Here is a 121,896-nt window from a genome sequence, read left to right on the forward strand (position 1 = left end):
GTAATTAAGATGAATGTCAGGGGGGGGGGGGGCACAGAGCAGGGAGTGCAGTGAGATAATACAATGTATAAGATAACGTGTGGTGAGGGGCAGGGAGAACACAGAGCAGGGGGGAGGTGACTGGCTGTTATATGAGAGGCATGTGTAGGCCTGTAGCTCATAGGCTGGGAGCGAGTCCTGAGCTGAGAATACTGAACTTTCGGTGGAAGGACCAGAGCCCTTCAGCATTAGTCCTAAAAGCTGTATACTTACTATGAAAAGCATAGGATGCTGCTTGCAGACCAGGCATAGAAGAGTGACCCCTAGTGGCCAAAAGTATAAAATGAAAAAACTGGTATACATATTAATTTTTTTTAATGAAGATATATTACAATATCTCTTCATTAATGATTATGAACAACATATTAAAAGTTTTTGTTGATGACAGGTGCTCTTTAAGGACCAGAGCATTTTTTTGCAAATCTGACCGCTGTCACTTTATGTAAGTCTGGGATGCTTTTACTTCCAAATTTTATTCTGAGATAATTTTTTCGTGACATATTCTACATATGTTATTGGTAATTTTTTGCGATACTTGCATCATTTCTTGTAGAAAGATGCAAAAATGTTATTAAAAAATTGGAAATATTGCATTTTTCTATGAAGCTCTCTGCTTGTAAGGAAAATGGAGATGTCATATAAATTATATATTGATTCACATATACAATATGTCTACTCTATGTTGGCATCATAAAGTTGACATGTTTTTACTTTTTGAAGACATTAGAGGGCTTCAAAGTAGTGTTGAGCGGCATAGGCCATATTCGAATTCGCGATATTTTGCGAATATATGGACGAATATTCACCATATATTCGCTAAATTCGCATATTCGTAATATTCGCGTTTTACTTTCGCATATGCGCAAATTAGCATATAAAAAATTTACATATACGAAAATTCGCATATGTGAAAATTAGCATATGCAAATTTCCGCCTATGCGAAAATGCGCACGCCAGTCTCACACAGTAGTATTAGAGCCTTCTTTACACCACACAAGCTGGAAGCAGAGATGGATGATCACTCTGATGTGTACTGTAAAAAAAATAAAAAAATAAAACTTTACAAAAATTCCATTTGGACGATTCGCCGAATATTCCGAAAAAAATTGGTTCGGCCCTAATTTATTTGCAGTAAATTTCTATTAAAAATGGTTATTTCTGGACTACAGAGAGCCTCAATAGGGGAGTAGAACACTTTGCCTTGCCGTAACACGCATAGGGAGTGTGCTGTTTTAGTGAAATAATACTGTTATTCAGTATGACATTCAGATTAGAGGCAACACTGTTAGAATCACTGCCGCAGAGTGGAACAATGATTAGACACACGTGTATAGGGCATATATCCAGCTGACACGCCGGCAACAAAGACTTAGGTGAGTATACACATGAATGTTGTGACTTACTGTTTAGTAGAAAGTTTCTTTCAGGTTTATTCAAGTATATTCAGGTAATTCGTTGTCTCGCAGGACATCAGGTTAGCAGCAATGTATGCAAGCAGCAAAGGTGGATACAAGCTCCGTGCTCCCTTCAGTCATGGCCCAATGTTTCAGGGGCAAGCCCCCTTAGTCATGCGCAGTGACTGACCAGAACATGAATGTATAAGTAGTAGTCTAACAGTTGGGAATATTAACCCTTTCAGGAATTCGATATTATGCGCATAAATATTTATAACTAGGGTACAGCTATAAAAATACTATAGAAATACATTCAAATTGCAACATTCATTCATACCTCTCGGTGTAAGTGCGTCAAGTTCTGTTATCCAGAACGTCTCTCGCTGTTTGCGGTTTAAGTCTTCATTGGTCTGAATAGGGACCTGCTCTAACACTTGCCATCTAAGCTCAGAAATTTGGTGTTCTGCCTCTTTAAAATGCCGGGCTACGGTGGTTTCTCCATACTTAGTGGAAACGCTATCTGCTAGGTCCTGAACGTTTTTTTGTAACATTTTTCTAATGGCTGAGTTATGTTCAGTAATTCTAGTTTTTATATTTTGAGAAGTTTGACCAACATACCCTTTGCCACACGGGCACTTTAGCAGATAAACAACATTTTCAGAATTACAAGTATAAAAGCCTTTGCTTTCAATTTTATTGCCTTTACTTGGATGGCTGACATTGTCACCTTTGATGATATTATTACAATTAGAGCACGAAAGGCAAGAGTATGTGCCATGCTTCTTGGCAGCCAAAAAAGTCTGTCTATCCTTTTTCTTTTTGACGATGTCACTCTTAATTAGTTGGTCTCCAATAGATCTACCTTTTTTTATGTACATACATAAGTACTGTACTAAACAGATGTCCGTATTTTTCATCATTTTTCAGTAATCCCCAATATTTTTTATTGTATTTTTCACCTTCCTACTCCTTTTATCATATGTGCCTACATATAAAATCTGTTTCTTATCCTTCTCTTTTTTGATCAATCTAGTCCTAAGTTGTTCCCTTGTTAGTTTCCTTACTTTTTCTTTCTCGTTTTGGATTTTATATTTATTGTATCCTTTCACAATAAATTTACTTGCAATTTGCTCGCTAGTTTTTTCATATTCTATATCTGTACTTGTTATATGGCGAGCTCTTATGAACTGACTCCGGGGTAAACTGTTGAAGATGTTGGGTGCATGATAACTATTCTTATGTAACGTGTTATTCCGATCGGTCGGTTTTGTATATAATGTGGTAGAACAGTTTGTCCCTATTTTTGTCACCTCTACATCTAAAAAATGCATCCTAGACTTATCATTAGTAAGTGTAAATTTTATACTCTCATGTGCATGATTTAATTGACTAACAAAATTTTGCAATGATTCTTCTGTATCATGCCATCACATGAACACGACGTCGACGTAGCGAACCCACGCCGACGACGTGTCCAATAATCCTGTGGAACAACATATTGGTCTTCAAACTTGGACATGAATAAATTGTCTAGAGATGGGGCCACTAAGGACCCTATTGAAACTCCATGTTTCTGAAGATAAAACTCCGTATCAAATCTGATACGTCGTCTCTCCTATATCTGTGGATGTTGGATCTTTCTTCTCTGCAGTCTTTCCACGACCTAAAAAACGGGATGGTTCTTTTCCTGAGCGGGTATTCATACGTTGCGGTTTCTTATTGTCCATATCTGAATTCTCCGTAGAAGAGGCATTGCTGTAATAGTTTTTTTGTTGTCTTATAGTCTGCTGTTGCCGGCGTTCTTCGGCCCATGTATATACGTGATTGTGCAAATAATCCCGCATATCACGTTCAAACTTTTGCAATTTACTTTGCAAGGTGGTAGTTTTCAATTTTTCCATTTCAAAGTTTAATTCACTTTTAATCTGTTCAAGAAAAAGGATAGACAGACTTTTTTTGGCTGCCAAGAAGCATGGCACATACTCTTGCCTTTCGTGCTCTAATTGTAATAATATCATCAAAGGTGATAATGTCACCCATCCAAGTAATACAATTAAAAGCAAAGGCTTTTATACTTGTAATTTTGACAATGTTGTTTATCTGCTAAAGTGCCCGTGTGGCAAAGGGTATGTTGGTCAAACTTCTCAAAATATAAAAACTAGAATTACTGAACACAAGTCAGAAAAATGTTACAAAAAAACGTTCAGGACCTAGCAGATAGCGTTTCCACTAAATATGGAGAAACCACCGTAGCCCGGCATTTTAAAGAGGCAGAACACCAAATTTCTGAGCTTAGATGGCAAGTGTTAGAGCAGGTCCCTATTCAGACCAATGAAGACTTAAACCGCAAACGGCTGCTACAGCGAGAGACGTTCTGGATAACAGAACTTGACGCACTTATACCGAGAGGTATGAATGAATGTTGCAATTTTAATGTATTTCTATAGTGTTTTTCTAGCTGTACCCTAGTTATAAATATTTATGCGCATAATATTGAATTCCTGAAAGGGTTAATATTCACAGCTGTAAGACTACTACTTATACATTCATGTTCCGGTCAGTCACTGCGCATGACTAAGGGGGCTTGCCCCTGAAACATTGGGCCATGACTGAAGGGAGCACGGAGCTTGTTTCCACCTTTGCTGCTTGCATACATTGCTGCTAACCTGATGTCCTGTGAGACAACGAATTACCTGAATACACTTGAATAAACCTGAAAGAAACTTTCTACTAAACAGTGAGTCACAACATTCATGTGTACACTCACCTAAGTTTTTGTTGCCGGCGTGTCAGCTGGAATTTTGCCCTATACACGTGTGTCTAATCATGAACTGTTAAACAGAGAGGCTGGAGCTCTGTCGTATGGGCGTTGTGCATACATTTAATATGCTGACATAACTCGGTTATTATCGTATATATTGGATTTGCAGATTGGAACAATGACACAGCCTGGAGGTGGCATCAGTATGAGGAGACCATATAGTGGCTAAATGACACAGCCTGTAGGTGGTGGAAGCAAGAGGAGACCATAATCTGGCAGAATGACACAGCTTGGAGGTGGTGGCTGTAAGAGGAGACCATATAGTGACGGAATGACAGAGCCTGGAGTTGGCATCAGCAAGAGGAGACCATATAGTGGCTGAATGACACAGCGTGGAGGAGGCGGCAGCATGACGAGACCATATAGTGTCTGAATGACACAGCGTGGAGGGGGCGGCAGCATGAGGAGACCATACAGTGGCTGGATGTGACCCAGCCTGGAAGTGGCAATAGCCTGACGAAACCATAGGGCCTCACAATTGAAAATATTTTTTTTTAACATTTAAATTGAAGATTTCAAATAGATGAACCTAAAAAGTTTTATTGAATGGGCCAGCAGCATGAGGAGACCACATGGTGGCACATTGACACAGCCTGGAGGTGTCTTTTGGAGAGTGAATTTTGCTGAAATGGTTTTTGGGGGGCTTGTCCCATTTAGGAAGTCCACATGGGGCCAGAACAGCAAAAAAATAAAACCACATGGCACACTATTTGGGAAAGAACACCCCACAGGTGTTGGAAAATGTTTCTCTAAAGTTGGACATGGAAATGAAAAATTTGATTTTTTTCAATAAAATGCTGGTGTTACCCCAAATTTTTCATTTTCACAAGGGGTAATAAGAGAAAAAGCCTCCTTCCTCTGAGTGTGAAAATACCCCATATGTGGATGTAAAGTGTTCTGCAGGCGCACTATAGGGCTCAGCAGAGAAGGAGCGATATTGGGCAACAACTTCCAGCATGCACAGCCAAAGGGCATGCTGGTAGTTGTAGTTATGCAAAAGCTGGAGGCACCCTACGACAACTCCCAGCATGCCCTTTGGCTGTCCGTACATGGTGGGAGTTGTAGTTATGCAACAGCTGGAGGCACACTTTTTCATAGAAAAAAAATGTGCCTCCAGCTGTTGCATAACTAAAACTCCCAGCATGCACAGACAGCCAAAGGGCATGCTGGGATTTGTAGTTGTGCCTCCAGCTGTTGCATAACTACAACTTCCAGCATGCCCTTTGGCTGTGCATGCTGGAAGTTGTTGCTAACCAACAGCAGGAGGTGAACAGGCCTCACCTCCTGCTGTATCCTGTCGCCTCAGCCGCCGTTGCTGCCTCTGATGCTCTTGCCGTCTTCGCTGCCACCTGAAGGGACAGCCGCCAAGCTCTGGACCGGTAAGGCCCCGACTGCCTCCCTGATCCCCGCCCAGCAGGATAGTGATTGGTTGGATTTCCCAACTGACCGGTCACGTGATCTTGAGGTGGCCGACATTGGGGGGGTCTCAGGGGTTTGCATGGGATGCCTGCTGAATGATTTCCTTAAGTCTCAGGACGCCAGACTAACCAGCTAGTTCTAACAGTGGCTTATATCCCAGCAAAGAAAAGGGCCAGGCATGTTGAAATCCTACATGCCTGATCCTTGTACTATTTGTTCCAAGTGGCCTGTAAAGATGTTACACCAGTGGTCTCCAAACTGTGGACCTCCAGATGTTGCAAAACTACAATCCCCAGCATGCTGCATCTGGAGGGCCGCAGTTTGGAGACCACTGTGTTAGACTGTACATGTAAGCTGAAAACTGGTGGAATCCACTGAGGTTAAGTTTGCACTTGGTTTTTTTCTGGCGGTTTTTGGAAAACTGCCACTGCAGTTTTTGAGCCAAAGTCAGAAGTGGATCCATAAGGGAGGAGAAGTATAAGTCCTTCCTTTATATTTACTATTCCTTTTGAATATACTTCTGGTCTGCAGTGGCAGATATCCAAAAGCTGCCAGAAAAAAAACCAAGTGGAAACTTAGCTTAAGGCTGCGTTCACATCTTGCTTTTGCAATACGGTTTTATGTAAAAAAATGTATGTCTCAAAACCGGACCGAACTGTATACAACCCTGTAAAATTGTATATACCTCTGTACGGTTTTAAACTGTATATGGTTTGAAAACGGATGTCTGGTTACAGCGGGTACAGTTTTATGTTTGTCCTTAATTAAATAAAGTTCTTCTTGTTCAATTTGTGGGAAGAACTTTCGGCGTGCACTGCGCATGTGCAAACTGCAAAACCGCATGGTGCAAATCAGATGAAACCGTACGCACATATAGTTCTGTACGGTTCCCATTCAGCACCATTTAAAAAAAAACATATACGGGTTGTATCCGTTTTTTCACCCGGACATAAAACCGTAGTAGACTACGGATTGGGTACGAGAAAAAAAAAACTGATAAAACTGTAAATGATGCAAAACTTACACAACCGGATGCTACGTTTGGTATACGGTTTTCAATGACATGTCTATACATACGGTTTGCAATACAGTTCCATAAGGTTTTTACACTGAAACCGGATTTGGGAAACGTATTGCAAAAACGAGATGTGAATGCAGCCTAACACTGATTTAATGTATAGGGGAAGAGTAAATGTTCAGATATTGATAACGGGTGGATCACTCTGAAATCTATAATCCTTTAAGGATCATGGACGTACCTGTACGTCTAAGCTCCCTGGTAGTTAAGGACCAAGGACGTACGCGTCCGTCCGTGGGAATTTCGGTCCCTGCCGCGCGCCGGGCGGGGACCGGACTGGGGTGACTGCTGATATCGATCAGCAGTCACCCCGCACAAATGCCCAGAGGGGTCATCAGACCCCCCATGTCGAAAATCGAAAGTGAATTCACACAGGTGATTCGCGCGATTCCAGCGACCCGGTGATCCGGAAAATAAGGGGGATCGGGGTTGTCCAAGACACCCACGATCCCCCTGAAGGGATAGGAGTGAGGTGGCGATGACCAATAGCAGATCGGGGTGGGGGGGGGGGTCAACTTTTGGTTTTCACCGTTCTGCCCACCCACAATAGGCGGGGCAGAATGAAGAAACCGAAGGGGACCGGCTCTGAAGTCCACTTACCGCGGCCGAGGCGACAATCAGCGACGGGGGTCGTGGCAGCAGAGGACGGCGATGCGGCTCCCTGGATCCTATGGAAGCCGATGAGTTTCCTAGCAACATCTGGAGGGCTACAGTTTAAGACCACTATACAGTGGTCTCTAAACTGTAGCCCTCCAAAAGTTGCAAAACGACAACTCCCAGCATGCCGAGACAGCTGTTTGCTGTTTGGGCATGCTGCTATTTGCGGTTTTGCAACAGCTGAAGGGCTACAGTTTGGAGATCACTGTGCAGTGATCTCTAAACTGTGGCCCTCTAGATCTTGCAAAACTGCAAATCCCACCATGCCCAAACAGCAAACAGCTGTCTCGGCATGCTGAGAGTTGTAGTTGCGTACCTCTAGCTGTTGCATAACTACATCTCCCAGCATACCCTTCGGCGATCAGTACATGCTGGGAGTTGCAGTTTTGCAACAGCTGGAGGCACACTGGTTGGAAAATACTAGGAAACAGAACCTAACTGAAGGTTTTCCAACCAATGTGCCTCCAGCTGTTGCAAAAGTACAACTCCCAGCATGCACAGTCTGTCAGCACATGCTGGGAGTTGTGGTTTTGAAACAGATGGAGGTTTGCCCCCCCCCCTCCCATGTGAATGCACAGGGAACATTCACACGGGCGAGTTTACAGTGAGTTTTCTGCTTCAAGTTTGAGCTGCGGCAAATTTTTCACCGTAAACACCCGCCAGTGCAAATGTACCCTAAAAACACTACACTAACACATAATAAAGGGTAAAACACTACATATACACCCCCTTACACTGTCCCCCCCAATAAAAATTTAAAACGTATTGTATGGAAGTGTTTCCAAAACGGAGCCTCCAGCTGTTGCAAAACAACAACTCCCAGCATTTCCGGACAGCCACTGACTGTCCAGGCATGCTGGGAGTTTAGAAACAGCTGGAGGTACCCTGTTTGGGAATCACTGGCGTAGAATATCCCTATGTCCACCCCTATGCAATCCCTAATTTAGTCCTCAAATGCGCATGGCGCTCTCTCAATTCGGAGCCCTGTCGTATTTCAAGGAAACAGTTTAGGGCCACATATGGGGTATTTCCATATTCGGGAGAAATTGCACTACAAATTTTGGGGGGCTTTTTCTCCTTTTACTCCTTATGAAAAACGACAACTCCCAGCATGCCGAGACAGCTGTTGGCTGTTTGGGCATGCTGGGATTTGCAGTTTTGCAACAGCTGAAGGGCTACAGTTTGGAGATCACAGTGCATTAATCTCTAAACTGTGGTCCTCTAGATCTTGCAAAACTGCAAATACCAGCATGCCCAAACAGCAAACAGCTGTCTCGGCATGCTGAGAGTTGTAGTTGCGTACCTCTAGCTGTTGCATAACTACATCTCCCAGCATACCCTTCGGCGATCAGTACATGCTGGGAGTTGCAGTTTTGCAACAGCTGGAGTCACACTGGTTGGAAAATACTAGGTAAAAGAACCTAACTGAAGGTTTTCCAACCAATGTGCCTCCAGCTGTTGCAAAAGTACAACTCCCAGCATGCACGGTCTGTCAGTACATGCTGGGAGTTGTAGTTTTGAAACAGATGGAGGCTTTCCCCCCTCCCCCCCACCTCCCATGTGAATGTACAGGGAACATTCACACGGGCGAGTTTACAGTGAGTTTTCTGCTTCAAGTTTGAGCTGCGGCAAATTTTTCACCGTAAACACCTGCCAGTGCAAATTTTCCCTAAAAACACTACACTACACTACACTAACACATAATAAAGGGTAAAACACTACATATACACCCCCTTACTAGTGTTGCTCACGAATATTCGTTTTTTTTGTTGTTTTTTTTGTTGTTTATTTATTTAATTTTTTTTCACAGTACACATAACAGTGATCACACCTCTCTGCTTCCAGCCTGTGTGGTGTAAAGAAGGCTCTAATACTGTGTGAGACTGGCGCGCGAATTTTCGCATATACGAAAATTTGCATACGCTAATGTTCGCATATGCGAATTTTCGTTTGGTGTTAATTTTGAATATGTTAATTTTCGCATATGGTAATTTTCGCATACGCGAATATGCGCATATTCGAAAACAAAACGAGAATATTACGACTATGCGAATATTCGCGAACATATGACGAATATTCGTCCATATTTTCGCGAATATTCGCGAATTCGAATATGGCCTATGCCGCTCAACACTACCCCTTACACTGTCCCCCCCAATAAAAATGTAAAATGTATTGTATGGAAGTGTTTCCAAAACGGAGCCTCCAGCTGTTGCAAAACAACAACTCCCAGCATTTCCGGACAGCCACTGACTGTCCAGGCATGCTGGGAGTTTAGAAACAGCTGGAGGTACCCTGTTTGGGAATCACTGGCGTAGAATACCCCTATGTCCACCCCTATGCAATCCCTAATTTAGGCCTCAAATGCGCATGGCACTCTCTCAATTCGGAGCCCTGTGTATTTCAAGGAAACAGTTTAGGGCCACGTATGGGGTGTTTCCATATTCGGGAGAAATTGCACTACAAATTTTGGGGGGCTTTTTCTCCTTTTACCCCTTATGAAAAACGACAACTCCCAGCATGCCGAGACAGCTGTTTGCTGTTTGGGCATGCTGGGATTTGCAGTTTTGCAACAGCTGAAGGGCTACAGTTTGGAGATCACTGTGCATTGATCTCTAAACTGTGGTCCTCTAGATCTTGCAAAACTGCAAATACCAGCATGCCCAAACAGCAAACAGCTGTCTCGGCATGCTGGGAGTTGTAGTTGCGTACCTCCAGCTGTTGCATAACTACATCTCCCAGCATACCCTTCGGCGATCAGTACATGCTGGGAGTTGCAGTTTTGCAACAGCTGGAGGCACACTGGTTGGAAAATACTAGGTAAAAGAACCTAACTGAAGGTTTTCCAACCAATGTGCCTCCAGCTGTTGCAAAAGTACAACTCCCAGCATGCACGGTCTGTCCAGGCATGCTAGGAGTTTAGAAACAGGTACCCTGTTTGTTAATCACTGGCGTAGAATACCCCTATGTCCACCCCTATGCAATCCCTAATTTGGTCGTCAAATGCGCATGGCGCTCTCTCACTTCGGAGCCCTGTCGTATTTCAAGGAAACAGTTTAGGGCCACTTATGGGGTATTTCCATATTCGGGAGAAATTGCACTACAATTTTTGGGGGGCTTTTTCTCCTTTTACCCCTTATGAAAAGGAAAAGTTGGGGGCTACACCAGCCTGTTAGTGTGAAAAAATAAAAAAATTTACACTAACATGCAGGTGTTGCCCCATACTTTTTATTTTCACAAGTGGTAAAAGGAAAAAAAGACCCCAAAAATTTGTAACGCAATTTCTCCTGAGTACGGAAATACCCCATATGTGGGCGTAAAATACTCTGCGGGCGCACAACAAGCCTCAGGAGTGAGAGTGCACTATGTACATTTGAGGCCTAAATTGGTGATTTGCACAGGGGTGGCTGATTTTACAGTGGTTCTGACATAAATGCAAAAAAATAAATACCCACATGTGACCCCATTTTGGAAACTACACCCCTCATGTAACGTTACAAGGGGTATAGTGCGCCTTAACACCCCACAGGTGTTTGACGAATTTTTGTTAAAGTTGGATGGGAAAATGAAAAAAAAAAAAGTTGCACTAAAATGCTGGTGTTACCCTAAATTTTTCATTTTCACAAGGGAAAATAGGATAACCCCCCCCCCCAAATTTGTAACCCCATTTCTTCTGAGTAAGAACATGCCCCATATGTGGATGTAAAGTGCTCTGCGGGTGCACTACAATGCTCAGAAGAGAAGGAGCGCCATTGGGCTTTTGAAGAGAAAATTTGTCCGGAATTGAAGGCCACGTGTGTTTACAAAGCCCCCATAGTGCCAGAACAATGGACCCCACCCACATGTGACACCATTTTGGAAACTACACCCTTCACGGAATGTAATAAGGGGTACAGTGAGCATTTAAACCCCACAGGTGTCTGACAGATTTTTGGAACAGTGGTCTGTGAAAATGAAAAATTACATTTTTCATTTGCACAGCCCACTGTTCCAAAGATCTGTCAAACGCCAGTGGGATGTAAATGCTCACTGCACCCCTTATTACATTCCGTGAGGAGTGGTAGTTTCCAAAATGGGGTCACATGTGGGGGGGGGGGGCGGGGTCCACTGTGCTGGCACCACGGGGGGCTTTGTAAAAATTCTCTTTCCAAAAGCACAATGGCGCTCCTCCTCTTCTGAGCATTGTAGTTCGCCAGCAGAGCACTTGACGTCCACACATGGGGTATTTCCATACTCAGAAGAAATGGGGTTACAAATTTTGGAGGTAATTTTTTCCTATTACCCCTTGTAAAATTTACACATCCAACTTTAACAAAAAGCCGTCAAACACCTCCTTGAGGGGTGTAGTTTCCAAAATAGTATGTCATGTGTTTTTGTTGTTGTTGCCCTTCTGGCACCATAGGAGCGTCCTAAATGCAACATGCCCCCCAAAAACCATTTCAGCAAAATTTGCTTTCCAAAAGCCAAATGTGACTCCTTCTCTTCTGAACATTGTAGTTCGCCCGCAGAGCATTTTACGTCCTAACATGGGGTGTTTCCATACTCAGAAGAGATGGGGTTACAAATTTTTGGGGGCATTTTCTCCCATTACCCTTTGTAAAATTGGTAAATTTGGGGAAAAACCTGCACTTTAGTGAAATTTTTTTTTTTCATTTACACATCCGACTAACGAAAAGTCGTCAAACACCTGTGGGGTGTTAAGGCTCACTGGACTCCATGTTACGTGCCTTGAAGGGTTTAGTTTCCAAAATGGTATGCCATGTGGGGGTTTTCTGCTGTTCTGGCACCATAGGGGCTTCCTAAATGTGGCATGCCCCCCCAAAACCACTTCAGAAAAACACACTCCCAAAAATTCCATTGTCGCTTTTTCCCTTCTGAGCCCTCTACTGCGCCTGCCGAACACTTGACATACACATATGAGGTATTTCCTTACTCGAGAGAAATTGGGTTACAAATTTTGAGAGGCTTTTTCTCCTTTTACCCCTTGTAAAAATTCAAAAACTGGGTCTACAAGAACATACGAGTGTAAAAAATGAAGATTTTGAATTTTCTTCTTCAATTTGCTGCTATTCCTGTGAATACACTTCCTGTTAACACACTTACTGAATGTCATTTTGAATACTTTGAGGGGTGCAGTTTTTATAATGGGGTCTTTTGTGGGGTATTTCTAATATGAAGGCCCTTGAAATCCACTTCAAAACGGAACTGGTCCATGAAAAATTTCCGATTTAGAATTTTTTTTGAAAAATTGGAAAATTTCTGCTGAACTTTGAAGCCCTCTGATGCCTTCCAAAAGTAAAAACATGGCAACTTTATGATGAAAATATAAAGTAGACATATTGTATATGTGAATCAATATATAACTTATTTGGAATGTCTATTTTCCTTATAAGCAGAGAGCTTCAAAGTTAGAAAAATGCAAAATTTTTAATTTTTTCATAAAATTTGGGAATTTTTCACCAAGAAATGATGCATGTATCGACAAAATTTTACCACTAACATAAAGTAAAATATGTCACGAAAAACACAGTCTCGGAATCAGAATGAAACGTAAAAGCCTCCCAGAGTTATTAATGATTAAAGTGACAGTGATCAGATGTGCAAAAAACGCTCTGGTCCTCCAGTGAAAATTGGCCTGGTCCTTAAGGGGTTAAAAGCCTTCTGAAAACTTGTGATAATTGTCTATTTAGGGAGTGTACCTGAACAGATAAACAGTGATATCTTTTAATGGTAACTTTTGGGACTACCTAGGTGTTTACATCAGGCTTTCATTTACTTATTGACCCTTTAAGGACACAGCCCATTTTGACCTTAAAGGGGTTCTCCGGTGCTTACACATCTTATTCCCTATCCAAAGGATAGGGGATAAGATGCCTGATCGCGGGAGTCTCGCAGTTGGGGACGCCTGTGATCATGCACGCGGCACCCCGTTTGTAATCAGTCCCGGAGCGTGTTCGCTCCGGATCTGATTACGGGCGACTACAGCTGAAATTTTGGATTTTTTTTTTTTACATTTACGCCGTTCGCCTTAAGGGACCATTAACATTATATTTTTATAGATTGGACATTTACACATGCGACGATCCCAAATATGTTTATTATTTATTGTTTTTGATGCTTTTTTCTATGATTTAAAACATTATTGGGGAGGGGCTTTTTCACAATTTTTAAAACTTTTTTTTACAGCCGTCACACCCCCTCCCATAGACTTGCATTGAGGGGGTGGGGCGTAACGGCACATGGGGGCGGAGTCATGACGTCACGATCTTCCGTCCCCGTGGTCGGGAGTCAGACCCTCCAGCGCTTCCGGAGCAGTAACAGGTGGGTGCTGCATGCTATATTGCGGGGGTCCCCAGCAGCAGGACCCTCGCGATCTGACATCTTATCCCCTATCCTTTGGATAGGGGATAAAATATCTAAGGGTGGAGTACCCCTTTAAGTGATTATAATGAAAAGTAGGCAGTTCAGAATACAACTGTCCCAAAATAGTGAAGATGAATTAGCTTTTTTGTATAAAATAAAAAAAAGCTATGCAGCCCTCCTTGATTTTTGCAGACTTTGTCACACTAACAAAGTCTGCAAAATTCCAGGAGGGCTGCATAGCTTTATTTTTATTTTTTTTAATACAAAAGCAAATTCATCCTCACTATTTTGGGACACCAATCGTGTTTTCACTACCAAAAAGGGATAATATTCGGAAGGCTTATAAAAATTCATGCCGTCTTCTGCACTTGCCAGACTCGAAACCTTTTGCTACTCCCAAAAAAGGGATAATTTTTTCAGTTTTTCTTATTTAAGATTTTTTATTGTTTTTAAAAGAACGCAGGGGTAACTCAGGGGCAACAAAAATGAAGTAAGACAAGCCAAAACATTAAGGGGGAGATTTATCAAAACCTGTCCTGAGGAAAAGTTGCTGAGTGGCCCATAGCAACCAATCAGATCGCTTCTTTCATTTTTGAAAGGCCCTTTTAAAAATGAAAAAAGAGATCTGATTGTTTTGACAAATCTCCCCCTAAGTGAATACAATCAAAAGTAGGCAGTTCAGGATACAACGAGAGTGCGTCAAAGTCTGCAAAAATCTAAGAGGGATGGATAGTTTTTATTTTTTTTTTAACAAAAGCTAATCCTGCTTCACTATTTTGGGACACTAATCCTGTTTTATCTCCCAAAAAGGGATAATATTTGGAACGCTTGGAAAAATTCATGCCGTTTTCTGCACTTGCCAGACTCCAAACATGTTGCTACTCCCAAAAAGGGATCTTTTTTTAGAATGCCGGTTTGCGACAAACTAGTTCAACAAGAACCGAACATTTCGGGAAAGTTTGGTGAGCCCGGCGAGTTTAACTTTTCAAAAGTTCACCCATCTCTACGTCTTTCCAGACTTTCCAATTTTTGGAATATAGACTTTATGGTAACATTCAGCTATGTTTTTCTTTTTATTAGCTCTTCATGCTGTAAAAATGGCAATGAAAACACCATGAAAAATGCAGGAAAGCATCGTGTCATTATTGTCTTGGAGCAGGGACTGCAGCAGTAACATCAGCATCCTGGGCCAGCGGTCAACAATTTCAGTTGTACAGTGATCCCTCAACTTACAATGGCCTCAACATACAATAGTTTCAACAAGGCCCGTCGCTAAAGGACAGGCAAACCAAGAAACTGCTTGGGGCCCCAAGCTCTCCCCGGGCCCCAAGCAGAGCTGGTGCTTGTTGGGCTTCCTATAAGGCTGCAGCCGCCTGAGCACTCTATAGAGAGCCTCAGGCAGCTGCATCACTCCTGGTCACCTCCCGAGTTCCTCCGCTTCCCTGTAGCATGGCCGAGCTCCTCTTCCTCCTGGCTTTCAGTCCGGTACAGGAACAGGAGATTCAGTTTCCTGTTCCCGGCAGGACTGACAGGAAGTGTACACTCAGTGTCGGGAACAGGAAACTGAATCTCCTGTACCACGCGGTACCCGGCAGGACTGAGTGACAGCCAGGATGTAGAGGAGCTCGGCCACGCTACAGGGTCCAGGGAAGGAGCCGGAGGAGGTAACTGAGAACATAAGTAGGGTAGGGAGGGGAAAAAACATGGAGGGGGGAGTAAAAAAAAAACATAGGGAGGGGGAGGGAGAGGGGGAGTAAGAAGGACAAAGGGAGGGGGGAGTAAGATGGAGGGGGGCCTCCATGTCTATTTTGCTTGGGGCCCCCAAATTCCTTCAAACGGCCCAGGTTTCAACATACAATGTTCTTTTCTGGACCATTGTAACTTGAAACCAGACTCAACATACAATGCTATAAAATCTGCGATACGTGTCAATGGCTGGAAGAACCGACCAATCAGAATGGATATTTCACTGGTAAAACCCATGTATTCCTAAAGTGCATGCACTGACTGGTGTCTGGTAGCGCCCCCTACAGTACAGGGAGGTATTACATGTTCTGTACTCTTTACCTGTGCCAGGGTTACCTGCTCCTTTGGGCATCAGGTGAGTGCGGCTCCATTTTCCTTTTTTTTTTTTTTAGGACATTGCGTGTTCTTTACAGGACCCTGAAGAAGCTTCTGTCCTCTACATAGATCAGTGTTTCCCAAAGAGGTTGCGTCCAGCTGTTGCAAAACTACAACTCCCAGCACGCCCGGACAGCCTGGGAGTTGTAGTTTTGCAACAGCTGGAGGCACCCTGGTTGGGAAACACTGAAATAGATTTGCTTTATCTGAATTAGTTATATACTTATTTTTCTTTAATTCTCACTTTTTCCTATTTTTGGATGACATTTTGGTGGCTTCAGAACCAATTACCAGGTTTCCGTAGAGTTATGGTCTCAACATACAATGGTTTCAAAATACAATGGACGTCCTGGAACCAATTAATATTGTAACTCGAGGGACCACTGTATCTACATCAAGGGTAAGACAATAGGAAGCCAATATATATATTTATTAATTTTTTTTTTTTGGGGGGGGGGTGCACAATTAAAGGCTTGTCTTTTTTTTTTTTTTTTTTAAAGCAAAGTTCTGTCTTTAAATTTCACTGACTGTATAAATAAAACCACTAGGGGGCAGCAGAGGACAATTTACAATATTTCTGTCAACTATCATGTGTGTGTGTGGGGGGGGGGGATGTTTTCTAAAACCATTATTTGTTAGCACTGTGACATAGTTTGTGACAATGATCCTATCCATATCTTTTATCTTCTCTCTGTCTGGTTGTGGACAGGGCGTACCTTGTGAAGCATGTCAGTCAGCCAAGTCAGTGACAGCCAAGCATCCAGAACTGAGAAACTTTTTTTTAATTTTACTGTTCCAGTCTTCTTGATCAATGTACAGGCAAAAATTAAATGTATGTAAGAAGTCTCAGGCCATACATGTGCCCCTAATAAACACTAAACCTCTCGGCAATAGATAATAGGAAAAGACTAATGTCCAATCTTGGACAGAGGTGCCTTGTTAAAACATAACTTTTACTAGAAATGATTAAAATAGATGAAAGACAACAAATAATAGTGCACAAAAGTGGTATAGCATAAAGCTTTATGCTATATATGGCAATGACGAGATAAGCATATAGTGAATTTGCTGACAATGTATTATGTTTTGAATGTCCCTATGTTTAGCCTAAGTCAGGAGTCTATTGGTTTAACATTATGCTTACTAGTAACCGGTATCGCATCCACCGTCTTACCTATCATGGGCCGGACCAATGTCAGTTCTCTATCCGGCTCCGTGTGGAGGCCGCGCCCCCAGCCACGGCGCCATGGGGACGGGCCTCCGATGACGTAAATAGGATGCGCGTCGGTGTTAGTGAGACGCCGGCGTGTTCACCAAACACGCTCACAACCTGGACACCGTTCCGGGACCCCCTGCCACTGCAGGGACAGCTTATTGCTTTGTTCGCCGACACGGTATGTACGCCTTCTAGGATTACCTTATTAAGTGCTTACTATTTAGGTAATACCTTGCGGCTTGTTTGTACAAATAAATTAAGCACGGGTATATTGTTATTTCAGTATTCGGTTCCCCTGGGTCTCTCCTACCTATCCAGCAGTCCGTGAGTAAATATTTCTAATTTCCCTGAGGGGCAACATAGGGGGTAAGTGAACCCAGTGTTGCTAAGGGAAATTTTTGTCTGTTTTTTGTCTCCACAGGTCTGTTTTACCCAGAAGCATGGGGTTACTATATCAGATGGCTGGATAGATAAGTTTTACTTAGGGATCAGTTTCTTTGAGGGTGATTTCATCTGCCCATTGATGTATCCATATGCGACTGTATACCCTGTTGATATGATGATGGGCCCCTCCCTCCAATTTTATCATTTCTTGGTTATTGCTCCAATATCTTTATGCTAGATTCTATATACCCTGATGAAGTGCGGGGAATAGCAACTTACATCGATTGCCCGCATGGAAACGCGTTGGGAATAGGGACTTAGTAGAGTGTGTTTGTGACTAGTGAGCACTGTCTTTAAATAGTCAGTGGTGTATGGTGTACTCTATAAAATCAATACTCCACTGTGATGACAAGTAGGAGCATATTTATTTATCATATACCATCTGTGTGAACACACGGCTATATTAACTGCTACATAACAGATAGTAATTTTTCGTTTTCTACCACTTTTGTGCACTATTATTTGTTGTTTTTCATCTATTTTAATCATTTCTAGTAAAAGCTATGTTTTAACAAGGCACCTCTGTCCAAGATTGGACATTAGTCTTTTCCCCTTAATGTACAGGCAGTGTTCAACGAATACTATCAAGGTAACAGCAGTGCCCCTGCCCCTATCTGTCCTGGCGATCGTGTGATAGATGGGCCAGTTGGCATTTTACACTGCTGCTGGGTCTAATTCAAAATGTGTTTGAATTAGAAAATTTGTAAATACATATTTAAAGCCAAATAATTCTAAACAAACAAACCTAATACTATCAGTGCAATTCACGAAAACTATCTAACAGAAAAAAAATAATATTTCATTCTTTATAGTGTCTGTGAAAAACGATGGCTCCCATTTTTGCAGGTTGTGCTTGAAATCACTGTAAAAATGATGTTCACACACAGGACAACCGGCCATATCTGTTCGTCATAAAACAAAGTTTATGAGGTTAAAAAAAATCAGTCATAAATTAGCAAATTTTCTTCATGTTTTCTTAATAATTTCTTAATAATGTGTTTGATGTCAATGTAAAATCAATGTTAGTGCACCCATATGGAAATAATGTGCCTGTTTTTTCAATGGCTATTAAATGAATCTTGCCTGTTGTATATTGTCAGCCAATGCTTGGAAAAAGTAACAAAATGGACGTAAAAAAACCAATATGGAAGATTTATCAGAACTTGTGCAGAGTAAAAGGTGACCAGTTGCCGATAGCAACCAATCACATCGCTTCTTTCATTTTTAAAAAGACTTTTTTGATTGTTACAGTATTGAGTAATGGGTTCTGTATGGACCCCTGCTAAGCAGTCGAAATCACCCAGCATTAAGATATCAATTTATGAGACAACTTAAATAATATTGTGCTCAAGGTGTGCTAAAATATAACCTTTAATGATCATTATCATAAAAATCACCAAAATTGTAATGTGTCTGTGCACCCCAAAAACAAACAAAGATCAAACTAATGATACAATTTGCGGCATAAATGCTAGTCCATTAGACAGTCGGGTAATGTAATACCCCTATCGTCACAGGTACTAGTCTTATCAATCAGCAACACCGGTCCATTGTCCCAGCAGGGACAGATTATGGGTCCGTATGCTCAGGATTTAACCACCAACGCGTTTCTGCCTCACTGTATATCCAGGCGTCATCAGGGGGGTTATTCACGTTATTCACGAATAACCCCCCTGATGACGCCTGGCTATGCAGTGAGGCAGAAACGCGTTGGTGGTTAAATCCTGAGCATACGGACCCATAATCTGTCCCTGCTGGGACAATGGACCGGTGTTGCTGATTGATAAGACTAGTACCTGTGACGATAGGGGTATTACATTACCCGACTGTCTAATGGACTAGCATTTATGCCGCAAATTGTATCATTAGTTTGATCTTTGTTTGTTTTTGGGGTGCACAGGCACATTACAATTTTGGTGATTTTTATGATAATGATCATTAAAGGTTATATTTTAGCACACCTTGAGCACAATATTATTTAAGTTGTCTCATAAATTGAAATTTTTAAAAAGACCTCAGAAAAATAAAAGAATAAGCAACTGCACCACTTTTTCTCTACGCAAGTTTTGATGAATCTCCTCCATCGTCCATGAAAACATCATCTCTTAAAAACCGACAAATATATATATATATATATATATATACAACCAAAGGAAAAAAGTACAAAAGAAAAATTGTGAAAAAAATTGGCACTGGAGAATGAATAACACACATGAATGTCCAGGTGGATGGAGAGGAGGTGTTAATTCTCCGACGTGGATCAATAGTGGTGCATCACGTCTCAAGAAACAAATAGGCATGAGAAGACAAGGAATCAAGATGCAACAACAGAGGTCCCGATTTCGGTGACTTCTGCAGGGAGGCGAAGGTGGAATAGGGGGGAGCTCAGACGGCGGTCCCGGCCATATGGCGTCAATGGGAGTTTCGTTAGGCCGTACCTTACGGCCTGACGAAATGCCCATTGGCACGATATGGACTGTGGCCGCCGTCTGAGCTCCCCCCAATTCCACCTTCGCCTCCCTGCAGAAGTCACCGAAATCGGGACCTCCGTTGTTGCAGCTTGAATTGAGGACCTGTGATCGTGGGAGTGCTCCGCTTCCTTTTCTTCTCTATGTTACACACACATATATATATATATATATATGTCACGATCACACCCTATCGGTGCAGCTAGGACGCTAGAGAGAGTGTGATGGTGCAAGGGTTAAAGCCGCCAGACCTCTGGGTATCCACTACTAGTCCCAGCAAGTCACCAAATTAACCCTTTGATAAATGTGTTTCCACCCGAGCTGCCTTCAGAAAGGTGAGCTCATATATTTAGAGATCAAAGACCAGAGCTGATTAATTAAACATTTAATCTGATAAAAGGTATCACAGTGCTAAATATATAAAAATACAGGAACAAATGATATACAGGTATAAAAATATATAAAAGAGTTTAGCAAGGCAAGTTCAGAAAACAAAAGATGAAGTTCTTACAGCATGATGATATAGCAGTCCATGAGTGAGTGAGAGTCCAGCTGTTCTTAGAATGGTCTTGTCAGCTTGTTGCACAGCATTGAACACCATTTAACAGCATTGTTATATATTATATATCTGCCTTTTTGGAAGGGAGACTCCATTCCCCCCTCCCCTCTGATCCCACAAGAGGATCTTCTCTCTTCCTGGCCCCTTATCTGTTTGACTATATGATGGGACCAGAGTGCATGACTTCAAAAAAGCCTTTGACTCCAAAGGAGATGTAAACAAACAGCCAACCCCCCCCCCCAATAAAATGCAATACACAAAAACACAGTCTGAATGACCTCTCACCCATGGCTTGGATAATACATCACACAGTTATAATTATAATACACATATAGGATTTTAATAATCAGGCCTCGGGCCTGACACCTCCCCCTTAAGAAGGGAACAGAGAGATCTTGCCCTCCAGGCTGATAGATCTGTCTCCCTTAACCATCTATTTATTTTCTTGACACCACAGGCCCTGCATTCCCAGGCAAAGATGGCACTGAAGGGGCCTAGTACCTGATTAAGCTGCCTCCTCCTTTCATCTGAGAGCTGTGGATTGATCTCCACATCCTGAAGGGATCCCTGGCTCTTAGCTTCCTCCACTAGGTCTAGTAGGGGATCACTACCCAGATTCACCGGAAAAACACTAAAATATAACTTTTAATACATAGTTCGCTTAAAAAGGATCCCATTGTGATCCACTGACCAAACTCAAAAAGAAAAAAATATATATATATTGTAGTTGTTGCAAAACAACCCTAATAAATGGTCTCAATGCAGTCTTACAGATGATATATGTAAAGGCACAGGGTGTGTACCAGTCGGAGATAAGTATATGTTTCCTACCTAAAGGTGGGGTAAAGGGTAGGGGAAGAGGAGGGTAGGGACCTACAGGATACATATATAAGGCCAATTGGTGCGTGTGGCCACTACCTGCGGCTCGCCCTATAATAGCCCTAGACTACTCCTGCCGCTAGGCGGAGTTGACGCCCTTATAAGGGCGGCCCCGCTCTGGAACCTAGGCCTAAGCTGTCCTTAGTAAATACTGGCCTAGGACAAGTTAGGGAAGGGGCTCTCTGTCTCACTGGGGAACCCTAACTAGCTATAGGATAGGGATTGACAGCCTAAAATAGTATCACAGTGAGAAACACCTAGACAATGGACCATGGATATAAGGTCACTTATCTAGCTAGGTTATTGTGGCCAAAGTTATTCCAGTGACCGGTAGCCCAGATGGTAGTGGTATGGGCTATCCAACATGTGTTTTCAAACAGAGAACATAGATGGCATATAACTGCAAATAGACATGTATATGTCCTACACAAGAGATGTTATTTCAGATACACCAAGGTAGTGATACTAGATCAAAATATGTTCAGTTGATTTATAGAAAAAAATCACTATTAGATATTCACACGTAATAGATACTCTGTATGGGTCAACTGGCACACAATCACCTTGCAGTGTTATAAATCTGTCATGTGTTAAAGAGAAAAAAAGGGGGTATTGAACCCATATACTTATCAAATTCAGACTGGCAAATCACTCAGGTGCATAGTCCCAACGCGTTTCACGCCCCCCCCCCCGCTCATCAAGGGACAGTTTGGGGACAGTCAGGTGGGAGACAATCTTGGATGGACGATGAGGAGCAGGATATATGAGTAATGCTGATGGCCCAGCCCAGCACTACCCAGCCCTTCCTTTGGTGCACGACATACACTGAGTACCCCCTTCTCAGGGTCATAGTATGCCATATTAATGTGGTACTGTCTCTGCCTCTGACCTTTCTCATCAAGGGCAACTACATATGTGGTGGGTTCTAGGCGCTGCAGAATGGGGAAGGGACCCTCCCAGGCAGCCTGCAACATATTCTGCCTGATGGGGTTCAGAACCATTACCTTCTGTCCCACTTCATAGACCCGGTCCCTTGCATTGTGATCATACCAATACTTCTGCCTGGACTGTGCTGCTGTGAGGTTGTCATGTGCCAGCTCAGTCAGTGCCTGCATCCTGTCCCTGAATCTCAGAGCATACTCCACCACAGAAGTCTCAGGGGCAGGTAGCCCCCCTTCCCATTCTTCCCTAACTAAATCTCGGGGGCCCCCGCACTTTGTGACCATATAATAACTCAAAGGGCGAGAAACCTGTAGGCTCTTGGGTTACCTCCCGGTAAGCAAATAACAGATGGGGTAAATACTTATCCCAGTCTCTGCCCTCCGATTCTACAAATGTTTTTAGCATTTGTCTCAAGGTGCCATTGTTACCGGACACTCTGTCCAACCAATGTAGACCGTTGTGATCAGTTATGACAGTAAAATCCCTGCCATACAGGTATGGCTGTAATTTTTGCAAAGCCCAGACCACAGCTAGACATTCCTTCTCTATGACCGCATAGGCCACTCCCAAATGTCCTGCCAGGGGGGTCTCATGGGCCAACCTCACCAGCTCTTTCCTGTACTGCCTAGGAACCACTAACTGCCTATCTCTCTCCTGGGCCCCTAGCATGCTTTTGGAAAGGGACTCCCAGTACAATATATAATTTTCCGAATATACCCGATGCCCATCTGTGTCAACACCAGTATGTTCAGCACGTTGTCTCAGCCCTTCAAGGGAAGGGTCACTGCGCAGAGCTTCCCGGAAATGCTCATTTCCCTCCCCCATCTCGTGGTATCAGGGAGCACATTTCCCCCAGGTGAACTAGCATCTCCACCTTCCTCTGCTGGGGCTTGCAAGTCACACAGCTTGCCCCTTGCATCACCATCCTCCCTTCCTTCTAAAGCTGCAGCCCTGGCATGCTGCTGACACGTTACCACTGCCACCATTGGTATGCCTCCCTGGGGTTTACCTTCCTCCCCCTCAGTTCCAGACATAACAATGCAAGCATCATATACTGGGCTATCACTCCTTCCCCCCTCCTCCTTAGGCTCACAGGATTGGGACATATCACTCACTGGTGGTCCCTCATCCTTACATGTCACCAGGGGCACACCAACCCCTCCCCCTAGCCCATCTCCACTAGGTTTTGGCATTGGCAATGCATTGTCACCACATTTTACAATACACCCCATTTCACTTTTGGAAAACATTACTGGTCCAGTCACAGGTAAACAATTATCAATCCCCTGCACTCCCTCCCAGGTACCATGTTTCACAATACACCCCATTCCACTTTTGGAAAACATTACTGGTTCAGTCACAGGTAAACAAATATCAATCCCATGCGCTCCCTCCCAGTTTCCACATTTCGCAGTGTCTCCCAAAGTCTCGCACAGTACCTTAGAATGAACAGGGCTCTCTCCTAGCCCATCCGGTGTGCAGGTAGTGTCCTCTGGAGCCTAATGACAGAGCATCTGACCCAAATCATTCCCTAGCAGAACATTAACAGGGATGTCCTCAGAGACCCCCACTTCCTGCAAACCTTTGCCTGTACCCCAATCCAGGTACACACGGGCCATGGGCACAGCAGGCCGCACATCTCCAATTCCTTATAAAGCCATGGTTCTTCCAGGGATGATGTCCTCTGTATCAACCACTTCAGGCCGCACCAAGGTAAATGAGGCTCCAGAATCTCGCAAACCCACTGTAACCCGGTCACCCACAGTTACACTCTGCAGGTTATCCGCTCTTTTCTCCACCGCTCCGGACACCAGAAGAACGGCTGTGTGTCCTCCAGCTACTGGTGGAGAATTTATTTTGTTGGGGCAAGTGGCACTCAGGTGCCCAATACTGTGGCATCTGTAACATCGGCGGGTGTCCCCCTGACCCAATGTGGCTCCTGTTGCTTTTGGTAATGATGGCAAGAATTTCCCGGCTGACCTGGTGGTGCTTTGTGGTTTTGTGGCTCCCCTCCAGGTACTTGCTCCAGCTTGTGCAGATCCACGCTTTGCTGCTGGCGACCAGTTATTCGGCTGCTTCCATTGCTGTCTTGGGCTTGCGGTCCAAAATCCACTCTCTGGCTTCAAAGCTCCGTGTTTGGAGAAACTGATCCAGGACCATCAAGTCCTCCAGGGTCTCATAGGTAGTGATTTGTAGGCCCCCAGTCCATAGCCTGAATGCAGTCCTTAGCTGACCTGCATGTTGAGTGCAGCTTTCTGTGGCACTTTGTTGCAAAGTCCGAAACTTTTTCCGATAAGTCTCTGGAGTCAGATTAAAACTTTTGAGCAGGGCAGATTTTATTGCCTCATAGTCCTGGTCACTCTCAGAGGAAAGAGAAGCAAACACATCCAGAGCTTTCCATCGCAGCCGTGGGGTTAGATATGGTCCCAACTGTTCCTTAGGTAGATGGAACTGCCGGCAAACCTTTTCAAATCCCCTCAGGAACACACCCAGATCACCATCTTTCTCCAACATGGGGAAATGTTCCAGGGAGGGTTTGTGGTCTCCTTGATCCTGCACATCACTCCGTGCGGATGAAGCATCCCCTGTCAGCCTCAGAACCTCCAGTTCATGCCTTCGCTGGGCCTCTCTTTCTGCGGCTTGTGTCTGGGCCTCTCTTTCTGCGGCTCGTGCCTGTGCCTCTCTTTCTGCAGCTCGTGCCTGAGCCTCTCTCTCTGAAGTTTGGTACTGGAGAAGCAGTTGGAGTTTCATATTGGCATCCACATTCCCAAGGTGTTGTAAGGCAGCCCGCATATAAGAGTCCAAGGCCTGATGTGGAGTACTGTCCTGATGGGGAGTAATGTTATATTCCCCAGGAGATATCAGTCCTTGGATGGCAGTTCCAGCTGCAGGACTTTGCCTCATGTCACTCAGCTCTTCTGCACGGGCATCATACTCCACAAGATCAGCAATAAGTTGTTCCTTGTTCTTTCCTGCAGTAGGGATGTCCTTTTCTTGGCACATTAGCTCCAGTGCAGGCTTAGACTGCTTTCGATATGCCTCCATATTTCCGAGGTGAGATAGAGGAGGTAAAACAGGAGATGGGGAGGACAGAACCGTCTTGCACTCTTTTTGTATGTCTTTTAAACCAGCACTGAGCTCTGTCTTTGGAATTTACACACAAGAAGACGCATGCAATTTCTTTTTTAGTGCTAGGATTTCCTTACAGGTAAAATCCAGCAAGCACTAAAAATCTCTAAATATATCCCGACGCTGCCACCAGTTGTCACCATCACACCCTATCGGTCCAGCCAAGACGCTAGAGAGAGTGTGATGGTGCAAGGGTTAAAGCCGCCAGACCTCTGGGTATCCACTACTAGTCCCAGCAAGTCACCAAATTAACCCTTAGATAAACGTATTTTACCAGAGCTGCCTTGAGAAAGGTGAGCTCATATATTTAGAGATCAAAGACCAGAGCTGATTAATTAAACATTTAATCTGATAAAAGGTATCACAGTGCTAAATATATAAAAATACAGGAACAAATGACATACAGGTATAAAAATATCTAAAAGAGTTTAGCAAAGCAAGTTCAGAAAACAAAAGATGAAGTTCTTACAGCATGATGATATAGCAGTCCATGAGTGAGTGAGAGTCCAGCTGTTCTTAGGATGGTCTTGTCAGCTTGTTGCACAGCATTGAACACCTGAGTCTAGCATTGTTAAATATTATATATCTGCCTTTTTGGAAGGGAGACTCCATTCCCCCCTTCTCTCTTCCTGGCCCCTTATTTGTTTGATTATATGATGGGACCAGAGTGCATGACTTCAAAAAAGCCTTTGACTTCAAAGGAGATGTAAACAAACAGCCAGAACCCCAATAAAATGCAATACACAAAAACACAGTCTGAATGACCTCTCACCCATGGCTTGGATAATACATCACACAGTTATAATTATAATACACATATAGAATTTTAATAATCAGGGCTTAGGCCTGACAATATATATAAATATATTTTTTGTTTTTGTTTTACAAAAACTGATTATTTTCTTAACAGCTACAAAAAAGACATTCAAAAGAACAGTGTGTAAACATGGGCGAAAAACTTACACTTTTTTAGATGTTTTGCATCATTGCTGTAAAATAGCACCATTGTTTTTACACAATTTGGGAAAAAACCCGGCAAAAACACATAAACACAGCCTAAAGCTTTTATGGGCAACATAAATTATTCATGAATCCCACTTGCTTTGTTTTGATTCATTATTTCTTTTGTAGAACATATATATATATGTATATATATATATATATATATATATATATATATATGTGTGTGTGTGTGTGTGTGTGTGTGTGTGTGTGTGTTAAAATGTACATTGTAAAATGTGTAAAAATGGTGAAAAAAACTAGGCACAATGATGATGTACTATCATGTATGTATTATTATTATTACTATCATTTATGTGCTATCAACTAGCTCTACCGTAGACATTCTTTGATAAATCTGGGCCCATGTTTCATAAACAATGATGAAAAACTCCCTTTAATAACATAGGGTTAAAAAGGATTTAATCAGCAAAAGCACAAATGGCTATGAAGTGCCTGGTCATTAAGTAGAAGCATGTGTTCTGCATGAAGGGGTTACATTTCCTGTTCTGTAGTAGTTGTGTCATCTAGCCACTAGATGGTAGTATAAACAAACCAATCATAAACTCGTTCTTTTATCTGGACGGATTATGGTTTGCTATTTTATATTGTCACAATGTAAACAGTGAACTAGGTTATACTAGGGAACTAGAATACTAGGTTATGTTCATACAGTATCTGCTTCATGGATTTTGTTCATAACTTTTTGACCACAAAAGAACACATTGTTTTTTTTGCTGTCAAATAATATCACTCAACCGTCAGAGAAGCCTCAAGCACCAATGTGAACACAGTCTTACTTAACCTTACGTTCTTATGCTTATATACACACATCCCAGATAGGATTACAATGAATAGTAAAGTAACACCTACATATAGATAGCATAAGTTTTACCATTTACCATTGATAATAAATGAATATTTAGCCACTTTAGGTAGATATTTTGGGGGAGATTTATCATTGCTTTTAGAGCATTTTTTTGTCTATGTTTTGGCGCAGTTCAGGCGCAAGAAGCATATTTAGCGACTTTTATGCGCCTTTTGATATAGACAGTTTTACTCTTTTTGTATACCCGTAGAACTTTTTCTTTTTGACCATGCATTGGTCACGTATTTATCATTTGCGACTTTTGTCAAAAGTCGATATTTTGTGTGCGCACTTTTTTAGGGGCAAAACTACACCACCTACCAGTAGGCGTGAGAATCACTTCTACCTTCCACAATTCAACCTTAAACCTCTTGAGGACGACAGCGTCCCACTCCCTTTCTATGACACGCGCTCAGGAGCCGAGCGCAGGTCATAGCTGGGTGGTCCTCGGGGCTATCTGCCACCAGGACCCCTCTCTAATGCCAGACATCACCGATCACGGTGATGCCCGGCTTTAACCCCTTAGATACCGCAATCAAATTTGATTGTAGCATCTAAAATGCAAGTAAAAATGTCCCGACAGCTCTGTGAAAGTAAGTAAAGACACCTAACCTGCCAAATTCAGGACCCGGGAAAGTGTCTACTTCCCTCCCTCACAAGCGTCTAGAAAAAGTGTATGTGGTAGAGCTTTTCCCACCACAGCAGAGCTGTGCAAAATTCATCATCCTGCTGCACCTTTTTGATAAATAAGATGCACGCTAGTCAAACCCACCACCCAAATAAACATAGGAAAATAGCTCTACAGTAGACATTCTTTCATAAATTTGGGCCTTTGAGTGAAAAGTCTTAGTGTGCTTTTGCACCTGTAAGTGAAGTTACTAGCTGAATGCAGTTGCTGATAGGATATAGTCCAATTACCTTATACTCTGTGATACCTACATAGGTTGGCTTGCTGTGGTGCAATACTGTGTGAAATGATTATGTAGAATGTACAAAGGAAACATCTGTGAAAAGTTCAGCCAAACAACACTAATTCTTACCATAGGTCACTGAAGACATTAGTGTATGCCGAGGGGCCCTTGTTTAGTGATATTCTACTCTGGTTACAATAATACTCCTTCCTAGCAGAAGCATAGATAAAAGATAAAAGCCAAAACTACACTGGTTTGGGTCCCCCTCTCCATGGAAAATGAAGTTGGACCAGAGACTCTCCCTACAGCCTTCTAGAAGTTTCTGTGTAGAAACAGGCTGGTAAGCATCATGTGACTAAGGCATCACTCATCTAATACAAGGAATATGTAAATCTGTAACCCTTGCTCTCTTGTTATTCCACAGTAAATGCTATAAATGCAATGTGATGTATAAAACAGTTTTATAAGTTAACTTACAGTATCCTCACATACAGACTGCCAATATGATACTCTTTTAGAGGCTTCCTATACCCCAGGTGCATTATTTAACATTTGGAAACATTAAACTGCAGTTTGTATTGTTTTGACCACTTATCTAGTAACGTTACATCATATTACAGACATCTCTCAATCCTTTTTCAAGGGGTATTTCAGGATTTCTTTTACTATGCTACAGAGGCTGTAAAGTTAGTGTAATTCATAATATAGTGTCTGTACCTCAGTTTGATGGCTGGTCATACAATTTTTATTTGATCTTTGCCCCAATGTTCATTTTAGCAGCATACAAAATGTGTGTTGTTTCAGGTTTTCCCAGTTTGCAGTTTGGCCTAAATATCACTAGTCAGGTGTTGAAATGGAGCCTGTCTGTGCTTCAATGGGTTGAACGACCGCTCGGTACGAAGGAGATTCTGCTCCACAGGGCTGCAGGGAATTGTAGTTTCATGTACAGCATGCATAGCTCAGCTGTGCTGCAATGGGCGAGATGGTTGATGTGTGGTGGGAAAAAAGTGATCTCACAATTACAAACAAGGGACACTGGGACTTGTAGTTGGAGGGAGGGAACTCCAACAGGAAATAGCTATTTCAGAAAAAGAAGGTGGCATCATTATGGTGGGCTCACAAGATAACCATTTAGCCTCAAGACAAGCATGGATCTTTCTTATGCATGTCCATTACTGTCTGGTAGGTAAGTACTAAAGTCACCTTATGGTGAATAACCCCTTTAACACTTTTGTGCAACTGGCAAACCTTACCTACCATACCTTCTCCAATGGCATTTAAAACAATTGGGAATATTAAAAAGAATAGGATTTTTTTTTTGCCAAAGCTTGGGAACATATTAGTCAAACCTTGATACATCCTGTTTTACCAATTTGAATCCACTTGATGGTACAATTCCTTTAAGGTAAGGTCACACATGCCGTATTTTGCTGCGTATTTGCTGCTGTATATTTTCCTACCCATTGAAGTCAGTGGGTAGCAAAATCAGCTGCAGAAAATATGCAGCAAAATGCGGTAGGTGCGACCCTACCTTTAATGGAATTTCACTGTATGTGTGTGTGTGTAAAAACCATAGACATCCAGTACTTTCTTGTAGTTCTTTATTAGTCATTAGTCAGATTTGTCTCTATCGCACATATTAAGCTACATATAAAAGCAACCCTATAACATTACAATTTCAAATATTGAATGAATTTACAGAAAAACTCCCCCTGTGCAGTACACAATAACAACATTCCACTGTCTGCTTTACACAACATGTTATATACCATTTTTAAATGATATTATTATTTATTTTTTCCCATTAGGCTAACCTAAAAAAAAAAAATAAGAAAAAAAAAATACTGCTAAATTTTTGTTAAAGAAAAAGAGTAGTGCATTGTGGGAGCACTTGCACAGTTTAAAGGGGTAATCGCATGTCAAACATATCCACAGCATATGCCATACAGTAAATGTCAAGGGCCTGCACTTATCTCTAGAACAGTGGTCTCAAAACTGTGGCCCTCTAGATGTTGCAAAACTACAACTCCTAGCATGCCCGGACAGCCGCTGGCTGTCCGGGCATGCTAGGAGTTGTAGTTTTGCAACTTTTGGAGGGCCACAGTTTGGAGACCATTGTTCTAGAACAAGGACCCTCTTTGTTTGCATAACTCCCATAGACGTTAATAGGAATGATATAAACAGCATAGCCCTGAGAGCAATGACGTCTCCACCCTTATAGTATATTCTATGGATATGTCATAAATATTTCAGATGAGGATACCCCTTTAATGCTTACATGTCAAGTGACATGAATGTCAGTAGAAAACAGATAACCACAATGAAATTTCAAAAAGGGAACCAACAAAGTTTGAGTTTCATTTTGGATGTAAAATGCAAAGAGTGGGACATAGTGTACAACAATTATATTTACAACATCAGAACGATCTATATAGATGTTAAAGAGGACCAGTGACCAAACCCCCAAAAATAAGATTACATTATCATGAAATAGCTTTGGGCACCCTGATCACACACCATCTTACAGTTTCTTGATACACCATCCCGTCCCCAAGATATGAGGGTTTATAATTTGTCTGACAATTCAGGAAATCAGTCAGATGGGTGGGACTTAATTTTAATAATGAAAGTAAATATCAAGTGATGGGTGGGATTACACAGTTGTTGTATACGACAAAGGGGGTGTGAGTGTAGAACAATCACACCCCTTGACTGTATATCCCCACCCATCACGTGATATTCACTTTCATTATTAAAATTAAGTTCCGCCCATCTGACTGATCCCCTGAATTGGCAGAAAAACTAAACACCCTCATATCTCGGGAACAGAAGGGCATATCAAGAAACTGTCAAAAGGTGTGTGATCATGGCACTCCAATCAATTTAATGACAGTAAAAGTATCACTTTATTTAGGTTGGCCACAGGTCCTATTTAGCATAGGGCACCCTGATCACACACCTTTCTTTAACAATTTCTTGATACACCCTTCTATTCCTGACTTACCGTATTTTTCGCCTTATAGGACGCTCCGGCATATAAGACGCACCCAATTTTACATGAGGAAAATCTAGAATACAATGTAAAGTATAGGTCACAGTGATCTTCAACCAGCGGACCTCCAGATGCTGCAAAACTACAACTCCCAGCATGCCCGGACAGCCATTTTCTGTCCGGGCATGCCAGGAGTTGTAGTTTTGCAACATCTGGAGGTACGCAGGTTGAAGACCACTGTTATAGGAGGTAATACTTACGTGTCCCCGCCACTCCGGACCCGTCACCGCTTCCCTGGATGTCGCCCTCCATCGCTGCCGCCACGTCCCTGGGGTGTCCCCGTCACTCCGGAACGTCTCTGCTGCCCGGTATCCTCGCTCTCTGTCGCCGCCATGACGTCGCTACGCACACCGCTACGCATGCCTCTCCTATTGGATGATGGGACGGCGTGCGCGACGACGAAGGAGAGCGCCGGCCATGCAGGGGATCCCGGCATGGAGCAGACACCGAGGAGGCAGGTAAGGTCCCTCCCCCGATGCAGTCGGGTTAGTGTCACTTTTGCTTCAGACACGGTGGTCAGCTTTGATCGCCACGTCTGAAGGGTTAATACAGGGCATCACCGCGATCGGTGATGTCCTGTATTAGCCGCGGGTCCCGGCCGTTGATGGCTACAGGGACCGCCGTGATAGGTGTGTATTTGCCGTATAAGACGCACCAACTTTTCCCCCCCAGTTTTGGGGAAGAAAAAATGCGTCTTATACGGCGAAAAATACGGTATGTGGTTTATAATTTGCCAGAGACTAGTCCTATGGGAATGAAGTTAATTTTAATACTTGGAGTAAATATTAGGTGATGGGCAGGATTATACAATCAGGACTGTTTATTCTTTTACACTGAAGGGAGTGTCTGCCTAAAAGCCCCCCCCCCCCCCCCTCTGACTGTATAATCCTGCCCATCACCTGATCCGTCACTCCTATTATTAAAATTAAAGTGTACCTGTCATTATAAAAAACTTCTTATATAATGTAGATAATAACATTATAAGCATATTTGTAACAATAACAACAGGTACACTTTTTGTTAACGACCATCTGTCAAGTAGCTGAATTAAGAAACTGTAAAACGATGTGTGATCAGGGCAACCTAAGCTTTTTAATGATAATGAAGCCTGACTACATACTGTATATATGTATGCAGTAAGCTCCCTGTGGAGGCAGACAGAATTTCATCACTTATTTTTCTTTGTCTATGCATGAAGCTCTTTAACAAAAAGTGTTTTAAAATCTGACTAGTGGTTGATCCCCATTATCCTCCCAAAAATTGCACAATTTCGCTTCTGATCTGATCTTTCCTAGAGAAAGATGTTAAGCCAATACGGAATGGTTTCCTCAAACTTTCCCTATTTTTTTTTATAGCGCTTAACCCTCAATGTAACAGGAACATGATCAAATATGGATTTAGTCTCATATTTTCTACTAACGGAAGAAAACTGTCATACCCTATTATAAGGTTGATATGGGAGGTGGTTTTATAGGTTGCTCTGTAACAGGAGAAGACAACCTTCTCTAGATACAGTACTTTTTAAATATCGTTCATACCTATTTCTATTAGAAATGTAGTCAGTTTACTTTGACAAAACAATCAACCCCTATATAGTGGGGCAAAAGTATTTAGTAATCCACCAATTGTCCAAGTTCTCTCACTTAAAAAGATGAGAGAGGCCTGCAATTGTGTAGACCTCACCTATGAGAGATATAATGAGAAAATAAAATCCATAAAATCACATTGTCTGATTTTTAAATAATTTATTTGCAAATTATGGTGAAAAATAAATATTTGGTCACCTACAAACAAGCAAGATTTCTGTCTCTCACAGACCTGTAACTTCTTTAAGAGTCTCCTCTGTCCTTCACTCATTACCTGTATTAATGGCACCTGTTTGAACTGTTTGACACCTGTCTACAACCTCAAACAGTCACACTCCAAACTCGACTATGGCCAAGACTAAAGAGCTGTCGAAGGACACCAGAAACAAAATTGTAGACTTGTACCAGGCTGGGAAGACTGAATCTGCAATAGGCAAGCAGCTTGGTGTGAAGAAATCAACTGTGGGAGCAATTATTAGAAAATCGAAGACATACAAAACCACTGATAATCTCCCTTGTTCTGGGGCTCCATGCAAGATCTCACCCCGTGGTGTCAAAATTATCACAATAACGGTGAGAAAAAATCCCAGAACCATGCGGGGGGACCTAGTGAAGGACCTGGAGAGAACTGGGACCAAAGTAACAAAGGCTACCATCAGTAACAGACTACGCCAATAGGGACTCAAATCATGCAGTGCCAGACGTGTCCCGCTGCTTAAGCCAGTACATGTCTGGGCCTGTCTGAAGTTTGCTAGAGAGCATTTGGATGATCCAGAAGAGTGTTGGGAGAATGTCATATGGTCAGATGAAACCAAAGTAGAACTTTGTGCTAGAAACTCAACTCATCAAACTGAAAGCATGGGGGGTGGAAACATCATGCTTTTGGGCTGTTTTTCTGCTAAGGGACTAGGAGGACTGATTCGTGTAAAGTAAAGAATGAATGGGGCCATGTATCATGTGATTTTGAGTGAAAACCTCCTTCCATCAGCAAGGGCATTGAAGATGAAACGTGGCTGGGTCTTTCAGCATGACAATGATCCCAAACACACCGCCCGGGCAATGAAGGAGTGGCTTTGTAAGAAGCATTTCAAGGTCCTGGAGTGGCCTAGCCAGTCTCCAGATCTCAACCCCATAGAAAACCTTTGGAGGGAGTTGAAAGTCTGTGTTTTCCAGCGACAGCCCCAAAACATCACTGCCTAGAGGAGATCTGCATGGAGGAATGGGCCAAAATACCAGCAGCAGTGTGTGAAAACCTTGTGAAGACTTACAGAAAATGTTTGACCTCTGTCATTGCCAACAATGACTGTAACAAAGTATTGAGATGAACTTTTGTTATTGACCAAATACTTATTTTCCACCATCATTTGCAAACAAATGTGATTTTATGGATTATTTTCTTATTATGTCTCTCATAATTGAGGTATACCTATGATGAAAATTACAGGCCTCTCATCTTTTTAAGTGGGAGATCTTGCACAATTGGTGGCTGACAAAATACTTTTTTGCCCCTCTGTATATCTTTAAGCTAATCCAAAACACAATTAAAATCTTCACTCAAGATTAAAGAAAAAGATCTTTATTTCTCTAAAATAATATGGAGGGGTTGTGTGGGTGGTAAAGAGAATATTCATGTGTGTGTGTATATATATTTATGTATATACTTGTATGTAAAAAAGATTTTTTGTAACATGAAAAAAGTAATATATATATATATATATATATATATATATATATATATATATAGATAATCAATGAAGTAATCTTAATAAAATTTAGTATTAAAAGAGACATTTACTTTAAGTGCCACTAAACATTAAGTCATCTTATACAGCAATATTGTTTCTACTGATCAAAAAAAGCTGCAAGTCATTTTAGTGCAATAATAATTATTGTTTGCATAACGTTATATGATCTATCTAAATATCTATCATCTTTCTATATATTGTTCTTCCTCCCTCCTTTCTAAATTATTTTAAGACAGTAGTGTATTGAAGCACCATAGTTAGAGATATTTCTTCTTACATAAAGTATTTATAAGGCAGATAGGTGGTTTGCCTTATTTATCACTCATTCAGCTTTATAACCTCACTTTATAGATCATTCCCATCAAATAGAGGTGTCACAGTGAATCTCAGTTGGGTTACTACTCTCTTATAGAATTCTTAAACCCAAACTGTTGTCTGTAAGACTCAAGAATTTGTCTCCTTTATACTGATGTTTGCTCCTTTTTACACAACAGTATTTAGCCGAAGCCTTCGATTCCCGACTAGAGTTGAGTTTCCACAGCAGGGTAGCATGCGGCTGATTTTCTATCCGGACTTTGCCATCCAGTAATTTCCTGTTAAGTTATAGTCTGTGCATTGACCAGTTCATAATACTCTTCTCGTTTTGACAGAAGCTGTTGGTGAGTTCCCATTTCTATGACCTTCCCATTCTTCATAACAACAATGAGATCTGCATTCTGGACTGTGGACAGTCTATGAGCGATCATGATACAAGTCCTTCCTTTCCGTGCTTCATCTAGCGCTTGTTGTACAATCTGACCATGAAAGAAAAACATAAGGTTGAAGTTTGATCAGAAGTTTGATCAGTAGACAAACAATGATAACTTCCTGTTCTCTCTCACCTAGTCCCATGCCTGCTAATGTTTGGTAGAAATAATAATAAATAATTATGTTTCATCCTCACCTTTTCACTTTCATTGTCCAGCGCTGAGGTGGCTTCATCTAGTAGAAGAACTTTTGGAGAACGGATCAGGGCTCGGGCAATAGCAATTCTCTGCTTCTGACCCCCAGACAGCTGAGTGCCTTTACCTCCAACTCGAGTGTTATATTTCTGAAGGATGAATTGTACAGATAAGACAGAGCACAACAAGGCTTCATGCACATGACTTTATTGTATTTCTGTGTTATACCGATCTTCAGTGTAACACCCATAGATATGTATGGAGCCATGCATCTTGAAAGCATGAAATGGCAACATAAAGATCTCCGTCTGGTCTGTGTTGCAGGTAGCTGTCTGCCTTCCTTCAGGTTCAGTGTCTTAATGTGTCTAAGAAACCTAAAGGTGCCCGTACACTTTAGACTAATGTCCTCCCAAGTCTCATTATAGGAAGGATCACCCAGTTGCATTACAACACGCCCAATCCTTGTGCTTTCATTGGACATGAGCCACCACAAAAGAAGCCTAGCAGTGGCTTACACCCTTCTTCTAGTTGTACACATATGCACACGCTTAGTTGAACCAAACACGTATGGGAAAACTCGAAAGAGATAGGTGTTAGCCAAACAAGCCTAAGTATATGTCACGATGCCGGCTGGCAGGAGGTGGATCCTCTGTGCCAGAGAGGGATAGCGAGGACCGTGCTAGTGGACCGGTTCTAAGACACTACAGGTTTTCACCAGAGCCCGCCGCAAAGCGGGATGGTCTTGCTGCGGCGGTAGTGACCAGGTCGTATCCACTAGCAACGGCTCACCTCTCTGGCTGCTGAAGATAGGCGAGGTACAAGGGAGTAGGCAGAAGCAAAGTCGGACGTAGCAGAAGGTCGGGGGCAGGCGGCAAGGTTCGTAGTCAGGGGAGATAGCAAGTTCTGGTACACAGGGTATAAACACACAAAAACGCTTTCACTAGGCTCTAGGGCAACAAGATCCGGCAAGGAAGTGCAAGGGAGGAGACTAGATATAGCCAGGAAACAGATGGGAACCAATTAAGCTAATTGGGCCAGGCACCAATCATTGGTGCACTGGCCCTTTAAGTCTCAGGGAGCTGGCGCGCGCGCGCCCTAGAGAGCGGAGCCGCGCGCGCCAGCACATGACCGCAGGAGACGGGAACGGGTAAGTGACCTGGGATGCGATTCGCGAGCGGGCGCGTCCCGCTGTGCGAATCGCATCCCCAACGGCCATGACAGGGCAGCGCTCCCGGTCAGCGCTGACCGGGGAGCTGCAGGGAGAAAGGCGCCGTGAGCGCTCCGGGGAGGAGCGGGGACCCGGAGCGCTAGGCGTAACAGTACCCCCCCCCTTAGGTCTCCCCTTCTCTTTATCGGGTAACTGCCTCCCCTGGGATGAGGACACCGGGAAAGGAAGGAGGGATTCCTCAACGGCAGGCAGAACCGCAGGAGTAGGAATGGGGAGAGAGGGCAGAGGGCGAGACCTGGCACGGGGCAGTGTGACACCAGGACGGGGGCCATGGGGTGGCACAGAGGCTTGCCTGACGGGACTGGGAGGGGGGGAGGGGCATTTCCTGTGGCAGGCAGAGTCCTTAATGACCTTAGGGGGACCGGAAACAGGAGGAACCACAGGGTCACGGCAGGGAGTACTGGGAACCGGTTTTAGACAGTTCTTGGAACAAGAGGACCCCCAACTCCTGATCTCCCCAGTGGACCAATCCAGGGTAGGGGAATGAAGTTGAAGCCAGGGAAGTCCAAGGAGAATTTCCGAGGTGCAATTGGGGAGGACCAAAAGTTCAATCCTCTCATGATGAGATCCGATGCTCATAAGAAGGGGCTCCGTGCGGAAACGTATGGTGCAATCCAACTTGGCTCCGTTGACCGCGGAAACGTGGAGTGGCTTGACAAGACGGGTCACCGGAATGCGAAATTTATTCACTAGGGACTCTCGAATAAAATTTCCAGAAGCTCCAGAGTCCAGGCAGGCCACGGCTGAGAGAGAAGAGCTGGCTGAAGCAGAAATCCGCACGGGTACCGTGAGACGTGGAGGAGCAGACTTGGAACCAAGAGACGCCACACCCACGTGAGCTGGGTGCGTGCGTGCGTTTCCCAGGCGTGGAGGACGGATAGGGCAATCCAACAAGAAATGCTCGGTACTGGCACAGTAAAGACAGAGATTTTCTTCCCTGCGGCGATTCCTCTCTTCCTGGGTCAGGCGAGACTTATCCACTTGCATGGCCTCCTCGGCGGGAGGCCCAGGCGTAGATTGCAACGGATACTGTGGGAGAGGTGCCCAGAGATCTAAGTCTTTTTCCTGGCGGAGCTCTTGGTGTCGCTCAGAAAAACGCATGTCAATGCGGGTAGCTAGATGGATGAGTTCTTGCAGATTGGCAGGAATCTCTCGTGCGGCCAGCACATCCTTGATGCGACTGGATAGGCCTTTTTTGAAGGTCGCGCAGAGTGCCTCATTATTCCAGGATAATTCTGAAGCAAGGGTACGGAACTGTACGGCATACTCGCCAACGGAAGAATTACCCTGGACCAGGTTCAACAGGGCAGTCTCAGCAGAAGAGGCTCGGGCAGGTTCCTCAAAGACACTTCGGATTTCCGAGAAGAAGGAGTGTACGGAGGCAGTGACGGGGTCATTGCGGTCCCAGAGCGGTGTGGCCCAAGACAGAGCTTTTCCAGACAGAAGGCTGACTACGAAAGCCACCTTAGACCTTTCAGTGGGAAACAGGTCCGACATCATCTCCAGGTGCAATGAACATTGCGAAAGAAAGCCACGGCAAAACTTAGAGTCCCCATTAAATTTGTCCGGCAAGGACAGGTGGAGGCTAGGAGTGGCCACTCGCAGCGGAGGAGGTGCAGGAGCTGGCGAAGGAGATGATTGCTGAAGAAGTTGCGAATGTTGGCGCACAATGGTGGACACTTCCGACAGCTGGTGGGTTAGATGGGCGATCTGTCGGGCGATATCAGAGACAACTGGCAGGGGAACCTCAGCGGGATCCATGGCCGGATCTACTGTCACGATGCCGGCTGGCAGGAGGTGGATCCTCTGTGCCAGAGAGGGATAGCGAGGACCGTGCTAGTGGACCGGTTCTAAGACACTACAGGTTTTCACCAGAGCCCGCCGCAAAGCGGGATGGTCTTGCTGCGGCGGTAGTGACCAGGTCGTATCCACTAGCAACGGCTCACCTCTCTGGCTGCTGAAGATAGGCGAGGTACAAGGGAGTAGGCAGAAGCAAAGTCGGACGTAGCAGAAGGTCGGGGGCAGGCGGCAAGGTTCGTAGTCAGGGGAGATAGCAAGTTCTGGTACACAGGGTATAAACACACAAAAACGCTTTCACTAGGCTCTAGGGCAACAAGATCCGGCAAGGAAGTGCAAGGGAGGAGACTAGATATAGCCAGGAAACAGATGGGAACCAATTAAGCTAATTGGGCCAGGCACCAATCATTGGTGCACTGGCCCTTTAAGTCTCAGGGAGCTGGCGCGCGCGCGCCCTAGAGAGCGGAGCCGCGCGCGCCAGCACATGACCGCAGGAGACGGGAACGGGTAAGTGACCTGGGATGCGATTCGCGAGCGGGCGCGTCCCGCTGTGCGAATCGCATCCCCAACGGCCATGACAGGGCAGCGCTCCCGGTCAGCGCTGACCGGGGAGCTGCAGGGAGAAAGGCGCCGTGAGCGCTCCGGGGAGGAGCGGGGACCCGGAGCGCTAGGCGTAACAGTATATGGCTAGATGAGGACAGAAAATATCTGCTGGAAAACTCAAAGATCAGTCCAACCACTTACTATAATCTTTCTTTTTCCAATATTGAAAAAATGCGGGAATGCATATAACTAGGACCATGTTTCTACACACCTCTGGGTGACACACTGTTTACAAAGCCGGTAGCAGTAAAGGGAGAATTAAGTGTCGAAAGAGAGCTTGTTCATGGCCAAGAAGTTTGTTTTCTCCCTTTTTCCACTTTGATCAAGGACTATTTTTTTAAAAATGTGTGTGTCTGCATGTATGTAGTGAGTGTGTATGTGTATTTTCATATATGTAGTGAATGTGCACATGTCCATTCACTGTCCCTATCACTTGTAACATGTCATAGGGCTAAGTCAAAAGTTGTGATTGATTAGGGTCTTAGTGCTAAGACATCCAATGATCAGGAGAACGAGCGAGGATAAGTGAGTTCTAGCACGCTTTACTTCCCTGCTCTCAGAGATCTTTATCGTGCTGCTCTATTATAAGTCTATGGACAAGAGAAGATTGCTGAGAGTTAGGGATTAAAGAATGATGCCGCTTGTCCTCCTGAATGATGCGGGTCTCAGCACGCCAACTGATTAAAACTTTTGACATGTCCCTACAACATGTCAAAAGTTTTTTCAAGTGACAGTGCCCATTTAAAAAGTACCTGTCACCAAATAAAACTTTTAATATAGTGTTCCTTGTGTAATTAGCAGACACTGCAAAGAGCTGCAAAGAGCCTCATTGAAACATACATAGAATCTCACTGAAAGCTGCACAGACTGAAAGCTGCACAGAGCCTGAGGTCTTCTATTCATCACAGCACTGCAACCATGTGAGGGCGGAAGTGGTCCCCCAGCATGGTTCCGTTATGTCATGCCTGCTGGGGAATGCCCACTTTCTCCTGCTGGGAGATTGCACTATGTGAGCAAGAAGAACAGTAAGATAGAGAGCTCTGATTTTTTTTTTAAGGGTGGGAGGGGTGTTAGGAGTAGTTAGGGAACATAGCCTGAGTTAGTTTAGAAAAGTTTATTTGGTGACAGGTACTCTTTAAGTGTGTGTGCAGGTAAAGGTCATACGAGTGTTTTTGGAAGTGTATGCTTGCATAGATTGTATGGTACTACTATAGTAACCATTTTATGGTTTTATTTGTATACTATATAATATTTTGAAAACTAGCATATTGAAGTAAAGGTGTACTCTGGCCCTAAGACATCTTATCCCCTATCCAAAGGATAAGGGATAAGATTCCTGATCGCGGGGGTCCCCAGCTGGTGGTCCTGCTGCTGGGGACCCCCGCAATCTTTCATGCAGCACCCCACTATCATCAGCCTCCGGAGCAAACATCACTCCAGGTCTGATGAATCACGATCACTGGGCCGGAGTATCGTGATGTCACGGCTCCACCCCCTCAATGCAAGCATGTGGGAGGGGGCGTGGTGGCTGTGCTGCATGAAAGATTGCAGGGATCCCCAGCAGCAGGACCCCCACGATCAGGCATATTATCCCCTTATCCCCTATCTTAGGGCCAGAGTACCCCTTTAACCTCTTAAGGACCCAGGACGTATGAGTATCATATCACGGCGGGCCCGGCGTCATAGTGAAGCCGGGACCCACCTCTAATAGCGCGCGGCACTGATCGCGGTGCCGTGCGCTATTAACCCTTTAGCCGCGCGCTCAAAGCTGAACCACGCGGCTAAAAGTGAAAGTAAAAAGTGCCGGTTAGCTCAGGGAGCTGTTCGGGATCGCCGCGGTATAATCGCGGCATCCCGAACAGCTGTAGCACAGGAGGAGGTCTTCTTACCTTCTCCTGTGCTGTCCGATCGCCGAATGAATGCTTCAAGCCTGAGATCCAGGCTTGAGCATTCAATCGCCGAAAACACTGATTGATCCATTCCTATGGAGATGAATCAATCAGTGTTAAAGATCAGTTAATGCAATGTTATAGCCCCTTATGGGAGCTATAATATTGCATTAAAAAAGTGTAAAAAAATCATTAACCCTTTCAATTATGCCTTCCCTTAATAAAAGTTTGAATCACCCGGCATTTCCAAGAATAAAAAAAACACAGTGTACATAAAAATAAACATATGTGGCATCGCCGTGTGCGGAAATGTCCGAATTATAAAAATATACCGCTTTTTAAACCGCACGTTCAATGGCGTACGCGCAAAAAAATTCCAAAGTCCAAAATAGTGCATTTTTGATCACTTTTTATACCACAAAAAAGTGAATAAAAAGTGATCAAAAAATCTGACCAGAACAAAAATGGTACCGCTAAAAACTTCAGATCACGGCGCAAAAAATGAGCCCTCATAGCCCCCTGAACACAGAAAAATAAAAAAGTTATAGGGGTCAGAAGATGACCATTTTAAACGTATACATTTTCCTGCATGTATTCATGATCTTTTTCTGAAGTGATACAAAATCAAACCTATACAAGTAGGGTATCATTTTAACCGTATGGACCTACAGAATAAAGATATGGTATCATTTTTGCCGAAAAATTTACTGCGTAAAAACGGAAGCCCCCCAAATCTTACAAAATAGTGTTTTTTCATCAATTTTGTCGCACATTGATTTTTTTTCCCGTTTCACTGTAGATTTTTGGGTAAGATGACTAATGTCATTACAAAGTAGAATTAGTGACGCAAAAAATAAGCCCTCATATAAAATTTTAGGTGAAAATTTTAAAGAGTTATGATTTTTTTAAGTTAAGGAGGAAAAATTGAAAATGAAAAAATGGAAAAAGCCCGGGTCCTTAAGGGGTTAAAGTGACCTTCCACTTGCTCTGTGTAAAATAAAATGTACCTCCCGGACACTATAGGAAGTAATCTTTACCTCTGGCAGCCCTTCTATGAAGGAGTGAATGTTTGCAGCTTTTGCAGCCTGTTGTATTTCCTCCATAGGCACTTCACGAGAGTTGTCCCCATACGCAATGTTTTCAGCAATACTGCGGTCAAATAGCACTGGCTCCTGGGATACGATTCCTATGTGATTTCTTAGCCATTGTACATTCATGTCTTTTGCTACTTGTTTGTCGAATAGCTGAAAACAAAAGACAATTTTTCAATATTTTATAGTATAAGTTATGACTAATATATGGCCATACCCTTATGTAAAGAAAATTTAGTAATTAAATACTGTTTAACACAGTCATTATACGAAAGTTGTGCATTGTTCTAATATACTTGTTCTGATTTCTCACCATGCTCTAGATATACTGTCAGTAAATCCTGAAAATCCATGCAGTCCAAATATCCTCAATACCTGGGGTTTTCTATTATGATGTACGGAATACAGCAACATAAACTCTGCTACTGATGGAACCAGTTGATACAATCATATGTGAGTTTGAAATGGCTGTCTCACATGTATCATGTTTTACCTGTCCATAGGATATAATGTATTATCACTGATGGTCCCACCTTTTGAACTCCCCAAAGAATGGTGGTCCCCAAGTGCCCCTAGTGAATGTAGCAGTAGTGCGCCTACGTGACTGCTGTTCTATTTCAATGATGGAGTTGAGAACTTGCCATTGCTGTCAGTGTCAAACACCGGGGACCATCAATATGTCCCTGATACTTTCACTACTATCTAGTCACCCTATGGTAAAATTATTTTGGTCCAATAGTGAGCTTCTGAAATTTCACAGAAATATGACAGACAGCCTGCAGAATATATGCTCTTGAGGTGCCACCAAATTCCAGACTATAGTGCAACAAAACCATCCAGGACAGCCCATGACTGTGAAACAACATGGACATTTAAATCCCTGGAGTTTTACTTAGAATGCTAATGATTTATACTTTGAATTACTGATGAATGTATTAAAGTGTAAATGTCACCAACAAAAATGTTTGATATAATGTAGATAATACCATTATATGTATATTTGTAATATACATTGATTAAAAAAATTGCATATTTTTTGGGTGAAAAAATGCTGTCCCTGCAGCTATTGCCTGTGTGTCTATGAGGAGTCCAAATGCAGGAAGTGAGGGGCAGGAGAAGCAGGGCTCTGTGCAGGCTCCTGGCTTGTCAATCATCCTGCAGGAGCCAGGGGCGTGTCATAGAGCCTCAGTGTACAGAACCCTGCTTGGCTTCAGTGTACAGAGCCCTGCTTGTCCTCAGTGTACAGAGCCCTGCTTGTCCTCAGTGTACAGAGCCCTGCTTGTCCTCAGTGTACAGAGCCCTGCTTGTCCTCAGTGTACAGAGCCCTGCTTGCCCTCAGTGCACAGAGCCCTGCTTGCCCTCAGTGTACAGAGCCATGCTTGTCCTCAGTGCACAGAGCCCTGCTTGTCCTCAGTGTACAGAGCCCTGCTTGTCCTCAGTGTACAGAGCCTTGCTTGTCCTCAGTGTACAGAACCCTGCTTGTCCTCAGTGTACAGAGCCCTGCTTGTCCTCAGTATAAAGAGCCCTGCTTGTCCTCAGTGTACGGAGCCCTGCTTGTCAACCCTCACTTCCTGTATTTGGACTCCTCATAGAGACACACAAACAATAGCTGTAGGGACAAAAATAAACACATTTTTTAACTAATGTATATTACAAATATACATCTAATAGTATTATCAACATTATATAAAAAGCTTTGTTGACGACAGGTACACTTTAACCCCTTAAGGACATAGGGCGTATCCATACGCCCCCGTTTCCAAGTCCTTAAGGACCGAGGGCGTATGGATACGCCCTGAGCATTTCCGGCCCCCACCGCTAGCCGGAGGGGAGCCAGAGCCGGATGCCTGCTGAAATCGTTCAGCAGGCATCCCGGCATATCGCCCAGGGGGGTCATTTTGACAATTCAGTCCAGCGATCTGCGGCGGATTCCGGGTCAATCGGGTCTCCAGTGACCCGATGACCCGGAATTACTGGCTGATCGGGGCCGTCAGATACGGCCCCGAACAGCCAGAGCCTGCAGGAGTGAGGTGGCACTGGTGCCACCTCACGATCGCCCTGATTCGTCGGCCGGATTACCGGCCGACCAATCAGGGCGCCTGCTGCGGGTGTCACTCCCGCAACCCGCTCCGCCCCTCTTCCGGAGGACGTGAGCGGGTGCGGGAAGACGACCCCGGGTGCTGGGGACCCCGATCCCCGGCGTCCCTGTTGGGATCGGGGCCCCAGGAGCGACGGCGGCGGCGGCGAGGGACAGTCCTGTGTGGATCGTTGGAGGTGAGTGACAGCCTCCTGCTGTTGCTTAGCAACAGCTCCCAGCATGCAACAAGGGCATGCTGGGAGCTGTAGTTATGCAACAGCAGGAGGCAGACCACCACAACTCCCAGCATGCCCTTATGGGCATGCTGGGACTTGTAGTTTTGCAACAGCTGGAGGCACATTCTTTCTATGGAAAAGTGTACCTTCAGCTGTTGTGTAACTACAACTCCCAGCTTGCACAAACAGCTCAAAAACATGCTGGGAGTTGTAGTGGTGCATCTGGTGGTTGCATAACTACAACTCCCAGCATGCCCGTTGGCTGTCGGTGACTGCTGAGAGTTGTAGTTTTGCAACAGCTGAAGGCACACTGAGTTAAGTAGTAAACCAGTGTGTCTCCAGCTGTTGAATAACTACAATCCCCAGCATCCCCAGCCAATGTAGTATGCCTCCGGCTGTTGCATAACTACAAGACCCAGCATGCCCTTCCGCTGTCCGTACATGCTGGGGGTTGTAGCTTTTGCAACAGCTGAAGGCACACTGGTTGCAAAACACTGAGTTTGTTACCAAACTCGGTGTTTCACAACCTGTGTGTCTCCAGCTGTTGCAAAACTACAACTCCCAGCATGCACTGATAGACCGTCCATGCTGGGAGTTGCAGTTTTGCAACAGCTGGATGTTCCCCCCCCCCCAATGTGAATGTACAGGGTACACTCACATGGGCGGAGGATTACAGTAAGTATCCGGCTGCAAGTTTGAGCTGCAGCAAATTTTCTGCCGCTGCTCAAACTGCCAGCGAGAAACTACTGTGAACCCCCCGCCCGTGCGACTGTACCCTAAAAACACTACACTACCACAAAATAATATAAAAAGTAAAAAACACTACATATACACATACCCCTACACAGCCCCCCTCCCCTCCCCAATAAAAATGAAAAACGTCTGGTACGCCACTGTTTCCAGAACGGAGCCTCCAGCTGTTGCAAAACAACTACTCCCAGTATTGCCAGATAGCCACTGACTGTCCAGGCATGCTGGGAGTTTTACAACAGCTGGAGGCACCCTGTTTGGGAATCACTGGCGTAGAATACCCCTATGTCCACCCCTATGCAAGTCCCTAATTTAGGCCTCAAATGCGCATGGCGCGCTCACTTTGGAGCCCTGTCGTATTTCAAGGCAACAGTTTAGGGACACATATGGGGTATCGCCGTACTCGGGAGAAATTCGGCTTCAAATTTTGGCGGATATTTTCTGCTATTACCCTTTTAAAAAATGTAAAATTTTTGGGAAAACAGGCATTTTAGGTAAAAAAAAATATTTTTTTTACATATACAAAAGTCATGAAACACCTGTGGGGTATAAAGGTTCACTTAATGCCTTGTTACGTTCCCCGAGGGGTCTAGTTTCCAAAATGGTATGCCATGTGTTTTTTTTTTTTTGCTGTCCTGGCACCATAGGGGCTTCCTAAATGCGGCATGCCCCCATAGCAAAATTTGCTTTCAAAAAGCCAAATGTGACTCCTTCTCTTCTGAGACCTGTAGTGCGCCAGCAGAGCACTTTTCACCCCCATATGGGGTGTTTTCTGAATCGGGAGAAATTGGGCTTCAAATTTTGGGGGGTATTTTCTGCTATTACCCTTTTTAAAAATGTAAAATTTTTGAGAAACCAAGCATTTTAGGTAAAAAAAAAAATAGTTTTTTTAACATATGCAAAAGTCGTGAAACACCTGTGGGGTATTAAGGTTCACTTTACCCCTTGTTACGTTCCCTGAGGGGTCTAGTTTCCAAAATGGTATGCCATGTGTGTTTTTTTGCTGTCCTGGCACCATAGGGGCTTCCTAAAGGTGACATGCCCCCCAAAAACCATTTGTCGCTCCTTCCCTTCTGAGCCCTCTACTGCGCCCGCCGAACAATTAACATAGACATATGAGGTATGTCCTTACTCGAGAGAAATTGGGTTTCAAATACAAGTAAAAATTTTCTCCTTTTTACCCCTTGCAAAAATTCAAAAATTGGGTCTACAAGAACATGCGAGTGTAAAAAATGAAGATTTTGAATTTTCTCCTTCACTTTGCTGCTATTCCTGTGAAACACCTAAAGGGTTAATACACTTACTGAATGTCATTTTGAATACTTTGGGGGGTGCAGTTTTTATAATGGGGTCATTTATGGGGTATTTCTAATATGAAGACCCTTCAAATCCACTTCAAACCTGAACTGGTCCATGAAAAATAGCGAGTTTGAAAATTTTGTGAAAAATTTCAAAATTGCTGCTGAACTTTGAAGCCCTCTGGTGTCTTCCAAAAGTAAAAACTCATAAATTTTATGATGCAAACATAAAGTAGACATATTGTATATGTGAACCCAAAAAAAAATTATTTTGAATATCCATTTTCCTTACAAGCAGAGAGCTTCAAAGTTAGAAAAATGCAACATTTTCATTTTTTTCATCAAATTTTGGGATTTTTCACCAAGAAAGGATGCAAGTTACCATAAAATTTTACCACTAAGTTAAAGTAGAATATGTCACGAAAAAACAATCTCGGAATCAGAATGATAAATAAAAGCATTCCAGAGTTATTAATGTTTAAAGTGACAGTGGTCAGAATTGCAAAAAACGCTCCGGTCCTTAAGGTGAAAAAGGGCTCGGTCCTTAAGGGGTTAAACATTTCTAATGTAGTTTTGAGATCTTACCACTGCTCCATGATGTGGATCATAGAACCGCTGGAGAAGCTGAATAGAGGTGCTTTTTCCACATCCACTGCTGCCTACAAATGCCACTGTTTGTCCTTTGGATATAGCAACAGAGAGCGCTTGTAGCACAGGCACATCCGGACGAGATGGATAATTAAAGGAAACTTTTGATAAGGCCAAATTTCCTTCATATTTTTCCTATTTTAGCAAATATAAATAAGTATTAGACCATATAAAACCAATATTACAAGGGTTAATAAACTTGAACGCTCCATCCACACACTGGCCACACAAGGCTCTGTGCCATTGACTTACCAATTTCTGTCCTTCGTTGCTGTAGCTGTCAATAGACGGTTCAGTGTTGAACAGGTGAAACAAATGGGAAGCTGCAGATTTGGCTTTTGAATAATCTGGAGCAAAGGATAATGTTTGTCCTACAGTAATAGCTCCATACGCCAGGGTGGAAAACACACTGTCAAATATAACAGTTATTTGTGTGAGAAAACATTTTATCTTATTTGTAACTACAATAACAGTGTATATCTTTATGGAAAAAAGGATAAATACATATTATTTTAGTTAGATTCATTCTCCTTTATTATCATTTAATAATATATTTAGGGAAGACAGGTTGATTTCTGGTGCCATCTTTTAGAGGTGGAATCCCTGCAGGTCAATGCTTGACTTCCTTAATAACCTTTTGAGACATGAATGAGGATTATTAGCCAATCCAGAACCTCTTCCAAAAAGAAGAGTGAAGATGCATGCACACCACATTTTCACTGTAAGGGGGCCCGATCCGGCTGGGGGAGTGAAAAACTGTGCGCTCCTGTACCCCATACTACGTTTTTAGGTCCGGTCAGAAAACCGGATACGGGTCAAAAATGAGCCGACCGGAGTAAAACGGTGACTCCAGTCGATTCATAAAAGTCAATGGATTTCAGCATCGGTCCGGCTGGGGTACGGGGGAGCACAGTTTTCCCCTCCCCCAGCCGGATCCGGCACCCGTACAGTGAAAACGTGGTGTGCATGCACCCTCACCCATCCACAGACAGCTGCTCAGGGTTCTTGCCCCTTGTGAGTACAGAGCAAAGAGGCTTTTGTCATGGAACTGAGGGGGATAAAGTTTCTTCTGTAGGAGACTTCCAAATGTATAGTCTTATAGGTCAATGGTCGCCAACCCAGTTCTCCAGGCCCACCAACATTCCAGGTTTTCCGCTACTCCATTGGAATAGAACAGGAAAAGATTCACATCATAGACTGTTGATGGGCCTTGAGGACTGGGTTGGAGACCTATGCTATAGACCATGAAATGCTCCTCTGGGAAATATTATGGAAATTAGCTCTCCTCCAGAAGGAAGAGCGATTAATCTCTAATGCCTACTTTTCAAAGTAGCATCTAAATGCTTGAACTCTTAAAGGGGTACTCCGGTGGAAAACATTTTTTTTTTTTAATCAACTGGTGCCAGAAAGTTAAACAGATTTGTAAATTCTGAAGCAAAGAAGTGATATTCGGCACTGCTATTGTAGGCTCTGACGGACAGTCATGTATGACGCTTATACGGAGAAGTATAAATAGAGATGTGGTGGTGCTCTGATACTTGACAAAAAGTTCATATCTTCACAAGGCAATATAGGAATGGAATGAATCGGCAACTCACCAGTCTTCTCTTCAGAAAAGGTTCCTTTATTCAAACATACTCACAGCATGAAATGCAATTAGGGAGAGGGATCGGTGCAAGGGGGGTAAAATGTAGAAGCCTACTACATTTTACCCCCCTTGCACCGATCCCTCTCCCTAATTGCATTTCATGCTGTGAGCTTGTTTGAATAAAGGAACCTTTTCTGAAGAGAAGACTGGTGAGTTGCCGATTCATTCCATTCCTATATTGCCTTGTGAAGATTTGTAAATTCCTTCTATTAAAAAATCTTTACCCTTCCAGTACTTATTAGCAGCTGTATGCTACAGAGTAAATTCCTTTCTTTTTTAATTTCTTTTTTGTCTTGTCCACAGTGCTCTCTGTTGACACCTGCTGCCCATATCAGGAACTGTCCAGGGCAGGAGAAAATCCCCATAGCAAACATATGCTACTCTGGACACGGACAGAGGTGTCAGCAGGGAGCACTGTGGTTCCTGACACGGACAGAGGTGTCAGCAGAGAGCACTGTGGACAAGACAAAAAAGAAATTCAAAAATAATAGAATTTCCTCTGTAGCATACAGCTGATAATAAGTACTGAAAGGATTAAGATTTTTAAATAGAAGTAATTTTCAAATCTGTTTAACTTTCTGGCACCAGTTCACTTAAAGAAAAAAGTTTTCCACCGGAGTACCCCTTTAATAACTGGAAGATGTTCTGGCTTGGCTAATAATTTCAATCATGTCTTATAGAGATTGAGCATTAACTTGCAGGGATGTTACTTTTAACAGGTGGCACCAGAGAGCAAACTCTCTTTCTCCTGGAGGACAGCAAATTTGCATATTTTTTCCAGTGCTGCATTGCAAGATCAGTTTGGGATTTTTGGGGATTTTTGGGGATTTTTTAGTTTAAACAAAATAAATTTAAAAAAAAGTGTGTACAGACCAGCTATTAAAGTTAGTTTTTTTGTATTGGTAATGAATTGATCAACCACCAAAAAGTAGCAAAAATACACCAGACAAGACTCAGCTTAGCTTTTTGGTGTGTCCAGTGAAACTTCAGTAAATGTGTATCTGCACAAAATTTATCAAATGCCCTGCAACCATTTAATAAATTTGGTGCACCTACACATTACCAGCGCACAAAAAAAGGTGTACAAAAATGCTTCATCTACACCTACAATTCTTTATAATTGGACCTGCAATAGTGCAAGTTACAGTGTGCCCTATACAGTGCTAAGTGCTTTCCACTAATATTTATATACTACTGTATTTTCCGACGTATAAGATGACTGGGCGTATAAGACAGTTAAAATATAGAGTTTGGGATATACTCACTGTTTAAGACTAGTTCCCTCACACTAGGTAGGCAGCATAGTTCCCCCTACATTAGGTTGTCAGCATAGTTCCCCCTACATTAGGTTGTCACATAGTTCCCCCTACATTAGGTTGTCAGCATAGTTCCCCCACATTAGGTTGTCAGCATAGTTCCCCCACATTAAGTTGTCAGCATAGTTCCCCCACATTAGGTTGGCAGTATAGTTCCCCCACATTAGGTTGTAGTTCCCCACATTAGGTTGTCAGCATAGTTCCCCCACATTAGGTTGGCACTATAGTTCCCCCACATTAGGTAGGCAGTATAGTTCCCCCACATTAGGTTGGCAGTATAGTTCCCCCACATTAGGTTGTAGTTCCCCCACATTAGGTTGTAGTTCCCCCACATTAGGTTGGCAGTATAGTTCCCCCACATTAGGTTGTAGTTCCCCCACATTAGGTTGTCAGCATAGTTCCCCCACATTAGGTTGGCAGTATAGTTCCCCCACATTAGGTTGTAGTTCCCCCACATTAGGTTGGCAGTATAGTTCCCCCACATTACGTTGTAGCTCCCCCACATTAGGTTGGCAGTATATGGTAGTACCCCCACATTAGGTTGTAGTTCCCCCACCTTAGGTTGGCAGTATAGTTCCCCCACATTGGGTTGTAGTTCCCCCACATTAGATTGGCAGTATAGTTCCCCCATATTAGCTTGTAGTTCCTCCACATTAGGTTGGCAGCATACGGTAGTTCCCCCACATTAGGTTGTAGTTCCCCCACATTAGGTTGGCAGTATAGTTCCCCACACATTAGGTTGTAGTTCCCCCACATTTGGTAGGCAGTGGCCACCCACAGACATACAGCCTTCAGCCATATACAGTGTATGGCTTGAGGCTGTATGCCTGTGTACTGCCTCACCTCAGTGCTCTGACCACCGCTCCTCCGGTCCGGGCCATAGCAGTAGATGAGGTGCCGCTGGTAACTTACCATGCGCACCATGTGCGCTGCTCCGCTCTGCCGTTTCTATGGGTGAACGCACTCGATGTCAGTGATGTCCCTGCATGTGCCCCTTAACGTTAAAGTTAACGCGGGGTCGGCCGGAGCACCCAGGGTGCCCGGTGTATGGATAAATTATACCCCGGGCGTCCCGGCCAACTCCAGCACCCGGTTTATAAAATGACCCCTGACTTTTGAGAACATTTCATCGGGTTTAAAAGTCGTCTAATAAGCTGGAAAATACCGTACATTTATATTTCCCTCAGGAAATTGTGAAGCATTGGGTACTCACACAGTGGCAGCCATATTCCCTCTATACATTGTCAACCAGAGTTCCTCCCCATTCAGTGTCAGCCACCCTGTGTTCCTCCATTTAGTTTAGAGTGCCCCTTATAGAAACAATGCCTTATAGTGACAATGACACTGACCCTAATGTGCTAGTGAGTGAGTCATGTAATTTTTATAGAAAAATTTATGACATTTTTTAATGATATTTATTATATTTTAGTTAACCACAACAATCTTCTCATGCACTGTTAAATTATTATGTTGGGCCGACATAATATTTTAACACTGAATGTGAAGTAGCAGAAAGTGATTTATTTGGACTGCCAACATTATTATCAAATTAAATAAATCTATTTTCTGTCTGTTTATTACAGTGGATATATGAATGAGCACCAATCGTCAAAGTTCTGCACTATTTAGCGGTAGGACAAAGATTTATCGGCCACTTGTCCTAATATCTTTCCAGATAATAATACTTACAGAAATACTTCCTCTGGGTCCATCCTTCCAATTTCAATCATAAAAGCCCCAAAGCGATAGCATGCAGCATAGGTGAAATGTATGAATGACTGGCTGAATGCAAAACAGATGCCATATATCTGAGCCCTGCGCTGAGCGTTCCTAAAACAGATCAATGTAAAGACAAATGTTAACATACTGATTTGAACAAAGGGATGAATCACAAATCACATGATAGTAGACACATACAGATATCTGTACTACTATGCGAATATTCCCATATACGGAAAAAAGTGAATATTCGTCATTTCAAATATATAGCGAATATATTCGCAATATTCGCGATAAAAATTTGAAATGCGAATATTCGCGCTCAACACTACTTATCACTAGTTATTGTCCATTACTTCTGACCTGAATGGTTTCTGTAAGCTTTCACTATACATTTCTTCAAACGTCGTCTCTCTAGTCAGTGATGCCACTGTTCGGATGTTCTCCACTGCTTCAGTTGCGATCTATTAAAGTCAGCAAGAACAGAAGAAAATACTTCTAAATTACAATATGTTCAGGTTTGTAAGATTGTTGAAATACGAACCTGTCTAGCATTTACCAAATTAATGAATATGCTTGACACAATGTTCATGTCTAATCATAATGTAATGCTACAGGTTTCTATATATTTAACAGGACAGTAAAATGATATGAAAATTTGTCATGTCCCTGGCCCACTTACATGGAGGGGCCCACTAGCTGTAGGCAAGAGGGGGAGTTTAAAGTGATGCAGATGTAGTTGAATACTATGGCAGAAGAAGGAACCACCATCTCCCTGTCCCGCCATACAATAAGCCTTGAACTACTAAGGAGGCGCTATTACTGCGTAGAGGGCACTAATTGGGATGGTTACTGTATGGGGATGATAAAGGGGCACGATTACTATGTAGGGACACTAAGGGAGCACTAATATTGGGAGGAGGGCACTAAGGAGTGCTATTACTATATGGGGCACAAATGGGCCACAATTATTGTTTAGTGCACTATTATCATCTGGGGCACTTTTGTTTGGGATATCTTAAGTTATGAGGATACCAGGTGTAGTAACAGACATAGTACTGGGGGAAGGAACATGATAGTACTGTTTAAGGGGCAGCAGGATAGAAGGTTTGCCCAGAGGGTGGGGAATAGGTGTCCATGAATTATAGCACCACTTGAATTTTCAAGTAGTGCTAAATAAATAAGCAAATATCATTTTTGGTCCTCTTAAATCAATATTTTGTATTGTACAGAACATGCAGCCTTCATTATGACAGCTGCCAGGAACACTTACCTTTCCAGAATATTGGAGCTGCTTTTTATCCCGGTTAGCGAAGCCGGTAAGTGCTCTGGTCTCAAGCAATCCAGTCATCACCAGAACAGGAGTCAGGACTAGAATCAGCAATGTCATTTCCCAACCAAAAATGAAAGAGATTATAATTCCTATTCCCATAGTGGAAAAGTTCTCAGCGATGAGTCCAAGTCTGGAGCCAGTTGCCTAAATAACATTGAATTGACAAATAAAATGTTATTGAAAATTCAATGATAGAAACTAAATAAAACTTAAAAGTTTTTTTTTTTTTTAAATATGTGGCCCAGGCTGCACTAAAATAAGAGTTATACTTACCCCGGAGAGTTCCTCCATTGGTGCCAAATTCCAGTTCCCGTTGTGACTCTTTTCCTACTAGTTCTGGTCATCGGCTTTGAGGACAAGGACTGCCCGCTAAGCCAATCACTATGCTGAGTGGGCAGTTCCTGCCCGCATGGCATATCACCGCTACTAGTATGATATGGACTGCAGCAGGGAAATTGAAAGAGGCTGGGGACTGGGCTGGGTAACAATAGTTATTTCTACATATAAAAATAATTCTCCCTAGACAACTCCTTTAAAGTGCATCTGTCACCTGCTGCAAAAGAATCCCATTATGAAATATATACGGCACTGTCATGGCACTAATAAAGACAGTAGTATGTTTATTTTCTTGTATGTGTAGTAAAAATGCAGAGAATGATGGATATGCTCATTTTCGCTCTTCCCTATTCTCTGATGAGGTGGACACAACACCCCTGAAGTCTCTTGATGGCAAAGGAGGAGACTGCAATTGCACTTGCTTAGCATCATTCACTTAGGTGGACACAAAGCTCTAAATAGAAAACAGCAGGAGCAATATCTGATGAATTGAGCATTTTTTTTTTTTAGGGTACATTCCCACACGGCGTATTTGCTGCGTATTTGCTGCTGCGTATTTTATCTGTTAAAGTCAATGGGTAGGAAAATACGCAGCACCAAATACGCAGCAAAATACGCCGTGTGGGAACATACCCTTAATAGGAGTAAACACAAATATTGTCTGAATTTGAGGCTGTATATAAAAAAAAATTATTGTGGGGCCACTATAAAGCTGTCATATGATTTTGCCCCCTAAAGTTAAGCCCAGTATATGAAAGCTGCTTAGAAGTGTAAGGCTGCATTCACATCACGTTTTGTAGTTAGGGTGACCGGATCCGGCTGGAAAATGTTAAATCCGGGTGTTCCTGTATCCCAGCCAGACCCCGCCTGCATCTCATTCATTTGGATGAGCCAACCGGAGTCAGATAGATATTGCGTTCAGCTCATTTTCCCCCCGTATCCGGTTTCTGGCCGGACTGAAAACCATAGCATACCAAGGTTTTTCAGTCCGGTCAGAAAACCGGATATGGGGAAAATGAGCTGACTGGAGTCACTATGTGAATAATGAAAATGAATGAGATGTGGGCCGGGTCCGGCTGTGATAGGGGTCTGCCCAGTTTTCACATTTTCCATCCGGATCTGATCACCGTAACTACAAATCGTGATGTGAATGCAGCCTAATACAGACATTCCTGGCAGTTTTATTGGAGTCTTTATCATACTAAAAATCCCTTTTGCCTGGAGTCAGCATCATGGCCAGGGGTTTACAATGCCCATGGGGCCGCCATGTACGTCAGCGATGGGACTGCTGTGTGATAGACACACAGGTCCTCATCTCTTCTATGGGGCAGTGGCAAGTCCTCTCCCAATGTGTCCCCGCTCAGGGTGCCTGCATTATGCTAGAGGCAGAAGTGTTTGCATTACCCAGCAGTGTCTGAGCCAGGAGGCCTCGGGAGCATCGCTCAGGCATTGCGTTGAGCTTGATGCACAGGGAGCGAGATCTTGCTTCACACCAAAGGGAGGGTGCAGCAATCCCACTGCTGACATACAGGAGATTGCAAACCCCTGGCCATGCCTATCCCACTGTTGCTGTCCAGGATAGCGTTTTTTAGGATGATAAAGACTTCAACAAAGCAGCCAAAGGTATGGCTATATTACTTCTAAGTAACACTTACAATATAGGGACAACCTCTGTAGCAGTGTTTCCCAACCAGTGTGCCTAACATTGCAAAACTACAACACCTAGCATGTCCAGACAGCCAAAAGCTGTCTAGGTATACTGGGAGTTGTAGTTTTGCAACAGCTGGAGGCACAAATTGTGAGAAACTGCTATATAGGTTTAGTGGGTCTACAGTAACACTTAAAGTATTTCTAAAATTGATTATTGGGTTGTGGTCTCTAATCATTACAAGCTGTTTTTGAAAGCTGTATGGGAAAGTAAAAAAATGGTAACAAAAAACCCCCATCAAATTGATTAAATAGTAATGTGTACTTACTGTCTGTATCTGAGACGCATCTGTGGCAAGTCTGGTTGTTAAAGCTCCAGTGTTGTTTTTCTTGTCATCAAACCATGACATTTCCTTTAGTGACAGAAAAGACATGATATTTACATGATAACCTCAGATAAAATGAGAATCAAAACATTAGGTATCATTCATACTCAAACTTACCTGACGGAGCATAGATTTAAATGCCATTTGTCTCAGACGCATGGTGAGGACCTCCCCCGATCTTCCAAACATAAAACCCTAAGATAAAAAAAATAAAAGAATCTAAGCTCCCTATACAGAATAACAGATAGCAGTATACAGGACAAACATATATTTCAGTTAGTAATGCCACAAAAACACTACTAAGTATCATTTGACACATTTTTGACAGGTCATGATGGGGTCCAGCTGTTCAGACCCTCACTGATCACTGTCTGTGTCATAAACTGTCCAGAGCCGGAGCAAATCCCCATAGCAAACCTCTTCTGCTTGAGACAGTTCCTGACACAAACAGAGGGGGCAGCAGAGAGCACTGTGGTCAGACTGAAAAGAACTACACAACTTCTTCCGGAGCATACAGCAATTGATAAGTACTGGAAGGGTTACATTTTTTAAATTGAAGTAATTTACAAATTTGTATAACTTTCTAGCACCAGATGATCGGAAAATTTTCCTCTTTAACGGGGTACTCCGGTGGAAAATATATTTTTTTTTTTTTAAATCAACTGCTGCCAGAAAGTTACACAGATTTGTAAATTACTTCTGTTAAAAAAAATCATAATCCTTTCAGTACTTATCAGCTGCTGTATAATACAGAGAAAGTTCTTCCCTTTTTGAATTTATTTTCTGTCTGTCCACAGTGCTATGGGGGATTGTTTCTGCTCTGGACATGGACAGAGGTGTCAGCAGAGAGCACCGTGGACAGACAGAAAAGAAATTCAAAAAGAAATGAACTTCCTCTGTATTATACAGCAGCTGATAAGTACTGGAAGGATTAAAATTTTAAATAGAAGTCATTTACAAATCTGTTTAATTTTCTGGCACCAGTTGATTTAAAAAAATATGTTTTTCACCGGAGTATCCCTTTAAGGGGCTCAGCAGAGCGCTTCTGCCCCTTTATTTTAGCGATCGGTGGGGCTCTTAACACCTGGACTTTCACTGATCAAAACTACTTATGCCTGAGGTTTGTAAAAAAAAACATAGGCATAAGTGTTGCTAAGATCCTAAGGTTATTGCACGGAATTGTGTGTCGGAAATTCGCTCTGTGAACTCTACCATTGGTATGAATGGGTCATTTGCGGACCCGTTCACACTGCGGAATTTTAGTGGCGGAAAATTCTGCCGCTAAAATTCATCAGCGCAATTAATGAATCTGTTCATTCTTTGCACGGAATTCCGAAAGCACTGCATCGCCGTTAATGGTGACGGCTCAGGGCTGCGTGGTCCTACTGCCGAAGGATTTTGGTGGTGGCCGCCAGATGGAATCTCCGCTGAAGGAATTCAGCTCAAATTATTCAGTGTGAACATACCCTAAGACATCTGGGGCTCAGGCCCTCTATGACGCATTTTGCTCAAAAAGGCTACATTCACATATGATAAGGACCCTTCGTTCAATGTACCATATATACTTGAGTATAAGCCGGCCCGAAAATAAGCCGAAGCCCCAAATTTCACCCCAAAAAAACAGGAAAAGTTATTGACTCGACTATAAGCCTAGGGTGGGAAATACATCATCCCCGCATGTCATCATCCAGACCCCCGTCATCATCCAGACCCCCGTCATCATCCCCCCCCCTTCATCATCACCGCCTGTCAATCCCTTCATCAGTGGTCTTCAACCTGCAGACCTCCAGATGTTGCAAAACTACATGCTGGGATTTGTAGTTTTTAAACACCTGGAGGTCTTCAGGTTGAAGACCACTGTGGCCTTCGTCATCATCCAGACCCCCATCATCATCCCCCCCCCCCTTCATCATCACTGCCTGTCAATCCCTTCATCTGTGGTCTTCAACCTGCGGACCTCCAGATGTTGCAAAACTACAACTCCCAGCATGCCCGGACAGCCATCGGCTGTCCGGGCATGCTGGGAGTTGTAGTTTTGAAGCCTCTGGAGGTCCGCAGGTTGAAGACCACTGAGAAGGGATTGACGGGTGGAGAGTTCACTCGAGTATAAGCCGAGGGGGGCGTTTTCAGCACGAAAAATCGTGCTGAAAAACTCGGCTTATACTCGAGTATATACAGTTTGAAAAAAAGACAAATATTCATAATAGCGAATTTTAATCGCGAAATTCGCAATATTCGCAAATTTGCGAATATGTGATATTCGCGACGAATATTCGAATTGCGAATATTCGTGAGCAACACTATCTGTAATCCAACCGAGGGCATAGGCTAAAGATTAAAATGTGTTTATAATGTATGTATAGAATAAAGAGTAAGACATTACTAACCTGGATGAAATATGTTAAGAAGGAAACCACAGCAATAACAGTAATAATAATGGAGTAAAGATTTATGTCTTGTTGTATTTTCACCGGATCATTAGTCCCAAAAATCTGTAGAAAGAATAAAGTTATATTAACCCGACATATTATCATAAGCGTTTCAAGAAAGGTTCTGAAATGATATCACTGGGTTTTCCCAGATTATAATTATGATGGCTTATAAGGAATAGTGTTATCTTGACTTGTATGGCATATCAACAGGATAAATGGTTTATACTGTAGATGCAGGTTCCATTTTTGGGATCCGCAAAGTGGGGCCCCATGACGCTGTCCAATCAGGGAAAACCCTTTAAGATTAAAGGGGTATTCCAGGAAAAAACTTTTTTTTATATATCAACTGGCTCCAGAAAGTTAAACAGATTTGTAAATTACTTCTATTAAAAAATCTTAATCCTTTCAATAATTATCAGCTGCTGAAGTTGAGTTGTTGTTTTCTGTCTGTCAACAGTGCTCTCTGCTGACATCTCTGCTTGTCTCGAGAACTGCACAGAGTAGAAGAGGTTTGCTATCGGGATTTACTTCTAAATTGGGCAGTTCCCGAGACAGGTGTCATCAGAGAGCACTTAGACAGAAAAGAACAACTCAACTTCAGCAGCTCATAAGTACTGAAAGGCTTAAGATTTGTTAATAGAAGTAATTTACAAATCTGTTTAACTTTCTGGAGCCAGTTGATATATAAAAAAAAGGTTTTTTTTCCTGGATAACCCCTTTAATATCTATATCGGGTTGTAGGGATCCAACTCAAGGCACACCCACTGATTATCAAACTAAAGAGGCTGTAGCGCTGTATCCCCTTCATTGTTTACCAGGCATAGCGCCATACAATTTGTAGTGGCTGTGTCAAGTATTGCAATTCAGTCCCAATCAGTCGTTAAGAACTGAGCTGCAGAGGTATCTTCTCCAGGCATAGCCACTATAACAGATAGTATTAGAGCCCAAGTACAAAACTGGGAGCCCACGTATCTCTCCATGCTGGAGCTGTAGACTGACTAAATATACAACTAATTGTTAGAAAAGATTGAGAAATATGCCTTAGGGCTGTGTTCACACAGAGACTAATGGAAATGTTTGCACAAAGTATAAACAAAGCTTTACATTCTTGATTGACATATAAAAGTTTGTTATCCATATCTATAATATACCGTATTTTTCGCCGTATAAGACGCACTTTTTCCTCCCCAAAACTGGGGGGGAAAAAGTTGGTGCATCTTATACGCCGAATACACACCTATCGCGGCGGTCCCTGTGGCCATCAACGGCCGGGACCCGCGGCTAATACAGGACATCACCGATCGAGGTGATGCCCTGTATTAACCCTTCAGATGCGGCCATCAAAGCTGACCTCCGTGTCTGTAGCGAAAGTGACACTAACCCGGCTACACCGGGAGGGACCTTACCTGCCTCCTCGGTGTCTACTCCGTGCTGGGATCCCCTGCATGGCCGGCGCTCTCCTTCGACATCATCACGTCGTCGCGCATGCCGCCCCGTCATCCAATAAGAGCGGCGTGCGTAGCGGCGTGATGGCGGCGACGGAGAGCGAGGATACCGGGCAGCAGAGACGTTCCGGAGCGACGGGGACACCCCGGGGACGCGGCAACAGCGATGGAGGGCGACATCCAGGGAAGCGGTGACGGGTCCAGAGCGGCGGGGACACGTGAGTATTACCTCCTATACCAGTGGTCTTCAACCTGCGGACCTCCAGACGTTGCAAAACTACAACTCCTGGCATGCCCGGACAGCCAACGGCTGTCCGGGCATGCCGGGAGTTGTAGTTTTGCAACATCTGGAGGTCCTCTGGTTGAAGATTACTGTGACCTATACTTTACATTGTATTCTAGCTTTTCCTCATTTAAAATTGGGTGCGTCTTATGTGCCGGAGCGTCCTATAGGGCGTAAAATACGGTACTTACAGCAATAACTTTAGCAAAAAGTATACTAAAAGCTGGGTGCGCTCCTCCATTAATAATTGCACCAAGAATTCCAAACATGATGTACGGCCACTCTGACTTATTGAGTCTTAATATCCTGAAAAATGAAATGTGTGGAAGTTTTTTCTGCAAAGAAATAGATAAGACAATTAGTGTTCACGCTAATAGCTAAATCCCTAGACAAAATACGTCTTCCATTTATACAAGAGCTGCATTAATATCTCTGAGCTATGGTGTAATAGTAAAAAAAATTATAATGGATGATGGAGAGAATGTACGGTATGTCATGTTAGCTGCAGTGCATCCGAAATAGGAAAAATAATGCATCTTCGTGGGGAATCTTGATTAAACATCTACTATTTGTGAACACAACTCCTATGGCAACAACCTACAGTACAAACCCCATGCAGCCTGCTGTCATAGGCTACTCTCTTCTGTCTGCCCCCAATTCTACTGTCTGTAGGTCATAAAGTTGAGATGACAGATTGAGTGGAGTTATACATAACAGCAGGATCAGACTACACAAGGCTTTCTTGTAGTCTGTTACCATGGAGACACATAGGTCTGCATAGAAGATTTTCAATAAAAACTCATTTTAAAGTTGCCGTTTTTGTCTTATTTATTTAGATAGACTGGAGTCCCTTTCATAGTACCTGTGAATAAAAAACATTAATTTATTTTTATTGCTTATCAAAAAGCAAAAATAGTTTTTCTCAATTTCTTAAAGTTTAAAAAAAATATATATATAATGTGTCAGGAGTTTTTGGGTGATCTATCAGAGTAAGTAAATGAACGCAAATAGGGTTTTTAGTGGTCCTGCGTACTAACTACAATTATTGGAGTCTCACCTTAGCATAAAGTAGCAAAATTTGAGAAAGCAACTATTTTGTGCTCAAAAAAGGTGTGCCTGATGCTTAACTTTTAATAATAGGCATTAAAATATACAAAAATATAAGCGTGCCTGTGTATAACTATCACCAAATAAAATGGTCACTAGGTCATCCCCAATAGCAACAGCACTGATCAGAGCTCTGCTGGGCCCTGCCAGCTCCTTCATTCTGAGGAATAACAATCAAGGAACCGCTGACGCGTTTCTATCGCTAATTAACAAGCGGCGTCATCAGGGAGGACGATATGTCAGTATAAAACACAGTGTGACCCATATAGCGCAGTAGGAATCAAATACATATTTGGCCAAGTAAGGCGTCTTGTAGGCATATTTTACACTGATATGATATGGCTCTTCTGTAAATTAAATAGAAGCTCTGTCCCTGGGCCTTAAAGGGACAGAGCTTCTATTTACAGGATGTTGGATGAGACCCTTCTGCTTTGCAATACAGGAATCTTGAGGACAGTTTCTCTTTACAGCAGAACCTTATCCTATCAGTGTAAAATATGACAAATCTACCTCCCTGATGACACCGCTTGTTAATTAGCGGTAGAAACGCGTCGGAGGTTCCTTGATTGTTATTCCTCAAAGGAGCTGGCAGGGCCCAGCAGAGCTCCGATCAGTGCTGTTGCTATTGATGATGACCTAGTGACCATTTTATTTGGTCATAGTTATACACAGGCACGCTTATATTTTTGTATATTTTAATGCTTATTATTAAAAGTTAAGTATTAGGCACACCTTTTTGAGCACAAAATAGTTGCTTTCTCACATCTATCACAGTGAAGTAATCAAAGTTTTAATGCCAAATCGGTAACAGGGACCGCACCTGATACTGTATATTTTATTTATAATACTAGTGTTTTCATATGTGGAAGCAGGGTCATTTTTTGGGTCATTTTTAAGCACCAGAGCTGAGGTTCACATGCTGCCTCTCTACCTCCTTCAGCTATACCCTTGACCTATCAAAATTTCCCTAGAAATTTTGGGGCAAATTTTTGGCATTGCTCTCCAGCAAAATCCATAGTATGTCTTTACCTCTTCTGTTTCATCCACTTTGTCTTCTTCCTCTTCTTTGCTTGATAGGGAAAATGCTCCATTGGACATGTTAGAATATAATCTCTGCACTAAGGGAGGTTTCCCCTGTGTTTCTTGTTCATTCTTTCCAGTTTCTGTCTCGTCTTCTACTTGTATTGTCTGAAAGACAAAAGAGTCACTTTCTATACGGCACAACTTAACCTATAAAAAAGTTATTTAAAATTATTGTATATAATATGTAATACAATGGATGAGCTGTATGAGCTATATGAAAATATGGTGTTCTTCAGGACAGATGGCAGTATACTATTTTACATTTTTTTATTTTCATTAAAATAATTGAAGTTTTAAAATTATTTAGGTTTCTATGTGTTTTCAAGTTAGAGTGAGATGCAAAAGAAGACAATATATGGTGGATATTACTGGTTAAACAGTTATTCTCATTTCCTAATGTGATGGTGCATTGGTATGATAAGCCATCGCATTATGCAAAGTGGTGGTCCAACTTCTGGGAGTTTTATGCTCTGTTTTCTCAGCTCTTCCCACCACAGTGCTGCTCCCAGCCCCATTTTCTGTAATGGAACCCACTTGAAAGGAACAAACTGTGACATACATACAAAACTAGACTAGTGTTGTGGCTCTTTTATTCTCACCACTGGTACAGATTCTGAAGGTTGGACCTCCACTGATCATAAAGTTATGGCATATATAAAGTTCCATATTATTTTAAATCGATCAGCCATAAACTTAATGTTATGTCAGTTCCCGTCATGCAGCTACAACAGCTGCCTCCTTCTTCCTTTGCTTCATGGTTTAGTTCTGATGCTCATGTGCCCATTGTGGGTGCTTACAGCCTTCAGCCTGGGCACTCTGACTGGTCTGCAGTTACACAGGTCTAACCCCAGCTCGCTATGATGCACTGTATTTTCTTCTGTCTTCTGTCTTTCTTTCTTCTGACACCTTCTGTCATAGTAACTATTTGAGCAGCTTATACTGCAGTGGGTTTTCTATGTGGTTGGACCAGACAGGCTAGAATTCACTCTCAACCTGCATTAATGATTCTTGAACATCCATGGCCCTGTTGCCCATCAAGCAACAGTTTTTTTCTTGAACATCGTTTGGTAGGCACTAACCCCTACACACTACGAATGACCTACAAGTGCTCTGGCCTAGTTGTGTAGCCATCACAACTTGAGTCACTGAGATCCTTACTCTTGCCGAAATGTTTCCTTATTCCAACAAATCAACTTTAAGAACTGACTTTTCACTGTCTGCCTAATAAATACCACCCATTGACAGGTGCCATTGTCATGAGATAAACCGTGTTACTCACTCCTCTCAGATCTTAGAAGATCTGTTCTGGTAAGTTACCAAAATCTTCATCCAGATTTGGATAAAGTTCTATATACTGCTTTGATGAAATTAAAGAATCCTTTTGAGCCCCCCCCCTCCACCATTGTGCTGGGTGTACCAACACTGCATTACATGGTAAGATAACATTATAAGTAAAAATATTTAGACAGAAATAAAATAGTTTTTGTTATTGTAACATAGAAACCATACCTGTGCTGTGGCAAGTGAATAATATATTCCTTTTTTCTCCATTAATTCGGAATGTGTTCCTTGCTCAGCCACAGCGCCATTCTCCACCACAACAATCAAATCTGCAGTCCACACAGTGCTCAGACGGTGAGCAATAACAATTGTAGTACGTCCTTCGATGGCCTGAAAACATTTGTTTTTTTTGTTAAAAGTTTTTGGAATAAACACTGTACAGCTACAGTTCTTATCAGATGATAAACATTGAACTGTTGTAATACTTTGCAAGTAGTTCAAGAGAAACCAATGACCTTTGGATATGTTATCAGATAATAAATGAACTGGCTTACCTTGTCTAGAGCAGCTTGTACAACAGATTCGCTGGCAGTGTCCAGAGCGGAGGTGGCCTCATCCAGCAGAAGGATTTTAGGATTTCGGACCAAAGCTCTGGCTATTGCTATTCTTTGTTTCTGGCCACCACTTAACTGAGCTCCTCGTTCCCCAACAAGAGTTTCAAATTTCTAAAGAAACAAAAGAAAATCATTAAAAATAGGGGATGACCTTTTCACATACGCTGACCATTTTATCAGCTTATATATTGTAATATGTTAATTTACCTATCAATGTGTTTTGAGAGTGCGGGAAGAAACCCACATAAACATGTAAACCATAAGAACTCCATGTAGTTTGTGCTCACGGTAGGATAAGAACTGAGGACACAAGTAGTGCAAGGCAACAAGTGACCCTACTGAATGACCCTACAGTGGGAAACAGAGACCCTTGCTCTCCTCCTAGTATTTGGTACTGGACTTCTGTTGAAAGCTCCTTTTCCTTGTAATAGGAGCCACATAGCAAGGACCTAAGCTGATGACTTTTGTTTTCATGTTTCATCTGCTTTTTATAAACCTATTCCCCATTTAGTTGATCACAGTTTATTCAATTTCTGGGACCCAACCTGTCAGCTGTAGTCTGTAGAGGTCATGGCAGAAATTATTCAATGTTTCTGCAGCCCAACCATATTGGAAATGAAGCATTACATGGCACCTATTAACACAAATGCAATGTCTATGTAATGCATGGGCTTGCCAGATCCTCCAGAGAAAGTGACACTGTCAGTAGCTGATCTCTGAACCTACTAATATTGGAGGTCCCTAACAAGGAAAGCCCTGCTAACCTCTAACTTGGAACTATAAACCAGACAAAGTATACTTTTGTATAACACTTCAATTTCTAATACAAAAAAGAGAAAGCGAATCTAGCTCATCAGGTGCACAAAATCACAGGATTTATTTCCAGGTAACGACACACATAGGAACAGGTAGGCAGAAGTGACGCGTTTCAAGCGCAGATGCACTCTTAGTCAGGTTAAGCTGGATCCGCTTTCTCTTTTTTGTATTGGAGTGCTATTACTGTCCTGCATTTGGATCCGGGCTCTGGTCGTCCCATTGGGGGTAAGCTGGATTTACTGCTCTTTCTTGGACTTCAATCTTTAACAGCACTGGTTTCAGATATTACTTCTTGTCACTTTATGAAGTCAATGCCACAAAAACAACAAGACAGAATGATTGTGTATTATTTATGTTATTATAATTCTAACTATAACAGCTAAAGAAAAAGGCTTAAATGGAAATGGAAAAATGTTCTGAAATAGAATAGATACACATCAGACATTTGTGATTCTGGACCACCTCTACACAGTGTCCAAAACCAATTGATACTGCTCATGGATGGTTCCTTGACCCAGTGCCACCCGAACTGCACATACTTACATCAGGTAGAGACATGATGAAATCATAGGCATTGGCTTCCTTAGCTGCTGTCTCTATTTCTTCATCTGTCACATCTAATCTTCCATATTTGATGTTGTTCTTAATAGTTGTTGCAAACAGCACAGGCTCTTGGCTGACGACACCAATCATTTCTCTGTAGTGCCTAACATTCAGTGATCTTATATCATGGCTATCAACCATGATCTACAAAAAAATAAAAAAGACCAAGAAAATTACTTAAACCTAAATAAAAAGAAAATAAGTTTCTATTTAGAAAGAACAAATATTGGGCAGACTGGATGGGTTCTTATCTGCCGACACATTCTGTTTCTATAAGATATATTTACCATTCCTTCTTGTAGATCATACATTCTCTGCAGGAGCTGAACGGTAGTACTTTTACCGCATCCGCTTTGCCCGACCAATGCCACGGTCTGTCCAGGTTTAACTTTTAGATTAAATCCTTTTAAAACCTTCAGGTAAAAACAAAGACGTCTATTGTGTGTGCTCACAAATACAAGAAAACATATAATACACTAAAATATGACAAAATGTCATGCAAAAGAACCTGTTTTTACCTGAACCTGTGGTCTTGAAGGATAACAAAAATGCACATTTTGAAATTCAATATGTCCTTTAATATTATCAGGCTTGTATCCTTCTGTTGAAAAACTATTAATAGCAGATGCCTACGGTTGTTGTAAAGAAAAGTTATAGACAGATGTTAGCAGAAAATTGGGGAAATGGGGAAAATTTACAAAAGAACAGATTTTTAAACTTTACGGCCTTTCTGTAAATGCATAGTACATGTGGAAGTTTATGTTTTAAAGCAAAACTGACAGCCGGTTTACTCGCATTAAACCATTTAAACAGGGTTACAGTGTGGGTGAACTGGCTTAAAATAAGGTACAGTGGTCCCTCAAGTTACAATATTAATCGGTTCCAGGATGACCATTGTATGTTGAGACCATAACTTTATGGAAACCTGGTCATTTGTTCTGAAGCCACCAAAATGTCATCCAAAAATAGGAAAAAGTGAGTAGTAAAGAAAAATAAGTAGATAACTGACATAGATAAAGCAAGTCTTTACATATAAAAGTAATGTAGTAAATTAGAGTAGCCGTATTAGTCCAGTGATGCAAATCATAAAATGTTGCAGTATCTTGTAATACCTTTTTTATTGGACTAACACAATTTTGTAGAGACGAGCTTTCGGGATTCCTCCCTTTATCAAGTCTAAAGCAAATCTAAGCTCACAAGTAAATGACACAGGTTACATCTCACAAATATGCAGGGGTTAAGACAATAGATGTGGAGAATTCACACTAAGATGGGCCATAAATTGTCCTGCTATAGGAACATAGACTATCAAAATTTCTTATAACCTGTACTGGATTCTCTTTTGTATCTCACTTTGTCCTGCTTAATTACCAGTCTCTCCCCTGCTCCCTCCTCCCTCCCCCTTTTTCTCAACATTTTCTATTTAGTCTATGTTCCCATAGCAGGACAATTTATGGCCCATCTTAGTGTGAATTCTCCACATCTATTGTCTTAACCCCTGCATATTTGTGAGATGGGACCTGTGTCTTCTGCTTGTGAGCTTAGATTTGCTTTAGACTTGATAAAGGGAGGAATCCTGAAAGCTTATCTCTACAAAATTTTGTTAGTCCAATAAAAAAGGTATTACAAGAAACTGCAACATTTGTTGATTTGCATATAAAAGTAAGAAAGATCTCCTAGGAGCTGTAATCACTGTCTATGTAGAGGACAGGAGCTTATTTAGGGTCCTGGACAGTACATGCAATGTTCTTAAAAAATTTAATGGAGCCGCCCTTAACCGTGGCACAGGTAAAGAGTAGTACAGAACATGCATTACCTCCCTGTACTGTAGGGAGGTGCAACCAGACAGATAGTCAGTGCATGCACTTCAGTAATACAGGTGTTTACCAGTGAAATGTCCATTCTGATTGGTCGATTATTCCGGCCATTGTCACGTTTCACAGATCTGGACTGTCCGTAGCATTGTATGCTGAGTCTGGTTTCGAGTTACAATGGTCCAGAAGAGAACATTGTATGTTGAAACTATTGTATGTTGAGGCCATTGTAAGTTGAAGGATCACTATATAACGTACCCGGATCCATGGTCTAGTTCCGGAAATACCACCGTTATTAGCCAACATTGCTAATATGTTAATCTGTATAATAGTGACGGGACTCAACACTGAGGCAGGGATATTGGGTATGCCAGATCCCGCCTCCATTGCGCAAAGCCAGCAATTTACACATTAGCAATATCAGCTAATAACGGGTCTATCTCCGGAACTGGACCACTGATCATACCTCAAGTGATACCTCCTTGTGATCCTGTTCACCCGCACTTTAACCCTGTGTATTGGGTTTGGCACAGGTGAAGCTGCTGTCAGTTTCCTGTTAAAGAAAAGTATATCATGTTTCCAAAAAGTATATGTGATCCTTTACCTGGTCAATGGTATGGAATATGTTATAAGCAGCTCCTCTTGCTACTGAAAAAGCTTCAAGGTGAGAAGAAGCCTGACCAACACAATAACTGCAAAGGACAATGCTGAACAAGACCTGAAGGGAAAGACATAAAGAGTCCATGAGAGAATCTTTTTTAACTGAAATTATTACACTTTTAACCCAGGAATGTGATTGTGCAAAACCATTTTTTTTATTAATGTTATACACTCACCAAAAGAACATTTCCAATGGTATATCCTTCATCTTCCAGTATTAAGACTGATCCATACCAAAATCCAAGTGCATAAGAGGCATAAATAATAAAGTACATAAAGCCCACAGCCAGCTGAGAAGTGATGGCCTTTTTTATTCCGATTTGTTTGGCCTCTCCCAAATTGTCTGTGTATCTGAGGATAAAAAAGCACATGGGCCCGAATTTATCAAGCTGCCAAAATCCTAAACTGTCTAGTTTTTCCATAACAACCAATCACGGCTCAGCTTAAAGGGGTACTCCACCCCTAGACATCTTATCCCCTATAGAAAGGATAGGGGATAAGATGTCAGATCGCTGGGTTCGCGCCGCTAGGGACCCCCGGGATCTTGGCTGCAGCACCCACCTGTTGCAGCTTCCGGCAGCGCTGGAGGCTCTCATCCTAACGCCTCACGACCACGGTGACGTGAGATCATGATGTTATGACTCCGCCCCATGTGACGTCACATGGGGGCGGAGTCGTGATGTCACAATCTCACGTCACCGTGGTCGTGAGGCGTTAGGATGAGAGCCTCCAGCGCTGCCGGAAGCTGCAACAGGTGGGTGCTGCAGCCAAGATCCCGGGGGTCCCTAGCGGCGGGACCCCCGCGATCCGACATCTTATCCCCTATCCTTTGGATAGGGGATAAGATGTCTAGGGGCGGAGTACCCCTTTAATGAGCACTGGTAAAGTGGAAGCTGAGCTGTAATTGATTGCTGTGAGCAAAACCAGTTTTGGTTTAAGGCAGATTGATAAGTCTGGGACAGTATTTTTAAACAAATTGTTATGTGTATCTAAAATTTGAGGTATTTAAGGGACATTATACCTTTGTATTTCTTTCTGCTGTCCTCCAAATGCCACCACAGTCCGAATCGAGGAAAGAACCTCCTCGGCCACAGCTCCAGCTTTTGCGTAAGCTGACAGCTCTTTACTAGTCAGTGATACCAACATCTAAAATATTAAATAGGGTTAGCACCATCATATTCAACAAACATTTGTAAAGCACTTTTTTCACAAGAGAATTAAAGCAATATGTGAAGGATGAATTTGGGGAAGCGTTTCTCTGCAGCGCTCTTTACAGTAAAAAATGACACATACCTAATCTTTATTTTGTAGGTCAATATGATTACAATTTATATAAGTTTTAATTTATTTTGACTACTTTTAAAAAATTATAGCTTTTTTGTAAGAAATTGGGTATGCTTAAAATTGTCCTCTTCTGACCCTTATAACAGTTAGGTTGTATGAGGGCAAATTGTTTGCGCCATAATTATACTATACTTTTTTTTTTCTGTACCATGATTGCTTAGAGGGTATTTTTTATTTTATTCATTCTTTACTAGTCTCCCTAGGGTTCTTGTATGAGGAATTATTAGATTCCTCATACAGATGAGTGCAGAACATCTATACTGAACTAATCCATAACTTCTGCGCCCTAATGGTAGAGCCTACCATAGGCAAACTCTATCAATAAAAGACAGCCATGGAAAGCTAGGTAAACCCCTGGTTACTGTGGCAACAGATCTCATGCCCAGGATTATCCTAGGCAAGAAATTCAAACCACTGCACCACCATTAACACTGTTAATGCTACTTCAGACACCAATGACAGCAGCATTTAAATAGCCACGCAGCATTGATCACCACTGCTGGCTATTAGCAGCGATCGTCACTGCTGGCTAATACTGGTGACCTCTGGCTATTGAAATCAGCTGTGGCAGTTCTGGCTCCCCGTACGGGAGATCGTGGGGGGTCCCAGTGTTTGGACCCCTCACGATCAGATAATTATCCCCTATCCTTTGGATAGGGGATACGTTGTCTAAGGCTGCAGTACTTCATTAAATCCTGAGCCCTCTCCATAGGTCCTTTACAGCATCAGGACATACATGTAGGTCCTAATGCATGAAGTAGTTAATGGTTTCTCCAGGATTAGAAAGAAAGGTAAGTTTTGTCCCCTAGAAATAGCTCCACACTTTACATGGGATGTGTCCAGTATTGGAGCATATCCCTAGTCAACTATATAGGACTGAGCTGCAATTTCTGACACAGCCGATGGACAACAGTTGCACACCTTTTAAGGCCGCAGTTAGACTTTTTGCATCCGTCAATTGTATTGTTGAAATGGATATGTTTTATCAATAAATGCAACTAGCTATATGATCCTATATGATTTTGAAGGATATAATAGTATGAACTGGATGGGTGCAAAAATCATGATTTGTCACATCAATGCTGCATATTGTGATGACGGGCATAGTACTTTGTAGAACTTTGTTTTCTTTTTTTTAAGCAAAACTTCATCAAGTTTCATGGCTTTAGAGTAACATTTCACAGATGTCTAGAAAAAGTATAATGGCCTATAGTATAAATAAAAAAATGCTGCTGTTTTAAATGTAATATCTAAGAATGTTAAAATTATGGGATGGACATTTTACATGAAGCACTTTGTCATCTTTTTCATATATTTAGCCTATTATTATATGTTTTAGTATATTAACCTCTTATTTACCGAATTAAATAGTTTACCTTGGAACTAAGAGCAGTAGAAATTGTCACCAGGGGACTTGTGGCCAGTATGACCAGGGAAAGTTTCCAGCCATAGACTAGTCCAATTATTAGTCCTCCTACAGAGGTTGTAACATTCTGCACAAGATGGCCGACTTTATCTCCTATTCCATCATTGATCTTGTTGACATCTCTACAAAAACAATTAGGGATGTTAATATTAATACTAGAGATGAGCGAATTTTTGAAAAATTTTATTCGGCCGATTCGTCGAATTTCCCCCCCAAAAAATTGGTTCTGTCCGAATTTATTTGCGGCAAATCTCAATTTAAAATGGCTATTTCTGGCCTACAGAGAGTCTCAATAGGGGTGTAGAACACCTTGCTTTGCTGTAACATGCATAGGGTGTGTGCGACATTAATGAACTAATACTGTTATTCAGTATGACATCCAGATTAGAGGCATCACTATTAGAATTACTGCCACAGAGTGTCACAATGACAGAGCCTTGAGGTGGCATCAGTATGAGGAGACCATATAGTGGCTGAATGACACAGCGTGGAGGTGTTTGGCAGCATGAGGACACCAAATAGTGGCTGAATGACACAGCGTGGAGGTGGCAGCAGCATGAGGAGACAATATAGTGTCTGAATGACACAGTGTGGAGGTTGCAGCAGCATGAGGAGACCATATAGTGGCTGAATGACCCAGCCTGAAGGAGGCAACAGCCTGACAAGACCATAGGGCCTCACAATTGAAAGGACTAAAGATATTTTTTAACATTTAAATTGAAGATTTCAAATACATGAACCTAAAAAGTTTTATTTAATGTGCCAGCAGCATGAGGAGACCACATGGCGGTACAGTGACACAGCCTGGAGGTGGCGGAAGCATGAGGAGACCATATATTGGCTGAATGACACAGCATGGAGTTGGTGGCAGCAAGAGGATACCATATAGTGGCTGAATGATACAGCCTGGAGGTAAGGAAAGCATGAGTAGACCATATAGTGGCTGAATGGCACAGCCTGGATTTGACAGCAGCAAGAGGAGACCATATAGTGGCTGAATGACACAGCCTGGAGATGGTAGAAGCATGAGTAGAGCATATAGTGGCTGACTGGCGCAGCCTGGAGTTGGCGGCAGCATGAGGAGACCATATCATGGCTGAATGACACAGCCTGGAGGTGGCGGAAGCATAAGGAGACCATATAGTGGCAGAATGAGACAGCCTAGAGGTGGCAGCAGCATGAGGAGAACATATGGTGGCAGAATGAGACAGCCTGGATGTGGCAGCAGGATGAGGAGACCATATGGTGGCAAAATGAAATAGCCTGGAGCTGGCATCAGCATGAGGAGAACATATGGTGGCAGTATCAGACAGCTTGGAGCTGGCATCAGCATGAGGAGAACATATGGTGGCAAGATGAGACAGCCTGGAGCTGGCAGCAGCATGAGGAGGACATATGGTGGCAAAATGAGACAGCCTGGAGGTGGCATCAGCAGCATCAGAAGTCCTGAAAGTGACTCGGTGACATAGTAGGGCGAAGGGTGGCAGTACCAGTACCCGGTGATGACGGTGGGTGAACTTGGCATCAGATGTGTGGCATCAGGCGGTTGGCACGATCAGAATAGTAGCTGAGGCAAGTAGGCAGAAGAAAACAGTCACTTTTGTAAAAGTATTGAGGATATGCATTACGTAAAACTTAACTTTTAATAATATCCTTAGGATAAAATATCTGTACCTAAAATTCTTTTGAAATCAAACAAAAGAAAAGGTGTGCAAAAAACACAATCTGCCACCTACACCACCAAGTATTGATGTGATACAAAGACCTCTAAAAGGTGGAAGGGAACAACGTATGGTTGTAACAAGTGGGGATATAAACTTCCCCTGTAAGGCCCTACTCTCGCATTATTAATTCCCTTCTTGGCAAGTGTTACTCGCCCTAAAAAGGGTGGCCCCACATAGGAACATCTGCCTATTTCCACCTACAAACACTTACTTGTGGTCTGATGCAGAGGAATGTCTGTAATTAGAGAGCAGCACCTAAAATATGTTTTTGCACCATCCATATTTGTGAAGTGTTGGTTTGGCACCATGGTCAATCTACTCTGATGCATCAGGCATTGGTGGGTGAAAATCCTGAATGATCCATGCCTGATTCATCTTCATAAAGTTCAGTCTCTTCACATTTTTTGTCGACAGACAAGTTCTCCTTGGGGTTACTATGGCCCTTGCCGCACAAAACACCTGCTCTAATGGCACACTACTGGAAAGGCAGGACAGCTTTTCCAGGACAAACTCTGCTAGTTGCGGCCACAAATCAAGTTTGGCTGCCCAGAATTCAAGCGAATCTTTGAGATGTGTTGGCATGTCAAGGTATGCCACCACCTGCTGGTTCAGGTCCTGCTCCAGGTCTACCTGCTGCTGATGAGTACCTTCACTATGTGGGTAAAGAAAGCTACTCATCAGTGACTGTAGACTCAGGCTGCTGCTGATGGAGCTGGTACTGCTCCTGCCACCCCAACCCTCCCCAGCAGCATTGGCAGTGGAAGGTGAGCACAGAGGGCCCCCGAGGTCAGACCTGCGAGAGGATGGATGATGGCGCAGATAGGAATCGGCCAACTGGCTATGTAGGATGTCTCTATAGTAGGTCAGTTTATCCTCGATCTCAGTGGCTGTAAAAAAGGCTGCCATTTTGTACTGGTAGCGAAGGTTCAATAAGGTGGAGAGCCAGAAGTCTTCCCGCTGCCGAATGGTGACAATTCGGCGGTCACTATGCAAGCAATTGAGCATGCATTGTGCCATTTGTGCAAGTGACTCGGAGAGACTCCCTGCCTCCATCTTCATTACATACTGCCACAATGTGTTTGTGTCCTCTGTATCGCTTTCCTCATAACCCTCTAGCTCCTCTGGCTCTCCTGTCAGATGACTAGAAAAACTGCCCATTTCACGAAACCTAAACTGTGCTCCACTGTGCCCCTCCCCCTCCTCCTATTCAGCCCCCACAGGGCTCATGTGGCCATGAGATGTAGGTGCCACGTCTCCAGTGCCCTGACCAGCCATTGTTTCCAACACGTGTTTTAAGAAATGAAGCAGTGGAATGACATCGTTCCTCCTGTAATCCTGGCGACTTACTAATAACTTGGCTTCCTCAAAGGGCCTGGGCAATCGGCAGGTGTCACATATGAGCTGCCACTGGTTGACATTGAAGTTACACAGGGGAGTCCCCCTATCGGCTTGGATCATCAAGAAATCGGTGATTGCTTTTCTCTGTTCGTATGGTCGGTCCAACATTTGGAGTGTCGAATTCCAACGTGTTGAAATGTCGCAAATCAGACTATGTTGGGGGATACCGTTCAGACTCTGCAGCTCAAGGAGGATGTGCTTTGCGGTGTACAAGTGGCTGAAGTGCATGCAAAGTTTCCTTCCCATTGTTAGGATGTCTTGCAGATGGGGGGGAACACTTCAAGAACCGCTTGACAACCAGATTGAACACGTGTGCCGTGCAGGATGCATGGCTCAGACGTCCTTGTCAAAGCGCATGGGTTCCCAATTCCAGTTTTAGTGGATTAAGCCATGGTTTGATTTCTTGATGAAGGACTTTTAGCAGTTCCTCCCCTGTGTGACTCCGTTCGCCAAGACAAACCATCTGAAGAGCAGTCTGACACTGATGTGCCTGCACACATAGTATGCTGGAGGAGCACTGAGACTTGTCCGTGCAGTGGAGGCTGAGGACACAGTGGAGGATATGGAGGCGGAGTCGCTCACTGTCACAGGACCATCGGCAAGAGAGTGTGGAGGCCGAAGCGGCGTGACCTGTCCAAGTTGCTGTTGTGGCTGTGCAGGAACCACATTCACCCAATGGGCCGTCCCTGACCGTAGTTACAGTCCACACGTCGGCGCTGCCGTTCATTTTGGTACACACCGACAGGCTCAGGGACTGGCCCAACTTCTGTTCCACTAAATTGTGCATGGCTAGGACTGACTTTTTCACAAACAAATGACAGCTTGGAACTCTCCACCTCGGCTGGGCACAAGCCATCAGTTCTCTGCAGCACCAGCAACTTGGACAGGAGCACATTCAGCTTCTGCGCCGTTGGACAAGTTGGCATATACTGTTGTCTCTTGGACATGGCTTCGCTGATGGATTTCTGGTGGAATGACTGACTCGAAGTAGGAGGAGCAGGAGCATCTGGTGCGACATAAGATGGGTATGACACACTAGATGATGCAACAGGTTGGAACTCTACATCAGAGCCATGGTTCTCCTGGCCGCAATATGGTGATGCTGTATATGTTGACGCACGGCCATGGTGCCAACATTGGGACCTGGCCACGCTTCACCTTCTGCCGACACATCTTGCATGTGCCCATGTTAACCTCCTGCGGATGCTTGATGAAAAACTGCCACACCGCCGAGTAGTTGTACTGCCGCCCACTCCAGGAACCCCTGTTTCAATATCTCTTGGGAAGGTAGGCTGCCGTGAATCAGGTGGTCTACCCGAGCATGTTTGGCTCCAGACTTTCCACTTTTGCCACCATGCTGACTGCCAACCATGCTACCACCTTGATGGCTCAGCTGCTGCCTCATGGGCAACCTGCAACTCTCTTCTCCTGATAATGATGAAGCCCTTTCTGCACCCGGGTCCCAAGTGCAATGCTTTATCATCATCGAGTTGTGTCTGCATGTCAGTGTCTACTTCAGGAGCCTGAACGCTCACAACACCAATTCCCACACCACTTTCCTCATCACTACTTGCCCTCCTAGCAGAGGAAGCAGCAGATGTCTCCTCCACTTCTTGGCTGCGCAGTAGCTGCTGATGTCTAGGGGCAGAGTACCCCTTTAATAGAGGACAATACACTCCGCTACAGTATTAGGCACTAATAGCAGGTGATTATGGCTTTTAGTGCTCTGCTCACCCTCTCTGGCTGGCTACTTTTAGCTTTCAGTTGTTGTACACACCAGTGCTGCAGCACACAATCGCTGTGTACTATACCCAAAATTGCACTTTCTCTCTCTAGGCTGGATTTGGGCTTGAGGTGAATAGCTGCTGTAAAAATGCTTTTCTGTGCAACACACAGCGCTCTCTGTCGCTTTCTCTCTGCAATAGAATGCTGATGTGAGTGGCCGCAAGATGGCTGCCGATTATATACGGCTGTGACATCACAGGGGTGGCTGGCTGCTGATAGGCTGCATGCTGTATGTGATTCAGGGTCATCCCGCCTACCCTTGTTCCCGTCTTCCCAGCATTCCTTGCCCCATGTCCTGATATGTGGAGCCGCCATCTTAGACGCCCTGGAGACTGGACCTCACTAAATGGAGTTTAATTAAGTGATTTGTGCGATCAAATTGCAGCAATATTCGCATTAGTTGCAAAGCAAATTTTTCCTGAAATTCGGAACGAATTTGGATTTTTCAGATTCAATTTGCTCATCTCTAATTAATATAACACTTATGCAAATGCTTAAAGAAGACTAAGATAGGACAATAATTCTCTTACTCTGTAAGACGAGTGTTAAGTTCTCCAGATTTCGTAATGTCGAACCAACTCATTTCTTGTGACAAAACTGAATGAAAAAACATTTTCCTCATCCTCCTTGTCTGTCTTGCTGCAGCTAAAACCCATAAAGAAACTTGGATGTAGCCACAGATAATAACAGCTAATCCTATGCCCACATAGAATAAGGAAAACCTGGTGATAGAAGAAATATCATAATAAATAAAAGTATTCTCTCATAACATAGTGTAGCAAAAATTACATAAATCAATATACTTACTCAGTCATCTGTTCAGGTAATGGTTTAAACTTCTGACACTCGGCTGTGGAGAGAGAACAATCTGTGTTATATTGTAATTCAGCTGTATTGTAATTCAATATGCTGAAGGTGAAAAATGTATTGTTTGGCCCCTGCCAGCAAATACTCGTACCCAGTAATCACTGTCACTAGGTTCTTGTCCCTGCTCCTTCTGCTGCCATGTTGCTTCCTCTGCTGCTGTTTTTCTTTTCCCCCTAGTAGGCATATGCAAGCCCTTGCTGTTATTTAAAGGGACAGTGTACATATCTAAACCTGCCCCTTCCAATCCCAGCTTGACATCTTCTATTTAAAGCAGCTCTGTCCACTCCCAAATGCTTGAGCAACATTGTAGTTTCTCATAAGTTCTTAGTAGCTGTCTGATTCTGAATCCTGTGTTTTGACCCATAGCTATTCTCCTGACTCCACTTCTGCCTGATCCCAACTCTCCTGATCCAGATTGCCAACCCTAAACCTGTATTTTCTGCCTCTACTCTTTTACCTTGCCTGACTATGCTACCTTGCCGCCAGCCAAAAACTCATGCCCAAATTTTGACCTGCCTTTGCCTGACTCTTTTGGCACCATGCACTGGTGACTCCTTGCCCAGAAGATACCCACACCAGAACCACTCTTGGGACACGACCTGGTAGCCTCAAAGAGCTTTGGCATTCTGGAGAAGGATGATGGGTGAAAAGTTAGAAAGTACATCAACTGTTGTCCTGAGCGTGGCCCAACATAGGGGGTCCATACCTGTTGTAAAAATAATTTCCAGCTGTAGTATAGGTAATAAATGTTAATTTTTTTTAGGGTTTAAGTGCTCGCTCTGCTGTACTCTTCTAGACTCACATGAAGCAGTGGTGCCCACCACTGCTTCATTTGAATTATTTGGAAATGTTCAGTCTAATGTGTTGCAGTTATGTTGTAACAGTCGCTTTACAACAGTGATCTCAAACTGTGGCCCTCCAAATGTTGCATAACTTCAACTCCTAGCATGCCCCAACAGCAGCTGCAGCCCATGACTGTCTAAGCATGCTGGGAGATGAAGTTGTACAACATCTGGAGGGCCACAGTTTGAGACCACTACTTAATGAAAAGACCCCTCACTTTGGCAAGCAATTCCCCCCCCCCCCCCCCCCCGACCTCTACTGGACCTTACTCCTTCACACAGCTCTAGTGTTAAATTAAAAAATTCTGTCTGCCAATACAGAGAGCTTATTATTTGCATTTTGGCTTCCCAGTTAACAACAGTTGATTGTTGGGGATCACATGTTGATGGGAAATTCACAATATGAAATGGATTTGTCTGTAATTTTTTCTTTTTATTCATTACAGGGATTTTCCTTTGAATACAAGTTTTCCCCTAGCCGCAGCAAGCGGAGCAGTGGATGTTCTCTATGGAAACTGCCAAAGATCGCCAAGACTGTTGGGTCCCCCCCTTCCCCACAAATAGATAGTTATCCTGTTTAAAAATCATAAACTATAAGCCGTACCATGTCAGTAAAGGTAATGAAGTACATAATAGCATAAGTCTTACTTGTATTTTGGATTGATGAGTTGAAACATACAATGCTGTCTGTCATTTCAGAAAACACAATAAGCATTAGCGGATGGCATATACCATTTCCTACAGCTCCAAGAAATCCCGCAATCATGTAAAAAATGTCCAGCCGACTTGCATAGCGAAACTAAGAAAAGAGAATAAACATGCAGTAATTTACAATTGTAGATTTCCCTTTATTAAAAAAAAAGATGGATTTTTGAGAACAGGGGCTGATTTCAGGTACAGTGCACCAAAAAAAAAAGAATACAAGTAGTGTCTTCTAAATAGGCTTTTTTGTGCACTTTTACTGTAAAATATTGTAAGCTAAAGTAACTAAACTATCATGAGTTTTTATGAGGTGCATCACTATTTATGCTTATTATATTAACTGTAGGTATCTAGCATTTTTTTTAACCAGATTTCTTCTTTGCAAGCTTTATTTCTAATTGTCTCTGAGCTATCTGCTATGAGGCTTGCGTTACCGCTGGCGGTTGCCGAACGGGGAGGAAAAACCAGGTAATTTTCATGGCACACACCGCAGATATCAAAGAACCACAGATGCCGTGGATTAGGCTTTAGTTCTTTTATTCACATAGACAACGTGTTTCGAGAGCGGCCCGCTCTCTTTTTCAAGTCCTTTACAGAAGTGACATAAAATCAGTACTTTATACATAAAATATTTGAAAAACCCCAAGTTTTGCCCGATGGGTGACGTAGTGCACTTGGAGCATCACATCCTGTTCACACAGGTAAGCAAATGTAGCCAATAAGAACATGGTATAGGTATATAAGATCCATAATATAACATCGCTAGAAAAATACGGTTAAAAAGGCATTCCGTTGATATAAAATGGAAACATTATCATGAAAAACATTTTGGAATATTATATTAACCATTTCGGTAGTTAAAATCTCGTTTTTTTTTTCTTAGAACAACAAGGGACAGAAAGGAAATGAGGAATGGGAAAAAAGGACACACATTCATCCACTAATGATATCATAAGGTACATTGGACTTTATAAGTTTGGTAAGAAAACTTGTATTTTTATTTTTTATTTTATAGAAAGTTAAGTATAAATATAAGTTCCAGAAGGCTAATTTTCAAGAAAGACCTGTGGTGCCGTGCCCTTTGGTATTGAGAGTCACTAGAGGGTCTCGAGTTCAAAACCCCTGATGGACTATCTGCTATGATGGCTCACATATACTGCACACACAAAGATAAGAATCCTTCTTTTCTCTAGTAAACCCTAAGAAGCAGCAGCATGGAAAGCATTATAGAACAGTTGTGAAAAGTCTAAGCAGTTAATCAAGCCCTGGGATGAGATCTATTACTCTCTCCTTACCACTCCCCTCTATAAACATTTGTATTGGCAGCATGTAATGCGTTCTCTCAGTGAGCTGCCAATCTGTATTACAGACATAGGACAGAAATAAGCAGTTTTTGGCAGTTGTTTATGGCAGTTTATCATTGGGGGGAGGGGGGGTAGCTTGATAAGTGTAGAAAGAAACAAAGTTTTTATATTGTATGGTACTATTGATTTATGCAAAGTTTGTTGAAACAAGACAGTGATCATTAAGTGTAAGCCTTGACATTGAGAAATTTCATTTTTTTTCTCTCCCTATACTTCATCTAGAAAAAAAATATATACCATTAATTAAAATATTTTTATATAATTTGTTTTAGGTGTATGTCATAAAACCTGAATTTTCAGCTGTTAAGAACACAGAGGTGATAAACAAAAGCATGTACACCAGCATATTGGTGCAATATTTGTTGTTCATCAGCTTTAAAAAAAAAATTAAATCAGACAAAACTACCTGAGTGTTGTACTCTGTCCGACAGGCAAATCGGGCTTAGCAAAAAGTGGGCGGGGCTTTGCATAAAATTGGTGTGGCTTAAATGCGCCAAATAGAAGCCAAAAAATAAGCCACACTGAAGAAGGTATAAACTAAAACTACACAGTCTAAAGATGAACCAGGTTTTTAAACAGTTTGTGCCACTTGTAAAGTGTAAAGCTAAGAATCACAAACTTTTTATTTATTTATTCCCCCAGCTAGGAGACCATCCCCCATGTGTGGTGATTTCGTAAGTTTTGCCATTTGGTGTAGAACATTATGTCTATAGGACAACATGTTCCAAGCGAACAGTTAACTTCACGTTTTTACAGCATTATTGGTTTGATTAATATTTTTTTTTTTGAAAACTGCAACTTTATAAATGCTCTCTGGGAATTCACTTACAATTTCAAAGGACCCAACTGCCTTTGGTTTTTCTTTTTGTTCATTTTCTTCATGATTCCTAGGACAGAAAAACATTGAATAAATTAGTAATCAGTTAGGTCAGTGGTCTCCAGATGTTGCAAAACTACAACTCCCAGCATGCCTGGAGAGCCATTGGCTATCTGGAGCATGCTGGGAGTTGTAGTTTTGCAACATCTGGAGGACCACAGTTTGGAGACCACTGATTTAGGGTGGATAGATAGATAGAAAGTCATTACATAACCTTGAATAAATACATTTCAGCACACTCCGCAGAGCACATTTGCATATTAGTATGAAAAACATTTCAAGTATTCCTACGACTATAGTTGAGAATGACCAGAACACATCAAGCACAGCAGATGGACTTGACCTGTTTTTGGGTGGAGCGTGTTATACTCTTTTTTTTGTTAAATGGGCACTGTCACTTGCAAAATATTTGATATGTTTTTTGACATGTTTTGATCGGACCGATGGCTAGAATGAGCTGGGAGAAGAGCGCGCTAAGAGGGGAGCGCGCTAAGAGGGGAGCGCGCTAAGAGGGGAGCGCGCTAAGCGAGACAAACTTACCATGTAAGTCTATGGGATTGTCTCTAGTGATTGGTCAGAGTCTGAAATCCCAAACCCTGAATGATCAAAACTTTTGACTTGTCCCTAGGACATGCATAAAGTTTTTTTTTAAGTGACAGGTACACTTTAAGGCAGTGATAAGAGTCAAAAAATTTACTTCACATCTATATATATATATATATATATATATATATATATATATATATGGGGAGATTTATCGACACTTGTCTAGAGGTAAAGTTGCTGAGTTGCCCATACCAACCAATCATATTCCTTCTTTCATTTTTCAGAGGCCTTTTCAAAAATGAAAGAAGCGATCTGATTGGTTGCTATGGGCAACTCAGCAACTTTTCTTCTGGACAGGTTTTGATAAAACTCCCCCATAGTCTTTATATGTGGATAGCAATGTGATTGTTACAATTTGTGTGCACTGTACCTGCGAGTGTCTTTCTCTTCTTCCAGTAGGTTTTCTGTGTTGGGATATTTATCATTCCCCTTTATTTCACTTTCATCTTTAACATCAGCCATGTTTTCACGTAAGTTGAGTAACCAAGAAAACCACTGTGTAGAATAAAAAGAAGTGTGAGAATTGATAAGATGATACTGCACTTCACCTTAGCGAAAAGGCTGATAATAAATCATATGAATTTATGGAATAATGGTATTAGTAGTCAGCTTACACTCTACATCCACAATACAGACACTAAAACATAGCTGTGACTGTATGGCTGGGGACCCCCGCGATCTCCGTGCTGCACCCGTCGTTCGTTTAGAGCGTGAAGTTTAGCGCAGGTGGCTTGTGACATCATGACTGTGCCCGCTCGTGACATCTCGGCAAGTCACGCCCCCTTCCATAGACTGGCATTGAGGGGGCATGGCCGTGACATAAAGAGCGGGGTGGGACCATGACGTCACGAGCCACCGCCCCGCATCGCCAGTCATCCGACATGGAGCAAAGTTTGCTCCGTGCATCGGATATCTGGGGTGCCGCAGCCGAGATCGTGGGGGTCCCCAGCAGTGGGACCCTGGCGATCAGACATCTTATCCCCTATCCTTTGGACAGGGGATAAGATGTCTAGGAGCGGAGTACCCTTTTAAGAAACTGATTTAGAAAATTTAATGATTTGTATTTTGAAGCATATGTTGATACAAATCCCTGAAAACAAGATCAAATTGACACTATATCATTGAAAAAGGCCGTACGTCCGGATACATAAATGGTTAAAGTATCTTTTTTAGGCAACACTGTGTTTTCATTGCCCATTAGGAATTGTCATATATATCAGGAAACCTAGCCACTCTAAGGCTGCACTCACACTAAGTTTTGTCCATACCGGCATCGGATCCGGCTGGGAGATGGGAAAACCGGGTGCTCCCGTATCCCAGCTGGACCCAGCCCCTATCCAATTCATTTGAATGAGCCGACTGGAGTCAGATAGTGACTACGTTCGGCTCATTTTTGCCCCGTATCCGGTTTTATGGCCAGACTGAAAACCACAGCGTACCGTGGTTTTCAGTCCTAAAAAACAAATACAGGGAAAAAATGAGCCGACTGGAGTCACTATCTGACTCCAGTCGGCTCATTCCAATGAATTAGATAGGGGCTGGGTCCGGCTGGGATACGGAAGAGTGTAATACAAGAATAGTGCAGGCTGCCCTGCTATTCCATAAAGCAGTTTACAGCTGTAATGTTTTATTTTTAACATGGGAACTAGAGTAGGATGAAATCTTTTTGACATACATGCAAAGATAATGATCATTATTTTACTTCTGCAGTTATACAAATAAACATGATCATATTTACTGTGATTTTAGCATTAGAAAATGCATGTTAAGAACTCCATTGCCTCAATCATTATAGTATCGATTTAATCTGTGTTTTCCAAACAGTTGGAACTAGAAATAACATGTCCAGACATGCACTATACAGTATTCATAGACATGTGGTATTCCAAAGGTCTTAATTTTTTATTATCTTAACATATAATTATTTTGCATGAATTTCAGTCGACAAGTTTTTGACACCTGACACCTTTTGCACATTGTCTTCTGCACAAAATGTTTTATTACTGATACAGTTAAGTAATACGAGTTTATTTTGTACAGTAAAACAAGAACAGTCTTCAAGGATATCTCCAGAAAGTACCAAATATTGAAGAAAGAAATAGGAGTATGTGGGTGGGTATAATTAAATATATTTATTAATTGATAAGTCTAAAGGAATACTGGAAAAGAAGTTAAATGGATAAATAAGTAAATAAATAAATAAATAGATAAATCAATGTAAGTAGTAGCAAATGGTTGCTGTAAAAACATAAAGTTCATGAATATCTTATTTTTGAGACCTTATTGCCTCATTCAGCAAAACCATTGTTTATCATGAGTTTCTCGATCCTATTTTGTGATTTCTGTTGTCATGTGGATCACCGCTAAATTTGTACTTTGCCATATAACGGTCTGACAGTTGAGAAAGCCAGAAGTGACTAAAACAGCTTTTAATGCTTCATGAAAATGTTATACAAGTGTGAAATTGAGCTTGGCAGTGTCTCAGGCAGATGTTTATAGACTATGTTAAAGGGGTACTCCGGTGGGAATTTTTTTTTAAATCAACCGGTGGCAGAAAGTTAAACAGATCTGTAAATTACTTCTATTAAAAAATCCTAACCCTTCCAGTACTTATTAGCTGCTGAATAGCACAGAGGAAATTATTTTCTTTTTGGAACACAGTGCTCTTCTGGACAGTTCCTAAAATGGCCAGAGATGTCAGCAGAGAGCACCGTGCTCGTGATGTCAGCAGAGAGCTCTGTGTTCCAAAAAGAAAATAATTTCCTCTGGAGTATTCAGCAGCTAATAAGTACAGGAAGGTTTAAGATTTTTTAATAGAAATAATTTACAAATCTGTTTAACTTTCTGGCACCAGTTGATTTAAAAAAAAGGTTTTCCACCGGAGTACCCTTTTAAGAAAATGTTGACTTTGGATGTCTCTGAAGATGCCAGCCAGGGCAAAAAGTGTAATAAAAAAAAGTGTAATAAAATTCCTCAGCAATGCCTCAGGATCCATGGTATCTATCTATCTAATGTAGGATTGCACTGTTATTCAACAGAATAGTTCATGACACCATTTAATATCCTTACAATCTCAGATCAGTTTGTTGTCTTTTATGTCTGGTCCCCTAAAATATTCATCCCTGTCCTTAGAGATCGGCTGTACTTTCTTCCCTGGGTGATGTAAGCTGGGAGTTATTTGGGTGATGGAAGTTATTTCACAGATGGGAATGAAAGCATGGCAGATGATGACAAGGACTGACAGAAATTGTAATCTAAATGGATACTATTTTGTGGCAGTCCAAAGATAGGATATTTAGGGAATCTTCCTGAAAAACATTTCGGTACGACTTTTAGATGATAGCAGTCTGCCACTGGTCGGCTAAAGCAGTCGTGTGTATTTAAATATTACCAATCAATCGATCACTTACATCAACTTTAACCTAATTTGTATGGACATGTTTCAATAATGGAACCACAGATCTTTTAAGTGTCTCTATCACTTTAAAAAAAACTTTTGACACGTTACAAAGACGTTTTGATAGGTCCGGGTCTGACCTTACTAATTGTTGGATTAGTAACACTTCACTCCCTCGCCTGCTTCGCTCCCCATCTTGCTGCAGGGGACGTGGTCCATTGACTTGCAACAAGACGAGAAAGGCAGCAAGCCGGGGAGTGAAGTGCTAAGCCGTGTGTTTCTCCGAGCTGTATTTAATGATCAGTGAGGGTTTGGACACCTAGACGACCGATCAAAACTTTAAGAGCTTCAACTTGAGCTTCAAATGACCCTTTAGGCTGGGTCCATCCTGTGGTAATGCAATGCATCATATATCAGATCCTGTTTAAACTGGAATGTCGACATGGAGGCCACTTTTTTCCTGCTTGTATATATTTTCTTTGCTGGGCTCAATAGCTCAATAGCTCCGCAGACCACACTATTAAGTCAAACAAATTACACAAATATGAGGGGAAAGAGGCCGAATGTAGTTACTTGGAGGGAAATTTATCAATCTTTGCTTATGTATTCTTTTTTTTTGTAATTTTTTCCTTACTTTTTTTTTGCTTATGTGCGACTTATTTATCAACTGGTTTCAGCCTGTTGATAATTTTCTTTCACGTAAGCAATTTTTCCTTTTTTACTTTGGTAGTAGCTTTTTCTGCTCCATGTTTGAGCTGGAGTAAATTTAGTCAATTTTTAACCCTGTTGTGACTTTTTTTTGCGCAGTTGCGACTGTCGCAGTTAATAAATACCTGACTACCCGTAGTCCATTATTACTACGTAGTTAATTTTTGGAAAACTTGCTTTTCTCGCTTTCCAGTCAAAATGTCGCACGAAAAATCGCGTAGTCGCAGTTGCGACAATTATAGTAAAGAAAACCTGACTAAACCCGTTGATAAATGTCCATATTGATGTCTACGTTTGGGCCGTTGAAGTGCACGGGGCCCCCTGCAGTCTGTCATGGTATTTATCAGCATAACTGTTTTGATGAAATCTACCAAAAAACTGGGATGCACTTCTGTGATCCGAGAGGAATCCCCCCACAAATACTACTGATGGATAGAATATAACATTGGGAGAATCCCCATTCCAGACATACATAAAGTAGATGAAATAGTCATTTTTTTTTATTCCACCATCTCTAGGATTTATCCAAACCATAAACTGGAATAGATTACCAAGATTATTATAACATGTAACTTTAAACTGTAAAAAAAAAGATGATAATAATATAAAGATTACTAAATTGTCACATAAGAAACATTTGGAAGAACTATTATAAGCCGGAAATGTAATACCTCCATCTGACATGTTAAAAAAGATTTGCCTTACTGACCTGATTCTGGGAAAGCAGTATGTCCGATAATGTACATACCAGCCTACTGCCTTATATACAGGCTGAGCAAGCAAGGAAAAGTGACATCATTTAATCATTAATCTGGATGACTGTAAGGATTGTGTAATCTTTCGCAGCGCTCGCTCTTCATGTTCAGTGAGTGAGGTCATTTCCGATTCCTTGAAAGTGTGAACTTTGCTTGGTAATAAAGTTATTCTAGTTAATTATATATTAATTCTGTATTCTATTAAACTTACTTTCTTAAATAGTGGGTTTATCCACAATCAGTCTCATTCAAATGTGTCTTTATTTTACTGCAGTGCAGTCAGCACGTGTCCCATGTGTATAATGTAAATGACCCCCTCTTACACTCTTATCTACAAGCAAGGTCACACTGTCTGAATGCATACTTGACTAGTACAGAACATTTTCCTTGAAACTCAAAAGGCAAGTAATCCAACAGTAATGACTTTTATCTCCGTTTTGCCCCCATGCGTTCATATTCTCAACAGTACTTTATATGCTGCTTATATCCCTCAATAAATGAGATCACAAACCTGTTCATTGTTCGAATGGGTGGGTGCATCAGTGGCGTACATAGAAGAGAGACCAATAGCAAGTATTGAAATGCACAAGTGAAGGTAAAAGAGAGAAAGAAAAATAGGGGGAGTACTCACAGAAACCAGGTCTCAGTTGCGGTGCAGAAAGTTTCTTTATTCAGGTGCTGTGCGGTACAAGCTGGACGCCAGGGACGCTGGTGTTACAGGTAAGCTTTCACGCCGCTACAAGGTGCTTCTTCAGACCACGTCTTTTCCATCACCTGACTCAGGTAAATACACCTCTATAGTCACATGACGGAAAGGGGCGTTCACAAAAATGAGTTAAAAACAGAGACCGGTGCACGGACAACTTAAATTACATAAAACCGTTGCCAAGTTGAAAAACCTTATAAAAAGACGCTCATGTCCAACCTGTCATTAAGCCCAAAGGCTGCCTTGGGCATTCGTCTTCAAAATCCATCATCCTTCTTTTTGAAGAATAGTCTTCTTAGTGTCCGTCCCAGCTGCAGGGTATATACGTTCAATACCGAAGAACTTCATTGCCGCGATGTCACTTATGTGACATTCGCGCATATGTGCAATCAGTCGGGGCGACCCTTTGCCTGTTCTGATTGAATTGGCATGTTCTCTAAACCGTACATTGATTGCTCGAGTCGTGCAGCCAATGTAAAAACGGTTGCAACTGCAACGGACACAATAGACGACATTCTTCGTTCTACAACAAATAAAGTCTCTACAAATAATGTCCACCCCTCCCATGTTAATGTATTTGTCTGAGAAAAAGAATTTACACCAATTGCAACTACCGCACATAAATTTGCCTTTCGGTCTATCTGCACTTAACCAGTTAGTACTGGGAGAGTTGCTTTTTAGGGTGCTGCTAACTAGCACATTGCTCAGGTTCTTACATTTTTTAAACGTGATAAGGGGGGATTTTTTTGTGAAATCCTGCAAATCAGGGTCATTCTGTAATAGGACCCAGTTATCTTTTATTGCCTTTCTGATTTTCTGGGCTACCGGGCTGTAGGTAAAGGCACATGAAAACCGATTCGCTTTCTTAGTACCGATGTTAGGTTTCTTTCTCTTTAGAAGGGTCTCTCGTGACAGAACACATGCCCTCGCCAGGGCCATGTCTAGTACATCTTTTGGATAGCCTCTAGTAAGAAGCCTAGCATGCAGCTCACTAGCTTGCAACTCGAAATCCTCCACCCGGGAATTAATTATTTTTAAACGCAAGAACTGTCCATACAGGACAGCTCTTTTGACATGATCCGGGTGGTAGCTTCCGATGTGTAGTAGTGAGTTTCGTGCCGTGGGTTTCTGATACCCTTGTGTGGCAACTACGTCATCCCTGATGCTGACCTTCACATCCAGGAACTCGAGGTCGGGATCCCCGATCTTCCACGTGAACTTTAAGTTCATATCGTTTTCATTGTTTAGAGCGGACATGAAGTCCACAAAGGTGGACTCCGTCCCCGCCCACACAATGAAAACGTCGTCCACGAACCGATGATATTGGACAATGTTGCCAATAAATTTGTTGGTATCAGTGAGGATGTATCTTTTTCTAAATCTGCCACATAGAGGTTCGCCAATGTGAAGGCCACTAGGGTCCCCATCGCGACCCCACCGGTCTGGGTGTACCATGTGTTATCGAATTTGAAGGAGTTACAGGACAAAATAAACCTGAGGGCGTCACAGGTGAAGTTAATGTACCCAACGCTTTTCTCTGAGCATTCCAGAAAGCATCTGATCCCCTCTACGCTCTTCTCCTGTGGTATACTAGTGTAAAGACTTTCGATGTCTATTGACACAAGGAGACAGTCTTTGGGGATCACGAGGCCCTCCAATGCCCTTAGGAAGTCATTGGTGTCCTTTACTAGCGCTGGGATCTCGTTCACCGCACAGCACCTGAATAAAGAAACCAATCTATATATTGTGACAGGGGTTCTGTTAGAGTCCCCACCCCGGAGACAATAGGTCTCCCGGGTGGGGACTCCAACGTTTTGTGAACCTTTGGGTGGAAGTACCAAACTGCCTCTCTGGGTACATCAGGTAGAAGTCTTTCAGCCATTTTCTTGGACAGGATACCTTTTTCAAAATAAGACCTAAGCAGGGATTGTAATTTACTTTTTTGTGAGTTTAAGGGGTTTCCGAGTAACTTTACATAATGGAGGGGGTTATCCAACTGTCGTAGTGCCTCTTTTATGTAATATTGTAATGTAAGAACCTGAGCAATGTGCTAGTTAGCAGCACCCTAAAAAGCAACTCTCCCAGTACTAAAGGGTTAAGTGCAGATAGACCGAAAGGCAAATTTATGTGCGGTAGTTGCAATTGGTGTAAATTCTTTTTCTCAGACAAATACATTAACGTGGGAGGGGTGGACATTATTTGTAGAGACTTTATTTGTTGTAGAATGAAGAATGTCGTCTATTGTGTCCGTTGCAGTTGCAACCGTTTTTACATTGGCTGCACGACTCGAGCAATCAATGTACGGTTTAGAGAACATGCCAATTCAATCACAACGGGCAAAGGGTCGCCCCGACTGATTGCACATATGCGCGAATGTCACAATAGGCAATGAAGTTCTTCGGTATTGAACGTATATACCCTGCAGCTGTCATACGGACACTAACAAGACTATTCTTCAAAAAGAAGGATGATGGATTAAGGATGATGGATTTTGAAGACGAATGCCCAAGGCAGCCTTGGGCTTAATGACAGGTTGGACATGAGCATCTTTTTATAAGGCTTTTCAACTTGGCAACGGTTTTATGTTATTTAAGTTGTCCGTGCACCGGTCTCTGTTTTTAACTCATTTTTGTGAACGCCCCTTTCCGTCACGTGACTATAGAGGTATATTTACCTGAGTCAGATGACGGAAAAGACGTGGTCTGAAGAAGCGCCTTGTGGCGGCGTGAAAGCTTACCTGTAACACCGGCGTCCCTGGTGTCCAGCTTGTACCGCACAGCACCTGAATAAAGAAACTTTCTGCACCGCAACTGAGACCTGGTTTCCGTGAGTGCTCCCCCTATTTTTCTTTCACTCTTTTATCTTCACTTGTGCATTTGAATTGCTGTCCGTAAGGGGTTTGAGCACCGAAGATCGGTGAATGGTGCACCGCGAGTGGTGAACCACTGTACAGGATTGTCCAGCATTTGTATCTATCTTCACACATCTCAACTTAGGCCGGAGCAAGGTAGTGCCGATCGCTATTTCTACACACTTTCCGCAAGTATTGAAATGGTCCTCCTATTATGGCATTTGATTTTTCCCCCAAAGACAGAAAGATCTGGTATTTATTTCAACATTAGCTGAGTACCTGGCTTTGCAGTTTTTCCTTCTTAATCCTTGTTGGAGAGGAAAAGCAACAAAGGGGGAAGCTTTTGAACTCATATCCTGCCTTCATATCCCGTCCTCATATTTTGTCCTCATATCCCGACCTCATATCCCGTCCTCATATTTTGTCCTCATTAGAGATGAGCGAACTTACAGTAAATTCGATTCATCACGAACTTCTCGGCTCGGCAGTTGATGACTTTTCCTGCATAAATTAGTTCAGCTTTCAGGTGCTCCCGTGGGCTGGAAAAGGTGGATACAGTCCTAGTAGACTCTTTTCTAGGACTGTATCCACCTTTTCCAGCCGATCGGAGTACCTGAAAGCTGAACTATTTTATGCAGGATAAGTCATCAACTGCCGAGCCGAGAGGTTCGTGACGGATCAAATTTACTGTAAGTTCGCTCATCTGTAGTCCTCATTTCTCATCCTCATATCCTGACCTCATATTCCGATCTTATATCCCGTCCTCATATCCTGACCTCAGATCCCGTGCTGATATCCTGACCTAATATCCCATCATTATGTCCCATCATCATATCCCATCCTCAGAGGGGGCTGAGTTGTGATGAAGATATTGTAAACTGAAAATAGAAGGGGGCGTGGCTTTGTGGGACTGGGCATGATTTGCAAGCCAGACCGATGCACAAAAAGGATAGAAAATAAAAGGGGTGTGGCTTAAATAGTGGGCGTGTCTTTGCGAGATGAGGCGTGGCGTGCATGGAGGGTGTGACATGCAAACTGGACTGACACATTCACCAGGAGATGCAGAGCGGAGCTTGTGCAGTAAGGTCCCGGAAGCCCCATATACTTGCATGGGACTTCAAACAGAACTAACATATTTTAACTAACTTATATTTATTTGACATAAAAATTACATGTGACCAAGTATTATCGAACTATCTCCAGCCATTTGGAAGTTATGCAGTAACATATATTTCCCATAGACTTGTATGGGACTTTAAACAAAATCCCTGAAACTCGCAAATGGGGGTGGGTAAGGATTAATTTACTCATCCTATGTTTGTTGGTGACATATAAGTAACATGTGTGCCAAGTTTCATGTTAATATCTTTAGCCGTTTGGAAGTGATGTTGAAACATACACACATACATACATACATACACACATGAGTTTTATATATGTACTAGCGGAGTACCCGGCGTTGCCCGGTTTTTCTTTCCTAATCCTTGTTGGGGAGGAAAATAAACAAAGGAGGAAGCTTTTGACTTCATAACCCGTCCTCATATATTGTTGTCATATCCCAACCCCATATCCCGTCCTCATATCCCAACCTCCTATCCCATCATCATATGTCAACCTCATATCCCGTCCTCATTTCCCGACCTCCTATCCCGACCTCCTATCCTGACTTCCTATCTCGACCTCCTATCCTGACCTCCTATCCTGACCTCCTATCCCGACCTCCTATCTCGACCTCCTATCCCGACCTCCTATCTCGTCCTCTTATCTCGACTTCCTATATCATCCTCCTATCTCGACCTCCTATATCGACCTCCTATCTTGACCTCCTATCCCGACCTCCTATCCCATCCTGCTATCTCGACCTCCTATCTCGACCTCCTATCCCGACCTCGTTTCTTGTCCTCTTATCCAGTCCATCTATCCCAACTTTCTATCCCGACCTCCTATCCCGACCTCCTATCCCATCCTCCTATAATGTCCTCCTATCCCGTCCTCCTATCCCGTCTTCCACTATCTCGACCTCCTATCTCGACCTTCTATCCCGACCTCCTATCCCGACCTCCTATCCCGACCTCCTATCCCGACCTCCTATCCCGTCCTCCTATCTCAACTTCCTATATCATCCTCCTATCTCGACCTCCTATCTTGACCTCCTATCTCGACCTCCTATCTCGACCTCCTATCTCGACCTCCTATCCCAACTTCCTATCCCGACCTCGTTTCTTGTCCTCTTATCCAGTCCATCTATCCCAACCTCCTATCCCGACCTCCTATCCCATCCTCCTATAATGTCCTCCTATCCCGTTCTCCTATCCCGTCTTCCACTATCTCAACCTCCTATCTCGACCTCCTATCCCGACCTCCTATCTCGACCTCCTATCCCGACCTCCTATCCCGATCTCCTATCCCGTCCTCCTATCCCGTCCTCCTATCCCGTCCTCCTATCACGACCTCCTATCCCGTCCTCCTATCACGACCTCCTATCCCGACCTCCTATCTCGACATCCTATCCCGACCTCCTATCCTGACCTCCTATCCCAACCTCCTATCTTGTCCTCATATCCTGTCCTCATATCCCGACCTCCTATCCTGACCTACTAACCCGACCGGTAATATGTGTACCAGGTATTGAAATATCTCCAGCCGTACGAAAGTTATGTGGGAACATACTATCCTATGTTTGTTGTTAATAAATAACATAAGTTTCAAGTTTCATGTTAATATCTTTAGCCATCTGGACATGATGCTGGAACATACACACATACACACACACACACATTGAGTTTTATATATATATACTAGCTGAGTAGCCGGCGTTGCCCGGTTTTTCCTTCCTAATCCTTGTTGGGGAGGAAAATAAACAAAGGAGGAAGCTTTTGACTTCATATCCCGTCCTCATATATTGTTGTGATATGCCAACCCCATATCCCGTCCTCATATCCTGTCCTCTTATCTCGACCTCCTATCTCGACCTCCTATCCCGACCTCCTATCTCAACCTCCTATTCTGACCTCCTATCCTGACCTCCTATCCCTTCCTCCTATCTCGACCTCCTATCCTGTCCTTCTATCTCAATCTCGTCCTCCTATCTCGACCTCCTATCCCAACCTCCTATCCTGACCTCCTACCCCGACTTCCTATCGCAACCTCCTATCCAGTCCATCTATCTCAACCTCCTATCCCGACCTCCTATCCTGTCCTCCTATCCCGTCCTCATATGTTGTCCTCCTATCTCGGCCTCCTCTCCTGACCTCCTATCCCGACCTCCTATGCAGACCTCCTATGCAGACCTCCTATCACGGTCCTCCTATCCCGGTCCTCCTATCCCATCCTCATATCCCAACCTCCTATCCCGACTTCCTATCCCGACCCGTAATATGTGTACCAGGTATTAAAATATCTCCAGCTGTACGGAAGTTATGTGGGAACATACATTTCCCATTGATTTGCATGGGACTTTAAACAAAAACCCTGACCCTTACAAATGGGGTCAGTTAAGGGTTAAATTAACTATCATATATTTTAAGTGAACATATAAGTAACATGTGACCAAGTATTATCGAAATATCTCCAGCCGTTTGGAAGTTATGCAGTAACATATATTTCCCTTTGACTTGTATGGGACTTTAACCCCATTAATTTTCCTGCATGTAGTTATGATTTTTTCCAGAAGTCCGACAAAATCAAACCTATATAAGTAGGGGATCATTTTAATCGTATGGACCTACAGAATAAATATAAGGTGTCATTTTTGCCGAAAAATGTACTACGTAGAAACGGAAGCCCCAAAAGTTACACAACAGCGTTTTTTTCTCAATTTTGTCGCACAATGATTTTTTTTCCGTTTCACCATAGATTTTTGGGCAAAATGACTGATTTCATTACAAAGTAGAATTGGTGGCGCAAAAATTAAGCCATCATATGGATTTTTAGGTGCAAAATTGAAAGAGTTATGATTTTTTAAAGGCAAGGAGAAAAAAACGAAAATGCAAAAACGGAAAAACCCCTGGTCCTTAAGGGGTTAAACATAAACCCCGCCCCTGGCGGGTTGCTGACATATAAGTAACATATGTACTATGTTTCATGTTAATATCTTTAGCCGTTTGTACTTGATGCTGGAACATACACACATACATACACACACACACACATGTTGAGTTTTATATATAGATTTGATTTGATATGGGTCAATAAAAACCCACTGTTTTCACCGGAATTTATGGGTGTGCTGCTGGAGTTTTCTGTCTGGATTATCTACGCAGTCTGCAATTGGGACTGCAATTGTCCGCTTGCACCCCGGGACTCTCTCTTACTTTTGCAGTTGTGCTGCCTACCTCCTTGGATTGAGATATATATATATATATATATATATATATATATATATATATATATAACAAATAAAAGAAAAAACAAAAAAAAACGGTAGGGAACCGGCACTGTAACGATGGACTTGAAGTCCTAGGTGGGTGCTCAGCTTCAACAGGTTCAAACTCCAAATCTTCCAACGTAAAATCCAAAGAAGGAAGCGGCACTCCAAGTTGCAAAAATGATGGGTGAATAAAGTTGCTTTTTGCAACTTGGAGTGCCGCTTCCTTCTTTGGATTTTATATATATATATATATATATATATATATATAATTTTTTCCATAAACCAGTATCCCCTCCATTAATTTGCTGAGAATGCAGTTCCCTGGAGAGAGAAGTTCTGCACAGTTGCTTACCAACAGAAAATGGAATGGGACCAAACTGGACAAAGCCCCCTCTCTCCAAGGGCCCCAATAGCAGCCGTATGGCCTGTCGCTATGGTATGCCCTTGTTCAGCCTCTTCATTGTTTACATATGCCACCATGATTTATATTTAGTAGTGGCTATGCTGGGTATTGCAGTTTTGTCCTGACCCACATTACCTACTGGCACTTTTTTTTACATCTATACCCAGTACAGGACCTGGGAGTACTGAGGATAATGTAAGGTGAGTTGATATTGATGACTTATCCTACTGTAATTCCAGAGAACCCATTTAAGTTGCATGACTGATATGTTCTTGTGCCATAGCTTTTTGCTGAAAAGTGGTCACTACTTTTCTCTCTCTCTCTCTCTCTCTTTACATCTCTCCTCTCTTTCTCTCTCTATTACTCTCTCGTCTCTCTCCTCTTTCATTCTCTCTCTCTCTCTCTTTACATCTCTCCTCTCTTTCTCTCTCTATTTCTCTCTCGTCTCTCTCTCCTCTTTCATTCTCTCTCTCTCTCTCTCTCTCTCTCTTTACATCTCTCCTCTCTCTCTCTCTCTCTCTCTATTTCTCTATCGTCTCTCTCTCTCTCCTCTTTCATTCTGTCTCTCTCTCTCTTTCTTTCTCTCTCTTTCTTTCTCTCTCTTTCTTTCTCTCTCTCTCTTTCTTTCTTTCTCTCATCTAGCACTAAATAATTTACATGGATTGGTTAGTTCAATTTGGTATTATTGATGTGTTCACCTTTTTTATAGTCACTTCATTGTCACTTGCTTGTTCTCTCTCTCTCTCTCTCTCTCTCTCTCTCTCTCTCTCTCTCTTTATATCTCTTTTCTCTCTCTCCCCCTCTCTCTCTCTCTCTCTCTCTCTTTCTTTATATATCTCTCTCTCCTCTCTTTCTTTCTTTCTTTCTTTCTTTCTTTCTCTCTCATCTAGCTCTAAATCATTTACATGGATTGGTTAGTTGTCAATTTGGTATTATTGATGTGTTCACCTTTTTTATTGTCACTTGCTTGTTCCACATGTGAAAGAACAATCTTCTTTCAGTGTTATTACATGATACTTGAGATAAACTATGTAGGGGTTTCATTTGAGATCTTGCATAACCCGAAAGATTATCACAGGGTTCACATCCTGATTGTGCCCCTATATGGTGGCAAACTGTATAAATGGGATGCCCATGTATAAATAAACGGACAAGTTCAGGTCGCATTAACTTAGTCAAATAGTGACTAGATTTGGGTCATTTCCTGCATGTATATGTGTGTCCAATACACATATACATGCAGATGATCTAACCATATTCCCTAGCTGACTACATTTGCGCTATTAAAGTCAGTGGGGTCCATGTCTGTTTGTGCACAAATTCCTCAGCATCCCCTTTTGACAATTTGAAAACATATACATTCCACATTTGTAGTGTGAATGAAACTTTAAAGGTGTACTCCGGGGAACAAAACCCATAGCCCATTCTTTCCCTCTCACCAACCTATGTTTTTGCCGAAATATCATTCATTAGCTATATACAGCAGTTTCCTTCTTTCAGCTGTCATTTACATGCAGGGAGTAAGAGAAAAATGTCATTCTATAATCCACCTTGTCTCTTCGGAGAGACCTAGCCCCCTCCTTTGAAGACAACACCACATGATTTCAGTCAGGTCTAGAGCTCTAGCTGTACAGTCACACCTCCCCTCCCTGTGAGTGAGGAGCTTGTGAGCCATGAGAGAAGTTCAGAAGATTCTTAGTCATAAACTGCACTTTTCCTGTGTAGATCTAATCACTGACTGCTGCCATTCAGAGAATATCATGATTTATTGCTGGAGGTAGGATAGTCTGAAAGAAAAGACCTGTACAGTGTGTGTATTCTGCAGTGTAAGCATGCACACAGATAGTGAAAGTATTTGGCCAGCAGCCATTACACAGAGCTGCACTGACTTCTGGGAGTTGTAGTCTGTGCTGTAAGGAAGGAAATATAATATTTAGGAGACTTCAGGGGCCAAAGGAGCTGCCAAAACCACATAAATAACTAAAGTGGACACAGAACAGATACTTTTGGACATTTTAATTTTTCTTAACTTCCCTGGAGTACTCCTTTAAAGTAAAAAAGACAAACTACAGAGGGACTACTTCTGATCTTCCCTTTCTTTCTGGAAATATGTAGGCCATCGGAATTAGATCACTGCATTCCCAGCTTATAAACCCTTCTGGTTACCTGAGCCACTTTCCCCACAATATCTAGATTGCCATCAGGCAGAGGCAAGTCCTTCCCTAGTGACAGATTCCCAATGATCAAAACTCCTGATCAGTGATGTGTCAGAAGGGAAGCCAAGAAATCTTCTAGAAAATGGAGGGGGGGGGGGGGAGACTCTTTTCTTCCTTGCGACCACTGAAGGACCCACAGCGATGCCTGTAACCTCATGTTCAATGATAGTCTTGGGAAATATATGTTACCATCATTTGACAGACAGTATTGTTCCATGAAAGGATTTTACATTTATGATTCTACCTTTGTGGCATATCAGATGAAGTGTCTATGCAGTTTTCAGAAAAAAAAAACCTGTAATAGACTTTCAAAACACCTATCTAGAATTTGATATAATGCGGCTGTCTCATGATGATAAGCTCTGTATACATGCCCTATCGGTGCAAAAATATGTCATTGTGGGGATCCCCTGCATAGGGGGCCTCTGGAGAACATGTGTAAGGGCTTGTTCACACAAGCGTATTTTCTTTCAAGGGGGAAGGCTGTCTGCGACAGATTTTCGGCAGCGGATTTCATCTGTTGAAAATCCACTGCAGACCGTATTGACTTCAATGTGGTCTTTGGTGGATTTTCTCGCAGAGAGCTTGTCCCCTTTCAAACTCGCAGCAGGAAACACGCTGTGAGTTTGAGAAAAAAATACACTCATGTGAATGAGCCCTTAGGCTAGACAGGATTTATATCAGCTGATCCTTGAGGTTAGAAAAGTCAGAGAGGTGGCATTCAGCTGATCACTGATCCGGCTTCCATTTTTGGAGGATATCTTTGCTGTACAGACCTCATCCTCTACACATAAATTTACATAGGGAATTCTGCAAATGATATAAGACGAACTGTAAGTGGATCATGTCATATTTGTCAGTAATATGGCTCTTCATGTCCTTTGATAAGTACATGTTCTTCGTTCTCTTGCTATAAGTCATTGACAATTTGTACTTTGTCCTTTATATAGTGAGGGAGCGTGACGGTTACCTAGCAACATGATGTCACTTTTCTGTTCCCTGCCCAGAGGTTACTTAAGTTTGTTTGACATTGTTTGCTTTACTGCTTGAGAAAGGCTCTAATAGATCTACATGTACTGCATTGTCTGTACTACATACCAGTGTATATACTAAAGTGAATAGAAGCAGCACAGTATTGGTGTAGAGTTATTTTTATAAAGCTTTAACTCTTTTGTTGCCTTTAACTCTTCTGTTGGACATAATAATAATTAAGTTTAGTTATAGCACAATTTTGAGGGTACGAATGAGGAATGAGAACCTGGACTGGCCAGGAATAAATGATAGGCCCCACTACCAACCTGCTTGTCATTCCATAAAAATCCAGACCCGAAAATGGACTTTACCACAGGCTTCTTAAGAGATATGTTCTGCTAGGAATTATACAATATCCTGGATTTACCATATCTTATGCAGCTTTCCCTACATGAGATATGCGCCTCCTGAATCCTGGTTGCTACATTTGACAGGTACCTAAGGGAAATATAGCAGCCTTTGACCACCATTCCTGTAACTGTCTGACAACATAAAACACATCCTAGAGTTAAAATAAGAATCTCAGAGGTCCAGCATTCATATAGTCTCATAGTACACATAGTCAAATATTCAGTCCATGTGAAATCAGTCCTTTCTATATGACAGCTGTCATGTATACTTATGCAAAACTAGTACTTTACATATGACAGCTGTGCTGTGCTGGGCCTAGGTGACTCTTGCCAGGGCTCAAATTAGGGATTGGGAAGAGTTAATCACCAGACTTTGGCAATTCCACTGTAGTTGGTAGTGACACCCTTTGTTAGCATACTATAACACCACAGAAACTGACCAATACATACACATATAAGGTGTCCTAAAGCTAGAATGTGAATTCAAGAACTCCATGATTCATACAGTTGCCTGTTGGCCACATGACCTCTATGCTGGCTCTGGACCTTTATTACCATGGCCCACACCAAGCCACAAACATCACAATGTACATTGTACAGTGTGCAAAACATTGCGTAAACTCATAGGTCCACTTCATACTCTGTATGCACTATACCTACCAACAACCTGCACAACAGCATATAACCTATGGGGACTTTGTTGCCCATATTATTCGTTCGCTGTGTCATCACTTCCTACAGAATACCGTACATTATAAAAATGGCATAAAAACACAATTAACATAATAGTAAGAGAAAAAATTACAATGCTATTCCATTACAATATTTTCCCTAAGTACCCATGAAAAAACTTTAATCTTGCACGTGTTATTCCTGGGTAGCAAACATTTCCCTATAGCACACTTCTAGTGTAAAATCCATTCTTTTTCTTTTAATCTTTTTTGCCTTCTTCAGATCTTTCAATAAAAAATTTAAAAATAAACTAACCTGAACTAAGCTTCTTATTTACAGAAAGCCGGAATAGATCACCCAAAGATATATCTAGGTTTCTCCAAATACATGTCAAGGTACACCAAGTTTTTTTTTTCTGTTGGTTTCCGTACAAATCTGACAGAACAAAAAAGATATTGTAGTATAAAAACATAAGCCAGTATGTCATGCCAGGTTCTATTGTACCATGTACAATAACACATTTCAAATGCCATCTGAATTCTCAGTAAAGGGTGAGGACTTCCAGGGAGTGGTGGGTTACAGCAGCACTGATCGGGGATAGGCACGTCAGGTGAGTAGAAAAGAAGGATTTATTTAAAACAAAGCAATGCGTTTCACCCCACTTGCGCAGCTTCATCAGGCCTGATGAAGCCGCGCAAGCGCTGTGAAACGCGTTGCATTGTTTTAAATAAATCCTTCTTTTCTACTCGCCTGACGTGCATATCCCTGGTCAGTGCCGCTGTAACCCACCGCTCCCTGGAAGTCCTCACCCTTTACTGCTCGTTTGGTTGGGAGGCTGCAGACCGGGCTTTAGACTCACCTGCGCTGACCATTGTTGTGTGTGAGTTCACACAACCGACTGCGGTAAGAGTTTCTCCAAATGATCATTTACTCTCACCCGGACGGTTTTACTCTATACAGCGCTCTCTCTCTTTATCCAAATTTTTAGTCATAACATATGGTAGGTGCTGTCAATGAACAAGTCCTTTGCTAACACATTCTGAAATGGATTTTTAAAATGGCTTACAATAATGTATGAACTTTGGCTCTGCTAGTACTGGACATATCGTCTATCCTCAAAATTAGAGACAAAGCCTAGTTTTGCCAGGATCCGTGGCGCTGAACAGGACACAGGACTCACAAAGGGAAAGTAACGTCCAACAGGTTTAATTAACAATAATGCATTGCATGCACAGCGAAACACGTTGCATTATTGTTAAACCTGTCAGACGTTACCTTCCCTCTGTGAGTCCTGTGTCCTGTTCAGCGCCACGGATCCTGGCAAAACAAAGCTTTGTCTCTATACTGTTGTTCACAAAAACTAGGAAGGCTGTAGACGGACCCCTGTCTAACTACACACCTTTACCATTGTTGTGTATGTTGGTACACAACCCTTTTCGGTAAGCAGTATTGAATCCCCCAATATCCTATACCACTACCATCCACGTTACTCCACAGGGAGCGCCTTTGCTTTTCTCTTGTCATCCTCAAAATTAGTTATATGCTCCATTGGATTGTGTTGCAAATGGATTTTTTCCTTGTACTATTTAGAGCCCAAGTGACTACCAAGTATAGAACTTTAGGGGTCTTGGAGATATCAAAAGTTTTATATTTTACAGTCTCCCCCCTACTCTCTATGTACTTTAGACATTCGTAGATTAGCTAGTGACTGGTTCACCCTTCTGTATATAACTTTTCCTTTTTATAAAATATGTCTGAACCATTGTATCTTCCCCCATTCCTCGTAGTCTGTAAGCTCCCACGAGCAAGGCCCTCACTCCTCGTTTGAATAGTTAGTGTGTAATATTGTTATGTCGGATACTTGTCTTTATCTGTTGGCGCTCTATATATATATATATATATATATATATATATATAAAAATATATATATTATTATTATTACTACTATTATTAGAGGGCTGTTCAGCTCAATTGGGGATTTTCTCATACAATACTTATCCTATTGACACATGGAATTGGACTTATCAAGGTTTTGACCATTTTCACACGACAGGTTAATTTTTAATTTCGTTTGTGAGCCCAAATGGAGACATGAAGGGATGTAAGCGATGACTCTAATGATAATACAGTACTAGTCCTGGGTTTAGAGTAATGGGGCTACATACTTTCATTATTATAAACCTACTGATTTCCAGGAATTATACATAGCATCTATTTCTCCAGCAGTTTGGGCAAGTGTCACATAGTTGGCTAAGTCAGATAGGGCCATGTATTATTCATAAATTCTTTTTTTTGTCTGAAGTAAAAAATAAATAGGTTTCTTTAAGTGAGAAAACAAATAAAATAATAAAATAAAATAATAATATTACAAATAATAATAATAGTAAACTATACAATATATTTTGTATGTATGTATGCTTTTTTTATGTATGCTTTTATTTTGCAGGAGCCAGAAGTGTGGTCCTTGAAAATAAATATTCAGCGTATGGACCTAGTTGCTGCCAGCAAGTCATGGTATCCATATTAATACTTTGTTGTCTAAATGCTGATGTATACACCTGATGTATTGATGAACTGAAATGTGAGTTCATCCTTAAAGGGGTACTCCACCCCTAGATATCTTATCCCATATCCAAATGCATAGACATGAATGGAGGGGGCATGGTGTTATGTCACAAGGGGGTGTGGTGTGATAGGGGATAGAATGTCTAGGGAGAGTACCCCTTTAGTGCAGTCTTGTCAGAGCCATTCACCTCCCAGGGTCTCCTTACCCTCTAGGAAAAGGCTTCTTGTCCCTGAGTTGATTCAGTCAGAGGACGCTTTGGCACTAGGAAGTAGGAAGACAGAGAAGACATTGAAAGGAGTGACTTGGGTGGCAGGGTAATGCCCAGTACAGCGGCTCCTCTGCCTCTGCCATTCAGCAGCCAAACCTGCAAACTGCCCTTATACTGTCAGCTCCCATATTAACCACAAGTTTTTAAATATAAAAGTATATTCTGCCCATATACCTGCACAGGTGTACTACTACATACGTGTAGTTTATGTGTCAATATCAAACTAGTATACAGCAGTGGTCTTCTCCTTGTGGCTTCCCAGTTTTTTACTACCAGAGACTTGTACTGCATGATGGTAATTTATTTTTCTAAACCTAAGTTGAAGAAGTTGACATGACATTACAGCATCTTCTTAAAACCCCCTCTCTCCTCTCATTTAACCAAGCATGGCTACTGCTTTATTCACATAACAGTCAGAGGCTTCAGTAAAAGCACAGCATGTTGAGATATTTCAATGTCAAAAGAACTGATTCTGTGGTATCCCAGCCCTGAACACTCTTGTTCACCTGTCCTGCCAGGTGGATGTCACTTTATGGTGTCTGCTTTGGCCCACAGCTCCAGGTTTCATTGTCATGCATTTTGTGATTTATTCTGTATTTTCCTTTAAAGGGTACCTCTCATCAAAAAAACTTTGATATATTTTAGATGAATGAATGTTGAATAACTTTCCAATAGCATGTTAATGAAAAATATGCTTCTTTCTATTGTATTTTTCCCGATCAGTCCTGTCAGCAAGCATTTCTGACTCATGCTGGAGTCCTAAACACTCAGAGCTGCCAGCCTGCTTTGTTCACAGCCAAACAGGCTGTGAACAAAGCAGGCTGGCAGCTCTGAGTGTTCTCCTTTGTGAACAAAGCAGACTGGCAGCTCGTAGTGTTTAGGACTCCAGCATGAGTCTGAAATGCTTGCTGCCAGGACTGGTAGGGAGACCCCTAGTGGTCATTTCTTCAAAGTGGAAAATTAAATAGAAAGAAGCATATTTTTTAAGAACATGCAATTGTAAAGTTATTCTGCATACATTAATCTATAATATATTAAAAGTTTTTTTGATGAGAGGTACCCTTTAATTAATGTACTGGTATTTCTATGTTGTTTCAAGAGTTAATTGTATCTTTGAAGAGTAAACGGTATCTTTGAAGGAGGATGCATGTGAAATCACATGCCCACTTTGGCCAATCGGCGCCTTCTGCCCTGCTCCACCCAGGTCTGTCAAAACGGGGAGGAGTTAGTCAGAAGTGTAAAGGAGAGTGAGGTCCTGTCAAAACCTCTGCTGTGTGACCTGTACCTCAACACATGAGGACAAGCCCGAAAGATACAGTTGCAACAATTCCTGTTTCAGAGTAACATCACTCTTCATTAGAGTCCTGCAGACGAGGTAGTCAGTCCTGCCAAATCTAAAGCTTTGGGGAGAACAGATGCCTCAAAGCCCCATAGCCAAACCACAGATAAAGTAATCAAGATCTTCTGGCAACACCTGTCCACTAAAGTCCTCCCTGGAGGTAGGGGTAGCCAAAGTCAGTCAGCTCCCAAGTCAAGTCTACCTAAGTCACGTTTAAATCAGTCAAGTTGGGCTGGCTCGTGGTACATCCAAACTCAGCCAGAGGCTTTATTCCCCCAATGGGTGGTATTGGTGCAGTCTGACTGCTGGGGTCCCCTTGCAAACTCCTGTATGGGGGCCGGCTGCTCACCAGTCCTTGGTGCGCTCCAGCCCCCACCCTGGGAGACAGGCTTCAGTGACAACCTGCTCAGCAAATCACTGGCTCAGCAGGGATAGAGCATGTCGAGGACTGATAAGTAGCCAGCCCCTGTACAGGAGATGGCAGGGGGCCCCAGTGGTCGGGCCATTGGTCAGAAATATAGCCCCTATCCTGTGGATAAGATTTATTGTGATTAAATGGGAATACCCCTTTAATGGCCTAAATGTGCTACTATTTATCCAGTCTAAGTATTACATGATAGTTTACTCATACTACAGATTAACAAAAGTTCTGAGTGTTATCACAGTTATGGTTACTAATTAACTGCAATAAGAACTTTCACCTTCCGTGACTCCAGTTTTTGAAAAAAATATATGACAGAGCAATAAAATCCACCGCTTACCATTAATGTATGAGGGTGGAGTGTAACAATTTAGGATAATTAAAGTTACTGTCCAGTCATGACCTCATACATTATTATGTATTATGTAAACCAGTAGCCATAGGTAATACTAACTTGCTCTTTATTCTCCTCAGTACTTTGGCTGATTATTAGCTGATCTCCATTAGGGCAAAACTATGGTCTATGACTACAGTGCCTATAGTCTGATCACTCAGGATCCCATGTAAAGTTAGGTACTAGTCCTCATGTTGAACTGGCCAAGCTCTGGCTAGTGTAATCTACACCAATTTCCCCTCTTGTCAACAGGATAGAGAGCTATTATTATAATCAGAACATCTCCTAACCCTCTTGGCAGAGGCGTAACTTGTAGCTTCTGGGCCCGATGCAAAATTTGCTACAGGGCCACATGTGCCGAATATAATACTGTTTTTTTTATGGGGCAGATGTGCTTTTGGGCCCCCTTGGGCACCAGGGCCCTAGTGAGACTGCTACCTCTGCCCCCCCCTATAGCTACACCACTGCTTCTTGGGAAGACCTTGAGGGGAGACTCCATGAATTACACTAGCCAAAGCTTGGTCAGAAAGTATCTATCTTCTACATGAGGACTAGCACCCAACTTTCCATGGGATCCTGACTGTTGAAATTCACTGTGGGCACTTTAGTCACAGACCACAGCTCTGACCAAAAAAGACCAAATGATGTGTATGCAGATCTTTTGGTATAGAATTTAAAGTAAGATGTGCTCGGCTAAGTGTGTTTCTCTTTGTCTCTCTGTCTCTATACAGTAAGTCTAGCAAGCAGCGAGATAAACCAGTTGTTGTCTGAACACCCAGACCCTGAATGACCAAAGCTTTTGATGTCTCTATGTCATGTCAAGAGTTTTAAGTGACACTTTAAATTATATGGCACTATTATGGGTACTTCAGGAGGTAGCACAAAGGTACAGACACTGATGTTTCTTTTGTAAAACTGTATGACACTTGCATTATTTAGCTGAAAAAGGTTGCACCAGTTTTTACAATCCTTTTTGTCAGAGGTGTCTGTCAAAAAAGGGTTTATGCCTAAATAATTTCATCGTAAGGAGCATTGAAAATCATCTTAAGGCTAAGTTTCCACTTGTTTTTTTTCTGGCAGTTTTTGGAGATCTGCCACTGCAGTTTTTGAGCCAAAGTCAGAAGTGGATCCATAAGGAAGGAGAAGTGTAAGTCCTTCCTTTATATGTCCTGTTCCTTTTGAATACACTTCTGGCTTTCGCTCAAAAACTGCAGTGGCAGATATCCAAAAACTGCCAGAAAAAAAAACAAGTGGAAACTTAGCCTTACCCTGTTTAGTAGCACAGCAGCAAGAGTTTCATTTAGCTGCAGTGCCCCCCACTGAGTAAACTAAGTATTGTCGTGTCCAAGTAGCTGTCTGCCTTTTTAAAAGAAGTCCTGAATGAGGTACCCTCCTAATTTAACTGTTACCTAACAGAGTACTTGAAGCCTTTGTAAACCAAAGAACCCTTTTATCTTTATCTTTTATCTGAAAACCTTGGGGTAGAATTATCAAAACCTGAGTGGTGCAGTTGTCCATAGCAACCAATACCATTGCTTCTTTCATTTTTAAAGAGGCCAGTAAAAAATGAAAGAAGTGATCTGATTGGTTTCCAGGGGCAACTGCACCACTCTTCCTCAACACAGGTCTTGATAAATCTTCCCCCTTGACTTTATAGGAATAGGTTTAGCCTACTGCAGAGCAGGGGCGGACTGATACCTCATGGGGCCCCCAGGCAATAGAGGATCATGGGGCCCCCATGTGCCCACCCTTAATAGATGTCCTGCCCTTATACAATATAATAGATTTTTCCTCCTGTACAGTCTGCTGAGGGTGATAGTCCTGTAGTTCCTATAATCATACTCCTGTCACTCTTAAGCAGCCTGTACATGGTTAGATCAGTGAGTACAGGCTGTAAGTGAACGCAGGTCTCGTGCCCCTGTATAGTACAGTATGACGTACACTTACAGCCTGTAAATTACAAAGCTGTGAATTGTGAGATGGCAGGCCCCCTGACCCCCCCCCCCCCCAAGAGGGTGGCGCCTGTGGTGGACAGCCTCCCATGCCTGAAAGTGATAGGAGTATGATTACAGCAATCACACTCCTATCACCCCCATACAGCCTATGCAGGTGTCTGGGAGGTGACTGCAGTATAAGACGGCAAAATAGTAAATGCAGCTCTAGGGGTGACAGGAGGAAAACTCGTGATGTAACAGCAGAATAGTGACTACAGCTCTGGAGGTGATTAGAGTATAAGATATGATGCAAAAGCAGAATAGCGAGTACAGTTCTGAAGGTGACTGAAGGATAAGACTTCTCTTTGTCATCTTCCTCTTTGCAGTGAGGCTTAAGAACCTGCAGGTCATGTGACTCAGGTCCTTAAGAATATTCCAACACAGATTGTGAAGGCAAGAAGTTACTGTGGTTAAGTAAGATATGGTGATGTCCCCCCTTCCTCCATCCTATGTCCCACTTGGAATATGTTCTTCCTCCCCTCTCCCCCCCCCCTTGCTATCCTCCTGCACTTGATGTTAGAATGTAATGTCCCAGCAGAGGTACATGGTCCTATACTACCTGTAGGCCCTGTCAGGTTGAGTCCCTCAGTGAACTGGGGGCTCCCCTGCAGGGTCTCCCCCTGTTGTCTCCCTGTTGGTTTAATAAATGTGTGCATGTCCCTTTAAAAGCATAGACAGGATCCTTATGTCTAGATAGTATACAGGATCTGTGGAGGTCTCAAGGACCTGTGAGTAAGCCTGTCACATGTTATGTTATGCAGTTATATGATTGGTTGTAACATGTACTCCCAGAGAGCACCAGCTTAACCTATGACCCACAGCTTGACCAATGGGCTTTAGTCCAGCCCCCCACTATATAAAGGGGTGGCCATCTTTAATTAGCTATCATAGCTACCAGCTCTTTCCTCAGACTCTTCTGAGAGTAACAAATCAAAGTCTTTGCTGAAGCAGCTACCAGAGATCTCAGGACAAGTGTTCAGCATCTCGAGGCCACAAAGCTAAAGTCTATCCAGTAAGTCTACAAGTCTATGTCTGCTGTCACTGAAGTTAGTCAAGTCCTGCACATAGTCAAGTCTAATTACAAGTCAAAGTCAAGTTTATTACAAGTATTGGTCCAGCAAGCTGCGAGGTCCTCTGGGTCCTGGCCACCTCTCTGGGAATTCTGGCCTTAGCTGTGAAGATAATTACATCTGTCTTCCACTCAGTAAAGCCTCCATTTACCCATAACTGGTTTTGGACTCTTTATTCACTACTAGCCCGTGGGAGAATCCAGGCGTGTGGTGTTCCGGAATCCAAAATCACACTGGCGTCACGAACACATAGGGGTTAATGCCATCCGACCCCCGAGGTTAATAACATCTGATCCCACCATTCACACCGCAACACCCGTGATCCCGTCATATACACTGGTTGTCCACCACAAGAAGATCATGGAGCATGCATGCTGGAGGTTGGTATATAACCAGTTTAAACAAACAACAAAAAACGTGGTCTCAAATGGCTGGAGGTGCTCAACCCCAAATGCAGTTGTGCATTTATACTGGGGGAGCAGATCCTGCCCTTGTAGTCCGTTGCTAAGGGCGATCCCCAGCATAAAAATGCATACAATGGAGGATGCCTGCAGCGGACTACAAGTGCCACAATAGAATCCTACACCAGATAAACGGTGTGGATATGTAACAATTAAAATAATACAATACAGGAATTTAGGTGCACTACTGTGGTAGATGTATACAATGACATTGGCTAATCCCTCAACACTGATGTTAAAAATGATGTTATAAATTTTATACTTGGAGGTGTGTAAACTCCAAAATTAATGCGCCTTGAATATCTTCAAGGCAGCATTAAGGTAGCACCTGTGAGGCCATGCACCTATATTAGCCAACTCAGGTGGGGCTTGCAGCTTGCCTCCCTTCTCCCATTGTATGTGTGCTCAGTCACGCTGGAGGGTATCTGGGAGGAAGTTGCTGCCGTAATTGCCCACTGGCCCCTGTTTTGCTTATCAAGAACAGGTAGGAATAGCGTAGGTCCCGCGCCATCTTGAGAAACCTTGGCGTGGTGTGCGGGCTCAGTTATGTCCTTCACTGGCGAATGTCTCAATTTTAACATCAGTGTTAAGGGATAGCCAATGTCATTGTATACATCTACCACATTAGTGCACCCATATTCCTGTATTGTATTATATAACCAGTTTGCACGCTCCCTGATCTTGTGAAGCAGCAAGTCCTGACGAACTGTCAGTCCACCCCTGCTGCAGAGTATTGTATTATTGTAGTAAAATATTACCTGCACTACTGTAGATTCTGCTACAATCTCTGCAAAGTATCACCAACTTGCAATAATATGCTTTAGCATGAATTTATAACACATTTTTATTGTTCACCTGGGCAGTCTAGGCAGTGAGAATTGTAGTTTGGCAACATCTGGAGGGCTACCGTTTGGGCACCACTGTAACAGTGGTCTCCAAACTGTGACCCTCCAGATGTTGCAAAACTACAACTCCCAGCATGCCCAGACAGCTGTTTGCTGTTTGGGCATGCAGGGATTTGTAGTTTTGCATTATTTGGAGGGCTACCATTTGGAGATCACTGTGCAGTAGTCTCTAGTAGTCTCTGGCCCTCTAGATCTTGCAAAACTAGAACTCCTAACATGCCCACACAGCAGTTTGCTGTCTGGGCATGCTGGGATTTGTAGTTTTGCAACATCTGGAGGGTCACAGTTTGGAGATCATTGTGCAGTGGTTTCTAAACTGTGGCCCCCTAAATCTCGCAAAACTACAACTCCCAGCATGCACAAACAGCAAACGGCTGTCTCGGCATGCTTGGCCTTACTAGTGGTTGCCACAGTAAAGATCGCTTTACTTTCACTTTCATTCCCCCCCACCGTCGTTTTCCTACCTGAGCCAAGATCTCCGCAGTCTCCACGATGATCTTCGGTCCCCACGCCATCTTCAGGTAAGGTACTGGTCTCCGTCTTCTCCCCCCCCCCGTTCTGCCCGACATCCAGGGGTGGGCAGAGTGGGGGGTTTCCATGGCAACCCCCTGTCCTGCGCTGCCATTAGTCAGAACTCAGTTCTGACTAATGGCAGGGGATAGGAGTAGATCGCAGCACTGCGACCTCGCTCCTATCCTGCAGGATGATCGGGGGTGTCACTGACAACTCCGATCATCCCTATTTTCCGGTGATCGGGTCACCAGAGACCCCATCAGCCCGGATTAGCAGAAAATCGAATGTCTGAATTGACATGCCATTTTCTGCGATCGCAGACAAGGGGGGGTCTAAGGACCCCCCTCGGCGATGTGCCGGGATGCCTGCTGAATGATTCCAGCAGGCATCCCGGTCCGATCCCCAACCGGCTAGCGGCGAAACCCGGAATTCCCAGGGGCGTATGCATACGCCCTACGTCCTTAAGGACTCGGGATGCAGGGTGTATGCATATGCCCCACGTCGTGAACAGGTTAATTACCAATGTGCCCATTTACAACACATAAAATTATAATGACATAGAAGGAGATGTATCATTCTTTTCAAACGTATAGCTTTTATATGACAATTTTGTTTTAACTTACTTTTGCTTACATGCGACCTATTTATCAAATAGTCACACGACCTTGATAAACAAATTACACGTAAGCAAAACCCGGGAAACCCGCTTACAAAAGCATTTTTTAAAGCAACAAAGTTTTCCCTTATGTTAATAGCCGAAGTTCTTTATCTACCTTCTATTACCAGTAGCGTTGCTATAGAGTGATGGGGAGGGGGGGTGTACCGCATCGGGTGACACCCTGACTGGCCTGCCTGGCACTAAATAGCTGCACTCCAACTATCCCGCAACAACCCATCCACCCTCCTCAGAAATAAAAAAATATTAAAAACATACTATGCCGCACCATGAATATCCGTACTCTGGAGGCTTTTTTGTTTAATTTTGAGCCCCCCATTTTGTGACGTTGGTGAGCGGAGTCTTGCGCTGCTGCGCTGAGGCAGGAGCTTATGTCAGGAAGGAAGACAGCGCAGCACCAACAGTCCCATAAACAATAGTGAAGCCACAAAAAAAATAAACGCTCGGTACGTTACCCACCCCAAAATGTGCATGAAGCTGTATTACTATTACTGTCTTTTTTTCTATAATTAACATTAATGTAGTAGCTTTGTTTCATGATACAGAACAAGAACAGTTGTTAAAGGGGTACTCTGGCGCTTAGACATCTTATCCCCTATCCAAAGGATAGGGGATGAGATGTCAGATCGCCGGGGTCCCGCTGCTGGGGACCCCCGGGATCTACCATGCAGCACCCACAGTGGATTGGTCTACTGTCCCTTTTTTGCAGTCCATGTTTAATTATGTTTCCATTCAAATGCATGTGAAATGTATGAATATTTTATCTTTTCAAGAAAAACATTAGCTCTAAGATGCCACCTTCCTCCCTGAAGTGGTATTGCACTGTAAATACTACAACTATTATAGGTTAATCAGGGCCAGACTGAGACTAAAAATCAGCCCTGGCACACAAACCAACCTACAAGTCACATGATATACCCCCACCAAAAAGTAGAAAGATAGTGGCACATAAAGTACACACGGCAATGAATTTTGTTGTATAAATAAAGGGGGGAAAAAAGAGTGGAACAAAGAAGCACCTAGTCATATGGTCAGGGACAAATATATACTGCCACTATGTTATGGCACAAGACCACCAGGGCCAATGATTGGCTCAGTGGTCTCATGGATATATACAGGCACATCTTCGCTACAGCAAAGTATGGTTTCCCAAAGCAGAACACACGTCTACCTGCCCTGTCAGGTGGATGTCACTTTAAAGTGTCTGCTCTAGGACCACTGCTCAGGGGTAAATGTAGTAGTATCTTTTGTAATTTATTACATTACTTATATGTCTTATTGAGCCATCAAGAGTTTATCTTGACTGTGCAGGAGTATGCACAGAGAACCACATGATTGCTTTGGCCATTTAGGGCTCCTGCCCTGCTCCCCTAGGTCTGTCTAGATGGGGAAAAGCTAAACCAAACAAGCACGTCGGGACATCTTCCCGTTTCCTTGCCACTGCAGGAAGAATGGTTATATTTATCTACACGGCGCGAGTTGATCTTCACATGTAAACCTGTGCTAATAAACTTTACCAGCCAGTGTGGATTGTATCTGTATCTATTGGGCTATCCAGCCAGCAACCTTGTTGTTTCACTCTTTTGAAATAAGTGCATTATTAGGTTCCCCTGAGGATGTCCCTGCATGTTTTAAATAATGCACGGACAGAAACGCGTTGGGAATGCTTATATGGTTTGAAATGCTATTTTGAGGAAACGTATATGGGGCATATAGATTGTTGAGGCACAATTAAGGAGTGGTGATATAAATTCTACTCAAATGATATTGAGCCCAACTGTGGAAAAATCCTCCCGCAAATCTATTAGGGATCAAATAGGCGACATGACTTTAGGGAACTGACTGATATAATAACTTTGTGTTGTCCCTATATTGCTGGACGCCAATCCTGTTGTATTCCTACACACCAATTTTCTTTGGGTTACACATCTTTCCTATGTGGTGAATTTTAATGTATATCTAATAAACAGTATAATTTAGCGACACCCCTTAAAATTATTATTATAATTTTTTCTGAAAAGCTAGTCGGTTGAGTGGAGGTCAAGCCCAGAAATCTTCTGTGGGAACTGTACCTCCCCACATGAGGACCGACCTAAGAGACCAGTTGCTGCAACCTTCTTTGTTCCTGAATGACATCTCCCTTCACAGGGTACCGCCGACCAGGTCGTTCATCAATCCAATCTGTCCAGTCAAGTTCAGACCCACGTCAGCTGTGGGGAGAAGAGCCTGAGAGCCAACGGCAGTTCTGGTCAATACAAGTCCACCCTGGCGGTAAGCCCTAACACGGTAAGTGCTGAGTCAATGATTGTTAGCTCCAAAGTCAAATTCAAGTTCAGACCAGTCTTAGCTAAGTCTTAGTCTCAAATTAATCTGCAAGGACTACAAGACCCATAGTGCCCAGCAGCAATTGTGGTTCTCTGTCACAGCCTTCAGCGAATATTGCACTAAAGTGAACTGTTCCTGTTTGTACTGCAAGTTAAAGTAGTTTACCTAACCTGTCATTTGAGATATTTGCAATTGGCAACAGCAACCGCTTATCCTTGGTAGTGCAGTGATTAAAGGGGTACTCCGGTGGAAAACTTTTTTTTTTTTTTTTTTTTTAAATCAACTGGTGCCAGAAAGTTAAACAGATTTGTAAATTACTTCTATTAAAAAATCTTAATCCTTCCAGTACTTATTAGCTGCTGAATACTACAGAGGAAATTCTTTTCTTTTTGGAACACAGAGCTCTCTGCTGACATCACGAGCACAGTGCTCTCTGCTGACATCTCTGTCCATTTTAAGAACTGTACAGAGTAGAAGAAAATCCCCATAGCAAACATATGCTGTTATGGACTGTTCCTAAAATGGACAGAGATGTCAGCAGAGAGCACTGTGCTCATGATGTCAGCAGAGAGCTCTGTGTTCCAAAAAGAAAATAATTTCTCTGTAGTATTCAGCAGCTAATAAGTACTAGAAGGATTAAGATTTTTTTAATAGAAGTAATTTACAAATCTGTTTAACTTTCTGGCACTGGTTGATTTAAAAGAAAAAAAAGTTTTCCACCGGAGTACCCCTTTAAATTGGCTTACCAACCAAACTATACACATGTGTAGACATGGCTTTTGCTGTTGTTGTTGTGTTGGCTTCTTAGTTCAGAGTAGAGTTCACAGTGACGGGAACAGAAGCTTTTAGAACAGTCTCATGAATGGTACTGATTGTGGAGATCTAGGTCATATGCTGGTCATTTGGTATCTCCCAGACAGGTTCCTTATCTTGGGAGGAGAGCTGGCTTTATATTGATTTAACTCAATACGTATTAGAGTCAAGTTCACGCCCCGGATGACAGATAACCTCAATGGTGAGAGGGACTACAAAGCACTATATATCAGGAATAGTTATAGTCAAACTATAAACCAGGGACGTGCAAAGACATTTTGGGGGGCAGGGGCTGAACACTTCCCATAATGATTTACATAAATGTCCACATAATGATGCCAGACTGCCCAGCACTCCCCGGGGCACTTTTAGGAGTAACATCAAAAGGGCAGAGGCTCAAGCCCCCTTTCTAGTCAACCAGTGCCCGTCCCAGCTATAAACCCACATTTCTCATGAACAGAAGAACAAGAAACTGTAAGATCTGGGCATCCGAACATAGTTTCCAATGATACATTTTTTGGAGTTGGCTAAAGGTCCTCTTGAAGGCTCCGGTTTCCAAACAGCGCCATTGTGTAAGCTGTAAGTAAGCAGCTTAGCACATTCTGAGAATTCTATAAAGAGCAATGAGAGTAATTAGGGAAACCAAGATAGCTTAGGCTAAAGCTAGTCTGTTATGGCTCGACCTTAGATGTGTCTATCCAGAAACCTTCATCAGAGAGTATATGACCTCCAAAATGTACTTCTCGTTTCTTGAAAACACATCTTTCTTTTTTCGCTTAGAGTCGATTTCCTTTAAAGGGGTACTCCGCTGGAAAACATTTTTTTTAAATCAACTGGTACACGATACAGAGTTATCAGATAAATAGATTTGTAAATTACTTCTATTTAAAAAATTTAACCCTTCCAGTACTTATCAGCTGCTGTATGCTGAACAGAAAGTTCTTTTCTTTTTGAATTTCTTTTCTGTCTGACCACAGTGCTCTCTGTTGCCAAGGGCTCTCTGAGCATGCTGGGAGTTGTAGTTTTGCAACAGCTGGAGGCACAATGTTTTAAAAACATTGCTCTAAAGATACCATTTACCAAATTACTTCAATGGGCACTGTCAGAATCAAAAACTTGTTATATGTTGTACATCTTGGAAATACATACGTAACATAACCTTTCTAATATTCTTCATATAATGTTATCTCCTTTTTATAGAAATCATGGCATTAAGAAAAAAGACCACTAGGGGTCCCCACACCATCCAGAACATAATCCTGTCTGGCTGCAGCATCCTCTTTATCTCAGCTAAAGCAAAGGCCAAGTGAAGGCGGGACAAGCACTCCTCTGTGCTCACTCCTGTCCTGTCTATCAGACTGCAGCATGAGAACAGAGAGGATGAAGTTATAGAGCAGCCTGCGGGGAATGGTTGAAGAGACACAGCACAGAAGACTCAGGGAGTAAGTAAATGCATGGGGAGTGAGGGCGGGCTCAGTGCTTGCCTCAGACACACCCCTTCCTGTGCAGTGGATGTCAGAATGAGTGAGTAGTAGAACAGAGGGATTTGTGGGCCAGTTACAGAAGCTAGACAAATTAAAAATACTTGTAAATAAGCTGCATGACTTAGTGAGCAACATATATAAGCATTATTTTCTGTGATATGACAGGTATGCACACTTTAAACTAAAAGGCATAACTATTTACACATAATGCACCGGTAGGGTATTAAAAGCAATTTTCCATTCATCCTTTTTTCCTAATGTGGATAAAACTGGAAGTCCTCTGGAAATCGGATTTGATAGTGAACCAGCAGGCTCCTTTCAGTTGACAATTAAATTCAGGGGTAAGGGGTAGGGAGTACCTATACTTTACAGTCAACCTACTTAACTCATGGAGATAAGTTCATGGTTGTAAGCCATCTACCAGCTTAGGTCCAGTGTGGAGGCAATTGGAGGAGACCACAGGAAGACAAACAAGTTTATATGTTAAAGGGGTACTCCGGTGGAAAACTTTTTTTTTTTTTAAATGAAAGTTAAACAAATTTGTAAATTATCAATGCAATGAAGGAGTAGAAATAATCGGCACTCACCAGTCTTCTCCAAAATTAGCTTTTTTATTGAAAAATACTCACAACATGAAATGCATTTGGGGAGAGGGATCGGTGCAGGGGGGGGGGGGGGGAAGTAGTAGGCAGTTGCCTACTACTTACCCCCCCTGCACCGATCCCTCTGCCCGAATGCATTTCATGTTGTGAGTATTTTTCAATAAAGAAGCTAATTTTGGAGAAGACTGGTGAGTGCCGATTATTTCTACTCATTCATTGCATTGAAGATTTGTATCTTGCTATCATATCAGAGCACCACCAAATCTCTATGGACTTTCCTAGTCAAGTGTCCGTTCAATAGTCCGGCTTAGCCAGGCGTAGCAGTGCCGAATATCACACCTTTGCTTTGTAAATTACTTCTATTAAAAAATATTTATCCTTCCAGTACTTATTAGCAGCTGTATGCTACAGAGGAAATTCTTTTCTTTTTGAATTTCTTTTTTGTCTTGTCCACAGTGCTCTCTGCTGACACCTCTGCCCGTGTCAAGAATAGTGTTGCTTTTATTCGCGAATATCGCATATTTGCGAATATTCACGAATATAGCACTATAAATTCGAAATTACGAATATTCGCTTTTTTTTCCTTCACAGTACACCTCACAGTGATCACCCCTCTCTGCTTCCAGCTTGTATCGTCTAAAGAAGGCTCTAATACTACTGTGTGAGACCGCCGGGCGAATATTCGCGAATATTGATCCCTCCCTTCTGCTGCTTCTATCAAGTAACACTGGTATACTTGCTATAAAGTTAATACATTTTCACATATGCGAATTTACGCATATGCGAGAAAAACGAGAATATTACGAATATGCAAATTTAGCGAATATATGATGAATATTCGTCCATATATTCGCGAAATATCGTGAATAGTCAGGAACTGTCCAGAGTAGCATAGGTTTGCTATGAGGATTTTCTCCTGCTCTAGAAAGTTCCTGATATGGACATCAGGTGTCAGCAGAGAGCACTGTGGACAAGACAAAAAAGAAATTCAAAAAGAAAATAATTTCCTCTGTAGCATACAGCTGCTAAAAAGTACTGGAAGGATAAAGATTTTTTAATAGAAGTCATATACAAATCTGTTTAACTTTCTGGCACCAGTTGATTTAAAAAAAGTTTTCCACTGAAGTACCCCTTTAAAGTGGCTATAGGCAGTAGTTAGCAGGGGACATAAAGTGACCAGTGATATCATAGTATTCCTGGGCTGTGTGACAAGCGTGTACTGAGAGAGAACTGCGGCTATGGAGAAGCCTGATCCATGAGATTAGGGCTGGGGAAAGAGAGCACCATGTGATTTCCAACAGTGACAGTAAAGGCAGTGGTAGTTGCTGAATCATCAGGGACATCGGTTTCATTAGTGACATCCAAGTGGGTACTGCAAATGTTTGAATGCAGATCATTGTGCCCTGGAATAAGGCCTACATGTATACAGACTTTGAGGGGAATTTATCAAGACCAGTGTTTTACACTCCAGTCTTAAAGGGGTACTCAAACCAGAAAGTTAAACAGATTTGTAAATTACTTCTATTTAAAAATACTAGTACTTCCAGTACTTATCAGCTGCTGTATACTACAGAGAAAGTTCTTTTCTTTTTTAATTTCTTTTCTGTATGACCACAGTGCTCTCTGCTGACACCTCTGTCCATGTCAGGAACTGTCCAGAGCAGGAGCAAATTCCCCTAGCAAACCTCTCGTGCTCTGGACAGAGGTGTCAGAAGAGAGCACTGTGGTCAGATAGAAAAAAAATTCAAAAAGAAAATAACTTCATGTGGAGCATACAACAGCTGATAAGTACTGTAAGGGGTTGAGATTTTAAAATAGAAGTATTTACAAATCTGTTAAACATTCTGGCCGGAGTTGATGTTAAAAAAATTATGTTTTCCACTTGAGTACCCCTTTAATGTTAAAGAAACCTGATTTTTATGTGCCTTGCTATGCTTCTGAAATCTCAGAGTTTGAGTACATTTTAGCTACAATTTATGTGATACATTGTGATTAATTGTAATTATTAAGTAATTATATTGGAATTTTTATCATGCTAAATTTTATTTTTATCATTTTTCTATCTTAAGTTTAAAGGAGTAGTCCAGTGCTGAAAAACTTAGGGGATAAGTTTCAGATCGCGGGGGGTCCAACCGCTGCCCCCCCCCCCCGTGATCTCCTGTACAGGGCCCCGGCTCGCTGACCAGATAGCGGGTGTCTACCACCGCATGAAGCGGCGGCTGACATGCCCCCTCAATACATTGCTATGGCAGAGCTGGAGATTGCCGAAGGCAGCGCTCCGGCTCTGCTATAGAGTTGCATTGAGGGGGCGTGTCAGCCGTCGCTTCGTGCAGTGGTCTGCCGGGGCCCCGTGCAGGAGATTGCGGGGGGCCCCAGCGGTCGGACCCCCGTGATCTGAAACTTATCCCCTATCCTTAGGATAGGGGATATGTTTTTCAGCACTGGACTACTCCTTTAAAGAGACTTTTTTAACTGAAGTCCCGAGAAAAACCATACTTGAGCCTCTTCCCACAGCATGGATTAGTTGTGTGAAGTGGGAGTTTCCTTAGATGCTGTGCTCAGTTGAGGCACTCTTAACTTGATGGTTAAAGTAATATTTTACAACACATATTGCAGTCTGATAGGGGGCTTGGCCTCCCGCAACTCTGGATTCTTCACCATTTTCTACAGCCAGCCTACTAATTCCCCAGCCATTCCTAGAGTGGAATGACATGCCATCCATAATGGCGATACTTCACGAGACCACAGTGACAAACCATTGCCTACCACAGCGCTGTCACAGTGGACCAAATTTCCTCTAGACCAGTGATCTTCAACCTGTGGACCTCCAGATGTTGCAAAACTACAACTCCCAGCATGCCCGGGCATGCTGGGAGTTGTAGTTTTGCAACATTTGGAGGTCCGCAGGTTAAAGAGCACTGCTCTAGACAGACCGCAACCGGTCACCATATTCATGCGACATGCGTCACTCGACATGTCAAAGAAAGACAAGGAAAATAAAAAAACAATCATACAATGTATAAAATTGTATAAATTTCTCTATTTCAGTCGCTTAGAGGCCTAACGATAAACATGGCAGCATAAGTTTAAGAAGAAGTTATAGGATTCATCTCTAGTGTGACAGGAGGCCACCATGTCTTATTTTGGTTGTGCCCTAGTAATTTGATGGTTATTAACTTCAATGTAGACTCCAGGCTAAGGCTGCATTCACACCTTGTTTTTTACATACGGGTGCCGGATAAGGCAGGGGGAGGGGAAAACCGGGCGCTCCCGTACCCCATCCGGATCAGCCCGTGACTCTATTTACTTTAATGAGCCGACCAGAGTCAAACGGTGACTCTGGTCGGCTCAGTTTTGACCCGTATGCGGTTTCCTGACCGGACCGAAAACCGTAGTATACTATGGTTTTAGGTCCGGTCCAAAACTGGATACGGGGCAAAACTGAGCCGACCAGAGTCACCGTTTGACTCTGGTCGGCTCATTAAAGTAAATGGAGTCACGGGCTGATCCGGCTGGGGTACGGGAGCGCCCGGTTTTCCTCTCCCCCAGCCGGATCCGGCACCCGTATGTAAAAAACAAGGTATCAATGCAGCCTAATACGTTCTAACTTGTCAGTGTTGTAGAACTGTATAGGAAATTACAAGCTCATTGCATCATATTTCCCATTGCTTCTTAATATTCACGATCCAGACTCGGACTGGCCCACTGGGGAATTGGTGAATCCCCCAGTGGGCCCTTAAGTCAGAATTTCAGCTGGCTGACATACTAGATAGTTTAACTCCTGAGCAGCCATCTTCTTACCCCTGAATGACTGGTGTTTCTCTTTCTCCATGCTCTCCTCCTCCTGTTAGCAGCCATCCTGATGTCTGGATTATACTTTCCCGGCAGCGTGTGAGTTCTGAGCAGTCAGACGGAGAAGAAAGGAGGAACTGTGTCTTGGAGTCCAATTTCACTCAGTATAACTCTGCTATAGCACATGGAGATGATTCATCTGCAGAATTCAGAAAAGGAAACAGGATATGCGATACTGTAAAACCGGCACTGCTGCTTGGCAACGTGTCTGTCGTTCTACGGAACGCATGGACGCAAAAATGGGAATAAAGCCAGGACAAAATCGTCATCACTAATCACAGCATACCGCACTATGCTGTGTATACAAGGTCACATATATAGGACTAAGCTGTATAAGTATACACAGATACAGAAAGATAGATAATGTAATAAGAATTAGTATCGTTATCTTATAGGGTCTTTAATTAAGAGCACTACACTTTTATGTAATATGTTACATACTGCAGTTATGTATTAACCCCTTCAGGACCAAGCCCATTTTGGCCTTAAGGACCAGAGCGTTTTTTGCACATCTGACCACTGTCACTTTAAACATTAATAACTCTGGGATGCTTTTAGTTATCATTCTGATTCCGAGATTGTTTTTTCGTGACATATTCTACTTTAACATGGTGGTAAATTTTTGTGGTAACTTGCATCCTTTCCTTGTGAAAAATCCTAAAATTTGATGAAAAATTTGAAAATGTTGCATTTTTCTAACTTTGAAGCTCTCTGCTTGTAAGGAAAATGTATATTACAAATAAAAAAAATTTTTATTCACATATACAATATGTCTACTTTATGTCTGCATCATAAAATTGACGAGTTTTTACTTTTGGAAGACACCAGAGGGCTTCAAAGTTCAGCAGCAATTTTCCAATTTTTCACAAAATTTTCAAACTCACTATTTTTCAGGGACCAGTTCAGGTTTGAAGTGGATTTGAAGGGTCTTCATATTAGAAATACCCCACAAAGAAAAGACCCCATTATAAAAACTGCACCCCCCAAAGTATTCAAAATGACATTCAGTCATCATTTTAACCCTTTAGGTGTTTCACAGGAATAGAAGCAAAGTGAAGGAGAAAATTCACAATCTTCATTTTTTACACTTGCATGTTCTTGTAGACCCAATTTTTGAATTTTTACAAGGGGTAAAAGGAGAAAATGTATACTTATATTTGTAGCCCAATTTCTCTTGAGTAAGCACATACCTCATATGTCTATGTAAATTGTTCGGCGGGCGCAGTAGAGGGCTCAGAAGGGAAAGAGCGACAAGGGGATTTTGGAGAGTACGTTTTTCTGAAATGGTTTTTGGGGGGCATGTTACATTTAGGAAGCCCCTATGGTGCCAGAACAGCAAAAAACCCTCACATGGCATACCATTTTGGAAACTAGACCCCTTGAGGAACATAACAAGGAATAAAGTGAGCGTTAATACCCCACAGGTGTTTCACGACTTTTGCATATGTAAAACATTTTTTATTTTTTTTCACTAAAATGTGTGTTTCCCCCCCAAATTTCAAATTTTTCCAAGGGTTAATAGCAGGAAATACCCCCCAATATTTGTAACCCCTTCTCTTCTGAGTATGGAGGTACCCCATAAGTTGACCTGAAGTGCACTATGGGCGAACTACAATGCTCAGAAGAGAAGGAGTCATATTTGGCTTTTTGAGAGCAAATTTTGCTCGGGGGGCATATCGCATTTAGGAAGCCCCTATGGTGCCAGAACAGCAAAAAAAAAAACACATGGCATACCATTTTGGAAACTAGACCCCTTGAGGAATGTAACAAGGAATAAAGTGAGCCTTATTACCCCACAGGTGTTTCACGACTTTTGCATATGTAAAAAAATAAAAATAAATTTCCACTAAAATGTTTGTTTCCCCCCCAAATTTCAAATTTTTTCAAGGGTTAATAGCAGAAAATACCCCCCAAAATTTGAAACCTCTTCTCTTCTGAGTATGGAGGTACCCCATAAGTTGACCTGAAGTGCACTATGGGCGAACTACAATGCTCAGAAGAGAAGGAGTCATATTTGGCTTTTTGAGAGCAAATTTTGCTCGGGGGGCATATCGCATTTAGTAAGCCCCTATGGTGCCAGAACAGCAAAAAAAAAACACATGGCATACCATTTTGGAAACGAGACCCCTTGAGGAACGTAACAAGGGATACAGTGAGCATTTGCCCCCCACTGGTGTCTGACAGATCTTTGGAACAGTGGGCTGTACAAGTTTTCATTTTCACGGACCACTGTTCCAAAGATCCGTCAGACACCTGTGGGGTGTAAATTCTCAATGTACCCCTCATTACATTCCGTGAGGGGTGTCGTTTCCGAAATGGGGTCACATGTGGGGTTTTGTTTTTTTTGCGTTTGTCAAAACCGCTGTAACAATCAGCCACCCCTGTGCAAATCACCTAAAATGTACATGGTGCACTCTCCCTTCCGGGCCTTATTGTGCGCCCCCAGAGCACTTTGCGCTCACATATGGGGTGTCTCTGTAGTCGGGAGAAATTGCGTTACAAATTTTGGGGGGCTTTTTTATCTTTTACCTCTTGTGAAAATGTAAAGTATAGGGCAACATCAGCATGTTAGTGTAAAAAATTTAATTTTTTTACACTAGCATTCTGGTGTAGACCCCAACATTTCCTTTTCATGAAGGGTAAAAGAAGAAAAAGCCCCCCAAACCTTGTAACGCAATTTCTCCCGAGTACGGCGATACCCCATATGTCGCCCTAAACTGTTGCCTTGAAATACGACAGGGCTCCAAAGTGAGAGCGCCGTGCGCATTTGAGGCCTAAATTAGGGATTTGCATAGGGGTGGACATAGGGGTATTCTACGCCAGTGATTCCCAAACAGGGTGCCTCCAGCTGTTGCAAAACTCCCAGCATGCGTGGACAGTCAACGGCTGTCCGGCAATACTGGGAGTTGTTTTTCAACAGCTGGAGGCTCTGCTTTGGAAACAGTGGCGTACCGGACGTTCTTATTGGGGGAGGGGGGCTGTGTAGGGGTATGTGTATATGTAGTGTTTTTAACTTTTTATTTTATTTTGTGTTAGTGTAGTGTAGTGTTTTTAGGGTACAGTCACATGGGCGGGGGATTATAGCGAGTTTCCCAGCGCAAAATTTGCTGCATCTCAAGATGCGAGAAACCCACTGTAAAAGCCTGGCCCATGTGAATGTACCCTGTACATTCACAGGGGCGGGGGGGGGGGGGGGGGGGGTGCACCAGCTGTTGCAAAACCACAACTCCCAGCATGCATGGTCTGTTAGTGCATGCTTGGAGTTATAGTTTTGCAACAGCTGGAGGCACACAGGTTAGGAAACACTGAGTTAGAAACAGACAATGTTTCCCAACCAGTGTGTCTCCAGTTGTTGCAAAACTACAACTCCCAGCATGCCCAGACAGCTGAAGGGCATGCTGGGAGTTGTAGTTCGGCAACATCTGAAGGGCCAGATGTTGCTGAACTAAAACTCCCAGCATGCCTGGACAGTCAGTGCATACTGGGAGTTGTAGTTTTGCAACAGCTGGAAGAGCACAGATTGGAGACCATTATACAATGGTCTCCAAACTGGGGCCCTCCAGATGTTGCAAAACTACAACTCCCAGCATGCATGGTCTGTTAGTGCATGCTGGGAGTTATAGTTTTGCAACAGCTGGAGGCACACAGGTTAGGAAACACTGAGTTAGAAACAATGTTTCCCAACCAGTGTGTCTCCAGTTGTTGCAAAACTACAACTCCCAGCATGCCCAGACAGCTGAAGGGCATGCTGGGAGTTGTAGTTCGGCAACATCTGAAGGGCCAGATGTTGCTGAACTAAAACTCCCAGCATGCCTGGACAGTCAGTGCATGCTGGGAGTTATAGTTTTGCAACAGCTGGAGGCACACAGGTTAGGAAACACTGAGTTAGAAACAATGTTTCCCAACCAGTGTGTCTCCAGTTGTTGCTGAACTAAAACTCCCAGCATGCCTGGACAGTCAGTGCATGCTGGGAGTTGTAGTTTTGCAACAGCTGGAAGAGCACAGATTGGAGACCATTATACAATGGTCTCCAAACGGGGGCCCTCC

At 42.6% G+C, this 121,896-nt stretch overlaps 1 protein-coding gene and 2 long non-coding RNA genes across 6 annotated transcripts; 2 read left to right on the forward strand and 1 right to left on the reverse strand.

The window, feature by feature from the left end:
• Positions 1-34,681: 34,681 nt before the first annotated feature.
• On the reverse strand, positions 34,682-117,937 carry LOC130273247 (ATP-binding cassette sub-family B member 5-like). Of its 3 annotated transcripts, XM_056519720.1 has the most exons (28): positions 117,799-117,937; positions 81,078-81,202; positions 80,054-80,111; positions 77,807-77,957; positions 76,257-76,299; positions 75,980-76,171; positions 70,493-70,664; positions 68,794-68,918; positions 67,949-68,123; positions 67,717-67,830; positions 65,817-65,927; positions 65,586-65,711; positions 65,239-65,442; positions 63,820-63,990; positions 63,494-63,655; positions 61,931-62,089; positions 59,986-60,129; positions 58,022-58,126; positions 55,752-55,829; positions 55,578-55,661; positions 53,206-53,409; positions 52,296-52,396; positions 51,903-52,043; positions 47,502-47,658; positions 47,187-47,384; positions 42,187-42,393; positions 35,635-35,781; positions 34,682-35,485 (listed from the first exon to the last, which is right to left on the reverse strand). In XM_056519720.1, exons 1-28 carry the CDS (start codon positions 117,853-117,855, stop codon positions 35,288-35,290), a joined length of 3,909 nt encoding a protein of 1,302 aa, XP_056375695.1. In that variant the 5' UTR covers positions 117,856-117,937; the 3' UTR covers positions 34,682-35,287. The 3 variants fall into 3 exon arrangements, with proteins under 3 accessions (XP_056375695.1, XP_056375697.1, XP_056375696.1); XM_056519722.1 differs by lacking the exons at positions 77,807-77,957; positions 80,054-80,111; positions 81,078-81,202; positions 117,799-117,937 and adding exons at positions 76,408-76,489; positions 77,023-77,216 and having other exon boundaries at positions 34,683-35,485; XM_056519721.1 differs by lacking the exons at positions 77,807-77,957; positions 80,054-80,111; positions 81,078-81,202; positions 117,799-117,937 and adding an exon at positions 77,023-77,215 and having other exon boundaries at positions 34,683-35,485.
• Positions 77,484-79,622, forward strand: LOC130273248 (uncharacterized). 2 transcript variants are annotated; one of them, XR_008843925.1, is made up of 4 exons: positions 77,484-77,775; positions 77,858-78,052; positions 78,744-78,839; positions 79,497-79,622. It is a non-coding gene; the product is annotated as an uncharacterized LOC130273248 (long non-coding RNA). The 2 variants fall into 2 exon arrangements; XR_008843924.1 differs by having other exon boundaries at positions 78,744-78,816; positions 79,497-79,617.
• LOC130273249 (uncharacterized) lies at positions 110,818-117,974 on the forward strand. Its single transcript, XR_008843926.1, has 3 exons — positions 110,818-111,059; positions 113,112-113,353; positions 117,849-117,974. It is a non-coding gene; the product is annotated as an uncharacterized LOC130273249 (long non-coding RNA).
• Positions 117,975-121,896: the final 3,922 nt, after the last annotated feature.

Source organism: Hyla sarda, chromosome 5 (genome assembly GCF_029499605.1).
Source record: "Hyla sarda isolate aHylSar1 chromosome 5, aHylSar1.hap1, whole genome shotgun sequence".
NCBI classification, from domain to species: domain Eukaryota; kingdom Metazoa; phylum Chordata; class Amphibia; order Anura; family Hylidae; genus Hyla; species Hyla sarda.

Bases quoted from the DNA above. Each gene is read 5' to 3' on its own strand.
- LOC130273247 (XM_056519720.1), bottom strand. From the start codon at position 117,855: ATGGCTGCTAACAGGAGGAGGAGAGCATGGAGAAAGAGAAACACCAGT. The intron at 47,659-51,902 runs GTAAGTATTATT...TATATTTGACAG, and splicing joins GACCCAGAGGAAGTATTTCT to TGTGTTTTCCACCCTGGCGT. The intron at 47,385-47,501 runs GTAAGTCAATGG...TTGCTAAAATAG, and splicing joins GCAACGAAGGACAGAAATTG to GAAAAATATGAAGGAAATTT.